This window comes from Aedes albopictus, chromosome 3 (assembly GCF_035046485.1).
Source record: "Aedes albopictus strain Foshan chromosome 3, AalbF5, whole genome shotgun sequence".
Classification (NCBI taxonomy): Eukaryota; Metazoa; Arthropoda; class Insecta; order Diptera; family Culicidae; genus Aedes; species Aedes albopictus.
Genome location: NC_085138.1, coordinates 446914104 through 447025374, shown reverse-complemented (window position 1 = coordinate 447025374; position 111271 = coordinate 446914104). Strand labels below are relative to the sequence as shown.

The window sequence follows — 111271 nt, the reverse complement described above, 5'->3', positions numbered from 1 at the left end:
AGGCATTCCTGTAAGAATACCTAAGGGAACGCCTAGAAAAAAATCTTAAGATATTTCTAAAAGAAAAGAAGCCTAGGGCTGAAAGCCTCGTAAATAAAGCTAATAATAATCTAAAAGAAATATTTCTGAAAGTTTAAAACTCCCTAAAAATTTTATGGAGAAATCTTTAGGGACAACACCGGAAGAATTTCTTGGGGAACACGTGGAAGAATGTCAGAAGAATATCCTGAAGCAATGTCTGGAGGAATTTCTGCACGAATCTTTGGAGGAAAGTCTTCAGGATCTTCTGGATGAATCCCTGCGAAAATTCCTGGACACATTTCTGCGGAAATTAACAACGCAATCTCTGCAGCAATTCCTGAACAAATTAAATTAATTCAATGTTCTGATGGACTTCTTGAAGGAATACCTGTATGAATTTCTGAAGGAATCTCTCGATGGTTTTTGCCTTTCTCGTACACTAAGTGTACTGGAAAGGCTATATGTTCACTCCAAAAATGACTTTTCGATAGAAGGCCCTGAGGGTCAAGTCACATATACCAATCAACTCAGCTCGACGAATTGAGGTGATGTCTGTGTGTATGTATGTGTGTGTGTATGTATGTGTGTGTGTATGTGTGTATGTGTGTGTACAAAAAAAACTCACATCACTTTTTGAAAGTAAACCTGAACCGATTTTAATGACCGACGGTTCATTCGACGGGGAATCTGGTCCCATTGTTTCCTATTGAAAATGGTTTGGATCGGTCCAGCCGTTCCGGAGTTATGGCCATTTAGGTGTTACGGATCGGTACCCCAGGAAAGGGCCAGATATGAAAACGCTACAAACCCATTAATGCGACACATCAAACTACGGCATTTTCGATAACTTGATGAACGGTAAACAGAAAAATGGTCTCAGACCATATCTGAACCGGTAGTGTCCCGGAACCGGTTCCGGGTGTCTCGCCGGAAGTGCCCAAAAAGTGCACTAAACCCATGCATGCGGCATATCAAACCGCAGCTTTTTCGATACCCTGATAAACAGTAGGAAGGAATACATTCTCAGACCATATTGGAAACGGTTCTGTTCCGGAACCAGTTCCAGATGTCCCGCTGGAGGTGGCCAAGTATAAAAATTAACCAAACCCATGCATGCGACATATCAAATAGTGGCTTTTTTGACATCCTGATGAAAGGTAAGCAGGAAAATATTCTCAGACCATATTTGAACCGGTTGTGTTCTGGAACCGGTTCCGGGTGTCCCGCCGGAAGTGGCCAAATATGAAATTGAACTAAAACCATGCATGCGACATATCAAACCACGGCTTTTTCGATAACCTGATGAACAGTATGCAGGAAAGCATTTTCAGAACATATCGGAACTAGTAGTGTTCCGGAACTGGTTCCAGATGTCCCGCCAGAGGTGGCCAAGTTTAAAAGTTAACCAAACCCATACATGCGACATATCAAATAGTGGCTTTTTTGATATCCTGATGACTGTTCAGGAAAATATTTTCAGACCATATGTATATGAACCGGTAGTGATCCGGAACCGGTTCCGGGTGTCCCGCCGGAAATGGCCAAACAAAAATGTGAACCAAACCCATGCGACAAATCAACTCGCGGATTTTAAGGTATCTTTGGCAAAACAAAAGTTTCCGGCCATATTTGGAACAACCGGTAGTATCCCAAGAAACACACTTGTCATATAAGAGTCACGGCGGCGCAGCATTTTGTTGCGTAAAAGTCACTGTGACTTACTTCCAACAAATAAATATTTACTTGCTGGAAGTAAGTCACAGTGACTTCTGCGCAACAAAAACCTGCGCCACCGTGACTTTTCTGTAGCAAGTGTGTTACTTGGGATTCCTCACCGATTAAGGGTGCCCCATCGGAAGTGATCAAATGTAAAGGTGAACCAACCCCATAAATAGCTGTTTTGGTGACCTGATGAACGGTTAACAAGAGAAACAATCATAGTCCACACTTTGGAAAACCAATACTGTGCCGAAACCGGTTCCAGGTGCTCCGCCGGAAGTGGTCAAATGTAAAACGCAACCAAACGCATGCACACCGCGCATTAAATATCGGCTTTTTCGATAACGCGCAGAACGGTCAGCAAGAAAAGTCTCAGGCCACTTTAAGACTACCGGTAGTGTACCGGAACCACTTTCGAGTGTCTCGCCGGAACTGGCGAAATGCGCAAATAAGTGTTTGACAGTACATTAAATAGCAGCTTTTTTGAATACACCATGATCGATTCGTAAGAACATAGCCTCAGACCATATTTTAGACAACCGGTAGTGTCCCGAAACCAGTTCTGGGTGTCCCACTGGAAGTGGTCAAATGTAAAAGTGATCTATACCCACCCATGCATGAGATAAATCAAATCGTGTTTTTTTGGGTTACCTAATGAACGTTTGCAATGAAATAGTCTCAGACTATATTTGCGAGACCCGGTGTGCTCCGGAACCTGTTCCGGTACCGCATCGAAAGTAACCAAATGTACCATGCAACATATTACATCACGGCTTTTTGAATAACACGAGGAACGGTTAACTAACGGCTCACACCACATTACAGACTACCGGTAGGGTTGCACAACCAGCGTTTGGTGCTTCGCCGGAACTACGAAAGTAAATAAAATCAATACAAGCGATAAATATGTGTAAGAGAACAAAATCTTACAAATTAAACCCACATACAAACAGACGTCGCACTATACTCACTACCTATCGCTCTTGTTTTCAACGGTCAATAAGATATAGCCCAAATGTTCAGAAAAAAAATTTGTGATCTGTGATTGTGTAAAGAGTTATAACTTAGCTTGTTACTATCGTCTTGATATTGATCAGCCTCCAGTGTTAGTGAAGGTGCTCAACAAAGTGCTCAAGCTGTCAACTGAGAAGTATGATATTTTTCAGCCCTGCTTATACGTTGAACATAACGTCGGACTATGTGCAATCAATAAGTTTTAAGTCAATTCAAAGATGTCTTTGATAAAATGCTTGCTTTTCTATAAAAATATTCGGATTCAGAAACACTTTGACTTACGTTGTCGGAAATATTGTGAGAACATGTTCGACGAGAAAGGCACTATCACCACTAGGTGGATTAATTTGGGTTTTTTTTTCAAAGAAACCACAGAAAAAAAATATAAAAGAATCTTTGAGAAGTTGGACAAATTTCCAAATGATTTTCTTGATTTATTTTATTATTTATTATCTTTATTTACGAAATTTTCAGCTCAGGGCTGGTTCATCTCGGAAAGATTTTCTTCATTAATCCCAAGAAGAATTTCTTAAGCACTATTTTGCAGAGTTTAAAAAGAAATCAACAATAAAATACTTGAAGAAAAATCTGTTAAAATTTTTAAGAAAATTTCTAAAGGAAGGCCTGGAGGAATTTCTTGAAGAAGGATTTCCGAAGAAACCATGGAAGAGTAAATGAAAGAAACCTTGGTAAATTTTAAGCCCAAATTCCTAGAAGATAATTTAAAAATCCTGGGACAAACTTATGGATGAATCTTCAGGGAAATTTCGAAACGAATCCAGGAAAGGAATTCAGAAAGAATTTCTGAAGGAATTCTAGAACTTTGATTTTCTGAAGTAATCGCTGAGAGCATTTCTGAAGAAATCTTGTAATTTGCTGGAATAATTCGGAATTTCTGAAACACTCTATGGAGAGCTTTTCTAGAGGAGGTTTGAAAAATTGGGTACCGTAAAATGGGGTATCTTTGATAATGCGGGTAACTTTGATAGTGCGACAGGCATGGTATAGATTATCTTATAACTATGATTCCTTTAACCAGTTAAGTAAAAGGCAAACGTAGATCAAGACTATACATGTGAAAGTCCATCTTAAACGAATTTTTATTAAAACCGAGTTTATATTTAACTTTTTGAGCTAAAAATAAAAAATGATGATATTTCTGTCATTTGTCAAACCCTTCAAACAATCTGTTGTACAGCTCTGTTTCAACTATTTTTTCAACGAATGGCCTCTTATTCTTGGTAGATCCATCATAGTAGATTCCAAATCTGGCCTTGAATCTCTTAACGAAGTGCGTTTTCACAAACTGGACTCAATTTTGTAAATTGAGACATAAATCTCCATACATCAATAAACGCCTAAAAGTATGCAATACCCATGTAATTTCATGTTGATAAATCTGTGTTATCCAAAATTTGTTAATAGAAAATTTAAAATATATCCAAAAAAAAGAAAACTCACCATGAATAGCATGCAATTATATGTTGATGTACCGTTAAACATATATTTGTACAAAGATAATGATTTTTGACAGCTAAATCCACTGTGTTTTTCACTCAGTACTCCACAAACAAATTTTTATATGTAAAATTTAGTAAAAAATCAATGTTTTGATATAAAAAATCTCTCTGATATTTTCCACAAGGCTTCTCTCATCAGGTTCATATTCCTAAGATTTCAATCTGCGATTATTTTTTAAGATTTGATGTGTTTTTCAGGCCACTATCAAAGTTACCCCAAAATGAAAATCTGATTTTCGCTCATATGGAAAACTCAAAGTCACCCAAAATATTTAAAATCATCAAATCTTTCAATTGCAATTGATAACTGATACCCCAGTACTTGTTTTAAAAATATAAAAGTAGGGAAAATACTGTTACATGGAAAAATATTAAGAAAATTCGCTGAAAAACTGTCAAAGTTACCCCATTTTACGGTATCTTTCTTTGAGAGATTTGCAGCTCCAGGCTGGTTTAATCCTTGCCACGTTCTTAAAAGAACTTTCAAAAATAATCTATAGAACACATTCTGAGAGGAGGATTTTCTAATGGAGTCTTTGGAAAAATTTCGTAAGAAATCCAAGGAAGGCTAAAGGAATTCCTAGAAGTTGCCTAGAAACTTCAGAGAAAAATTGAGTTTTGTAATGAAATTTCTGGAAGAATTCCCAAGAGGATCGCAGTGTGCCGCGCGCGAGGATGGAAGCAAAATTTTCATGTGTTGTGTTTTTCGTGCTGCTTGTCATCATCATGGATCAATTCGGCGGATAGTTTTTGCAGCTGACTTTTTTAATTACTTCCTATCGTGGTGCCCTTTAAGTGTTACCAGTGGGACGAAAAAAAAAATAATCCAAAGTCCAAAATCATCACCCGCGGGATTTTACATTCTACCGATAAGGTGGTGATGCGGCTGGTTGGGTGCCTTCAGATCGCACCGGGAAAGCTGTTTGATGAAGTGATTCGAATGGAATTCTGCCGGAAATGCTGTGAGAATATGGAAGTGGTCAGCAAGGGATGGCACGGGTTGTTGAAAAACGACTCATTGATGAAATGTTTTGCGGAGGATTCGGTCCATAGAATATGTTGATAAGAAGTGAACGAAGAGTGAAGTGGGAAGGGAATTTAAGAAGTGAAGTGCAAGGGGCTAGTCGCTTGGAACATTGTGCCAAGAGGTGCCAAGCACACCGTCTTATACGCTGTGTGGCACACCGAGGCACTCTGAGGCACAATTTTGACACTTGAGTTTGGGTGAAAAAACTAGGCAACCTTGTGCATTTTACCTGCAAAATAAAAACAAACAGTTGGTTGTCTTGGTAGTTGCCAAGCAAAATCTGAATCATCAAGCAGTGGCACTTCGGGGCACACTGAGGCACAATTCAATACCCGGTGGCACACTGAAAATAATTGGCGCAAATAAAGATGTGCTCAGTGACTCCCCCTTGGTGAAGTGGTTATTGTTGTAGAAGTTGTGATGTGCGTTTAGACGCGTTAAGTTGCATTTGCGTTGAAAACATACGAGTATCTGCGTCAATGTGTGGAAATGATTTGTATGAAAATGATTGTATGCTAGTTTAGTTAGAAAATTCAAGTGTTTATGCATGAAAAGTCTGAAGGGCAGTACAGAGGATCGCAATAGTCAGTAAATCCGATCCTGTAACTGATGAACGGCGCACTCTAATTGATAAATTTGGTGAGTTCGTTCTGATTTAAATCATGTTATTGTCCATACCATAATCACAATTATTAGATGCATTACCTTTGGGATATTTACTATACTACATACATATTTTATTATATGTACATGGGGAAGGGGTCACTCTGCTTTTTTCTCGTTTCAGAGAGCGAGCAATGGCGCTTAAGCCTAGGCTTTCGAGCCTGGACATGAGGCCCAAATTCCTATGTCCCATCCCCGGAGGAAGACCATCGATGGAGTGACATTAACTTTCTTAGCAAAGTCACTCCCAACGAAGTTACCTCACGTTTATACTATATACTACGCTGAGCGGTTGGTACGAGATGTCCCCGTTCTATAGCATTATCGTGGTCAATATCCACAGCAAAACGCTGCACAGTAGGCCTGGCCGCTTCAATTCTTGTATTACATCCCCGATGTGCTGCAAGCATTGATAATGACAAGAAAAATGATAGAAGTAGTCGATTCTATCATTTTCCAGGATTCTTTCAATGAATGGCTGTGTATGTGTAGACTAGACTAGACTAGAAATTTCTGGAAGAATTCCCAAAGAAATTCTCAGAGATATCTTCGTATACATTCCTGGCAGAATTTCTTAAAAAAATCCCTGGATTATTTTCTGAAGAATTCGCTGAGGGAATTCTGAAGTAATTCCACGAATTCCAGTGATTCTCGGAGGAATTTGTTCAGATATACCTGAATGGACTATTATACGAATATTTTGATAAATTTCAGGAGGAATGGCTCGAAGAATTTCTGAAAAATATCACTATGAGATATCTGATTTAGAATTTCCGAAGCAATCCATGCAAGATTTTCTAAAATATTTTTTGAGATATTTTGAAGAAAAGCTAGTGAAACATTTGAAATAATTACTTTAGGAAACTCCCAAGTAACAATGAGTGCTGAACAGTGAGAGAATTAGCTAAATAATGGCTGGTTAATGGTGGTAGTAACTGAATACAATGACAGCTGAATATTGGTCTGAAGTATTGCTTGTTCAACCGCTTTTATCAGCAATACCTAGCTGATTAAAGTTTACCTAGCTTCTTCAGCCTCCATACAGCTTTAGTTCAGCTTATGTTCTTGATTATTCAGATACAACAAGCATCGCTCTCGATTTCAATCAAGGATATGTATACATTTGTGTGTGGTTTATGTGATAAGGTGAGTGACTATAAATCAGCAGTTCCGAGTTCAATTCCAGATTAATTTATGCGTCCCGATGTATCTCTTCTGGAAATGAAAAGCGCAAATGGTAAAAATAACTTTAAACAATGTTTTTTTATTTTTAACTAAATTAAGTAAATTTAGTTTATCGCTGACTAAGCGCATATTAAGCCTTAAATCAGCCTTTCAATGAACCTCAAACCAGCTTTAGGTTGGATAAAATCACCAAAATAAGATGTTTAGGGGCTGAATAAAGGATTGTACATCTTGTGCTCAGCTTTAGTTCAAATGAAGGCTGCTTTAAAATGGTTGGTAAAACGATTATTCAGCTTCAAATTGTTACCTGGGTAATGAATTCCCTGGAGAAAGTTTCTGGATAAATTTAAGCGTTGAAAACATCAACAAATAGGTATTTTTTCATACGGTAAGCAAAAATGTATAAAAGTTGATGGAAGAGTAATTATTGTGTCCAAATCGGCTTTTTCTTATTTTGGGCTGGAAATGCAGTTGAATTTTCAGAAGAAACAAATTAAAAAATAAAAAATGCCGAAAATTAATGAAAATGGAATTGCAAAACCAATTTTGAAAGTTTTTTTTTTTATCGAAACTGTCACACGGTGTGTTGAAACAGGATTATTATCGCACTTTCATGAACCTAAAATATTTTTTCGTTATAAGTTAGCCTTAGCAGTATATATTAAGATTCTGGAGGTTAAAAAATCTTTCATCGGGGAAAATTAAAATAAATTCGATTTTAGTAGTTTACCACTTTTCTCATATAATATGGTATTACGCAAATCTGATGAACCTAAACTCCGCTAGAAAAAGTCCCCTTTCTAATAATAAATTCGAATCCATTTAGAGAGAAACGAATGCAAAAGTCTTTACAACGAGTTTAAATTTGTTTAGCGTTCGTTTCATGTGTCCAGCCCACCACAGTCTGCCGAAAATCATAAAACATTAAAGTCTACTTTCCTTCCATTTGTCTGGCACATAGATATTTATAATGGGGGTAAACAAATACTTCCCATTAGTGCGACTCATACATTTGAGGAAGCACCATACACCTGTGACTCATACAATTTGCAGCACATACCCTTTATGCGCTAATTTGCCTTAAATGGTGGGTATTAATTGCACATACTTTGCATCTCAAACCACATCCACATGGATATTTTCCAAAAAGTGAGTCGACTATACTGAGTGTGTGTGACTTATTTGCAAAAGTTCTGCCTTTGATCTGTTGAGGACTTTCGTCCATACAAAATCTTAAAATTTTCAAAGACTTATCTCCTTGTTACTTATAAATTGATACCTTTAGGGTTAAGTGGGCTGTTGAGTCTCAAATAACAAAAAGTTGGCACAAAAACACTAGATTGGCGTTGTCATATTTTGTTAATACCTTTAAAAATGATAATTCAACATTCGGTTTAAAATAAGGTACACAAGGGCAAGTTGAAACGGTCATGATAAGCAATTTCAATTTCATTACATTTTTTTAATCGAACAATCATTTGGTTAAGGATAATTATACAGATGGTTTTGAATTGTTTTTCAAAACATCACAACTTTTTATTAATAATTTACCTCACCGAATGAAACGCATGCTTGATATATGCCAATGTGAATGACATCTTATAGTATAAGCCTAAACTATATTGAAAACATATCGTGTAGTGTTTTTGCCTTTCTCGTACACCAAGGTGTACCGAAAGGCTATATGTTCACTCCAAAAACGAAAATTTGATAGAGCCCCCGGAAGGGTCAAGTGTTATATACCAATCGACTCAGCTCGACGAGTTGAGATGATGTCTGTGTGTATGTATGTGTGTGTGTATGTATGTGTGTGTATGTATGTGTGTGCGTGTGTATGTGTGTATGTGTACAAAAAAGTCACCTCATTTTTAGATAGTAAATATGAACCGATTTCAACGACCGATGGTTCATTCGACGGGGTACATTGTCCCATTGTTTCCTATTGAAAATGGTTCAGATCGGTCCAGCCGTTCCGGAGTTATGGCCATTTAGGTGTTCCGGACCGGTACCCCAGGAAGGGGCCAGATATGAAAATGCAACAAACCCATGCATGTGACCCATCAAACCACGGCATTTTCGATTATCTGATGAACGAGATGAAGGAAAATAGTCTCTGACTATATCTGAACCGGTAGTGTTCCGGAACCGGTGCCGGGTGTCCCGCCGGAAGTGGCCAAATAAGAAAGTGAACATAACCCATGCATGCGACACGTCAAATAGCGGATTTTTCGATAACCAGTTGAATGGTAAGCAGGAAAATAGTTTCAGACCATGTTTGAACCGGTAGTATTCCGGAACCGGTTCCGGATGTCCTGCCGGAATCGGGCAATTAAAAAGTGAACCAAACCCAGGCATGTGACACATCAAACAGCGGCTTTTTCGATAACCAAATGAACGGTAAGCAGGAAAATAGTTTCAGACCATGTTTGAACCGGTGGTATTCCGGAACCGGTTCCGGATGTCCTGCCGGAAGTGGCCAATTAAAAAAGTGATCCAAACCCAGGCATGCGACACATCAAAGAGCGGCTTTTTCGATAACCAGATGAACGGTAAGCAGAAACATAGTTTCAAACCTAGTTTGAACCGGTAGTGTTCTGGAACCGGTTCCGGATGTCCTGCCGGAATTGGCCAATTAAAAAAGTGAACCAAACTCAGGCATGCGACACATGGAAGAGCGGGGTTTTTCGATAACCAGATGAACGGTAAGCAAGAAAACAGCTTCATACCGTATATTGTGTTCCGGAACCGCTTCCAGGTGTCCCGTCGGAAGTGACCAATTAAAAAACAAAACCAAACCCATGCATGCGAAACATCAAATCATCAACAATGTTCGTTAACCAGTTACACGGGCAGCAAGAAAATAGTCTCTGACCACACTTAAGATTACCGGCAGTGTTGCAGAATCAGGGTTGGATCCATTGCTGAAATTACGCAGGTGAACAAAATCGATGCAAGCGATTAATATGTGTAAAAGAACAAAATCTTGATAAAAATTTAAGCGATCTTGTCAATTTACATCATTTTAGAATCCTGAGGCGTCATTTCACAGTAGGATGGATCAACGTTGTAGGGAAAAATTTAAATTTTATAGCACCAATCCCCTTCTGCGTCTAAAATTACTGCGAACAATTTTGATGCAACTGGTTGAGTCCTCGCGCTCTGTAACACGGTAGAAATTTGAATGGGCTTTAATACGGGAAATTGCTTGCACTTTTTTTTTCAAATTTTACATGAATCTTATAATTAATGGTAATAAAATATAGGCTAAAGTGCGCAGAAAAAAAAATGCCGAAATGTCTTGATAATGATCGGCATCCAGTGCTAGTGAAGGTGGTCAAGCATTCAACTGAGAGATTTGATATTTTTCAGCTCGGCCTATACGTTTAACATAGCGTCGGAATATGAGCCATCAATAAGTTTCCAAATTCAATTATTGCTTTGATAAAATTCTTGCTTTTCTGAATAAGACTGACACAAATTTTGATTTTCTCTTAAGTCCAGAGGGGTCCCCCCTTGGAAATTTTGGTCGGAATTCCACATCTTGAAGAAGTGCACAAAAAAATAAACCAATAGATTTATCAATTTTAAAGTGAAATTAGAGTCTTCCAGAAGTTTTTTTTTATCAAAACCGATGAGTTAAGGCGAAACTGGAAGCCTTTCCTCATTTTTTGGTTTTTGATGTACTATTAAATTACGAAGCAATATTTTGAAATCGGTTTTCGTGCACATGTAGAGTGTGGATCAGGGTATCTTCTGATTTTTTTACGCGGCATAAAATGTTTTTCGTTTTTGCAGAAACCATGTTTGAACAAATTTTCACAAAAATTGACATTTTATGCCGCGTAACCAAATCAGAATATACCCTGATCCATACTCAACATGTGCACGAAAACCGATTTTGAAAATATTGCTTCGTTATTTTATAAAAAATCAAAAACCAAAAAAAATAGGAAATGCTACCAGTTTCGCCTTAAGCGGTTTTGTTTAATTTTTTTAAGAATTTTTTCATCAAACACATTTATTGTTTATCAGCTCCACCCCTCATTGACGAGTCAACGAGCACTGTGACAAAAGAAGAAAATGAGATTTATTCCGTTCTAAAGTATTCTCGGGATTCAGGAACACTTCGGCTTATAGACGGAAAAAATGTTGAGTACATATTCGACGAGAAAGGCACTATCACCACTAGGTGGATTAACCTGGGTTTTTTTTTCTATGTTCGTAGTTTTGCTTTATAAGACACTTTGGTCTTGAGAAAAACTCCATGCATTATAATGGTTTCAATGTTGTGACTGCATAAAATAAAGTTTCTTTTTCCCAAGTAAAATTCCTTCATTTTTGCAAAGTGAGTTTGACAACAGATTTAGTATGGGGAGAAATGTCACTTGTCCTTGCAGAGCGTGACAAAAACGAAAAAAAAGGAATAGTGATTAAAACGAACAGTCGTAAAACTGAAAAACCACTACACTGTACTTATAAAGTGGAAACTATCCATTAGAATTGAAATGAAAAGTAACCCGTACACTCGATACCTTATATCATCTTCTATGTGTTATAACTATTTAGCAATCAAAATCTATCCAATGATTCCGAAATGAAGCATAAAATAGCTAATAAAAGTTCCTAAAAAGTTGTAATGAAACCTCAAATTGCGTCAATCATGCCTCACTTTGCATACCACTGTTTGTCGTTTTTTATATTTTATGACATTTCCAGAACATTGATGTCTCTTAATCTTGTTCTACATTTTCAATTTTTATTTTATCTGTAAACTTAGTTAAATTTGTTCTCAGCATAAACAACAATGAATATTTCAACATGAACATGAACATATCTAAAACTAAGTAAAAAGAGAGAGTTAAGGACTGTTCCTTTTAATTGCACTACGATTTTGCATTCTGTGACAGATACGTATTTTGACCTCAACTGTTAGGTCATCTTCAGTGTCTCGTACTTAATCCGATATTCTTTTTACGTACATGTATTCCGCTAGCATGCCCAGGTTCATCATCATCATATCTAAAACTGTTTCAATCAAATATTTATTGATTTCACAATAAAAAAAATTATTACAAATGCTTACCTTAAAGTACGTGTATCAAGGACGTGTGCCGAAAAAATAATTAAAAGCTATTCTCTAAGGGCTGATTTCTTAACCTCGGATTGACCGGTCAACCAGGTTTACCCATATAGTTAAACCTGGTTTAACGCTATAGTCAGGGTGAAGAAATCGGCCCTATGTGTCCAACATGCGAACAAAAGTATTTATAGGATAAATTTTCACTTTTTAGTAAAACATTGAGCCCTGCAAAATCAGAGCACAATATACATAAGAGTTCTAATTATATTCGAAGAGCTATCAGTATTTCTGCTAAACTAGCTTAAAACAACTAAATTTACAGTTAACAAGAATGTTAAAAAATATACGTGAGTAAGTCACCATATTTGTTTAATTATTCGCAATCGAATCATCTTTCGTGGCCGTCTGATCGTCGTTTAGGTGTATCGTTACATGGTTTGGCATGCAAAGTATGTGAAACTTATACCCGCCATTTCAGGAAAATTAGCACATAAAGAGTATGTGCAGCAAATGGCACGATTCACAGGTATATGGTGTTTCCTCAAATGTATGAGTCGCACTAATGAGAAGTATTTCTGGAGCAACATTTGAAAAGGGCTCAAGAGGTCTTGTGTCTTTTTTTCGAAAACGCTCTGTAGGGCCTAACAGCAGCCCGCCTACGCAAATAAACACCGTTATCCGAAAGATCGATGTTTGCTCTCTCTCTCTCTGATAATGGTCTTAGTTCTTGTGAATAAGCTAATGGGGGCTCAGGAACGACGTTGTTTACCAATGGTTGTATGCCATTTTCAAATGTTGCTCCAGATTTGTTTTCCTCCATTACAAATATCTATGTGCCAGACAAATGGAAGGAATGTAGACATTCATGATTTATGGCTTTCGGCAGACTGTAGTGGGCTGGACACATGAAACGAACGCTAAACAAAATTAAACTCGTTGTAAAGACTTTTGCATTCGTTTCTCTCTAAATGGATTCAAATTTATTATTAGAAAGGCAAGAGGAATGACATATCCTTTTCTAACCGGAAAATCCGTATTTATCCGTTTCTAACCATCGCTTATCGCTGCTAACTTGAGCAGCAGTTAGACGTGGTTAACGACGGTTAGCAACGGATAAATGCGGATTTTTCCGGTTAGCAAAGGAAGTGCCATTCCCCCTGTAGAAAGGGGACTTTTTCTAGCGGAGTTTAGGTTCATCAGATTTGCATAATACCATATTATATGAGAAAAGTGGTAAACTACTAAAATCGAATTTATTTTAATTTTCCCCGATGAAAGATTTTTTAACCTCCAGAATCTTAATATATACTGCTAAGGCTAACTTATAACGAATAGTTATTTATGTAACGAGTTGCAAAAAGTTGATTTTTTCCGCACGAGTCGTACATTTATCCAACGAGGCTTGCCGAGTTGGATAAATACGAAGAGTGCTGAAAAAATCGAGTTTTGCAACGAGTTCCATACAAAATTTTATGCAATGATTTTTTCATAATGCAACCCATTTGAGTTGCATAATGTTCATAATGCAACTCAAATGAGTTGCATTATGAACATTATACAACTATTTTTCATTATGCAACCCATTTCAGTTGCATAATGAACCAGTTCGGAAAAATTGGCCATTATAATACTAAAATGAGTTATATAAAATAGAAATTACGATACTGAATTGCATAAAAAATATTTTAGGTTCATGAAAGTGCGATAATAATCCTGTTTCAACACACCGTGTGTCACAGAAAACATCCAAAGAAATTTCCGAAAAAAATCCCAATGGAATTGGCAAGGGAGATTGTAATGGATTTGTCGAAGAAATTTAAATAGAAATTTTTGAAATAATTGATCAAGAAATTTCTGAAAGACCTCTCAAGGAAAATGATGAAGGAATTTCCCAAAAAATTCTATTGCTCCAACTGCTTGAGGAATTTGATTGTAATTTTCGAAAGGGGGTTTCATAGACAATAATGTCTGACGAATTGGCTTCTTTAACGGTGTTGAGATAATTTGATATTCTGAATCTGCGTGTCAAACTGAGCCGAAATCCAAATTTTCATGAATTTTAGAGCCCAGGAACATATTTAAAAATCAATTTGAAGTTTGTATGGGAGCGATTTGTCGAATCACCCCTCGTCGCAGTTTGTACTGGGCGGAGCTGTCAAACAGTTGCCCAGCTGTCAAAAGGTGATTTCAAAAAATCTCTTTGAAATTGATTTTAGGTACCAAAACAAAGTTCTAAAAATCTGAAAAAAAATCATAGTGACTCAGAAAAAAGTGCTCTTTCGTATAAAATCAAAAAATCAATGCATTTTTCAAAATTTAAAAACCCAATTGCTGAAGGAACTGCTCAAGGACTCCTCAAAGGAATGACCAAAAGCAGTGTAGAATTAGCAATAGTTAAAATACACAGTTTTATTAACCCGTAAAGTACCAGGACGAACCAAAAAATTTCAAACTGCTCGTTCTCAGCAGTGCATTGACCGATTTTCAAAAACTTGGACTATTATTGAAGGGGAATAGTTGTACTAACTTTTACTTTTGGTGCCACCCCGCGAAACCCCTCCCCCCTTTCGGGGGAGGCAAATATGTCTGTGTTTTTTTCCTATTCTTCTGCTACTTTGAGCAAATGCTTCAGGTTTTTCAGTAATTTTGATAACCAGCATCCAAAATACCACCGGAGAAGTATAATTTAGTTGCATGACAGTGTCCAACATTGTTGGGGACCATTTGGTTTCGATGTAAGAGTACCAGGCCCACCGGAACATCCGGAACATCCGTAAAAATGGCCATTTGATGAAAATTCCTCTAGAGCTATGCGCTTTTTTCCAATACAATTAAAATTCTCGGGCTAAGACCCTATCTACTAATTTGGTTCTCTTATGGACCACAGTGGCCACTTATTGCCCCACCGGAAAATCCGAAGTATCCGTAAAAGTGATCATTTGATGAAAATTCCTCTAGAGCTATGCGATTTTTTCCTATACAATTATAATTTTTATTCAGTGGCTACTTATTGGCCTACTGGAAGATCCGGAACATCCGTAAAATATGGCCATTTCATAAAAAAATAATCTGGAACTATGCGATTTTTCCAATACAACAAATATTCTTGGTCTAAAACTGTAGTCGATGATTTTCTGAAGGAATTCTCGAGGAAATTTTTCTAGAAAAATTCTTAGGGAATTCCCCAAGGAATTTTTGGAGGAGTTTCTGGAGAAATTTGAAAAAAAAATATCTGGAGGAACTCCTAAAGGAAGTTCTGGCGAAATTTGCAGAAGTTCTTATGGAGGAATTCATGGTGTAACTTCTGGAAGAATTTCTGAAGGAATTTCCGCAGAAAATTCTGGAGGAATCTTGGAAAAAATTTTGGAGGATTTCCCGGAGAATTTTTTGGAAGAATACCCGGAGGAGTTTCTGGTGGACCTTGTGGAAGTGTTTTTTGAAGATTTCCCGGAGGAATTTCTAGAGAAATTCCTGGAATATTTTTTGATGATTTTTTTAAGAAATTTCTGGATGAATTCCCAAATGAATTACTAGAATTTCCAGAGACAATTCTGGAGGTATTCCCGGAGGAATATCTAGAGATTTTTTTAAGAATTTTCAGAGGAATTTCTCGAAGAATGCCCTGAGGAATTTATAGAAAATTTCAAAGGAATTCCTGGGGAAATGTCCGGAGGAATTTCCGGAATAAATTTCTGGGGGAATTTACGATGGCATTTCTGGTGATATTTTTGAAGAAATTCCTGTAGGAATTCAATAATGTTTTTTTTATGGAGATATTGCCTGCGAAATTTCTGTATTCGTTCAATACATTGCCTTCATGCCTAATTTCACCTTCTACAAAAAATTTGACAATGGTTCACAACCTATCATATCACACTATCATATCTATCATTTCATTATGCACTTTGATCTCAACTCCCTTACATTCTGAGTAGAAAATGACCGATAAAGCCAAAGCAATTACTTGAAATTTAAATACGGTCGATAAATCAGCCAAATTTATGGAGAAATCCCTAGAGTAATTTCTTGGAAAATTTCTCGGAGTAATTTGTTGAGTAATTTCCAGAGGAATTTATTGAGGAATTCTTCAATCTATTTCTGGATGAATTTGCAGTGCAATTTCTCGACAAACTTCCAGAAGAACTTCTGGAAGAATTCCTGGATAATTTCTGGAAGGATAACCGGAGGAATGTCCGAGGAATTCTTGGAGAAACTGCTGAAAAATCCACAAAGGAATTTCTGACGAATTTTTCGAAAGAATTGTTGGAGAAATTCTTGAAGAAGTTCTGGAGGAATTCCCGAAGAAACGTCTGGAGGAATTCACGTAAGAATTTCAGGAGGAATATCCGAAAAAAAAATCTAAAGAAATTTCTGGAGGAATTCACAGAGATATTTCTGAAGAAATTTTCAGAGGAACTTCTGGAGAAATTCCCGAAGTAATTTCTGGAATTATTCCCACAGGAATTTCTTGAGTAACTCAATAAGAAATTCACGAGGGAATTTTTGGAGGAATATTCGGAGAAATTTCTGGAGGAGTTCCTAAAGAACTTTCTCGATTCCCTGAAGATTTTCTGGAAAAATTCTGAATTTATTGCAGGAATAATTTCAGGAAGAAGTCTTCATGAAATTTCTGGAAAAAATACCGGAGGAGTTCTGGAGTTTCTGGAGGAACTTCGGAGTTTCTGAAGGAGTTCCCAGAACAAATTCTGGTGGAATTCTCAGAGGATTTTTTTGGGGAAATTCCTAGAAGAATTCCCGGAGGCATTTCAGGATAATTTCCCGGAAGAGTTTATGGAGAATTTTTCTGGAAGAATCTCTGTACGAATTTCCGTCAGAATTAATAGACGAGTTTCCGGAAGAAATTTTGGATTAATTCCTCGAAGGATTTTTGGAGGTTTTTTTGCAGAATTCTTTTATGAACTTCAGGAGAAATTCGTGGATGAATTTCACGAGCATTTTCCGTAAGAATGCAGTAAAGATTTTCTGGAGGAATGTGTATGGAAATTTTGACCCACAGAATGAGTAAGCTTTCTCTAAGCTAACAGAAATTTCGATTTTTGGAGGCACTTCTCAAGGAATTTCACAAGAATAATTCACAATCCCTGGTGGAATAACGAGGAATATCGGAACGAATTTTATGTAGAGATTTCAGGCAGGAATATCTAGAAAACTTATACAAGCCCCCCGGAACATGATCTGCCGAAGCAATGAAAAATATCTGGGAAAGATTTTCTCGAGGAAATGTGTTGCGCACACGGCCAATGGATGAACTTACGCGGGTTCCTCTGCTCTTCCTGTTGGCAAAACACAAGCTGCACAGTGCATGCAATTTGGTTCATAACCATTGACTATGGTATTGCATCAAGAATTTTGATTGTATTGGAAAAAATCGCATAGCTCTAGAGACATTTTTATGAAATAAACATTTTACGGATGTTCCGGATCTTCCGGTGGGCCAATAAGTGGCCACTTCGGTCCACAATCCAATTATTGACTACGGTCTTAGTCCAAGAATTTTGATTGTGTTGAAAAAAAAATCGCATAGTTCTAGATGATTTTTCATAATAAGATTTTTTTTACGGATGTTCCGGATCTTCTGGTGGCCAATAAGTGACAACATTGATCAATATGAATATTCAATAATTGACTACGGTCTTAGACCAAAAATTTCGATTGTTTTGGAAAAAATCGCATAGCTCTAGAAAATATTTCATGAAATGACAATTTCTACGGATGTTTCGGATCTTTCAAAGGGTCAAAAAGTGGCCACTTTGGTCCATAAGAGTATCCAATCATCGACTATGGACTTAGACCAAGAATTTTGATTGTATTGGAAAAAAAATCGCAAATTTCTAGAGGAATTTTCATCAAATAACCATTTTTATGGATGTTTCGGATCTTCCGGTGGGACAATAAGTGGCCACTTTGGTCCATAAGAGGAACGAATCATTGACTATGGTCTTAGACCAAGAATTTTGATTGTATTGGAAAAAAATCGCATAGCTCTAGAGGAATTTTCATCAAATGACCATTTTTACGGATGTTCCGGATGTTCCGGTGGGCCAATAAGTGGCTACTGTGGTTCATAAGAGGACCAAATCAGTGACTATGGTCTTAGACCAAGAGTTTTTATTGTATTAGAAAAATCGCATAGCTCTAGAGGAATTTTCATCAAATGGCCATTTTTACGGATGTTCCGGATGTTCCGGTGGGCCAATAAGTGGCCATTGTGGTCCATAAGAGGAACGAATCATTGATTATGGTCTTAGACCAAGAATTTTGATTGTATTGGAAAAAATCGCATAGCTCTAGAGGAATTTTCATCAAATGGCCATTTTTACGGATGTTCCGGATCTTCCGGTGGGCCAATAAGTGGCCATTGTGGTCCATAAGAGGAACGAATCATTGATTATGGTCTTAGACCAAGAATTTTGATTGTATTGGAAAAAATCGCATAGCTCTAGAGGAATTTTCATCAACTGGCCATTTTTACGGACGTTCCGGATCTTCCGGTGGACCAATAAGTGGCGATTGTGGTCCATAAGAGGAACGAATCATTGACTATGGTCTTAGACCAAGAATTTTGATTGTATTGGAAAAAATCGCATAGCTCTAGAGGAATTTTCATCAAATGGCCATTTTTACGGATGTTCCGGATGTTCCGGTGGGCCTGGTACTCTTACATCGAAACCAAATGGTCCCCAACAATGTTGGACACTGTCATGCAACTAAATTATACTTCTCCGGTGGTATTTTGGATGCTGGTTATCAAAATTACTGAAAAACCTGAAGCATTTGCTCAAAGTAGCAGAAGAATAGGAAAAAAACACAGACATATTTGCCTCCCCCGAAAGGGGGGAGGGGTTTCGCGGGGTGGCACCAAAAGTAAAAGTTAGTACAACTATTCCCCTTCAATAAAAGTCCAAGTTTTTGAAAATCGGTCAATGCACTGCTGAGAACGAGCAGTTTGAAATTTTTTGGTTCGTCCTGGTACTTTACGGGTTACATAAAAAAAAAACAAAGGAATTAAAAAAAAGAAAAGGCGAACTAATTTCCAAAGAATTTTGAAAGAATAGCAGATAAAAAATTCAAAGAAGTTCCCGGAATGTTTTCCTTGGATATTTACAAAGAAACTGTCGGTGAAATTTCTAAAGAAAGTTTCGAAGCAAGTTCGAAAGGAATTGTCGAAGAAATTCTCAAAAAAATATCATTATTTTGCAACTTGCTTGAACTTCATAATTGACTGGAAATATCTAGTCTATATTTTTGCAGTATTCAATATAGTAATTAACATTAATTTTCCACAGGACCGGCTATACTTCGTCATGGAGTACGTCAACGGTGGTGATCTCATGTTCCAGATACAGCAGTGTGGCAAATTCAAAGAACCAGTAGCAGTGTAAGTACTCCCACATATCCGTGTCTAGTTCAAGTTACTCAAACTTCTGTCGTTTTGTTAACACAAATTAGTAGTCTAAACCGTGCTCCAACAAGCAAATGTATTCCGATGCCAGTAAGACACGTCAAGCTGAATAACATAATTTCCTCGAGCAACGTCGTCTTCCGTTGTTGTTCAATGGTTGTGGCTTATATACAACATACCTACACATAATTCCTTAGGTCCGAATTCCGGAGCCACCTTTCACCGTTATCGCGCACGCTCTCGGAAAGAAAGGAAAGGATAATTAGTTTTGCCCAAGTCGCCACCCTGCCACATCTATCCATTTTAACTTGGTTATTCACGTGGTGATGGAGCTGTTTGGTGGAATGTTGTTTCCCGGTTTACTACTACCATTCAGTCGGCGTTTCATTGAGTTCGTTGGATTGGTCGGACTGCCTACTACTACCACCTCTCTCTGCGACGACGTGCTGGACGCGGTGATTTTCGATCTTAATTATGCCGTTGTTCCGCATCCAAACAGGGTTAAACATGAGGGATAAGGCGTGATAGTTGATCGGTCACGCAATTTTCCGGACAACGACGACGATGACGATGACCGGCGGCGGTATGTTGCTGCCGGTTCAGTTTCGGCGGCTTTTCTACTTGAGCTATGGTAGGGTGGGTGTTTTTCCTAGTGGGTGTGATTGTGTGGTCCGATGCGTGATAATTACGGTACAATTATTTCGATGTCGTTGGCCATCGAGCACGGTTTCGGTGAAATGTTGATGACAATAGAATATATAGGCGTGTGTACAGGCTTATGAAGATTCACCCAGCGATGTCGTTGAACAACTTTTTTTTATCAATAATTTCTACTTATGTTAGAGGCCGTCCTTTAACATTTTATTACTTTTTAAATCAGTTCAATACAAACAGAACGCAATTATTTGAAATGGCTTCAATGCCTTTCCTATTTTGATACCTTGTTGGCTACAAAGTAACTTCACTCCAACGCCGAGTGTATAGTAGAGCACTATCTTCTTCGGTCTTGAGCGATGTTCCTGTTGTTTTCCCTAACGTGTAGGGATTGCAGATACCTTGTAGTACAGATCTAGGATTACTTAACATAGGCAACCGCCCATCCTTCATGGTATTATTTTTTCTTCTAATCTAAACCATAGGGGGAAAAATCTGCTCAACAGACACCCTAACAGGAAGGTTAGGGTAGTGTGGGGTTAAGGCCGTCTTCTACAACACTAGTAAAAGTCAGGATTACTCTCTCCTCGACCCACTAAAACACATTCCTATGGTCGTCAAGCCCTTTGTCTTTCCGGAACCACCAAGAAGGCATTGCAGAGAGGGGTTAATGTACATTATTGCACCCTCAAGGTTAGCAACGTAGCCTGCAGCAACGAACATCGATGACACGCTTTGGAAAGTCCATCACATTTGCATGCTGGCGCTTAGCCAGTTTCCCGAGTGGTCCTCACCACTCCCTTTGTCCTCGGAAGGCCGCCTAACTGCTTAGCAGACATCAAGAACTGCAACCACGTGCATCCCGAACTGACCTGCCAGCAAAGGAAGGGTATCCCTACCTTTCAGGCCCTATCAGATGCATCCGAATGTTGCAGACAGCAGGGTCTCACCTGCCCCTTTCCAACCGCGGGCTCAGATCCAACCCAGTAGACCGACGCCACGACAGCACCGCTACCGGGACTTCATCTCCGCGGCCACTTAATCGTTGTAAGGGTCGATGATCGCAGGGCACCGGTATGACCTTCAAAGCCCACTCCGAACCCTTGGACCACCTCTTGTACCTCTTGTACCTCTTGTTCACAGGATTCTGTTCAGATGATTTCTCCAGGTAGTAGTTTATGAATTTTTGTTTACAAATCTAATAGAAATTGTATAAGAAATGTAGCTGAGAGTTCCTTTAGAGGTCTCTCAAGAAGTTTTTCTAGGGTTTCCTTCAGAAATCCTCTAGGGATCCCTCAGAAATTTATTGAAGGATTTCTTTAAGAATTTCATCAGTGTGTACTTTTGTCTACAATTTCCGCAGACATTTTTTTAAAGAAATTCTTTAAGAAATTCCTCTATGGATTTAACCAGCCATTCTTCAAGAAGTTTATCGAGCATTTTAACTTTTAAATAACTTACAGAGTTCTTTCATAACCCTCTCATGTTTTTTTTTCCTGAGAATTATGGGGGTATCTTAATATGTTTCTTCAGGTTTTCTCCTAGATATTATCCTAGGCATTCATCAAACAATTTGTTAAGAGATAACTCCAGGAATTGCTTCGGCAATTTTTATCCAGAAATTCCTCACCAAAAAATTCTAAATTTGTTCCAGGAGAAATTTCTTGAGAAATTTCTCAGAAATGCCTTTAAGGATTCTTCAGCAATTGTTGGGCAATTTCTGGACGATCTTCGAAAAATCGCAGAATGAATATATTTACAAAATCTGCAGGGGTACCTTAAGACATCTCAGCAGATATTTCTGATAGAACCGCAAGAGCAGCTTAAAAAAAATCTTATAGAAATTTCTAAAGAAATCACGCCAAGTGTTGTTTGAGAAATCTTGGGCATAATTTTCGAAGCAATTTCGGATTCGAAAAGAATTTTTTAGAGGAATTGAAAACTCCATGGAAGAACTTTTGAGAAACTACTGGAGAAACCATTCTGGAATTTCTAAAAAAAAATGTTGAGGAGTTTTTGGGAAAGCTCCCGAAGAAGTTCTTTGAAAATAATCATGAAGGATTTTCTAAAAGTTAACCTGTGAACGATTTTCTAAAAAAATAATACCTAGAGAAACGCAAAGATGCCTAGAAAAACACTTGAGGTATTTCTAAAGGAATTTGCGTAGAAATTCCTAGGAGAAAAAATCTTCAGAGGAAACGCCGGCTAAATTTCTGGTGCAATCTTAAAGAAATCTCTGGTTGAACTCCTGCTGCAATCTCTGGGGGAATGATTGCCTGAAAAACTGAAAGTACACCGAGAAAAATGTCTACTCAATGACTGAGTTGGCCTTACTCAGAAATCGAGAAATCCTTTGTTTTCTTACTCAGTTTCGGCTAAAAGTGGGACAACCCATTGGCAATGGGTTGTCTCACTTTTAACGAAAACTGAGTAAGAAAACAAAGGATTTTTCGATTTCTGAGTAAGACCAACTCAGCCACTGAGTAGAAATTTTTCCCTGTGTAGTAATGGCGGAATTCCTGCAGCTGTCAAAGGATGCAAATTCTTAGTGGAATTCAAAGGAACCGTACTTAACGCGATTTTCTTTTTACTTAGAAATCGTGGAGAAATTTCTGAAGAAATCCATAGAAAATTTCCTTTTACTTGGACGCCTTGGAGAAATTTGTGGAGGGATCTCTAAAGGAATTTTTTAAGCAATCTTCAGGGAAATTTCTAGAAGAATCCTTGGAAGAATTTCCGATAGTAATAGTAAATTTCTGATGTGGAAGATTTTCTAAAGAAATCTTTGGCAATGTTTCTGGAGGAACTTTTGATCTTCTAGAATCACTGAAGGAATCCGTAGAAATTCTGAAATGCACCGTGGAAGATTTTTCAAAAAACTTTCTAAAAATTCGTGAAAGATTTTCCGATGGGAGTTCCTGAAAATGAAATGCAATGAAATCAGGAAGGTTTGACAAAAAAATCATTTCTGGGATAATCTCTAGAAAACTTTGGAGGAAATTCTCAAAAAAAAATAAACAAGCAAAAAAATTCTAAAGGGATACATAGATGGAATAGTTCCTAAAAGTGCCATAGTGATTCCCTATTTGGTCATGGTGGGAATTTAGAAAGTTTTTAAACTTTGGCTTATTATAAAAGTTTTAGTAGCAAGAATTTAAATGTATCTTGTCATTAAAACTCTTGAAATGATGCACAATTTTGAATTATTTCAAATAACCTCTATGACCAAATTAGGAACCACTATGGTGATAACTGGTACACTTAACCTAGGCATTTTCTGAAGGAATCGCTTGGAATACATTTCCAAAGATATGCATGGGAAATTAAAAAAAAAATCCCAATAGAAAATTTACGAATGAATTTTTGGTAAATTCCTTGAAGTTCCAATATCACAGAGGATTTTTTTTTTGCACGTATGAGGTTACAAAAAACTGTTGAACTCACAAAGCTAACTTAAATTTTCATTACGCATGGCGGCACATAATAATTAGGAAAATGATATATGTACCATCATATGAGATGTTAAGATCTCATGAGTTACTTATTCCAAATTTGTTTCAAGTGTATTTTGGAAATAGAAGAATAATATAAAGATTCTTACTAGTACAAATACGACTTTATTTGGATACGAGATATAAAATAACGGCATAGCCTTTTCTTATTTTTGCTACCATCATTTCATTTATTAAGTATTACATCAAATTCAAGATAAAACTGAATCAACAATATTTATCCATAATACAAGGGTCGTGGCATTCTCCATCCCCGATTCCCAATGCTCGCCAGGTCACGCTCCACCTGGTCCGCCCATCGTGCTCTCTGCGCTCCACACCTTTTTGTGCCAACCTGATCAGTTGTAAACACCAGCTTTGCAGGGTTGCTGTTCGGCATTCTTGCAAAATGCCCTGTCCACCGTATCCTTCCGACTTTGGCCACATTCTGGATGCTGGGTTCGCCGTAAAGTGCAGCGACCTCGTGATTTATCCTTCTCCGCCACACACCGCTCTCCTGCACGCCGCCGAAGATCGTCCTTAGCACGCGTCGCTCGGAAACTCCGAGTGCTTGCAGGTACTCTTCGAGCATGGTCCATGTCTCGTGCCCGTAGAAGACCACCGGTCTTATTAGCGTTTTGTACATAATGCATTTGGTGCGTGGGTGAATCTTTTTCGACCGCAGTTTCTTCTGGAGCCCGTAGTAGGCTCGACTTCCGCTGATGATGCACCTCCGAATTTCACGGCTCACGTTGTTGTCAGCCGTCAGTAAGGATCCGAGGTAGACGAATTCTTCTACCACCTCGAAGGTATCCCCGTCTATCGCAACATTACTACCCAGACGGATCCGGTCGTGTTCGGTTCCGCCTACCAGCATGTACTTTGTTTTTGATGCATTTACCACCAATCCGACCTTTGCTGCTTCGCGTTTCAGGCGGGTGTACACGTACAGCTCTGCCACCGTTCCAAATGTTCTGGCAATAATGTCTATGTAGTCCGTAAAGCACACAAATTGACCGGATTTTGTGAAAATCGTTCCCCTGAGCCTGGCTCGTCGCATCATACCTTTCAGAGCGATGTTGAAAAGTAGGCATGAGAGTCCTTCACCTTGTTGCAGTCCTCGGCCAGATTCAAATGAAGTGGATAGTTCACCCGAAACCCTTATGGAGTTTTGCACACCTTCCATCGTTGTTTTAATCAGTCAGCTTCCTAGGAAAGCCGATTCGTCCATGATTCTACATAGCTCTACGCGATCGATACTCTTGTATTCCGCTTTGAAGTCGTTGAACAGGTTATACGTTGGGACCTGGTATTCACGGCATTTCTGGAGGATTTGTCGTACGGTGAACATCTGGTCCGTTGTCGACCGGCAGTCGATGAAGCCGGTTTGATAACTCCTCACGATCTCATTCGTTTTAGATGACAGACGATGGCAGATGTTCTGGGATAGCTTTTTGTAAGCAGCATTCAATATAGTGATAGCTCTGAAGTTATCACATTCCAAATGGTCGCCTTTCTTGTGAATGGGGCAGATTACCCCTTCATCCACTCTTCCGGTAGCTGTTCGGTTTCCCAGATCCTGACTATCAGCCGATGCAGACAGGTGGCCAACTTTTCTGGGCCCATCTTGATGAGTTCAGCTGCGATACCACCTTTTCCAGCTTCTTTGTTGGTTTAAGGCTGGTGAATGGCGCCCTTAACATTCCTCAGTGTGGGAGTTGGCTCATTTCCGTCCTCTGCTAACGTTGTCGTTCTCTCCGTAGTCGTGGTCTCCCATGTCTACGATCTGCACGGAATTCAGGCGCTCATCGGAGAGCTGCTTCCACTTTCAGATCGTTCTTCTCCTGCAGAAACTTAATTGAGTATTCAACTTATCTTATGTAGGGTCTTGTACCATTTGGACAGGTGTACCTATTTTGGGCACTTGCCGGTATAACTAAGTCAATTTCAAACCGATTGATTTGAATTTTTGTACAGAGTTCTAACTATATACAAAATTTCAAATCAATCGGTTTAACGATTTAACGATCACTTCTGACTATACATGTCAATGGTTGCTCCTCTGTGATTGATCTGAACTGGTACCAATTGCACTGAGATCCAACTGAATAAGGGGCTGGGACATTCCACTTATTCTCAAAGTGCAATTTTAGCAGCTCATGCATATTTGATCAATAACGGCGTCGGCCAAGTCCTTATAGTCAGCTGGGAAGGGAAAGGAATGTTAGAGTGTACTGGTTGTTGCTACTAGAGACCGAGAGCACTCTGCGTCCCCACAACCCGCACGGACTGGGGTATTTGTTAGACGGAAAGGATGGCAGATCTAGGAGTCACCGTTGGGTCGGTGATGCGATCCATGGGGTTATTTATAGTGTTCGTAATAGATTGTATGGTGAATAAGGTGAATAAGGTCAAGCGGCACAGCACGCTTTGGTTGCATAACTTATAGGCGTTATATATACGCTGTGCTGTGAGTGGAAGTCGGAAGGGAGGGAAACGACTTTTTTCAATTCGTTTCTGGTTCTAGCGATGGCTTTGAACATATGAATATACATGTGTTGTATATGTAGAGAAGAGAGAGCGAGAGAAAGTGGATAGAAAGATACAAAGTAGGATGAAAAGGACGGGCCAGGGATTGAACCCATAACCTTCTGCATACGAATCAGAAGCGGTAGCCACTAGACCACCAAGCCCGTTCACTATACAAAATTTCAAATCAATCGGTTTAAAATTGACTAAGTTATAGAGGCAAGTGCCCAAAATAGGTACACCTGCCCAAATGATACAAGACCCTATAGCGAATGAAGATACTGTTACCTCTGTTTTGTCTCAAGATACAGATCTTTGGGATAGTTTGGATGACTTAGAACACCTCAATCGGCGAAACATTCGTAGATCTTCCAGTAGTAATTTAAACTTTTTACGCTTTTCATTTGCAGTTTTTACGCATCGGAAATCGCCATCGGGCTGTTCTACCTGCACACCCGGGGCATCGTGTACCGCGATCTGAAGCTGGATAACGTTCTGCTGGACCAGGATGGACATATCAAGATCGCCGACTTTGGGATGTGCAAGGAGGGCATCGCCGGCGACAAAACGACCAAAACGTTCTGCGGCACACCGGACTACATCGCTCCGGAGGTGAGTTCGTTCTCTTTATCTGAAGCGAGAAGTCAGCGTTGACGTTCCGTTCTGTTTCTGCAGATTATTTTGTATCAACCGTACGGGAAGTCGGTCGACTGGTGGGCCTACGGGGTGCTGCTGTACGAGATGTTGGTCGGTCAGCCACCGTTCGACGGAGAAGATGAGGAGGAACTGTTTGCGGCCATCACCGACCATAACGTGTCGTATCCGAAGAGTTTGAGCAAGGAAGCCAAGGATGTCTGCAAGGGGGTGAGTGAATTGGGAAAGAGGTTTACCGATGAAGAGGGAGCTCACAGATTTGTTTGATTTTTCGCAGCTGTTGACCAAAAATCCACAGAAGCGTTTAGGTTGTGGAGCTCGTGGCGAAGAAGACGTCCGAGCACATGCGTTCTTCCGCCGGATCGATTGGGAGAAGATCGAGAACCGCGAGGTGCAGCCGCCGTTCAAACCTAAGATTGTAAGTTATCTTGAGGCGATCAGAGTTGATGATCAGCATGACTCAATTTTGGTTCTTGTTTTAGAAACATCGCAAGGACGTTTCGAACTTCGACCGTCAGTTCACCTCGGAGAAGACTGATCTGACTCCGACGGACAAGCTCTTCATGATGAACCTGGATCAGACCGAGTTCAACGGGTTCTCCTATCTCAATCCGGAGTTTGTGCAACACATCTAAGGAATTGAGTCTCGATTTTGTGTAAGGCAACAGTCCGTTTAGCGTAGTTTCGAAAGGCGAAAATCCTGCTCAACAAGATCGACCAAAAAAAGTTTGATCCCGTAATAGCTAGAAGCCAGCAGGTGTGAATCCAAAGATGTGCGAGAAAAAAACCCCAATTAGATGTCGTAGGTGAATCGTATTAGGAATCTTCTCTCTAGCGTGATGTTACCCAAAATAATAAAAACCACTTTTGCTATGGCGCTTGAGCCAGTTTTCCAGCTAGTGTGTTTCAAAACAAGTCTATACATTTCGGTCTTCCTCTCGCTGAATAACTACTAAAAGATAATGTGAAACCATTCAAAACGAACAAATATCGACACCAAAATGCTCAGCATCACTGGCAACACTGGCAAAAGCTTTGCTTGTGCAATGGAAAACAAAAGATGTTCCGTACGATTTTCCATCTACTCGGAAGCTTGAACGCTAGCTAGTCCCCCCTCGGCAATATTGTTGTTGTGAGAGAAATGAGTACGGAAAGTAAGATAAATCCAGGCCAAATAATCTCGTAGTTCTGTTACTTCTACTATTTAACGTGGCACCTTGTTATTTACTATACACCACACACCCGTTTTATATTTAAAGAGTAAAATGTGGAAACTTTTTGAACTATTATTCCATATACAAAAACAAAAAGAGTAAAAGATTGAATCTATTTAATAGCGAAGAAAAAAAGAAAACAAAAAATCCATTGATGTTGAAGTACGATGATAAGCAAAACTACACACATACTCACCAAGACGACGCACGCGCGTAGCAGTGCGTGGATCTACACAGATTTGAATCATTATTCACCAACGTTGCATGTTTGGCACCACTTGCAAATAATGACAGTTCGATGTAGAAAACATGCGCGGTCGCGAAACAATCCCCCGTTCCTTCCCCGGTAGCTATTTTCTCGCGTCGTGTCGGTGTGTTCTTGCAAATCTTCTTCCTACGCGCCTTCGATGGCCAAACACGATTAGCAACTCGCTGTAATGATTTGACCTTTATTTCCACGCCACGTGGTTGCGTGGCAACGCATAGCCTACTACTGTCACTAGAGGCGTTGATTGGTTAAGGCTTGGATGCAGTGACGAGCGTTGCGGCATCCCTTGTCTACTTTGCGATAATCATGAATTAGGGCTGAAATCACAGTATCATAACTCGGAAATATTTGACCATTGCCAGAAGTTGACTTCTGACGAAATGTCATGGAGTAATGGAGATAATTTTAGCAAAATTCTAAGCTTAAGCCCTGATGAAGTTTGACTTCATTTATAAGAAAATTTACAATGAAATTTCTTGAAATCTTCGGCGAAAGTTTATTCTATTGTCTCCTGACAATATGTTTAAAACTATTTGAACTCTCTCAAGATTTACTGGGAGATTGATTGTTTGTTTCAACATTTTTTTCTGCAATTTATAAATGAAATTTGAAACCATAACATGTTTAAGGTTTTTGCTAGAGTTCTTCCAAATAATCCCAAGTAACAATTTTAAGTCAAATAGTCTAGAAGGGGTTCTTAAAACCATCATTAAATCAAAATAAAAGGTATTAGGTTTTATGACGGTTCAGAAAACCTTTACAAGACTAATTTGCAATTTACATGTTAAATGGGATGTTTCAAACGGTTCTGAGACTTGACATAACATTTTTTTTCCAAAATCCGTTACTAAATCCTGAAGTTTAGCTAAGAATTCCACCAATAGTTCTTGAAAATATCTTCGAAAATTTCCGGCAGAAACAAACAAGAATATTCCAAAACTATTATAAAACCATTTTAAAAATTTCTGGAGGATTACCTCAAAAGTTCAGGAAAATCTCTGGAAGGATCCCTGAAGAAATTCTTGACGTATTGCCCAAAGTTTGCCTGTAGAACTTTATGGAGAATTGCCTAAGTTAATTCTTGAAGAAATTTTGAGAGAATTTATTGAAGGATATTTTAGAAAAAAATCTTAACTCACTGGTCGATTGGCTGAATGTATTTTTACCGAAATCGCCTGAGAAAAATTACTCCTGAGAGAAATTATTAGGGGAATCCTGGGAAGAATTGAAAAAGGGTCTCCCTTAGTGAATTTACAAAACATTTCTAGAAAGATGTTTTAAGGATGCCTAGAGAAATCCTTGAAAAAAATATGATGGAATTTCTGATGGTTTAATCTAATGGTTTTCAAAACGAATATTATAAGTCATAAGAAATAAACACCCCCTGAAGATGACACAAGCCTAGGGTAGGATTAGGCGAACCAGCGACCAGGCTGAAAGCCTCTCAAATACAGACACAAAAAAAAAGCCTAGGGTCGGAACGTCGGGCAAACAGGAAAAATATCGTTTAATTAAATAAAAACTGCGTAACCGAAAATCATGAGATTTCTAGGAAATTTTTTTGAGAATCTTTAGAAAATTTCTCGGAGAACCCCTGGATGCATTGTGGAAGGAATCCCTGACAATCTGCCCAGGTGGAATTTCTGGAGGAATTCCAAATGGGATTTTCTAATATATCTCTGAAGGAATTCTCGAATTAATCCCTGAACGGATTTTCAAATGATATCCTGAAGCAATCCTCAGAGGTATTTTTGAGGAAATTCTAGGAGAAATTTCTAAAGGAATCGCCGGATAAATTCCTGAATAGCAGTTTCTGAGTTCCTGAAAGAATCATGCGAAAAAATCCTCAAGGAATCCTGAGATGAATTCCTGAAGGAAACTGAGAAGAAATTCCTGTAGAAATTTCAGAAGAAACACCTAAACGAATCCCGCGAGGAATTCCTGAAGGAATCTTGGGAGCAATTTTTGTAGGAATCCAGGAGGAATTCTCGAAATAGTTCTGGGAGAAATTTCAAAAGCGTCTTCTCCTAGTGAAGTTTTTAGAGATTTTCATAAAAAAATCTCAAGAATGCCTGAAGGAGCCCTTGTGGGAATTCTTAAAGAAATTCCCAGATAAATTCCTGGACATAACTCTTAAGAAATAGTTGGAGGAATTCCTGAAGAAATCCCTGGAAAATTTATGGAGAAATCCTTGCAGAAATTCTAAAAGAAATCAGTAAAAAATAATCTAGGAAGGAAATTCTGAATACATTTTGTATGGAATCCCAGAAGATATTCTTGAAGTAATAAATTAATTCCTCAAGAAATTCTCCAGGTGAGATTTCCAAAAATATCCTCAATGAAATTCCTGAAGCATTGAAGGAAGAAACCATGAAAGAAATTCATGAAATAATTCCTGAAGAAATCTTGGAAGGAAGTCTGGAAAAAATCGCGGAAATAATCCCAGGAGGAATCCAGAAACAATCCTTGGAGGAAATATAAGGTAATTCTAGGAGAAAATTCCTGAAAATATCCAGAAAGGAGTTCATGAAGGAATCCTGGGATGAATTCCTGATGGAATCTCGGGAGGATTTCCTGAACGAATCCCGCGAGGAGTTCCTGTAAAAATCTCCGAAAAAATTCTTGAACGAATTCCTGGAAAAAATTGTGAAGGAATCCCGGAAAAAAAATCTTGAAAAATCCCGGAAACAATTCCTGAAGCAATCCCGAGAAGAATTTTTGAAGGAATTCCAGGAGAAATTTCAGTAGGAATTCCCCAGGGAATCCTACGATAAAGTTCTGAAAGAATCTTTGGAGAAACTTCTGAAGAATTCCCGGAAGAAATTTCCTAAAAAATCCCGGGCATTCCAAAAAGAATTCCAGGGAAAATACCTGATGTAATTCCGGGAGCAATTTAAGAAAAAATGCCTCTGGAAATCCCAGGATAAATTTCTGAAAAAAATCCTGGAAGGAATTGCAGAAGGAATCCATCCAGGAATTCTCGGAGAAATCACCAATGAAAATCTTAACGGAATCTCGAGAGAAGTTCCTGATCGAATCTGGCGATGAATTCCTGATAGAATCCTGGTAGGATTTTTTTTAAATCTGGTAGAAATTCCTGAACGAATCCCGGCAGGAATTCCGAAAGATATCCCGGAAGTCCCCTGATTGAATCTCAGGAAAAATTTTGAAGAATTTGGAATTTCTGAAGGAGCCCCGAGAGAAATTACTGAATGATTCTTGGATGAAATTCCAGAACGAATTCCGGGAGAAATCCCTTAAGGAATTCTGGGAGGTATCATAGGCGAAATTTCAAAAATAATTTCAGGAGCTGTACTTCTCCTGAAGGATTTCCAAGAGAAATTTTCTTAGAGAGTCCAAGAATAAATTTCTGCAAACATTTTTGTAAGAAAAAAGCAATCCCGGGAGGAATTCCCGATTCAATTGCAGAACCCCTCTGAAGAGTTTTTTTTTGAAGAAATCTCGGAAGAAATGTCTAAAGAAATCCTGGAAAAGTTCCCTAATAAATTTCGAATAAAATTCCTGAAGGAATTCTGGAAGAAATTCCTATAGGAATCCTGGGGAAATCATAAACGAAATTCCTAAAAAAAAAATTCCAGGATAAATTCCGGAAGAATCTCAGAGAATTCCGGGAGCAAATTTCTGGAGGAATTCATCAGGAAATCCCAGGATAAATTTCTGAAAAAAAATCCTAGGGAAATTTCTGAAGGATTCCCGGGAGAAATTCCCAAAAAAATCTCGGAAGGAGTGCCTGGAGGAATCTTGGTATGTATCATAGGTGAAATTCCAATAAGAATTAAAGTAGAAATTTAAGAAGGAATCCCAGGAATTTCCTGAATGAATCTTAAGACGAATACCTGGTGGAATCTTTGGAGGAATTTCTGAAGGAATTTTGAGAGAAACTCCTGAATGAATTTTGGGAGGAGTTCCGCTGGTAATTCCTGAAGAAATCTCAGAAAAAATTCTAGAATAATTTCCAGGGCGGTATTCCTGAACGAATTCCGCGAGAAAATTCTGAAGAAATTTCAAGAGGCATTCCGAAAGAAACCATAGGCGAAATTCTGAAAAGGAATCTCAAGCAATTTCAGAAGAAATTTCTGAAAGAATTCCTAAATTTTCACTAACACAACTTTTGACTTAATCCCTGGCAAATACCAGGGAAACAAGGAAGCAATTTCTAATTGCATATCTGCAGATATTTCAGGGTGAATTACTGAAGGACCTGGACGAATTCCTAATACAATCTTCAGTAGAATTTCTGAAAGAAATTCCTTCAGAAATCTTTATTGGGGAAACTTGGTAGACGAATCTCTGTTGTGGTTATGAATAACTAGTGAAACGTCATGAAATATTCCCAAATTTATGAAGGGACCCCAGGATTTTTTTTTTTTTGAAAATACTCGAGGATTTCCTGAAGAAATCCTGGGAGAAATTCTTAAAAAAATCTCGGAAGGTATTGCTGAAGAAATTCCGGGAGGACGGTATTCTCAAAGAAGTTCCGCTAAGAATTCGTGAAGAAATCCCGGTGATAATTTCTGAAGGAATCCTTGGGGGGATTCTTCTCTCTCGTTTGTCGGGTGAAGATAACTGCGTCCAGATTTTAGAACTATTGTGATATACCTTTTTGCTGTGAGGTAAATGTAGAATTTCTAAAGCAATCCTTGGGGATAGTTCTTAAAAAAGCTTCTGAGAAAATATTGAATGAGTTCTATATTTCTGATTTCTAATGTATCTATGGATCATTTTCTAAAAAAAAATCCATGGAGTATTTTTGAGAAAGTTCATGGAAGGTTTTCTGAATCCAAAGAAATTTGTAGCTGAATTTCTGGAACAATTCATGCAAGAATTTTTGAAAGAAATTCTTGTGGCATTTTCTTAATGAATCCGTGCAACATTTTAGGAAGCTATACGCGTAAGACTTTCTTAAGGAGCTCTTGGCGAAATTTCTGGATAACATTGTAAAGTCTGTAAGAATCTCTATCAAGAAGATTTTTATTATTTTTTTTTAACTAAAACTACGACGAGTTTCCAAAGGAGTGCCTGAAAGAATTTCTTCAAGAATCCCTGGGAGATTTTTTCGGGAACTCGTGAAAGATTTTTAATATGAGTTCTAGGTTGGAACTCATAAAGTTACCATGGAAGAATTATCGAAAAATCTGTGGAAGTTTTTTCTGGAGATATTTCTGAAGAAATTATTTGTCGAATTTATTATAAAAGCCATGGAAGATTTTCTGAAAGAATCCCTCGAAAAATCTGCGAAGGAACCCCTAGGGCAGTTTCTGGAGGTATTTCTAAAGAAATCCCTGAAAGATGTTGTGACAGAAATTTTTAGACTTCTGGAGGAATTCCTAGTGGAATTTCTGGAGAAATTGGAAGTTGCTGTGGAATTTCTGGTGAAATCCCCAAAAAATCTCCAAAGTTACTCCAGTACAAATTTCTAAAGGTACTTTTGAAACATTTTCTGAAAAAAAAAACTCTGGAATAGTTTGTGAAGGCATCACTGAAAGTTTTATTAAAGGAATTTTTGATTTTTTTTTCTGGGGAAATTTCTGCTTAAATTCATGGATATTTTCTTGGAAATCAATGGAAGAATTTCAGAAGTAAATCATGCAAAAAGCTTTGAAAGAATTCTTTGTGGAATTTGTAGAACAGGAGTAACTTCTTAAAAATTCCTGAAGAAAATTTCCGAATGAAGATTTTTTGAAAGATTTTTTTTTATTTTTAGTCCTGGGCACCCACGGTGGTGCAGAGGGCCGAATTGAAAGATTTCCATCCTGGGCGATTGCCAGCCATCGCCTTGACCTGTGGTCAGGTCAAATTGAAAGAATCCGTGAGGAAATTTCTGGGCGAATACTCAAACAAATTTTGGAAAGATTTTTTTTTAATTTTTTAGAAGAATTTCTTTTAAAAAAAATTTGGTAGATTTTCGAAAGGAATCTCCTTTACATTCTGCAAACGAATGCCTAGTAAAATTACTGAAGTAATTCCTGGGCACAATAGAAAGGAAAATTTTTGAAGCAAGAAAGAAAAGAAGTTGAGAATTTCAATGGAATCCCAGAAGAATTTGCTGAAATTAGAGAGAATTTTCTGCGGGGGATCTAGACATGGAGCTTCCGAAGGAATCCTAGTTGGGAATTTCAGATGGGATTTTCAAATAAACCCCTGAAGAAATTTCCAAAGAAATCTCTGCAGAAATTCCATTACCAAAATCCTGGTAGAAATTCGAGAGGAAATTTTTGGAGGAATTTCTGAAGAAACCCCTTGAGGAATTCTTGAACAAATTGGACAATTTCTGAAGGAATTCTTGGGGAATCCCCGAAGAAATCCCAAAAAGAATTTCTGAGGGAATCCTTAAAGAAACTTTGAAGGATATGGAAAAATTTGAAAAAAATACATGGTGAAGGAGTTCTGGAAAAAAACCTCAAAGTAATCCTGGCAGAAATTTTTGAAGAAATCTCGTGAGGAATTCCAAAAGAAATCCCGGGAGAAGTACTTAAGAGAATCCTGGGAGAAATTCTGAAGAAATTCCTGGATGAAATCAAAGGGGCCATTTCAAAAAGTCCTTCTCATAGAATTCCAGACAAAACTTTTGGATAAATTTCTGAACCCATCTGTGAAGGAGCGACAGGAGGAAAATCATTGGGAAATTTTTGGGAGAGTTCTTGGAGAAATTTGAAAAGGTATCATTGAAAAAAATAATAATTCCAGGAGAAATCGTTGGAATACCAGAAGATATTCGTGAACTCATACAGAAATTTTCAAAGGAACTCCCCAGGTGGGATTTCCAAATAAATCTCTGAAGTAATTCTTGAATACACCCCTGAAGGAATTACTGAAGCAATCTTGCGAGGGATTCGGTAAGGATTCCAAAAAATCCCGGGAAAAAATCCTAATAAATTCCAAAAGGATTTCTGAAGGAATCCCGGGACGAATTATTGTAGAAATCTCGGAGATTTTCCTGAAAGACGCTTTCAAGGAGTATAGGGAGAAACTCTTGAGAGAATCTCGGAAGGAATTCCTGAACAAATTCCGCGAGGAACTCCTGAAAAAACTTGCGAGAAATTTCTGAAAAAATCCCGGGAGGAATTCTTGAAGGAATCTCAAAATATTTTTTGTAGGAATCCCTGGAGAAATTTTTGAAGAAATCCTGGGAGGAATGATACGCGAAATTCCAAAAAGAATTCATGGATAGATTTTTTAATAAATTTCTGAAAAAATCCCAGAAGAACTGCCTGAGGCAATCATGACATGAAATTCCAATATGGATTCCAGAAGAAATACAAGAAGGAATATCAGGAAGAATTCCTGGAGAGATTCCAGGGACAATTTCAGGGGAAATTTCCTAATATCTGGAAATCTTTTTGAATTAAAAAAAAACCCGGGAGGAGTTTCTGAAGGGTTCCCGGGAAAAAATGTGAAATAATCCTGGAAGAAATTCTTGAAGGAATCTCAGGAGAAACTCCTGAGGTAGTTTTGGATGGAATTCTTGAACGAATCCAGCGAGGATTTCCTAAAAAAAAATACCGAGAGGAATTCCTGAAGGAATCCCGGAAGAAAATCCTGAAGAAATCCATAAAGAAAATCTTCAAGGAATCGTGGGAGGTACTCCTGAGGGAATCCCGGGAGGAGTTTCCGAAGGAATCTTGGGAGAGATTTTCGAAGAAGTTCCGGGAGGAATTCATGAAAGAACCCTTGAAAAAATTCTTGAAGGAATCCAGTGACGCTTCATAGGCAAAATTCCAAAGGGAACTCAAGGAGAAATTCCGGAAGAAATCCCAGGATAAATTTCTGAAAAAATCTCGGAAGATGTGCCTGAAAGAATCCTGGTATGAATCATATCGTTAATTCAGAAAAAAAATCCAGGAAGGAATCCCAGGTATCTCGGAAGATTTTTTCGATTAATTTCAGGATGAATTTTCTCAGGAAATCCCAGTTTAAAATTCTGCAAAGAAAACGAAAAAAATCCCAAGTGGAGTTTCAGGAAAAATTTCCTTTCCCAAAGAATCTTGGGAAGAACTCCTGAGAATTCGAGAATTCCTGAAAGAACCTCGGAAGAAATTCCTAAAAGAATCTCGGAACAAATTTCGAGGTATCCCTGGAGAAATACTTGAAGGAATCCCAAGAGGAATTCGTGGCGGAATTCCAGGACAAATACCAGAAGTAATCCTTGGATAAATTCCTTAAGGATTCTCGTGAGCATTACTTGAAAGAATTTAAGGAGAAATTTCAGAAAGTATCCTAAAGGAATCCCGAGAGAAACTTCTGAGGAAATCACGGGAAGACTTTTCAGGATAATCCTGAACGAATCCTTAGAGGAATCCTCGGAAGAATTCCTGAAAGAACCCTGGGATAAATTTCTGAAGCAATTCTGGGAGAATTTCTTAAGGAATCCCAGGAATAGCTCCTGAGAGAATCTTGGGAGAAAATTCTGAACGAATCCCGGAAGAAATTCTTGAAAAAAAAAACCTGTGGGGAATTCCTTAAGGAACTCCTGGAGAACTTCTTGATGGAACCTCGGGAGAAATTTCCAAGGAATCCCAGGATAAACTCCTGAAGGAATCCCTTGAGAGATTCCTGTAGCAATCCTGAGAGGAACCATGGGCGATATTCCAAAAAGAGATCCAGGAGAAATTCCGGAAGGAATCCCGGGAAGAATTTTAGAAAGAATCCCGGGAGAAATTCCAGAAGGAATCCCGAGAGGAGTTCCTGAAAGAATCCCGGGAGAAATTCCTGAAGAAATCCTGGCAGAAGTTCCTGAAGGAATCTCAGGAGAAACTTCTAAAGTAATCCCAGGAAAAATATCTGAAAGAGTCCTGCGAGGCATTCCTAAAGGAATCCTGGAAGAAACTGCTGAGGGAATCTAGGAATTTGTGAACGAATCTCGTGAGGAAATTCTCGGGAGAAATTCTTAAAGGAATCTCGGAAAAAGCTTCTGAGGGAGTTTTGGGTGGAATTCCTTAACGAATCCCGCGAGGAATTTCTTAAGGAATCCCGGGAGGAATTCGTAAAGGAATCCCGGGAGAAATTCTTGTAGGAATCTTGAGAGAAATTCTTGAAGGAATCTCCGGAGAAACTGCTGAGTGAATCACGGGTGAATTTTCTGAAGGAATCTTACAAGGAATTCCTGAAAGAATCTTGCGAGGAATTCCTGAATTCATCCCAGAGGTGTTGATGAAGGGATTTCGGGAGAAATCTTAAACTAATTCCGGGAGGAGTCCCAGCATAAATTGCTGAGAGAATTCTGTAAGACAACTGATGGAAACCCTGGAAAGTTTTCAAAGGAATCCGGGGAGTGAGACCTTATTGCATGTATGCAGGAATTGCTGGACGAATAACTGATGAAGTCCAGACCTAAAATCCCTGCAGGAAATGTTGAAGGAAATCGTGTACAAATTCCTGATAAAATTATGTCTGGTAGAACATCAGAAGGAATTTCTGAATGAAATGCCTGCAGATATCAGATGAATTTATGGACGAATTTTAAGGAAAAAATCATGATGAAGTCCCTGAAGGACTAACTGAATAAATCTTTGGAGAAATTCCTTACGAAAAATCTGGAATTAAAAAAAAACACTGAGACAATTACTGGACAAATTCCTAGAGGAATAATTGTATGAAATTTTGAAGAAACTCCTACAGTACATTCTTGAAACATTTCTTTAAAAAACCTGAAACGATCACTATCGGAAACCTTAAAGCCATTCCTTGAGAAATTTCTGAAAAAAAAATCCTAAAATTTAAAAAGAAATCCCAGCTGGTTTAGTTCTTACCACGAAACGTTGAATTGAATTAATTAAATAATAATGAAAATTTATGAATTTTGAACTACCGTACGCTGAAGTTTTGGGTTTATTTTGACCTTTTCTCAATGCATTAGGTAAATTATTTTTTGGGATCTTTGAAATGTGTTTGCACTTTCGTATGTTCAGCAAACGCATAAACAATCGATCTACACAATTGCAACGCATTTTAAACAGTAAACCTTTTTGTACATATCATCTGAGATAATTTTCAGTACTCATGCGCAAATTGTCGCTAACGCGTCGCACCGCACCGCTCATCAATGCATCCGCGCCTTACAATACTCGATCGGTCTCGTTTTACGCGTTCTACCAACAAGTGCTTCTCATCCGCCTACTATGTATGGATTTTGTGTTGAATCTCGCGCAGTCCATTTGACAGGAGTGAACACACTGAACAAAAACAGTATCCAAGTAAACGTGTTTATCGGTTTATGAATAGAATTATAAACTTCCATTCTTTAGTAGCAATAATTAACAATATATTTATGCGATGTGTCATCTCGACTGTGCATGACATGTAGACCGGAAGACGATATATTAGAATACACAAAAAAAGAATATAATACATTCAAAAAATGAAACAACAAAATGGAGCTTTAATCTTGCACTTTATATTATATATGAATGAAGAGTAAAAAAAAAAACAAGAAAGTATATTATCCTTTTGACTTTAATCATACAATTAGAAACGTAAATTTAACATCTTAAATCATTATTGTGATAATAGTGAAATTCAATCATTTCAAACATCCGTGCATAATGACTTTTCTCTGTATTGAACAGAAATCGTGAAGTTTAATAGCTAGTAATGAGTATCTACCGGCGCGGTTAGCCCACACTCGGAAGTTACCAAACTACACATACACATGCAAGGAGAATAGAGGGTTAAATCTCTCACCAACACTAACACAGACACCTTTAGGGCGAAGTCATTGGAATATTTGGATAAGAAGAGCACACACACACATACATTCACCCTCTACCATATATACGAGGTTAATGATTGAAATAACTAATTCACACTTCTCCAAACATTAACCGAAAGTGATGACAACAAAGAGTAAATTGTAATCTAGCAACTCTATATATCGAAGCAAAAAGCTGACAGAAACATTTGTGTCACATCAAACAGAGCAGTGAAGCAAAAATTACCCAAGAGAAGGAAAAGTATTTAGAAAACCTCTCTTAGAATAATGTATATCGTAAACAAAACACGACGACATCAACGCGAAAACAAGCGGAAAAAGTCACACTAGTGAACAAAACAAAACAAAGAACAAAACTGAATGAGGATAACATGGAAAAATCTTACTATAATTTTGACAATCTAAATGTAGTTAATCTATATAAATGAAAAAAAAACAAGAAACACATACATAAGAAAGTAAACCAGAATAGCATAGAACCGAATACACTGAATAAGGGTAGCATATGAGAGATGAAGAAATTTTACTGCAGAATGACATTCCATAGTCCCCGCCAAATGAGACGGTGTAGTAGAAACGATACGGAGAATATCGTAGCAGAACTCTAACTTTCTACAATCTCCAGTGCAGCGCAGCGGTGGACACGTGTGCGCACATGTGCTGCGAGAAATACTGAATTTACCTTTTAGATATTTATTAATCATACAGTTAAATGAAAAAACAGAGGAAAAAATCGTATTATCATAGTCGAATGAGATTATATACTCTAATTTTCCAACTGTTAGTAGTCGGATTAAGTTGATTCGGATTGCAAAGCAAGTTAGATTGACGATTAAAAGAAAAGTAATAGTCACTATGTTTAAATTGTATCTGTTCGACTAGTTTTGTAAATGTTGTTGTTGAATTTGAAACATGTTTTATCTTATATTTCTGCAACGTTCTTGCCACTATTGGAATAAACTTTAAGTACGTATTAAAGAAAAAGTATTAAACGAACGAATACTAAAAGTAAAACACAGCTAAAGCAAAGAGTACCAAACAATCCCCGTCATGGAAGGCGAGGAACGCCCGAAATTGACAAACCGGTCCGTTGCCTTGGCACCCGGGTTTTACAATAAACTGACATAACCTGTACGCCATCAACGAAGCTCCACCTCTGTGCAAATTTAGATGTGAAATAAGTTCTACCATCCTTAGCAGAAGCCGAGATTCTTTTCGTTTCCTATCGCAGTAGGCAGAGACCGACGAGCTACGAGCTTAAAACCCGCTACTAATAGACATAAACAAACTGCCGGTTGCCAGGCAACGGACCGCGGTTTGCTCGCGACGGCCACCAGTGGACGATAATAACGAGCGGTCCTTAATCCGAAGAATCCGAACGGTAAACAAATAATTGAACCTGATAAAAGTGAGACATAAAATAAAACGTTTACAAAACAAATACTTATAAAGCAAGTATAACAAAAATGAGTAACGAGATGTGTAAGGAAATTTCTATTTCACCACTGCCTTAATTTTTAAATCTGTAAAAATTTGTGAGAATCACGAGTTCACACTCAAACACACACATTCACACTAGTAGGCTGCATTATAATACCAGAAAATGACATTTACAATGCGAAACTACATGGATGATTGAACGTAACCATTGAAAACCTATTGCTTAATTGGATGTCAGCAGATTCAGGCAAAGGTACATTTTTAGCTAACTCTTTTTACATTCTCTCTTTCAATTTGATTGAATGAAGTATATCACGAACACTCACACATGAATACGCAAATGAAATTTATATGAAAAGACACTCGAAAACTCAAGCGTTTTACATTTCAGTGTTTCCTTTTTTCACACACCTCTAATTGTTATCAGATTTAATCGATATTGATTGAATTTAAGAAAGAAAAAAAGTAAACAAAGCATTATATTGATCAAGAAACCAAAAAAAAAAGAAAGGAAATACATACATAACAGCATACTCATGACTAATATTAGATGAAAACGAAACAAAAGAAAACAAATCTCACTTGGTATGAAATTGAACAAAATGGCAACAGTCGTTTTAAATGTAGCAGAAGTAAAAAAGAGTTTCCCCCTAACAGAACAAACAACAAATAACTCCCTCACAAGCTTCCCGTGATTTGCAGCAAGCAGTTGCAATTTTAACAGCTCTTTCGTTCATTCTACCACACAGACACACACATACATCAATTTAACACCATCAATATTACCTAGTTGAAAACGAAACAAGCAATCAATGAACGCGAAGTAAATTCCGTATCAATAGGAAACAACAACCCACAGATATTCAAAGGAATGCAAGATATTGAAAACTAATACAAACACACACACACACTTTTCACACCAACATACACAGTACTCACTCACACAAAAACACGCTCGTTTGATTCTATACTATGGAGACGACAATGATCACCCGATGATGATTATTATACATAGAGAAAGTGATCTAGTGAAAAACCGAAAAACAACTCTTAATCTAACCAACAGTCGATGATAATTGTGAGACCGGAAGATACACAAAACAAAACAGAGGGAAAATGAGTGAACAAAAACAGGATTAAAACGTGGCTAGGTCGGAATACAGCAAACAAAACAAGTACTGTTCTTTTATCTGTAGTAAAAAAAATGCATTTCTTATTTATGCCGAAATTTTATAGTCTTCTATCTTTTCTCTTCGATTCTACATTGTTTATTTTCTACCTTCTATATTTAATATTGTATCTATCTGACTCTATCTGTTTTATTTACTTTCCTTTTTAAAGTATTTAAACTTCAATCTTCAATCACAGACAAACAGACGTATCACTTGGAACACAGTGCGATACAAATCATCGTCACAAAAGCATAATCGCCCAATGCTAATTACGCTGTGTTTCGCAAACCCACTGAATAGATGGCAGTACCTAGTGAGTAAACGTCAAACAGGAGCAAAAACGATGCGAGCGCCATGAGCGAGAGATTTGCGAACTACAGAATATTTGAATAGTCCGTTAAAAAATGAAACGATGGGAAGTGAATAGAGTGAGACGTGTGTTTGTCTATGCTTCAATGTTCCTACCTTGCAATTTCAACCTTCAATCACCTATCTGCTCTCTTGTAGAATTGATATCTTTTTATATTAATATCACTCGATTGAACTTTTCAGTAGGTAATACTAATATTCAAGAATCATGGTATAAAATTCAGCTGGCATTCCCGAAAAGCCCACTATAGGGGGGCCTCGGTCAGCACTCACCTGAACTTAGGGTGACTTAGGAGGACATTTGTAAAAAAAGGAGGACACTTATTGAAGCAGCAGTAAATACACATTTTCCACTAAAGAGTCACTTTTTGTATGTGACTTAACTCTGCATTTTTTTTTCAAATGTATCCAGATTATTCAATTCGCTGAATCGGTCGGGTCAGAAAATTAATTGAAAAGAAAACCTTCTGCAACTATTTTTGAAATGCATTTAAATTCTTATGTCCTTCGAATGTCATTCTATTCTATTGAGTGATGATAAATCAATGAAAATTAAAACTGCGTATGTATTTATTTGATAAGCAAAACAAAAATATAGGAGCGCAATAAAATTGTGTTATTCTCATAAAAATAATCTTCGAATTAGGGAAATAGGGAAAATAGCTTTATTTCAATCGTTCAACTACACAAATATTTGTTTTTCGCTGTATAACAGTCGAATTGAAGCAGCAAACGTTTAATAACAAGTAAGCAATCTAGAACAAATCATTAACAAATTCACAGCTGCTATAAAACCATCTTATAGTCTAATTGTCTTATAGTCCTGGAATGAAGAATTTCTCACTTGGGGTACTTTTACGCTTTTACTGCACTCTATTCCAACTTCTGGAGATTTGCCAGATAATTGATTACTATAATTTTATTAAATGTTAAAAAGGAGGACATTTCCGAGGGAAAGGAGGACATTTGATTTTTGATCAAAAAGGAGGACATGTCCTCCTTTAGGATACCATATGGTCACCCTACCTGAACTGCTCAGAAAGTAGTAAAATTACCAATTAGAATACCTTTTCTATAATAATTTCTAATATTACTTTATTTAGCTAACTGTTTAACACTACAATTTAATTTTACAATAAGCAATTAGATGAAAAGCACGCGTCCGAATCGTTTGAAAATTTTCTTCGATTTGAATTTTTGCTCGCATGCTTTGATCGCGAGTCGTACCGCACGTTGGCATAGTAACCATGAGCGACGTCACCGCGCCAAGATACCCGAACAAAACATCTTGTTAGAGCTACTGTTGGTAACACCTGGGTACAAATAAAATGTAGCCTACTACATGACATCAAATATTCGTACGACTCGTATTGTTTTTTCTTGGTGTTAAACGAACAGACGCAATGTGTGGAATATAGTAACCTTATCTTTCAAATTTGCTCATCGTACGCACTACAACTCATAAAGTAGTCTAGGCAGTGCTCAATTATTTATCGTTTTAAACTCTAGTAGAAAAAAAATGCACACTATCGATCGATTTGTTCAAGTGCTTCTTTCCCCCATAGGAATGCATATTGCACTAAGCTAAACTCTTAGTCATACGGCTAGCCCTGCAGCGCTGGCCAACTGGCGCTTGGCTCAGCTCAGCTCAGCAATCTAAATAAATTTTCCAACAGACGAAACACTATCAACCCAGTCTATATGACCGTCAATGGAGATGCATTAGGTGCATTTGCAAACTGGATCAGAGGCACGTTGCGTTCCCTCATCGGTGCTTCGCACTTTGAGTAAACACGTTCTGCTTTACTTCCACTATCCGGGAGCTCCCCATTTGTCATCTCAGCTGTTGAAGTATTCTACTCTAAGCAAAACCGTCCTATGTTGATGTATAACTGACCCACTTTCTGATGAAAACGTTGTACTCTTACGCCAAAAAGTAATACACTGAGTCTCTGGCTCAGGTGCTTATGCATTTATGCACCTGAGCCAGAGACTCAGTGTAATTAAGGTAAGGTGCGAATTTAAAAGTTCATAAAAAGAGGATACGAACTTCCCTATTTTTTGCCCTTTTAGATTAAGTCAGAACTTTGATAAGTAAACTTAGTTTGCGAGAGCAGGTCTTGGCAATTAGAGATAGAGCCAAAGGGATTTCCGGGTATGTTTTCGATCTGTTCAGTAGTTATGATTTTTCAAAGTGTAAAAAAGCCTGAAATTACCAAATCAACTTGAACCACATCTAAATCTCTTTTAATCAAGCTGAAAACTTGACCAGAAGTTCATTTTAGCATGAGAATTATAATACTTACTTGACCGGTGGGATCCGATACATTTTCTAAACATTTTGAACATGTCTACTATGTATGCATTGCTCCTGTATGGAGTGAGTATCGTAACATAATCGATCGCGTTCGTCATTGTTCTCTCGCGGCAATGAAAACAATAGATGCGTGTGTGTTTAGTGTTTAGTATTGTGTTGTTTCTTGTTGGGAATGTATCGCGAATATCGCGCAGGAATACTCGTATATGTGCGCTGGATTATTTGAATATTAAGCGACCACCTGACGTGGGTGGTCGATTGTTTGCTTTCCACGTAAAGCGAACAATAGCACGACGGTTATAGCATTAAAATCAAAAGGTCATATCACTTATTAAAATGAATCCCGACCCAACGATACCTTTCCTACTAAAAACAACTCTTCTTTTAGCCTTTGGCGGAGATGCGCAGTAAACGCCAACTTTCACATAACAAAGGTTGGTACTAATATTCCTTCCCTCTCCCAACCTGACTGCAAGGACGTGGCCGGCGTCGTTATTGTATCGTTAAAGAGAGCCTCTGCCCGAGCAGAAGGGAATAACAGCAGCTTAAGGAGTTGTATTATTTAGGCAAAATAACTGAATAATATAATGGATTATTTTTAAGTTATTAACATATCATATTATGTGATAAACTTGTCTGACATAAGTGATAAAATATCAAATATCAAAATAAAAAAATGTTCCTGGAATATCATTTTAATAACTTGTTTTGTTAGTTTCAATAACAACTAAATAACAGTGAAATCTGAAATTATTTCAATTACAAATTTTGATATTTATATGTTATTGATAATAATCGGAGAGCAAAATGTGTTATGATATTAAACTCGTAACACGGAGCAGATGTGTATCTTCGAACAAATTTGAAGTTTCGAGGTGGATGTCGTGAAATTGTCACTTGGAGAACTAGATTGGAATGAATTTCCATGGTAATCACGGAGTAGCAACCACCGATATGTGCAGTCAGACTAAGCTAAGCTAAGCTAAGCTAATCCAAATTTCTTCTAGGATTTCTGCGGAAATGACCCTGAGATTCCTAGGGATATTTCTTCAGGGAAGAATATCTTTAGAGATTTCTTCAGAAACCAGACAGAAGATTTGTTCTAAATTTCCTACAAGGATTCTTTCACAAGCTGCAGCACGGATTCTTTTTGAAACTTCTTCGGGAATTCCTCCACAAATATTTTCAGAGACTTCTTCAGTACTATAAGGACTTTTCAATGAATGTCAGCAAGGGATTTTCACAGAACTTCATCTAGACTCAGGAGCTTTTTCTAAAAATTCTTCAGCGATTCTTTTGGAAATTCTTCCAAGGGCTTCTCCAGGAACGCCCTAGGAAATTTTGTCGGGAGTTCCTGAAGAAATTTCCTGAAGCTTTTCATTTGGTGTGATTCCTGCGGTTCCTTGAGAAATATCTCAAGGGTTTCCTTCAGAGATTCCTTCAGGAATTCTTTCAAATACGTTTTCACAGATTTTTCTTCATGAAAATACACAATTTATGAGGAAAATTTTCAAAGATGTCCTGAAGAATTTTCTAAAGGAATTTTAGGAGACTCCTCTGGAAGCTCAAAGATATTTTTTGAATCTTTTCTAAGGAGATTCCTGGTCAAAATTAAAATGCCCCCTCTTTTATTTTTCTCTTTCTCGTGTTTATTTACGAGGATGAGCGAGAAAAAATAAAAAGCTGCGCACGCTAGATACCTCATTCGACTCATCTCACCTTACACGTCGCGCAGAATAAACCCTGTACGTTTTGTATCGGGGAACAAAGTCCAAAATGCCAAGATGAGTTAAGGACAAGGTATTTGGAGTACATAGCTCAAAATTTCTAGAGCACCGTTTTTTAGAATCGTTGAACGGATTTGGATAAGAATGCATCACGCTAATTGTTCAGTGGTTGTCAATAGCGTGATGCATTTTAATCCAAATCCGTTCAACGGTTCTAAAAAACGGTGCTCTAGAAATTTTGAGCTATGTACTCCAAATACCTTGTCCTTAAAATGGCCCAACTGATAAAATCATTCCTGAACGTGGTTTGATCATTACCAGTGAAGAGAATTGTCAAACGAAAGAGGCACAAAACAAACAATAGAGAAGGTGCTACGATTACTCTTTATCCCAACTGGTAACAGATAATGACATGATCTCGAAAATTGTTGTTTGCTTTCCACGTAAAGCGAACAATAGCACGACGGTTATAGCATTAAAATCAAAAGGTCATATCACTTATTAAAATGAATCCCGACCCAACGATACCTTTCCTACTAAAAACAACTCTTCTTTTAGCCTTTGGCGGAGATGCGCAGTAAACGCCAACTTTCACATAACAAAGGTTGGTACTAATATTCCTTCCCTCTCCCAACCTGACTGCAAGGACGTGGCCGGCGTCGTTATTGTATCGTTAAAGAGAGCCTCTGCCCGAGCAGAAGGGAATTACAGCAGCTTAAGGAGTTGTATTATTTAGGCAAAATAACTGAATAATATAATGGATTATTTTTAAGTTATTAACATATCATATTATGTGATAAACTTGTCTGACATAAGTGATAAAATATCAAATATCAAAATAAAAAAATGTTCCTGGAATATCATTTTAATAACTTGTTTATTAAATAACTGCAGACAAAACGGAAGCTTAATTTGTTGCGTACTTTTCAACTAGTGAATATTCAATTATTACAAACCCAATATCGAAACTATTTGATGATAGATCTTCAGCAGCGTTGCAGTGTTTACCGACTCGAAGTTTCCGCTCGAAAATCGCAATGTAAGGCTTAAAAATCTTCAAACTCGTGGTGCACGATCGTTCGATTATCCTACTCTGTTCAAGTTGGGACAATCTTATGTCGCATTGGGTGGATTGTCGCAACAAATGCAGATTGCGACATTGTCATTATTGTTGCGCGATGGATGAATTTTGGTTCACTGATCTGTTACAACTTGACTCGGTATCATATCTTGACACCATTCACCTATAGTAATGAATCATTACGGAACCTCATAAATGCACTTTTTTGTTTTCGTATCGGACTCCGCGTTTAGACACTTAGAGCATTGCCACGGGCGTCCCTATCGCTATTTCCGGGCCCTGAATAGGGACCCACGTTCGCACCGGTGATATCTAAACGGGAAAGAAAAATAAGGACGTGATATGGGATTAGCGATGGGTTTTCACATTTGAGGACCCACTCAAATCATGCACTGAGTTGCTATTCCGATGGTTTGTGTGACGTCACTTTCTTTATTTACATTTTGCGGTGAAGTGAGCTGAGCAGTGATGTGGAAAATGAACAGAAGCGGATCAATAAAGCAAGAGGTGAATATTGATGCACTTTGTCTTACGTGACTAGATGTTTTCCAGAACTCCATCACAAACAAACAGACGAAACACTTATAATTCCCATGTACACCGATTCGATGGTTTATTTAAAAAAAATAATAGTAGTCCATCTGTGTCAAGTGTTACATTCGCTCACTATTGTCACCTACACTGAAATAAATTTTGTTGTAGAAACTACCGATTTCATAGTAAAATTACTAACCGTACCTATGATTCTCAACCGACAGCTATTTCCTGTTAATTCCACTCAAGCACTGTCAATTTAACTAGCAGTGCTGTTAACATTACCAAAAATAATCTAAATTTAACAGCTGGGCATTGTATTTTTAACCATACCGTGTTGTAAGATGCGTGTCCAGGAAAAATTGACAATGTTTTGTTGTTGAGGCGACTACGCTTTTGGTCAAATTTACTGCAATGTATTGTTACTTCAATCATATTTCAGTGAACTTTACAGATTTTGTTGTCGGTTGAGAATCATAGGTACGGTTAGTAATTTTACTATGGAATCGGTAATTTCCACAACAAAATTTATTTCAGGGTAGTTTATCATTGGCCACTCTATTGGCCAAATTCAGTCCTTTTAGATTGGGTGAATATGTTTCCGCGATTATGATTTTGAATAGCAAACGTATCACTTGTAAGAAATTGCTATTAAAATCGTCGTCATGTAAACATAATCCCCAATGTCAAACACGCTATTTCCTAAAACGCTCAGTAGGTGCCGGTAGTGAGTGAACGTCAAACAGGAGCAAAAATTATGTGTGCGCCGTCTGCGAACAATTTGCAAACTACAGAATATTTGGTTTAAATATTCTTTAAAACATAAAATGATAAGAGGTGACTAGAGCGAGATCAGAGACGTGTGACCCTATGCCAAAATGTTAGAAGTGTGACGTGTAGTTGTCTGTGACCCTTTATGCCTGTGTGATTTTATGCAGGATTCATCTAAAGTTTTGACATATTTTATTCGTTTCGGTTTGTACTACGGCCGATAAAAAGTGAGGACCACTTTTTGCAACGCACGGTGGAAAATCAATATGTTTTTGAAGTCCCTTAACCCAAAATAGAAACCAGTGGTGTGAAGGTGGGGTGCTATCCTAAAATAGTTCCCGAAAAGGAGTGGTGTAATAGGGATAGCGATGAGGACTCCCGTGGCTATGCTCTTAGTTACGAAAACTAAAATGGAACATTACAAGGGCATATAACACAAACATACAACACATAACATAAATTTTGCCCAGTTATCTAAATAGATAACGAAGTCCAATCCCAGGATGACAAGGTTTCATTGTTCCAGTCGAGTCAATCATGTAATCGTATTTGTTCTGGAGGAATGCCTTTTTGTTAGCAGTGTTGTTTTCTTACATAGCTTGAGTTTAAGGATGCAAATTATTTTTAGTGGAATTAAATGGAATATGTAGTACTTATCCCGATATTCCTTTTTACTAACAGGTATTCTAACACTATCACACCCAGGTTGATCATCAAGATATGTTTGCATAAAACATCCTTCTAGAAGCCAGGCAAGCAAGCCCACGGAAAATCTTTTGATTTCCCAATAAAAATTGGCAACTTCCGGTTTTTCTTGCTTGCCATTAAGGTTGTCTACCATAAGCCAAGTGTTTCTTTATTTCTTTATTTCTTTCAAATATTTTTTTTCATCTCGCGAATCAAGCTTTACTTTCCTTCTTCCAAAGGAAGAACTCACATTTGTGTGAGCTTTTCGGGAGTGGGATTGGATCCCAGGTCCTCGGCGTGATAGTCACGTGCTTTAACCATCACACCAGATCCGTTCCACGTCATTCAAATATAACGACCATCGTTTAAGGGGAAAGGGGTCTGACACTCCATGTACTGAGTATACGAAAAAGCAGGATAGGGGTGGAAGGGTCTGAAATGCTCGGAAAATTATGGACGTAATTTATGATTGTTTTATCAAGTGGCATCTTACCCCATGGCAGATGGCCATTTTTCACCACTTCCGAAAATGCATTAGTTTCGTGAATGTTTCTGCTGGAGTATCAAGCAAATCTTGCTTAGTTCTTGTTACCACTTTGAAAACGATGAAAGTTTCAAAAATGACATCTTACCCCACTTTCCCCTACTGTTCAATTTGTCCTACAGGGGGTAGACAAAATGATCGGGAGAAGCAACATTTTCACTTTTCAAAAAAAATGGTGAATTAGCTGTCATTTTTCGAAAAGTCCTCTAAAAGTTCTAATTTACATAAATAAATAGTTAATTTTAACTGTACCTTGGTCAACTAGTTTTCTAACAATGATCCAAATTTGGGAAAGATCGGGCCATTCTACATGAAGTTAGAAATATTCTAGAAAAAGGCATAATTATTCGATAGCCAGTAGTAGTCAGTGCACGCGGACGGTAGTTCAAATTTTTCTAGTCATTGTTTTTTTTGCGTTCTCGTGAAATATTCATTTGTTCAGCAAAATCTCATTCCACTTGGAAATCGTCTTTCACTGTCACTTTTTGCTCGATGATGCGTGGTGTTCCGTTCGGCCGATAGATTTGCAAAACGGCTGGTAGTGATCTGCCCGCGGATTTTTTTGTCAAGATTTCTGATAGTTTCCGCGAGCATTGCTTCGGTTCCGATCAGTTCCCCGATTAGTGTTGCTGCAAAGAAAGTGTTGGAATTCCTCTCATGCGATTTATAGGGCCTCCACATGCTAATCGATTCGGCAGGCGAAAGAGTACACATGCTGCTGTGAATATATTTTTTTAATTGATGATTTTAGAAGAATGAGTTTTTGCTGCAATTGTTATTCTGCTAGTGATACAAATGTTTGTTTTTCAACAATCGAGCGGCGTTCAAAGTTGAAAACAGTATCGCGGAATCAGGTCGTTCTTTCTTATGGAGTGCGTGTGATTAGAACTGGACGGAAAAAGGAAGAAAACAGAGGTGACACACGCTATGTCCAAAGGGAAGTATTATGAAAAGTGAATGTACCTCAAAGGTTATTCGCTAGAATCGTACCTCTAGATTCAGAATATGTGCGATTTAAAATAATCCATCTTGGGTTTTTTTCACATACATTTTTATATGGGATGAAATTAACCTTAAAATGACTATTTTCACCATTTGTATGGAAAAATAGGGAAAAAATCAAACAAATCGAAAAAAATCGAAAAACCCAAGATGAAATATTTTAAACCACACAGATTCTGAAACTAGAGGTCCAAACCTACGATCCTGTGGAATAACATTTGAGGTACATTCAATTTTCATAATACTTCCCTTTGGACATAGCGTGTGACAATACCTGTGGCCTTCGTCGTTGATTAAAACCTGATACATCGTTCCCTCATGTTTCTGGTCAGAGATGGTTCTTATCACAGTGGTATTAGAATCCTAAATAACGAAATCCTGGTGAGAATGTTCCTATTTCTTTTTGCATATATTTATTTCATAATACCTATTTAGCTTGTATGCGTTAAGGGATGGGATCAGAACTTCTTCTCGTTTCAGAGAGCGAGTAATAGCGCTTAAGCCTAAGCTTTCGAGCTAGGGCATGTGGAATAAATGCCGATGTCCCATCCCAAGAGAAACAGCTTCAACGGAGTGACATTAACCTTCTTAGCAAAGTCACTCCCAACGTTTATGCATCACTTTTATACCCCATACTATACAGAACTATACCCCCAGAATCAAAGGGGTGTAAGTGACCATTTTGTCGATTTTGAGCTGAACATATCATAAAAATCTTCAGACTTCAAGCTTTCAGGAACTTTTTTTAGATTGTTTCTACGATGAATGGAAAAAATATAATAAATCAGAAAAAAATGGGTTGATTTTGAAACTCGTATGGGATGAAAAATTGGTCAAAAAGTTTAAACCTCATTTACTTGAAAGTGGATTTTTGTCACTTACACCCCTTTGCTTCTAACCCCCTCAATTGTATTCAATGACGCTGCACAGTAGGCCTGGCCGCTTCAATACCTACTTGTAATGCATTTATGATGCGTTGCAAGTATTGATGATGACAACAAAAATGATAGAAGTAGTTGATTTTATCATTTTCCAGGATTCTTTCAATGAATGGCTGTGTATGTGCAGACTAGACTAGACTAGACTTATTATTCGAAAGCCAACTTTGGACTGTTATATCTTTGAATTCAATGAACCGAAAGTAATGATACTTTGAACGTTTATGACTTATATAATGAACTTTCAGAATGGCACATGGAATTTATGCACAAAACTAATGATAAAATAAAAACAGTGACAAGCAGGGCGCGGAGGCTGAAACTTGCCGCATTTCGTCGTTCCCGCGTTTTCGTATTTTTCTTTGTGTTTTTTGTTCGCACTTTGTGTAAACGATCGACGATGGCTCGGTGGCAAGAAACCACATTGCCCGCATCGTGGTGCTCGTGTTCGTCGTTATTCCGAGTTCGGAAATGCTAGTATCCAAGAGATTGTTTTTCAGTGCGTCGGGTATTCTCGCTTATGTATTTTTTTTTGGATTCTTCGATGGACGATCGGAGAATCAACGAGCGGTGTGAACGAGTGCACATTTAATATGGTTGGACCGTTTGCATGCTGAGACCAAAGCCAAACATAGAAAACCAGCTGGTCAGGATTACCCGGTGAGTTCGTTCCTTATTACTTTTTATATTTGAACATGACATATATGGGGATTTCGGAGGGGTAGCCTAAGGAAGTTAAATGAACTGGTTTCCGGGCAAATGTTCGTGGGGTGGCCAGACTTTGTCACGAGATAACAATTATCATGTTGTTTTCCGAAGGTCTCCAGTGAATTTAGCTTACCCTGCTACAACAAACCATCAGGTAGATCATTCCGTTCCGGTATGACTCTGCAGCCATAGGTAATCCTTGCGCTGATGGTGGGTACACAATCATCATCATCATCATCATCAAAACTAATGATAAAATAAATAAATTGAACAGTCCTTAAATTATCACAAATTACATTTACCTAAGATACCTGCAATGTTTATGCGTCTTACATGCTAAGCTTGGTCCATGTCTGATATTTCCTACCTCGTTTTTTTTTTCTTTCTTTGTGGGTCTTATTCGAGGTACTTGTTATTATTTCATGACTGCGTAGAGAGGCGTATTCTTCCTTCGGTGGATGTTTTTTACTGGGTAGTTTTCCTATTCACAAAGAGTTGTTCATATAATATGTCTTTTGGTATGTTGCATTTTTGGTTTCAAACTTTTGGTTTTGCATATACCTAAGCTGTCATACTCGGTTTGATATTACTGCTATGTATGTAACAGTCACCAGACAAAACTGTCGTCGTTTATAATAATTTTAAACGATTTTCAAGAGTATTTATATGATGTACATTTTGTATTGAGAATTTATAACGGAATACCAGAATTGAACAATTTATAATGATTATAACATATCTTAAGCTTGTTAAACCTTGTTTTTCATGTTCATTTTATCACCCACGCCCCTATAATCAATCTATGGGACAGTTTTGCGTAGATTAGCGGAACAACACGTCTGGCTCTGAGGAAGCTCCTGAGAAAATGATAAACTTGGCTTAAAAACAGAGCCCCAAAGTCAACAACAGATTGTTTGCACATTTGGATAAAACATAATACCTATACGAGGTATACATTCGTCAACGGCGGTGGTGCGGTGGGATGCCATCGCTTGCTCGCTGTAGGTACCCGTCCAGCCACTACAGTTATTATGACATTGAAATCCATATAGTTTGCTGACGAAAGCAGAGCAATAGCACGCTTGTTCGAAGGGAGACACAACAGTTTCGCAGTCGTCGTCGTCGTCGTCGTCGTCGTTGGTGTTATCTTGAGTGACGACTAGGTATGACAGCGGCCCTACACGATAACGTCCACCGTATTCGACAGCCTGTCCAATTGAACTGTCGACGAGCTTGTTTAGCATTTCAGTTTCTCGCGGGCGGCACGACAGTGAAGAGTGTGTGAATCATGATTATACGGGTAATTAATAGCTGTTCTTGCGGGGAAGGTGTCAGGAATATAGATTAATCTGTGTCTTTGTGGATCTGCATCTAGGCGTACAGCAAGAAATGGCTGCTTGGCGCACTTTTCTCGGTCGTGGGTGTGCTTGGTCTGTTCACGCTGTTCGGATCTAGTTGGGAGATATCTTCGTTTCAGAACTCGGTTCGGCAACGGTTCATCGCTCCGAATGTCGTGTACATTACAGAGCCATCACCAGTGGGGGATAGTGAAGTCATCACAAAGCCGTCGACAAAGTTCGAGTATGTGTCGCAGACGTTGGACCCGAGATTTCCGACGCCTCCGGGAGATATGGGAGCCGCCGTTTCGCTCGGAGTTACAGACGCTGCAGTGGCAGATCTGGTGAAGCAAGGCTACAATATGCAAGGGCTGAATCAGTACTTCTCGGATCTGATGTCTGTTCAGCGACGGCTCCCAGATGTTCGGGACGATTGGTGCAAGAAGCCGGGTCGATTCCTGGATAATCTGCCCGAAACTTCGATAGTGATAGTGTTCTACAATGAAGCCTGGTCGGTGCTAGTGCGAACCGTTCATTCCATCCTGAACCGATCACCCCCAAATCTAGTCAAGGAAATTGTGCTCGTCGACGACTGCTCTTATCTGCGTAAGTTGTAAATCAAGAATTAATTACGAACAAGTGGTGTGTGATGATAAAACCAGCATGTTTGTTTCTCCCTCTTACGCAGCACACACAAAAACCCAGCTAGATGAGTACTTCCGAACGATTTCGAAGGTGCGGGTCCTGCGAGCTCCCGAGCGGCAAGGGCTGATTCGGGCTCGTTTGCTCGGGGCCAAGAACACCACGGCGCAGATCATCACGTTCCTGGATGCCCACGTTGAGTGCACAGTTGGTATAACCTTATTACTCTCTGATAACGGGGGATTTGGGGTGCGGTTTAATGCTAATTTAACAGAGCTATCTTCTCCTTCATTTGGACAGATTAGATTTGGATTTGGGTAATGTTTTTAAGTGTTTTAAGTGGAACCACTTTTAGCAAGCTCGTCTGCCATTTCATTTCCTTCAATGCCACAGTGACCTGGAACCCAGTATAAGTTTACTGAATTCCCTTGGCACAGCCTGCGCAGTGAAAGAATGCATTCCCAGACAAGCTTTGAAGTACATTTGTAAGCGCACAATGCTTTTAGTGCAGCTTGACTATCTGAGAAAATACAAATATTTGCGTATCTGTATTTTCTCTCAAGGCAGATATTTGCGCATTTCAAAATAGCAAGAATCTCTGCTTGAAACACCGTAGGATAGTGTCCCATCGCCACTGAAATTTGTATTCCAGGGCCGTAGATTCCCGCTCCCGTTTTTATTCCAACTTTTGAGCCATCTGTGAAGAATTTGATTGACCCTTGACGAACAGTGGGACCTCCGACTTCCCAATCTGCACGAGTTGTTTCGTGCAACTTGTAAGGAACATCATGGTGCTCCACAGGTTTCATCCAGTCTTTAATCATTTTCATTACTGGCCTATTTTGGAAGTATTGTGAAATGCTCAGGTGACCTACAAGATCACCTGGCATAAACATTTCAACTCGTTCAAGTCTCAGCAATTCCTTTTCTGCTTCTAATTGCACGTACTCGTGCAAAGGTAGCAGATTGAGAATCGCATCTAAAGCTTTTGATGGAGTGCTTCGCATCGCTCCTGTAACAGCAATGGACGCAAGACGTTGAATTTTGGCAAGCTTTGTTTGTGTGGTAGCCTCTTTCGTTTTTGGCCACCAGACAAACGAAGCATACGTCACTTTTGGGCGGATTATGGCAGTATAAATCCACATTATCATTTTTGGTTTCAAGCCCCACTTCCTGCCAATAGTTTTGGAGCATAACCAGAACGTACTTGTTGCCTTACCGATCACGGACTCAATTTGAGCATTCCAGTTCAGTTTAGCATCCAGTATCAAACCTAAGTATTTGACTCGATCACTAGGATGAATTTGTATCCCTCCAAGCCGAAAAGCTTTTAGGCTGATCTTCCTTCTCCTAGTGAAAGGGACAATTACGACTTTTGACGGGTTGATGCTAAGGCCCTCCTTAATACACCATGAATGTGTATAGTTTAGAGCCCTTTGCATTCTCTCCGAAACAGTTTCGTCATACTTTCCTCTCACTATTATGACTATATCGTCTGCAAAGCCCACAACTTCGAAACCTTTTTCCTTCAAGCTTCTTAGAAGATCGTCTACAACCAAGGACCACATTAGTGGTGAGAGGACTCCTCCTTGAGGGCAACCTTTCGTTGCCCTTACTGTTATAGAAGAACTTCCCAGCTCAGAGGTGATTTCTCTTTTTGCAAGCACAGTATAAATCCAATGTATGATACATTGGTCGAAGTTTTTGTTCTCCATGGCACGCTTCATAGATGAATAGGAGGCATTATCAAATGCTCCTTCTATGTCTAAAAAGGCGCATAGAGCTATTTCTTTTGCTGAAAACGTTTTTTCCACTTTTGTTACTAGCGAATGAAGTGCTGTAACCGTTGACTTACCAGATTGATAAGCAAACTGGAAGTCAGATAGGGGATGGTCTTTTATGTAAGAAGAATTGATAAAATCCTTCAAAACCTTTTCCATAGTCTTCAACAAAACTGAAGAAAGACTAATTGGCCTGTATGCTTTGGGATGCGTCTTGTCTCGCTTCCCCTTTTTTGGTATAAAGATAACTTTCACAAGTTTCCATTTTGATGGAACGTAATTCAATCTTAAACTAGCCTTGAACATCTCAATTAGTGATGGTACCAACACCGCTTCTCCATTTTGAATCAGTGCTGGAAATATTCCATCAACTCCTGCAGATTTAAAAGGCTGAAAAGATCTAATTGCATTTTCCACTCTGGCCTTCGTGAAGATTTCATCAGCTAAATCTGAGGTGGTGTTTATTGTCCTAGTTGACTCCGAAGAGTTTATACTAGGACATCCTTTACCTTCCAGAGATATAGTATCATTGGAATCCACACTTAGAACCGAACCCGGAAAATGGGTTTCCATCATTAAATCCAAAGTTTCACGAGGAGTTTTGGTAAAAGCTCCATCGTCGCGCTTCAGGTTTCCCAATTCATTTGAATGATCTTTTGCGAGCGTTTTCTGTAGTCTTGCAACTACAGGAGTGCTGTTTATGTTTTCACATGTCAGCATCCAAGACTTTCTTTTAGATTTTCGTATTTCGTTGTTGTACTCAGTCAGGGCTTTCCTGTACTGAGTCCAATCTCCCGTTTGTTTCGCTCTATTGAACATTTTACGAGAAAATTTTCTAAGGCGATCCAGTTTAAAGTTCCACCATGGCACGTCTCTAGTAGAAGACGATTGTATGGTGGGACAACTTCCGTTAAAGGAATTGATGATACTTTCATTTACCCTTTGAGAAAATGATTCCAACTTTTGGGTTGAATCAATAGTTTCTCCCATTGTAAATGAATGCGTATTCAACAATTCTACATATTGATCCCAGTTTGTCCTCCTGGGATTTCTAAATGCGGTTCTAGAGTAATCTCCACCACTCCAATTGAAGATTATGTGTTTATGATCAGATAGAGAAATCTCATCTGACACGTGCCAGTTTGTGATCTTGTCAAAGATTGCAGCATTGCACAGTGTTAGATCCAAGACCTCTTGTCTGATTACATTTGAGAAAGTAGGTTTATCACCATTATTGCAAATGTCTATATTGTTGGAAGACAGATACTCTAATAGTGACTCACCTCGACTGTTAATATCCGTACTACCCCAAACCGTGTGATGCGCATTGGCGTCACAGCCAATGATAAACGATTTGTTGTTTTCTTTACAGAATTGAACAAATGATGCGATCTCAGGAGGAGGTACCTCAGGAACATCACCAGGAAAGTAAGCTGAAGCCACAGCGATCTCAGTTTTACCTCTAGTGGTTGGTACCTCTACCATGACCGCAACAATGTCCTTTCTGATAAACTCTGTAATAGGATAGCATTTTAACGTTTTGCGTACTAAGACAGCGGTTCTGGGAGAATCTTGTTGCTCATCATAAAATAGTTTACTATTTTGTGTCAGAACACCAAGAATCTTTCGTTTGTTGGACCACGGCTCTTGAATAAGCGCCACTTCCAGTCCTTCTTTTTTAAACCTTCGACTCAACATAGCAGAAGCACCTTTTGCGTGATGAAGGTTTACCTGTACGAACTTAATTCCTGCCATAAAAAAAAATCATTTACCCACTTTTATTAAGCCTCGGAATTGAGACGTAAGAAAAGTGGCCGATTATCACGGAGACAAATAAGGTCCACTGCGTCATTGCTCCGTTTAACACAGTAAGGGCAACATACTGTGGAGGGTGCCCTGGTACTCCACAGGCTCCGTTCACGGTTAAGTTTTTATTGGACCCCCCTAACCATTCATTCCTAGGCACGGTACGCTTAACATCATGAATTAGGGGTCGCTTGTTTGGTGGACTTCTACCACCGGATTAGGCAATCCGTAGTGATATTCTTAGCCAGTTGAGGTAACTGCTACCGCCACTACACGGCTATCTAGGCTGATCGGGAATAGAAATTAATATTGATGATCAACTTCTTTAGAGCCCGAACAGCCGGCATATCAAACTGTACAATTAAAATGGACCTGAAACGCTGGGCTGAGCAGAGGGTGATATCCAATTGGATGGACGTCAAAAATTGCAATCAGTCAAAACGATTTATAACACCAAATGCTTATAAAACCAAAAAGCTCTTAGAGCTCAACAAGAGAGCTCTATGTACATAAACTGGCCTAGTAACTGGACACTGCCCGAGCAGGTATCACTTGAAAAATATTGGCCATATTCAGAGTGATATCTGTCGTTTCTGTAATACGGAACGTGAAACCTCGGAACATCTGCTTTGCAGTTGTGGTGCTTTATACACGCGCAGGCAAAGATTTCTAAATAGTGGTTGCTTGCAACCCAGTGAGATCTGGTCTGCAAAACCTGGGAAGGTCTTGGAGTTTATTAATTCCATTGCACCTGACTGGGAGACGACGCGTCGTGGCAGTAGCTGATTACTTGACACATGGTAATTAGCTGGCTAGATGCGAATATCAAAACGGGACATGCCACAAAAGTTCAGCCTATTGGACGCAGTGGCTTAATTTCCCCAACAGGGGAGGAAAAAAAAAAAAAAAAAGTGTTCAAATCCGGGTTCTGTTTATATGTGAGGCCTCTTGTTCCTTGTTTGAATGAGTAATCAAACTGGGAAGAAATGACAAGCAAATCATTGTTCTGATTGGGGATGTGAGACATTTTTTAATTAGTGATTCCTTTAAAAGCAGTTTCAACTTGACATATGTAACTGGTAATGATAATAGTGATATGGACTATGGATATGATGGACTATGATACTATCAACAAAGTGAGATTGAGAATCAATCAAACAAGAGTGATAGTACTCTGCCCATATTCGCATAGTCGATGTAAGCGCCACTGTACTTTTTAACATACTTTTGGAATTTTAACAATGAATAAATATAAAGTTCAAGATTTTTTCCGCGTTGGCATCTAGCTAAGGGTTAGATCTTGTGATCTTTTTAATAAAACTGGCCACAAATATGTACACGCGTTAGATATTAGATTTTGTACGGTGGTATTGCCACTGGTGGTTACATCGACTATGCCAATATGGGCAATAACTATGCCAGTAGATATCAGCAGGGATGCCACATATACAGATTTTTCTGTAATCATACAGATTTTTTCGTTGATTTTTATGCAGAATTCTGTATACCAATATTACAGATTTTTAAAAAGGATACAGATTATACAGATTTTCCCAAAAACTTACAGAATTTCATACAGATTTTCAGAAAAAAATGCTGATACAGATGGAAAAGATTTTTGAAAGGCAAAATACAGATTTAAATGTGGCAACCCTGGATATCAGTAACAGTGATTATTAAAAAAAAAATGGAAAGTTATTTTTGGTATCAAGTGGTAATTTGTTCTACTGGTCCTATTTTCAGCATGATCCTTCCCTACTGAAAAGAAAAAAAAAACAGAAGGGAACAAGCACTTTTTGTTTTGATTTTTATTTTAGAAATTAAATTAATCAATACTATATCGCCTGTTTTCGGGTGTGCTAATTATGGAATTTACTACGCTGACTCTACCAGTATTGTACCAGTGATAAAATGTCTAACAACTGTTGTTTCTATAATAACCCATAATTATCCTTTCGCAATACAATGCTTTATCATGTATTATAATGACTTTAAATGGAACACCATTTATCCACATAGTCCATAAGTGCCTAGTTATGAAAATGTGGGTTCTTCAACTTCCATTAATTGACGTTTTTGTGCATCTACATTAGGGTGGGGCTTATTAAAAAAATCAAATCGGTGATTCTAGAATCCTAATCGGTGAAATTTGATCTCGAAATGTCGATATCTTTTCTGGTTTCTGTGATATTAACCTTCTTCGTGCATTAGCCGACGCTCATCGTGCTGACGTAGTGCACGCTCAATATGCCTGTCTGGGTCATAACGATCCCAATGCGCAGCTAGGGTTAAGAAAAATGTCTAATTTGTGCACGATCATTTCGTTTTTTTTATTTCGCCCTTTAGGGTTCTGGAATCACCGATTTTGTGTAGAACAACTATCGGGGTTTTGAAATTTGGCACTTTGCATAATAGGCCGTTCTTTTTTTTTTTTTGCAAAAGTTGGAAATATTAAAAGTTCTACGTTGGAAAATGGTCATTCTAGCTAAAAAACGATCGTTTTAATTTTTGTGCAAGTCCGTGGAGAATTGTCAGACAAAAAAAGAATACGACAAGTAACAAAGAAGGCGTGACGATTACTTTATATCCCAACTGGTAACAGATAATGGTAATTGGCATGATCTCAATTTGTTTGTTGGTGACAAAACAGAAGCTGAAATTGTTGCGTACTTTTCAACTCGTGCATAAACGATTAGTACTGACCCATCCAATATCGAAAGTGTTCGATGATAAACCTTTAACAGCGTTGCAGTGTTTGATAACACGAAGTTACCCCTCAAAAATCGAAATGCAAGGCTTAAGATCCTCAACATACCTGATGAGCGATTTTTATCCTATTCTGCTCAAGTTGAGTCAAACCTATGTCGCATTGGATGGATTATCGCAACAAAGGTATCAGGTTGCTACATTGTCATTATTGTTACGCGATGGTTGAAATTTGATTCAGTGACATACCCATTGCACTATGGGACGAATGGCCCAAAACGTGAACTTTTTTCAGCAGCATCTTTAAACGTGATTTTATCGGTTTGGTGTCTTCGGATGAACATTTTCTAAAAATAGGGCGCGTCCGATGACGTTTGGCTTTAGTTCGCAACTTTGCCACAGGCGGCACTGCAAAATCCAACTTTTTTATTTGACGTTTTTTCAATATGGTGTCTTCGACAAAGTTGTATATATGTTCAATACAAATATCTTTGCCCTATCCATTGTTTCAAGTTATAGACGTATTTTATGAATGGACCTCCAAAAATCGTTTTATTAATATATTTTGAAAACGCGTAGTTTTAGAAAGTTGCAATGTTCTACAAAGTTATGCAGAATGTCAAAATAGACAACTTTGTAGGAATGAAAAGGGTTCTTAAATGCCAATAGGGTTAGTTATGGCTATTTTTGAATAACAAATAGCCGTTTTTCAAGGCTCAATAAGGCTGATACAAATTTTATTTTGACTTTTTGTCTCCCCCCCCTCCTTCAAACATTTTTGGCTGGATTTTGCATTTTGAGGGGGCACATAAAAAATATTTATGAAAATTTCGGGTTTTACTCAAAATTCTTTAACAAATCCGATGAGTTTTCAATATTTTTCAAATTAAATGCTTTATTATTTTTATCCCAACCCCCTCGACCAGTCAAAGAGTGATGGGACAGAAATGGAAATAAATATTTGTAACGGCCAAACTATCTTGAATGCAAATGGATGCAAATCAAACCCCACTAGGTTCAATATGTATTACTATTAGTTTAATATCCTTATGTTTTCGGCTGTATCCTCGAGTATCCTTAGCAGGGGTTCTTAATCTTATTAGAGCCTGTTTTTGACGCAAAAACAATCATATCAGTATTTGAATACCCCATTATCTTCTGCAAAGTGATAAATACTAACTATTCGCATAATTGTATGCATTATTACGTCTACCAAAACCAATTATTATAGAGTTATTATCATTCCATTTTAAGAACACATGCATCCATTTGCATTCAAGATAGTTATTGAGTAGGGTGTCCCAAAATAGAAAAAGTGTCAAAAAGTTAACTTGCTCACCCTTAGAATGATAGATTACGGTGCTAGCAACAATAGTTCCATACATGAAAACTCAATCAAAAAATATTTAGAGGTTGCACGCATCGGTTTTATGAAAAATGGGTGATTTTTGGTATTTTTACCAAAAAAATGCTAATATGAGTTGAAAAATAAAAGGAATAAAAGTCATTAATCAAAGTAAATCATAGTTCTGGGTCCCGCAAACAAAGTTTGGACGGAGTATAGGTCGACAAAGCTGTTTTTATATATTTGGCAAAGGTTAAAATATCAAGAAATCGCGATTTTTTTCACCAAATTTTTCAAAAATGCTCAATTTATAAGGATTTTGAAAATTTTTCTGTGATTCGCAATTCCCTTATTTTATAGCAAATTTTGTGTAGATTATTTCAGCTGAAGACAGTTTTGAGCTATCTCCTTCATGAGTTGAGATATCGGCATAATAATGATAACACAATCAATGAAAAAAATCGGATTTTCTTATGTTATTTGTTTTTGTTCATTAGTTTCTATGGCTACCATGCAAAAAAAGCAAATAACAAGTGTTTGACATGTTATGTTATGCAAGTACACATTTTTGAAGATTTTCAGAAAAAAATAGGTTACTTTGATAATTTTACATTGATTGTGCTTACTGATTCAATGAATGGCTCAAAAAGTGACTCGTTGCGAAATTTTAATAATATAAGTGATCGCATGTTAGACAATCAAATTCCATATGTGAAGTTCTATGATATATTTTGAGTGATGTGTAGATCGCTTAACAATGTTTATCTTTTTAAATAGGTGTTGGTACTCTTGTTAAGCTAACATATAGGTTCTTTCTAGTTATACCAGAACTACTGCTCTAACATTGAAAACAACTAAAATGAAAATAAAATAGCTAATAAAAACTGTAAGAAAGAAAAATATAGTTTTATAGTTTCAGCCAATCGACATAAACATTTAAATATGTGCATGATAATGCAGGAATTTTTACGAATATTAGGAATTTTTTTCTTTTTATTCACGAATTTTAACTAAAGCAGATTCTTTACATAATATTGAGATCTATTATATAATTTGATTTTAAAAACAAACCATTTGCGCACATATTTGCAGCTAGGGTTGGATTTTAGAAAGAATCAGGATGTTTAGATTCCACTATTATTTAAAAAAATAAATATAACTTAGTGGCATTAGACCAGCCACAAGAGTTGTTGTTACAGTTGTTACAAGAGGTGTTAACCTAAGAAATGTCAATGCTAAAATCTTTCTGCTGCGCAGCTTACTTGTTAAAACATAATTTGCAATCAAAATTACAAGTTTTGAATCGGTGGCTTGCTACTGTTATCTGATCAACAGATGAAATCTAAGAAAAAAAAATTCTTCTCGTATTCACAAAGCGGGTGTGAAAAGTTATGTTCAGCAAAACCTTCACATATTGTTCTGTCATGTAGTATGAATCAGTAATGATCAAAGCAACCCAATAATTCCTGACATTCTTCAAAAATGTACACATGCACGTACTATTTTGTCAAACATTTGTCGTGTGTTGTTTTAATTGCATGGTAGCCATGGAAACTGGTGAACAAAATCGATTAACGTAAGAAAACACGATTTTTTCATTGATTGTGTTATCATTATCATACCGATATCTCAGCTCATGAAAGCGATAGCTCAAAACTGTCTTCAGCCGAAATAATCTACACAAAATTTGCTATAAAATAAGGGAATTGCGAATCACAGGAAAAATCTCCAAATCCTTATAAATAGAGCATTTTTGAAAAATTTGGTGAAAAAAATCGCGATTTCTTGATATTTTAACCTTTGCCAAGTATATAAAATCAGCTTTGTCGACCTAAACTTCCTCCCAACTTTATTTACGGGACCCAGAACTATGATTTACTTTGATTGATGACTTTTATTTCTTTTATTTTTCAACTCATATTAGCATTTTTTTGGTAAAAATACCAAAAATCGTCCATTTTCCATAAAATTGATGCGTGCAACCTCTAAATATTTTTTGATTGAGTTTTCATGTATGGAACTATTGTTTCTAAGACCCTTATCTATCATTCTAAGGGTGAGCAAATTAACTTTTTGACACTTTTTCTATTTTGGGACACCCTATTATTGAGCCTTGAAAACGGCTATTTTTTATTTAAAAATAGCCATAACTAACCCTATTGATATTTTAGAACCCTTTTCACTTCTACAAAGCTGTCTATTTTGACATTTTGCATAACTTTGTAGAACATTGCAACTTTCTAAAACTACGCGTTTTCGAAATATATTAATAAAACGATTTCTGGGGGCCCATTCATAAAATACGTCTGTATCTTGAAACAATGGATAGATAGAGGGTTGGTGCCTTCGGCAAAGATATTTTTATTGAGCATATCTACAACTTTGCCAAAGACGCCATATTGAAAAAAAAAAGTCTAATAAAAAAGTTGGATTTTGCAGTACCGCCTGTGGCAAAGTTGCGAACTAAAGCCAAACGTCATCGGACGCGCCCTATTTTTAGAAAATGTTCATCCGAAGACACCAAGCCAATAAAATCACGTAAAGATGCTACTGAAAAAAAAATCATGTTTTTGGCCGTTCGTCCCACCGTGCATTGTTTGAGTAAATTGGGATTACCTGGTTCCGGCTCCAGATGTTCTCGGTCACTTTCAGTGGTGAGCAGTTAACGGCTAACGCATTTCAGACAAACATTAGCTTATTTTTCCACAAAGGTTACATAAAAGTTCACTACCAATCCTCTCCAATTTGCAAGTGAAGTGTACCTTTCTATTGAGGTATAAACAGTTCAATTTGAACTTTTGGTTTTCGAGTTACTGAATGGCGAACGTAATTCAACGGTTAACAGATAGTAACTATCCGTTAACCGTTGAATTGTGTTCGCTATTGAGTTACTCTTTGTATGGGAAAACTTGGTCTTAAGTTTTCGATTTTTGCCGTTAGATGGCGTTCAATTAATAAAACCTTTGGTATTCTTGTAGGCATGAAACTATATCACAAACAACTTTGTCGAAGACCGCAAGGTGATCCGACGCCTGTTAACCCTAGATAAAGTGAAGTGAAACATTATTGTCGTTTTTCCACGACATGTAAATGAATAATATCAATACAGTCTGGATTCGCAGGTTGGGTCACGACTACTACCCACTCTCACACGCTCTTTTCAAATGTTAGTCCAGATAAATGCTAGATTATACAAAGTTACTTCTTAAACAAATTTTCAAACATTCATAAACTTCCATTGGTTGATGAGAGGCTACTGAGCCTATATATGGCCATGTTGGCACGAAACACGATGAAAAATATTCACTCAATGTAGACATGAAACAAGTTTTTGATAGAAAAGCTTTCTTCCTTAAATATGTCACAGCAACATTTTTTGGAGAAAAAGTAGGTTATTGGAATACCTTTTTTCAAAAAAAAAAATCATAGATTTTTTTGTAATACATATCGATTTAATTTTTAAAACCTTCATTATTCACTGTAGGAAATAATTTTATATTTTTTCGATTTTTTTTTTTGTAAAAAAACTCCATGAAATTTCACGATAGTCCGCCATACATTACTTTTCTGTAGGACTTGTCATTTTTGAGCTACATCGATTTAAAAAAAATCTATGAAAAAAATTAGGCCCTCTTCAAATGTTACTCTTGACAAATTTCCAAAAACAAAATATGCAAAGTTGCTTATAGGGCACTGCATGAAATTCTCTCCTTCTCTTCCATTCTTACAGAAATGGTGTAAACAACAAGGCCAAGTAACGTCAAAATCCCATACTAAATCAAAACAATGCAGTGCCCTATAAAGACCTATTGTTTCTGCTCGCCAAGTTTCGTTCGATTCGTCAAATGTTTGTTAGAAATGCGTTAACGGTTAACGGCAACCGTGCCCACCACTGGTCCCGTTCTAGAAATAGGATTGTTATGGTTCATTCTTCGTGATCTTGCAAATCCACAAGTATGATTAAGGTATATACAGAGGTGTTAGGATGTTCTTGGAACCTGGAGATACCCAGGGAAGTGACCAGTTCCCGAACAATTATAAAACCTAGCATGCAGGAGGAAATTCTGACCTTTTTCAAGGGAAAATTCTCGGAACATTTTAGAGGTGGCCTATTCGCTTATCAATTTCTAAATTGTGTGCAATTGTGTCAGAATTTTTTCGGGTTATGCCCAATTTAGGAGTGCTAAATGATGCACGTCTTCTTGCTTCGGTGGTAAGATAGAAGTGACAGGATAACTCTCTATTATCCTTAGTCTACTTCGATATCAGCATGTCATTTGTAGCCTACTACATCTCTCCTATGTTTTATTTAAATGGAATTAAAGCGTTATTAATGTTTGGAATAAAATTGGAATCAACTTGATAACTTGAATAAATAACTTGGTTTAGTTCCAGTGACAAGTCTTCTTTGATTCTAAATAATTCAATTCTAACATTATTCTTTATGATCATCTCTTCTGGAAAGAACTGCTGTTTTCACCTGTTTTTACTAAGACTGAAGTTTAAAACTCTAATATTATATTACATCATTGTCTTTATCTATTGATGAACATTTCTCTTTTTCGACTGTGATTCCTATAATCTTGCCCTTCTTCTTTTTTTTTTTCATCCAAATCTGGTTCTGGAAATGTAGCCATAGCAAGAACGCATTTTTTTTCAGCATAATTTGCCAAAATATTTTATAGAACCTTATAATACAAATTTCACAATTTTCCAAGAAATTATTAATTGTCAAATAAATGAAATAATCGAAAACTCTCCAAAAATATCCCGATTTTAACATTTTCCGGATCTCTGACCCAACAGAATAAATTTGAATGTTATACTTAAATATGTGAGTGACTGTTTTCTCAAAACGAGTTATTTGTCTATTAAATCGATTAATTAGATACAACACCACATTTTAGGCTTGCAAGTTATAACTTCAATAAGCCGACATTCAGTTATCGCAGAACCTTGCCTTGTATTTGGACTGGTGTGGATTTAATTGTCAGAGTCCAGCAAGGAGTCCAGTCACATTATTGACCCAATTAAAAATAAAAAAAAAATATATGTTTGGTATCCTCAGAAACTCGAGAACTCTAATTTTTTCAGCCTACTAAGTCTAGAGTCTATGCATCACACAGTAGCGAATATTTTCTCTTGCGAATCACACAAAACGTAATGGATTCAAAATCTGATTAACCTGTGTTTCAGTATATTTCTATTCACTCCATCCAATACTGTTTGATTTTTGCATATTTCAATCTACGCTGTTTTCATTTGCGTCGGTAGCAATTGTTTGGCTTTCATCAAGTCAGTAGTGGATTTTTTTTCTCAGTTCCTTTTAGTCTTGAACTCATTTCAACTGTCTCTTGGTCTCCATGTATTGTAACCATAGTACCATGGTAACCAATGAAAATTTTCAAACAATGTATCTGCACTTGCCATGCAAAATGAAATACAGAATACATTTGGTCTTACAGCTGTTCTTTCTATGCGGACTAGAATTCAACATTCTCTTCGCTAGTGTACCAGGTATACGGACTGGAATTTTCCCTGCGTTATCCTGGGTTTTATATGCGGACTGGAATTCTACATTCCCTTCGCCGGATTACCAGGTATACGGACTGGAATTCGTCATTCCCTACGCTAGAGTATCAGGTGTACGGGCTGGAATTCTTGGTTCCCTTCGTTATCCTGGTTTTTTTTTTCAGGTTCACGGGCTAGAATCAACTTCTGCCCGTCTTCCTGGATGTCTTTAGCTAAAACACTCGTTTGGCCATTTTCATTATGAAACTTCATTAAGCAATTTCAAAACACTAGAAATAATAGTTACCGTAGTATTTTTCCGTTATATATCTTGTTAATGTCTTGAAATATTTGTCTTCAGTTAGTAGCTTCCAGGTTTCAAACAATTCACAGTCGTTTTCTCCTCGACAAAATCCAGAAATTCTCCTCGTCTGCCAATGTAGGAGTGATGCACGTCTTCTTGCTTCGGTGGTAAGATAGAAGTGACAGGATAACTCTCTATTATCCTTAGTCTACTTCGATATCAGCATGTCATTTGTAGCCTACTATACCCAATTTCCCAATTACCTAGAAACATCTGCATTATCCTCCAACATGTCAAAATGTCCAAAAGCCTCTAAATATGCTTCCAACGTACTTGATTCGCTGAATCATAAAGAAGGTGCAATAAGATTTTTTTTTTAGAATTAACCGTTATGAGGCCGGCAAACTTTTTGCTTTTTTCTACACCGTGTATTTTAAATGGGTGCTGGGTACCCGGGTACCCTGCCGGCCACATAAGGGTTAAGCGCGAAAAAATGTCAGGGGTCAGGAACGTCAGAGAAGCACCCCAAAAGTGATCCGTAGCGAGAAACAGGTAATTTCAATTTACTCAAACAATGCTAATAGTTGAACGAACATACAGGGGGTGGCCAAAATGTTTGGGATAGGCACCTTTTTTTCTTTCACAAAAATGTTCAACAAGCTGTAACTTTTCATAGAGTGAATCAAAAATTCTCAAATTTTGACTGTTTGTCAACCTATTATATGTGCATCATTGGTACAAATTTGAGCTCGATTGATTAATCTATCGCGAAACTAGAACCGTTCTCGTAAAACACTAATTTTAAGAGAACTTATTTTTGAACTGTCTTATCTCGGAAACCAGTGATACGAATTGAATGAAATTTTGAACGATTATCAACAATATAGGTTGAATAGGCTTTAAAACATAAGTACTTTTTAAACGTCGAAAAAAGTTGTGATGGATTGACACTTTTTGGGTCTTTCTCGAAAAATCGTAAATTTTTTACATCAATGTGATTAATTTTCAGTTTCGATATCCAAAGATTTTCTACTTCTGTTATCAAGATATCTAAAATAAGATATATTGGAGCCTATTTGGATTAGAGGAAGAACACATTTAGTAATTCTTGTGTGGTATTGTAAATTTGACTTATTTTTCTCTATATGGGTGTAAATGTCAAACCACTATAACTTTATTCGCCGTGAGTCAATTTTAAATTTTATAACATCGTAATAAGTATTAATATATTGTTGATAAACGTTCAAAATTTTGTTCAATTCGGTTCACTGCTTTTCGAGATATGATACCGTGGATACACAGTTATGGATCACACACGGTTACGGATCAATTCGATGTTTACGATCGTATGTTGCAGCTTAGCATGGCATGGAGTGGCATAGTATAGTGTTTATGCTGTGGAGATTATGCTATGGTATGTCATGTTGTGAAGTGAGGCGACATTTTACCGTATGTTTACGTCGAATTGGTCCGTAACCGTGTGTGATCCATAACTGTGTACTCACGGTAGTTCAATAATTGGTTGTCTAAAAAATAGTGTTTTACGAGAACGATGCTAACTTCGCGAAAGATACACCAATCGAGCCAAAATTTTTACCAATGATGCACATATAATGGGTTGACAAGCAGTCAAAATTTAAGAAATTTTGATGCACTTTATGAAAAGTTACAGCATGTTGATCTTTTTTGTGAGAGAAAAAAAGTTTGCTATCCCAAACATTTTAGCCACCCCCTGTATTTGCAATCATATTGCATGTGTGTCTTTCAAGCAGACAGTGATTTAAAATATTTTTCCTTATAACTAGAGATGTAGCGCGATCTCCGTTCCAAATTTAAGTCGATTGCTTGTCACGGTGCATTTAACTTCCCGAAGTCATTTGCGCCAATCCCAAGATATGGCAAAATGACCTAAGAATTGTCACTTTGAGGTTAGGTTTTATGGTGTGATGAAGAATTATTTATAAGCTGGCAACACTATCAAATTTTATTAATCAGTTTTCTATTAACCTTGATCCATTTCGCTCCTAGTAAAAAGTATTATTTAAGGACAGACTTGTTAGAATCCCAATATGGCCGCCACAATGGCCGACTTTGGCACCTACTCACGATTTTGAGGGCACAAATCTCTTCGTAAACAAAAGCAGCGCACCTAAGCTTATTACAAGTGAGCAAGAACAGAATAATAAAATACGTTGTTGTGTGAAGCTTGCTTCTTGAGATTTGTGCGTCTGAAGTTTTGATGCATTGTAGAACCGGGATTTTAAGACGTTTGTCCTTAAGATTTTTCGATTTGAAAACGACTGATATGTACGAGAAATCAATAACGTATTTTTAAAATCAAGTTATACGTATTTGGTAAATATTTGAAGAAAAACCCGATTTAATCCACCTATGGTGAACAGAACCCTTCTTACACTTATTAAAAATATTGTTGTATTATTCGTATTTAACAAATTTATTTTGATTGATTGACCAAAAGTTCTAGAAAATATTGTGGATTTGGCATCTAGTGGTTTGGTTTCCAAAATAGCATCAGACCATGGACTTAACTACCAGAAATGCCAGACACCTCCTAGAATCTTGTATGGAATGTTTAAAAATAATAGCTTCCATATTCAACAAATGGATAAGAAAATCAGCGAGATACACTTTGTCTAATATCTCTTAATCAGTCGAATAAATTAGCTCCGAAGCACTTGGTATTCATAGTTATGGTGCAAAAAGGACAAAAATTATATATCTACTATGTAAATCAGTTTTGGCATTAGCTAGTTAATTTGGCTGTCCGGTTCTTGCACTTACCCAAAGTATATAAATTCAAAGCTTTCATTTAACATATTGTTAGTTTTCAAAGAATTCCTGTTTATTTGTAATTTCTTATTTATAATTTTATTGAAAATAATAACCTGCTAGTATACACTTTATATTATTATTATTATTTATTTATTTATTAAAGAGGTTTCAACAAAAAGTCATTCGCCTCCGATACACTTTATATGAGATCAGCATTATTTATTGAAAAATAATTTACCTTAGACTGGTCAAAATCTAATGCAAGATAACAAGCGAATATAATAATAAAACCCGATTTAATCCACCTATGGTGAACAGAACCCTTCTTACACTTATTAAAAATATTGTTGTATTATGCGTATTAAGCAAATTTATTTTGTGTGATTGACCAAAAGTTCTAGAAAATATTGTGGATTTGACATCTAGTGAATTGGTTCCCAAAATAGCATCAGACCATGGACTTACCAGAAATGCCAGAAACCTCCTAGAATCTTATATGGAATGTTAAAAAAATAGCTTTCATATTCTGGAATATTGTATCTTTTGTTAACTGCCAAATAATCTTGAATCGATTAACAAATGGATAAGAAAATCAGCGAGATGCACTTTGTCTAATATCTCTTAATCAGTCGAATAAATTAGCTCAGAAGTACTTGGTATTCATGGTTATGGTGTAAAAAGGACAAAAATAATATATCTACTAGGTTAATCAGTTTTGGCATTAACTAGTTATTTTGGCTGTCCGGTTCTTGCATTTTTCCCACAATATATAAATTAAAAGCTTTCATTTAACATATTGTTAGTTTTCATAAAATTTCTGTGTATTTGCAATTTGTTACTTATAATTTTGCTGAAAACAATAACCTGCTAGAATACACTTTGTATGAGATCAGCATAATTTATTGAAAAATAATTTCCCATAGACTGGTGAAAAACTAATGCAAGATAACAAGTGAATATAATAATAAAAAAGAATTTATTGAAATATTCTTCGTAAGATATCTCAGTAATCAAATGTCGAATCGAAATAAAATTTCAGGGCCTTATACAAGGATATTGTAGCTTTCATTTGGTGATTAGAGAACCCAAATCGGTTGACAGATGGCTGAGATATTTATTATGGTACCCTTGGTCCAAAATCTCTCAAAAAGTTAACCTGTATTACTCCCAAGTACTCTTTGAAAGATATCTCGGTAATCAAATGTCCAATCCTAATGAAATTGTATAGGGTTCTACTAGAATGGTGTAGCTTTCATTTGGTGCCAGGATAACCAAAATCGGTTGACAGATGGCTAAGATATTTATTATTATACAATTGGTCAAAAATCTCAAAAAGTTTAGTTGTATAAATCCTAAGTACTCTTCGAAAGATATCTCTGTAACCAAATGTCCAATCGAAATAAAATTTTTGGGTGATCTACTAGGATGCTGTAGCTTTCATTTGGTGCCAAGAGAACCTAAATCGATTGACAAACAGCCGAAATATTTATTATGATGCACTTGGTCAAAAATCTTAAAAAGTTTAGAAGTATGACTCATCAGCACTCTTCGAGAGATATCTCGGTAACCAAACGTCCAATCGAAAAAAAATTCAATAGCGTTCTACTAGGATGTAGTAGCTTTCATTTGCTTCCAAGAGAACTCAAATCGGTTGACAGACGGCTGAGAAACGTGCGTGACTTTTTTTTGTAACGCACATACACACACACACACATACACACATACACACATACACACACACACACACATACAGACATTTGCTCAGTTCGTCGAGCTGAGTTCATTGGTATATGAGACTCGGCCCTCCGGGCCTCGGATCGAAAGTCGGTTTTTCGAGCGATATTTATACCCTTCTTATGGGTGTAAGAAGGGTAAAAAGGAATTTATTGAAATACTCTTCGAAATATATCTCAGTAACCAAATGTCCAATCGAAATAAAATTTCAGAACCTTTTACAAGGATATTGTAGCTTTCATTTGGTGCTTAGAGAACCCAAATAGGTTGACAGATGGCTGAGATATTTATTATGATACACTTTCTCAAAAATCTCTCAAAAAGTTAACCTGTATTACTCTCAAGTACTTTTTGAAAGATATTTCAGTAACCAAATGTCCAATCCTAATAGAATTGTATAGGGTTCTACTAGGATATTGTAGCTTTCATATGGTGCTAGGAGAACCGAAATCGGTTGACAGACGGCTGAGATATTTATTATGATGCACTTGGCAAAAATCTCAAAAAGTTTAGTTGTATAAATCCTAAGTACTCTTTAAAGGTATCTCGATAACCAAATGTCCAATCGAAATAAAATTTCTGGGCAATCTACTAGGATGTTGTGGCTTTCATTTGGTGCCAAGAGAACCCAAATCGGTTGACAGACGGCTGAGATGTTTAATATGATGCATTTTGTTAAAAATCTAGAAAAGTTTAATTGTATAACTCCTAAGTACTCTTCGAAAGATATCTCTGTAACCAAATGTCCAACCGAAATAAAATTTCTGGGCGATCTACTAGGATGTTGTAGCTTTCATTTGGTGCTAAGAGAACCCAAATCGACTGACAAACGGCCGAAATATTTATTATGATACACTTGGTCAAAAATCTCAAAAAGTTTAGATGTATGACTCATAAGTACTCTTCGAGAGATATCTCGGTAACCAAACGTCCAATTGAAAAAAAATTCAATAGCGTTCTACTAGGATGTAGTAGCTTTCATTTGCTTCCAAGAGAACTCAAATCGGTTGACAGACGGCTGAGAAACGTGCGTGACTTTTTTTTGTAACGCACATACACACACACACACATACACACATACACACATACACACACACACACATACAGACATTTGCTCAGTTCGTCGAGCTGAGTTCATTGGTATATGAGACTCGGCCCTCCGGGCCTCGGATCGAAAGTCGGTTTTCCAAGCGGTATTTATACCCTTCTTATGGGTGTAAGAAGGGTAAAAAGCGGTTTTATGTTTTAAATTTACTATACTATATTTGGCTGCAAAAACAGATATTTTTCTGGATTCCTTAAATGATTTTCTTCAAAAGAACATTTTCTTTTTTTTTTCAGTCCTAGATAAATTTCTTTTGGAATATCTTTTGCGGTTCCTTCAGGATCGTTCTTGTGATTTTTTCGAGGATTTCTACATTAATTTCTCCAGGGTTTCCCAAATGAATTGCACCAGAGATCTTTTTGGGATTTCTCCATCCATATATTCCATCAAGAATTTTGCTAGAGATTGCTCCAATAGTTCTGTTACGGGAACAAGCAGCTCTGTTCATATTTTCTGAGCAGTTCGCAAACTCAATTTTGTGGTGCGAGAAAGCTATAAACTGTAATTTATTATTGTTTAGATTTAGGTTTACATATGATTGAATTCACTTACAATTTTCGGTGTTATTCGGTGTTGTGTTCGTTTTTGCTCCTGTGATAATAATTTAGGTTAGAACTAAGAATATCGATAATAATTAATTACTCACGATCTGTGATAAAAATCTGTGGTAATAGTTATGTTTAGATTAAGCTAGTTTAAGTTCAAACATCCTTTAAGCCATAGGTTCCCAAACTTTCAGGTCGCGCGACCCCCTTTTGCCAGCAGACGCAGTTTTCGCGACCCCCCATAGAAGTTCCCTCGTATGTTGTCTGTTACAGTAAAATATTTTACTGTCCCTCGCGACCCCCTGGATGAAGGCCGGCGACCCCCCTGGGGGGTCGCGACCCACAGTTTGGGAAACCATGCTTTAAGCTTTAAGTTTAACTGTTAAATATCAATTATTTCGATTCTATTACATTCTTGAACTAGGAAAAACTACATGTAATGTCACTCATGGATAACTGTGATGATTTTTTCTTCGTATCATCTTTCTCTTCTCCCTTAACATTACTCTTTATCGCATTTGACGATACCTCTCAACTGAAGTGTCAAAATCGGTCGGTTAAGTGGCAGTGCTGGCAGCAACAAGTTCCATCTGGAATCATTCTAAGTGTTTCTGCAGGAATTTGTTCTAGGAGTTTCTTCACAAATTCCTCCAGGTATTTCTCCGAGAATTCCTCCAGGAACTTTTCTTGGGATTGTTTCATAATTTCCAAGAGAGGCACTTCGTCATTATTTTATAATATTTTTCTCCAGTAATATGTACTTGATTTGTAAGATAAGTGTCGATTTCTTAGAAATTTCTTTGGGAGTGCATCCAGGGGTTCATCCTGGAATTCCCCCAGCAATTTCCATAGAGACACCTCTATGAATTCCTATAGAGATTGCTCCACGAACTCCTCAAGGCATTCCTCAAGGTATTCTCACGGTGTGCCAAAAACCGTTATTAACAAATAAAAATGTCCACCAATTTGGCACCCGTCATTCGAAAGATATACTATCCTAGTATCTACTCTGAAAATTTGAAAATCTTTCATCGAGGGAAATTGGAGTTTTTGTCATTTGAGCATATTGCGTTATTTCTATAGGATTTTCTTATATGAGTAAATATGCACATATCGTAGTTCTATGGCCATTTATTATTTTAACCCAAATAAACATTAGTTTTTCAAATACTATCCAACGTGTATGATATTTAGGCAAAGTTTTTGCAAATTGGACAACATTTTGTTAAATTAATTCCTTTGAGATTGCTCTCAAGTTACAGTTGTTTGAATAATTTACTCTATTTCCCTAAATTTTACTTATAATCGCTATAATCCAATTATTTCCATGCGACTATCAAACCCGTATATGTCATCAGAGCAAAAATGTTATCCTTTTCAGAAATTAGTATTTAATATGCGGGATTTTTGATCCAATTTGCGATAAGTTGCAACCATTCTATTGATGGGTTTGATAATCACAATGGTATGGGAGCTTACAACGTTTGTAAAATAAATTTAAAAAGTGTATCTTTCGAGTATCTTCTTACGAGCTGGATCTGAGCTATGCAACGACTGAAATTTCATCAATGATAAGAAATCCTTGCGTACGTTTATATACGTACGATTTTATGTATAAAAAAGTGATTTTTTATAAAGTCTAAGGGGCTGTCCATTAATTACGTAAGGGAATTATTACGATTTTCCGACACCCTCTCCCCCCCTTGTAAGATTTTTTGTATGAGAACCCAAAAATTTTTGTATGGCGCGTAAGATTTCTCAAACCCCCCCTCCCCCCATAAACCCTTACGTAATTAATGGACGGCCCCTAATAGATTTATTATGTGTTATTATTGTGATTTATTATGTGTTATCAAATTGTACTTGAAATGCTATGTCAATGCACAGTTTCTAATGATCGGAAGTTTAAAAGAAGTATTATATTCCGTTTACTGAACAAAAAGATAACTTTGAATTAGATACGACAAGAAGCACAATAGCTAATCATTTTGAAGTATAGGAAAATTAATATAAACTGTTTATGCAATTTTCAGCCTGAATGTCAAACACAGGATTTTATGTATTGTTCCACATGTATTAGTCTGGGACACGGTTATATGGGAAAAAATGGTAAAACTCTCGTTCCTGCATACTTTTTTAATTGCCATTTTGCCCTCATATCAACTGTGCAAAATTTCAGCTCAATCAAAGAAACTATATTTTAGCGCTCGTCTTTTTTAAATGTTCATACTATTTAGTATGAGAAGAATTTACTTCTTCAAAGAAAATCACCCCTTGATCCCTAAAAATGAATGATGTGATCTCTGAAGAAAACTTCACAAGATTTCAGACCTTCGAAAACCGCAAAGCGATGTAATTTTCGTTAAAAAAAACATAAAGCCTTACCCGATCAATAAAATGACGATATATTATTATTTATTGTTAATCCGTACATGTTAAACGGCGTTGCCATGCTATTCGGTCTTCAGTCAATATCTTTTTCCACATGCCTTAGATCGATTTGCGGTGTTCAAAGGGATGATTCCTCGTCAAATTTCCTACAGAAATCATTCATCAAACTAATTTTTACCTTAATCCCTAATCCCCACCTGAGGCGGTTTTTCTTTGAAAAGGTGATTTTTCCCACAGTAAATTGCATGAAAACTTATAACGGCTTGCGCTAAAATATAATTTCTCCGATCGTGCTGAAATTTTGCACAGTTTATATGGGGCCAAAATGAAATTCAAAAAGTGTGCAGGAGTGAAATGTCTATTTCTACCCATGCTAATATATATTGTTGTTGTTACAATTTCAAACACCTCATGGCAGTTGTTTAAGGGTGTCAATATGATAATCTCATAATCTCACTTAATTTTTGATAAATTGGAGTTGATACCCAATACCATAAGCTAAAACTCCAATTATCTGATGGATTTTTTTTTTAAAGATCGGTTATCCATGTTAAAGAAACATTTTTACTCTTTTATAATAGACTAGAAAATATTTTAAACATGTGGTAGATTTTCTTCCTAACACTTTTTCAAATTATTTTATAAATGTATTAAACTCTTAAGCCAGCATGACTATCAAACCCAGCAATATAATGGTTTAAACTTTATCGCATATATGTCCAACAATCACGCATATTCAATACAAATTGCTAAAAAAAATGTTTTGATGACGTATACGGATTTGAAACTTATAAGTAACTGAATTATAGGTAACATATTAGGGAAATATGTTGGGATATCAGAGTAAACTATTCAAATTACTGTAACTTGTGATTCCTCTAACAAAATGTTGTCAAATTTGCAGAAACTATGCTTGGATATCATACATGTTGATAAGTATTTGAAAAACCAATCTACATATATTTGTTGAAATCATAAATAGCCGTAAAACAACGATATGTGCATATTTACTCATATATGAGAATTCTATAGAAATAACGCAATATGCTCAAATGGCAAAAACTTCAATTTCCCTCGATGAAAGATTTTCAAATTTTCAGAGTAGATACTAGGATAGTATATCTTTCGAATGACGGGTGCCAAATTGGTGGACATTTTTATTTGATAATAACGGTTTTTGGCACACCGTGATTCTGCCAGCAATTTATCGAGGATTCCTCCAGGATTCTAGGATCCAGGATCTCTGGAAATTGCTCCAGAGATTTCTCCAGGGATTTCTCTAGATACTGCTCCAGGGATTCCTCCAAAAGTTTCTGCTGGAATTGCTCCAGGATTTTCCCCAGGAAATTCCTCCAGACATTCCTCCAGAAATTCCTTCAGGGATTGATCCGGGAGTTCCTCCAGAGATTGCTCCAAAAATTTATTTAGGAGTCTCTTCAGATATTTCAGAAATTCTTTCATTCTTCTTCTTCTTATTTATGTCTCTACGTCCCCAATGGGACAATAGCCTGCCTCGATTCAACTTAGTGTTCTTTGAGCATTTCCATAGCTATTAATTGAATGGCTTTCTTTGCCTGCCATTGCATGAATTTGTATATTGTGAGGCAAGCACAATGTTACACTATGACCAGGAAGTCGAGAAAATTTTCCCGGAACGGGAATCGAACCCACCGTTTCCGGATTGGCGATCCATAGCCTTAACCACTAGGCTAACTGGTGACCTTTCTTTCATTACTTCAAGGATTTCTAATGAAATTTCTCTAGTGGATCATATTGAAATTCGTTCTGAAAATTTTGTAGGAATGCATACAAGAGTAAGTAAATTCTCCAAGAAGTGATCCACGAATTATTTCACAATTTTCTTTGAGAATCTTTCAAGGAATTCATATCGTTATAACATAAAAAATATCGTTTAACTGGATTTAAGTCCGCCATATTGGAAAATCTGGTCACTTGCATTTTGAGCCGCCATCTTGAATATTAGGCTGCCATCTTGAACTTTGGGCCAACATCGTGAAATTTCTGGTCTCCAGTGTTGATTTCCACAGACGTGGTTCAGTTTTATATACTGTAAGTTCTACCGGTGCTGTTCTGGAACACTGAAATGGCAATAACTCTGGAACGCCTTTATAGATCCGGACAATTTTTAATAGCAAACAATGCGGTAAAATTTCGGTTCGATTCGTGCTAAAACCCGAAAAATCGACCAATGGGAAATGCCTTGAAAGAGAGTGAACTTTTTTTGTGCACAGACATACATACATACACACATACAGATATCATCTCAATTCGTCGAACTGAGCTGATTAGTACTTGGTATATGACCCTCCGAGCCTTTTATCGCAAATACGTTTTTTGAGTGAGCATACAGCCTTTCAGTACACTTTGAAAAAAAAATCTCCATTATCATTAATTTTATAAAAACCTAGCTTTTCCCCTAAAGTTTCCTTATCGTCGCTTTCTGTACCTTCACGTTCGATTTGAGGGCTAAAATCTTCCCTAATAAGAATTCTACTCCTAATATGATCTTTTTCAGTCAATGTACCCACATCTGTTGAAAAATTGTATACTGTTTTGTTAGGTCCATATACATTCACTAAAATAAATTTCCATATTTTGTCAATCATGATTTCCACTGACATGATTGACGGACTCTTCATTCTTATCTTCCCTACCGATGTTCCCGAGTTCTTCTTAATCATTAGATGGTTTTAGTTCTTGATTTATTTGGTCTATTCAATGACGGCGTTCATTTGTAGTTTTTAGTTTCGATCAACTCTCCTAAGACATTGACTTCTTGTAACGCTGCTAGCTCTATATTTTACACATCATTATCTCATTTCTGTTTTCTTCTCTGATAGCTATCTCGATGATCCGTTGTTTTTTTCCTTGGTTTGTATTGCTTTCTATCTGAACGCTTATCATTAAAGATCCTAGATTGCTAATATACATTCCCTGACTCTGTTGATTTTGTTGCTATTCTCTGGTATGATTCTATTGTACATTTTTCGTAAAGAGTATGTTCTACAATGTATCTTTTCTGCTTTGTACGACTAGAGTTTTAAAGAGTGTGATGATTCTTCATTTCATATGTCCAAATTTCGCCCTACCTGTTGACGGCAGTAGCTCCTCCTCTCTGGAGCCACCATATGTTGACGTCAGCACTTACACTTTGTAGTGTTCCTCTCAGCTGCCGCGACAATCAATCGATGACGATGATGATGATGACCATAATTGCACAGTACCGTAACGAAAGGAGACGGTATTCAATTCTGCGTCTGCTGATCAACAGGCAAGAGAAACGCACTGAAAGAATTGTCGATGACCGAAACTACTTACTGATACTCGGAGGATTGAGTAGTAGCTAACCGATTGGTCCAAAATCAAATGATGGGAGCGATCATCTGGTCTTCCTAGATCCGGAATTCTTTCGCATTCGAAGACGTTTATTATTAGAGGAATATACACTCCCGTTCAAAAGTTTGGGGTCACCCCCTCAAAAACATGTAATTTTTTTAGGCCCATATCTCCGCCAATTTGCGTCCGATTTTAAAAACCCTAGGTTTCATTCAAAAGATAATAAGTCAAGGAAACTTTGAACATGATTTAAAAGAAACTTTTTCAAAAAATTTTGTATGTAAACTTAACCCAAAGTTGCCAAATTTTCTAAAAAAATAATATGAACTTACGGCAATGTCGCTGGAAGTTGAGTCAGTCAACCAAATTTTAAGATGAGAGCGGTAATATGACCCATTTTCTATTAGCTTTCAACTGCTTTTTACAGAACTTAGCTAAAAAATCTAGAAAAAAAGTTATTAAGTAAATTAATCCTTGATGTCATCGACCAAAAGTTTGGGGTCACCCCTCAATATGATGTATCGGCCAAAAGTTTGGGGTCACTTTCGTAAAACATGGAAAAGTGATTTGGTGATATCTTCGTCATCTATAGTTCTATTTTAATTATTTTTGGCTCATTTCAAAGATAATTAACTAAATTTACGTTTGATGTCTTCAACTTAACATATTTAACGATTTTTGTATATAAAAATGTTATGTAAAGTTAGCACATTTTACCACGCTTAAAAAAATGAGGCAACTTTACGTTAAGTTTTAGTATGTAAATTTCAACAAATATGTGTGGTTCAATGTCTATTCAGTAAGTATCATTCATTTTGTTTCAAATAGGCCAAGAAGAATTAAAATTGAATAAAAGATGACAAAGATATCAACAAATTACTTTTCCATGTTTTACGATAGTGACCCCAAACTTTTGGCCGCTACAGCATTTTGAGTTGTGACCCCAAACTTTTGGTCGATGACATCAATGATTAATTTACTTAATAACTTTTTTTCTAGATTTGTTAGCTAAGTTCTGTAAAAAGCAGTTGAAAGCTAATAGAAAATGGGTCATATTACCGCTCTCATCTTAAAATTTGGTCGACCCAACTTCCAGCGACACTGCCGTAAGTTTATATTAATTTTTTAGAAAATTTGGCAACTTTGGGTTAAGTTTTCATACAACATTTTTTGAAAAAATTCTTTTAAATCATGTTCAAAGTTTCTTTGACTTATTATCTTTTGAATGAAACCTAAAAAAATTACATGTTTTTGAGGGGGTGACCCCAAACTTTTGAACGGGAGTGTAGATCCAAGATCCTAGATTGTTAACTTACATCTCCCGACTCTGGTGATTTTGTTGTTTTCGTCTGTTGTGATTCCATTGTTCATTTTTCTTACAGGGTATGTTCTACAATGTATCTTTTCCGCTTTATACGACTAGAGTTTTAAAGAGTGATGATTATTCATTTCTAGTGTCCAAATTACGCCCTACCGGAACTAGTTGTAAGACATCCGGATTAAATGTCGCATTGAATGGATTGTCGCAATAAATGAAGTTTGCTTATATGGAACAAACACTAAACTAGTTTATATTGGGTCGGGACCCACGGATTTCCGAAGGCAATATAAATACGAATACGGAATCACAAAATTTGCAACTTCACACAATATGTATTTCCAATTTCTCATTCAATAACATTCCAACAACCGTCGGTGTGATTCATTTCATAATGTGAAAAAAATAACACTAACACTTGGCATTGTTGTACATAGGTTGAGAATATTATTTAAGTGGCTTCAAAAACATTCATAAACTATTCCACAGGATGGCTCGAGGCGCTCCTAGACCCGGTGGCACGGAATTCCACAACCATTGCCATCCCTACGATCGACTGGATCGACGAACACGATATGCACTTACGAACGGAAAACGCTCCGACCTACTACGGCGCGTACGATTGGGACCTCAACTTCGGCTGGTGGGGACGATGGAGTCGAATCTACCAACCGACCAACAAGATGGAACCATTCGAAACCCCGGCGATGGCCGGTGGCCTGTTCTCCATCAGTCGATCGTTTTTCGAACGGTTGGGGTGGTACGACGAGGGTTTCGACATCTACGGGATCGAGAACATCGAACTGTCGATGAAGAGTTGGATCTGCGGGGGTAAAATGGTAACGGTTCCATGCTCGCGGGTGGCACACATCCAGAAAACCGGACATCCCTATCTGATCCAAACGAAGAAGGACGTGGTACGGGCGAATTCGCTACGTCTGGCGGAAGTATGGATGGACGAGTACAAGCAGATCATTTTCGACATCTACGGACTTCCGAAGTATCCGATCGAGGAGGTCGGAGATGTGTCGCACAGGAAGGAGGTCAGAGAAAGGGCCAAGTGCAAGAGCTTCAAGTACTACGTGCAGACGGCTTTCCCTGAGATGAACAACCCTATGGTGGAAGGTGCATTCCACGGTGAGGTGAGTTAACAATAACCCAACATAGAAGTTAGGTAGTTCCTCATCAGTACCATATCTTTTGCAGGTGAAAAACAAGGCGTTAGGAAATGACACCTGTTTGGAGTATCGACCGGAAACCAACACGATCGGAATGGCAACGTGCGATCATCAACAAACGGGTCAGTTCTGGGCGCATAACTACTACCAGGAGCTGAACAGCTACAAACACTGCCTGGACTACACGGGCGATTCACTCGGAGTCTACGGCTGTCACAGATCCAGAGGGAATCAAGCGTGGCATTACGCCACGAAGACAAGCCAGATCAAAAGTGTCAAGCACGGGAAGTGTCTGGGGTTGGATCTGAAAACCATGAAGACGCTGCTGGTGGAAGAGTGCGACGAGAAGAAAGAGTCTCAAAAGTGGCTGGTGTCGTTCGTGGATATAGATGCGTCCATCTTCAAGAAGTCAGCTTTCTAGATTTACATTGAAAGGTCATTTTCAAGTCAAGTTAGGTTAAGTAGGATTGTTTTACTTGAGGAACAACATATTGTTATTGATTTACGAAAGTTAGAGAAAGCCAAAAAACGCATAAACGACCTTGATTGTTATGATCTCTATTTATTTGAAATATCAAGCAAAGGATTTACTACGTAAAATAAATCTTTTCTCTTAAAACTGTAGTCATTTTGGAATTCGTGGTCAAGATCAACATGGAATGCGAATTCCATTAACTGCAGACACTTCGTACTTCCTTCCAATTGCTTATCAATGCAGAATTGCACATGTGTATCACTAATTGACAAACGCCTCAACTTGTAGCACGCATCCGGTCCGATGTCAAACCGTCGATACCGATGTCGATCTCTATCATATCGTCTGAATGGGGGAAATTAAATCAACATGAAGATACAATTCGCATCGTGGGGCGTCTGCTCTGTTGTAAAAATAGAGAAAGCATTAGAAAAACAAAACCGACTCAAGCAATGATTCATTCGTTTTGCTTTTAGTGAATATTTTTGAATATTTTCAGATTGGATTACTTGTTCATAATCAGATAATCGAATGAAAAATCGAGGGTTTTTGCTATTATAGTTTCGGTTATTTTTTTAGGAAGAGGGTTTGGAGAATTCTGCCGTAAATTTGTTAATCAGAAGCAGCTTTCGAGGATCTGCCAGATACCTTGCATTTTTTGCCTTTCTCGTACTGTGTACTGGAAAGGCTATATGTTCACTCCAAAATCGACTTTTTGATAGAAGGCTCGGAGGGTCAAGTCACATATACCAATCAACTCAGCTCGACGAATTGAGGTGATGTCTGTGTGTGTGTGTGTGTGTGTGTGTGTGTGTGTGTGTGTGTGTGTGTACAAATAAACTCACATCACTTTTTGGCAGTAAACCTCAACCGATTTTAATGACCGACGGTTCATTCGACGCGGAATCTGGTCCCATTGTTTCCTATTGAAAATGGTTCGGATCGGTCCAGCCGTTCCGGAGTTATGGCCATTTACATGTTCCGGACCAGTACCCTTGGAAGGGGCCATACATAAAAATGTAACAAACACATACATGCGACACATCAAACTGCGGCATTTTGGATAACCTGATGAACAGTCAGCAAGAGAACACTCTCAGACCATATCTGAACCGGTAGTGTTCCGGATCCGGTTCCGGGAGTCCCGCCGGAAGTGGCCAAATATAAAAGTGAACCAAATCCATGCATGCGACACATCAAACTGCGGCATTTTGGATAACCTGATGAACAGTCAGCAAGAAAACAGTCTCAGACCATATGGTCGGCGTTAAGTCAGAGTGGACTTCGCGATTCTTTGAGCAGGTAAAGGTAAGCGAAGGAATTCGATACCTCTGAACTTTTCGATGTTTCTTTGGTGCAGATGGGTAAATACATAAAAGGACTACAGTTTTTCAGAAAATAATGCGCTTGATTTGATATTCCAAGTGCTTGCAAGACATTTTCCCAAAGTCATTGAAAAACAGATGGTCCGGTCTGACTGAACGCCGACCATATAAGAACCGGTAGTATTCCGGAACCGGTTCCGGGAGTCCCGCCGGAAGTGGTCAAATATAGAAGTGAACCAAATCCATGCATGCGATATATCAAAGCGCGACTTTTTTGATAACTCAATGAAAGGTTGGCATAAAAAAAGACTCAAACCATATCTGAACCGGCAGTGTATCGGAACCGGCTCCGGATGTCCCGCTTTAAGTTCATATATAAAAGTGATCCAAACCCATGCATGCGGCACATCAAACTACGGCATTTTGGATAACCTGATGAGCAGTTAGCAAGAAAACAGTCTCAGACCTGATATGAACCGGTAGTGCTTCAGAATCGGTTCCGGGTGTTCCGCCGGAAGTGGCCGTATATAAAAGTTGACAAAACTCTTGCATGCGGCAAATCAGATCACGGCTTTTTCGACAACTTGATGACCGATTATTGAGGAAGTAGGCACATTATGAACTGTCAGTAGTGCCGAAACTAGTTCCCTCCGAAAGCGGCTAAATATAAAATTGAACCAAACCCATGGCTTTTTTGATAACCTAATTAACTTTAGCAAGCAAATAGGCTCAGACTATTTAAGAGACTATCGGTAGTGTTTCGCAACCGGTTCCGAGCCGGAAATGACACCAAACCTATGCATGCGGTACCTCAAATCACGCCTTTTTAGGTAACATGATGAACAGTTGCAAGAAAATAGACGCAAGCCCTATCAGTGTGTTACGGAACTGATTACGGGTGTCCCGCCAGAAATGATCAAATGTAAAAGAGAACCAATACATGCGACATATCGATGACTTATTCAGTAACAAGATAAACGGTTAACCAACAAATAATCTCAGACCATATTTGGGAGAACCGGTAGTGTTCCAGAACTGGTGACAAGACGAGTAACGCGTCGGAAGTGGTAAAATATTGAAAGGAACTAAACCATTGCGGCATTTTTGATAATCTGATGAACAGTCAACAAGAAAATAGTCGCAGGCCACAGTAGTTCGGAATCGGTTGCGGGTGTGATTTGATAGAAGTGAAACAAAACCATGCATGCGATACATAAAATCGCGGCATTTTCAAAAATTTGCCGAACGGTTAGCAAGAAAATAGCCTCAAATCACATCAATTTCCGGCTTTTCAGGTCACGTGATGAACAGTTGACAAAAACATAGTCTGAGACCATATTTGAGACAACCGGAATCAGTTCCAGGTGTCCCGCCGGAAGTAGTCAAACGTAAAATTTAACCAAACCCATGCAAGCTGCACATCAAATAGCGGAATTATAAAGGTTAACAAAATAAATGTCAATGCGATAAATCAAATTGTGGCTTTTTTGATAGCATGTAAACGTTGGGTAAGATTATAAATGAAGAAATGATCAAAGTCTTCATATATGCGAGAGAACGAAATCGTGACCAAAGCGATCTCTTCAAATCACACCATTTCAGATTCCTGCGGTGTAAATGTATAGTAGGATGGATCAACGTTTTATATAAAAATATAATTTAATCGCATCAACCTTATACAGTTTTTCAATCTGCAATCTCCTTATGCTTCTAAAATTACTGCTCACAATTTGGGTGCGGCTGGTTGAGCCCTCACTCTTCTCATTGCGATTGAAATTTGAATGGAAAATTTACATTTCCTGCATTTTCCTCGTAGGAAGGCCAAATTTTACATGAATCGTGTTACCAATGATAATAAAATATAGCCTAAAGTGTGCTGAAATAAACATTGGCGAAGATCACAAAGTAATCTATGATTGTGAATAAAGTTAACCTTCTTCAAGCATTAGCTGACGCTCACCCCGCTGCCGTAGTGGATGGAATGGGGTCACAATGACCCCAATACACGACTAGGGTTAAGGTGGTCAAGCAGTCAACTGAGAGGTCTGATCTTTTTCTGCTCTGTTTTGTTGTTGAACATAACATCGGAATATGTATCATCAATAAGTTCCGAAAATCGATGATGGCTTTGTTAAAATTGTTGCTAGTGTGAAGTGTTTTCAGAATTCAGGAACATTTTGGCTAACGTCGAAGAAAAGTTTATGAGTACATATTCGACGAGAAGGCACTATCACCACTAGGTGGATTAATCTGGTTTTTTTTCTTGCGTTAAAACAGTATAATAATATATGGGTTGAACATACATTTAGTACAATAAAAATTCAATGATGATAGTTTGTATTATGAAAGTAATTATTGTCCAATAACCACTAGTGGACAAGTCTGGACCTTTCTTCGACCCCACCCCCTCCTGTTCACGTGGACTTCAGAAAAATGATTTTTTTTTTTTGTCTATTTTTAGTAAATGGAAAATAGTGACTTTGAAAAGCTTATTTAGAGAATTATTTATTCGTTGCCAGAATTGTGTTAAAAATAACTGAACTTCAAATTTTCTGTAGCTTTCATTAAACAAGTTTTCAACACGACTTTTGTTGTAGAACGGATATGTTGCACACGTATGTTGCAAACGTTGTAGCAGTAGATGTCCGGCCATTTGGCCGAACGCCATTTGGCCGAAAGGGTCAGTCGGCCGAATGCCGTTTGATCGAATTATGATCAAATGAAATCAGAGGTGAGGACAAACTCCGGGTAATATTCTAGCTGCCAATGATATCATCAGAAATATATCCTTCTTTTAATCAGATGCTATTCTTGCTAGTTTTACCATAAAGAAATCAGTTGGCGTTGAAATTGTGATTTTTTTTGTCAGTGATTTCTCCTTCTTTGAATCATACACTATGTATTATAACTATTTTTGGAAACTCAGATATGTGGAAAGAAGTAGAATCATATTGATCTCTTAGTCAAGTACAAGACACTGAAGACGACCTTACAGTTGAGGTCGAAATACGTATCTGTCAAAGGATGCAAATTCTTAGTGGAATTCAAAGGAACCGTACTTAACCCGATTTTCTTTTATTTACAGATATTCCCCTAACAAGCCCAGGTTAATCATCATTATTTAATTTATTATTTAGAGTAGACATGAGAAAAATAATAATTCGATATTACATACACACATTACATTTATTTGTTCAACATCATTAAGACAAGACATAATCAACAATAGTACGCCACAATACACTAAGGTCTTTTTTTACACGGTTTTTTTTTACACGGTTTTTTTTACACGGATTCGCGAATTAACACGGTTTTTTCAACTTTCTCGCGCTAAGTGTCTAGAAGGGAACTTTTACTATAAGGAAGAAATGGGATTTATGGGAAAGGGTTGCAAGGGAGTTGAAAAGTGGTCTGAGGTGAAGGCGGATGATGATGTAAGAGGTCTGCAGGAAAGGGATGTGTGGGGGGTCTGTTTCTTGAAGGAGGGGGGGGGGGTTCATATATGGGGGGCTAGGAGGGGTTAAATGGGGGGTTTCCTAAAAATGATTTTTGGAGTATGGTTCAGCGTCCTACAGGTCCATGGAGCATAGTTCTGAAGAGAAGTAATTTTATTCAAGGATATTCTAGGGCATCCAAGAACTTCCGCGAATAAAGGCCTTAAGATCTATAAGCGTAATGGATGGGTTGTAGTCACATTACTGATACGGTGCAACATCCTACAGGTCCTCAGAGCAAAGTTCTGTAGAGACGTAGTTTTCAAAGATATTCTAGGTCCTCCTAGAACTTCCGAGAGTTCAGGCCTGAAAATCTACGAGCGTTATCAATTAATTGTTTCTATATTATTGATGTGGTGTAACACCCTACAGGTCCATACAGCATAGTTCTGAAGAGATGTTGTTTTCAAGGATATTCTAGGGCATCCAAGAACTTCCGCGAATAAAGACCTTAAGATCTACAAGCGTAATCGATGGATTGTAGTCACATTACTGATACGGTGCAACATCCTACATGTCCATGGAGCATAGTTCTGAAGAGATATTGTTTTCAAGGATATTCTAGGGCATCCAAGAACTTCCGCGAATAAAGGCCTTCAGATCTACAAGCGTAATTAGTTACATTACTGATCCGGTGCAACATCATACAGGTCTTTAGAGTCTAGTTCTGTAGAGACGTAGTTTTTAAAGATATTCTAGGACCTCCAAGAACTTCCGAGAGTTCAGGCCTGAAAATCTACGAGCGTTATCAATTAATTTTTGCTATATTATTGATGGGGTGTAACATCCTACAGATCCATGGAGCATAGTTCTGAAGAGAAGTTATTTCCAAGGATATCTTAGGGCATCTAAGAACTTCCGCGAGTAGTGGCCTTAAGATCTATAAGCGTAATCGATGGATTGTAGTTACATTACTGATACGGTGTAACATCCTACATGTCCATGCAGCATAGTTCTGAAGAGATGTTGTTTTCAAGGATATTCTAGGGCATCCAAGAACTTCCACGAATAAATACCTTAAGATCTACAAGCGTAATCGTTGGACTGTAGTCACATTACTAATACGGTGCAACATCTCACAGGTCCTTAGAGCATAGTTCTGTAGAGACGTAGTTTTCAAAGATATTCTAAGACCTCCAAGAACTTCCGAAAGTTCAGGCCTGAAAATCTACGACCGTAATCAATTATTTTTGCTATATTATTGATGCGGTATAATATCCTACAGATTTATGGAGCATAGTTCTGTGGAAAAGGAACTTCCCAAATATGCTCTAGGTTATCCAAGAATTTCCACGAATAAAGAATTCAAGATCTACAACCGCAAAAAAATGGGTTTTTGTTAAATTACTGATACGGTGTAACATCCTACAGGTCCATGGAGTATAGTTCTGAAGAGAAGTTATTTTCAAGGATATCTTAGGGCATCCAAGAACTTCCGCGAGTAGTGGCCTTAAGATCTACAGGCGTAATCTATGGCTTGCAGTTACATTACTGATACGGTATAACATCCTACATGTCTATGCAGCACAGTTCTGAAGAGATGTTGTTTTCAAGGATATTCTTGGGCATCCAAGAACTTCCGCGAATAAAGACCTTAAGATCTACAAGCGTAATCGTTGAACTGTAGTCACATTACTAATACGGTGCAACATCTTACAGGTCCTTAGAGCATAGTTCTATAGAGACGTAGTTTTCAAAGATATTCTAGGACCTCCAAGAACTTCCGAAAGTTCAGGCCTGAAAATCTACGAGCGTAATCAATTATTTTTGCTATATTATTGATGCGGTGTAATATCCTACTGATCCATGGAGCATAGTTCTGTGGAAAAGAAACTTCCCAAATATGCTCTAGGTCATCCAAGAATTTCCACGAATAAAGAATTTAAGATCTACAACCGTAATGAATGGATTTTTGTTAAATTACTGATACGGTGTAACATCCTACAGGTCCATGGAGCATAGTTCTGAAGAGAAGTTATTTCCAAGGATATCTTAGGGCATCTAAGAACTTCCGCAAGTAGTGGCCTTAAGATCTACAAGCGTAATCTATGGATTTTTGTTAAATTACTGATACGGTGTAACATCCTACATGTCTATGCAGCATAGTTCTGAAGAGATGTTGTTTTCAAGGATATTCTAGGGCATCCAAGAACTTCCGCGAATAAAGACCTTAAGATCTACAAGCGTAATCGATGGATTGTAGTCATATTACTAATACGGTGCAACATTCTACAGGTCCTTAGAGTATAGTTCTGTAGAGACGTAGTTTTCAAAGATATTCTAGGACCTCCAAGAACTTCCGAAAGTTCAGGCCTGAAAATCTACGAGCGTAATCAATTATTTTTGCTATATTATTGATGCGGTGTTTTATCCTACAGATCCATGGAGCATAATTCTGTAGAAAAAAAAATCCCCAAATATGATCTAGGTCATCCAAGCAATTTCCGCGAATAAAGAATTCAAGATCTACAACCGTAATAAATGGATTTTTGTAAAATAACTGATACGGTGTAACATCCTACAGGTCCATGGAGCATAGTTCTGAAGAGAAGTTATTTTCAAGGATATTCTAGGTAAACCAAGAACTTTCGCGAGTAGTGGCCTTAAGATCTACAAGCGTAATCGATGAATTGTAGTTACATTACTGATGCGTTGTAACATCCTACAGGTCCATGGAACATAGTTCTGAAGATAAGTAATTTTCAAGGATATCTTAGGGCATCCAAGAATTTCCGCGAGTAGTGGCCTTTACAAGCGTAATCGATGGATTGTAGTTACATTACTGATACGGTGCAACATCCTACAGGTCTTTAGAGCATAGTACTGTAGAGACGTACTTTTCCAAGATATTCTAGGACCTCCAAGAACTTCCGCGAGTATAGGCCTGAAGATCTACTAGCGTATTCAATCAATTGTTGTTACATTTTCTAGCGTATTCAATCAATTGTTGTTACATAGGCAATTTCTTTGGAAATTTCCTTTACTGTTAAAGTTTTTCTTCAGACAGTCTTTTAGGAATCCCTTTAAAAATATGTTCATGAACTCCTCCTGGAATTCTTTCAGAACATCTTCCATGAATTTTGGTAAGACATTTCTCTTGGAATGTTTCTAAATATTTTTTAATAAATCCTTGTAGGAGTTCAATCATGGGTTTCCGAGGGAGAGTTTTCAGCATTTTCTTTAGCAACTCTTTCTAGAACCATTTCAGAAAAATCCCTAAGATAGTTTCACATAATCTTGAAGGGCTTCGTTCAAGAATATTTTCTGGGATTTCTTCAAGAATTGGAAAGACAATTTATTCAGAAATTCCTCCAAGGGTTTTTCAGAAATTCTTCCATGAACTCCATTTGAATCTTACTACGGAATTCCTTTTGAAATATTACTTGAGACTCCTTCAGTAGTTTAAGCGTTTCTGAAAGAACCCTTGAAAAAAATCTTCAGAAATCCATAAAGAAATTACAGACAAAAATACTAGAAGAATTCTTAAATAAATCTCCTAATGCTTTTTTGAAGGGTGATTTGGAACAAACCCTGAAAGAACTCATGGACATACTTCTAAATAGAGGAGCTTGTGAAGTATTCGTAAGGGAATCACCAAAGAATTTTCTAAAATTGTTATTTTTTTTTTCAAGGAGTCTCTGAAATTTGGAGAATGCTGTGCAATAATTCCGAAAAGAATTTCTGAAGATATTCTTGGAAAAACGTTAAGAAATAAATCCTGAAGTGAATTCTAAAGAATCCCTGAAGAAAGGTTTCTAAAAATCTTTAGAGAAATTTACGATCCCACTTGTGGAGGAATATCTAAGGATCTTCTAGGAAGCCCCTTAGAGGAACCCTATTCAGATTTTTTTGGAGAAACTCCTGATAGAATCCTTGGAGTAATTCCTGAAAAGCACCCTAACAGAACACCTACAAACATTTCGAATTTTACCATGACTATACTGGTCTGAAATGAGTTTTATTAAAGAATATCCTTAGACGAGACGTGCGACGTTGTGAATTTCTATCTAGAGGAATCCTTTATAAATTTCCTGGTAAACGTCCTCAAGGGTACTCTCTGAAATTTATAGCATAGTTCTTATGAGGATAGTTTTTATTGAAACCTCTGATTGACATACGTTTAAACCGTTTACAAGAAATAGATGAAAATTGTAATTTAGATACAAGAAAGAAATTGTTCTGTATTGACGTTTTTTTAATGACTAAAATTTGCTCTTCACTAAAAAAAATAATTTAAAATTTTGGTCACGCCGATTACGCCGCCACCGCCGCCGCCGTATAGGACGAACGGCGTGCGCCGCCGCTGCCTCGAATTACTATACACGCCGCCGCCGATGAAAATTGCTTCGGCGCACACGTCTACTACAGGTCCTTGGCGCAAGATTCCGTTAACGTGTTCTAGGTCATCCAGAACTTCCGCAAGTAAAGGCCTGAATCTACTAGCGTAATTAATCAATTGCTTTTACATTACTTATATGATGTTATACAGATTTATGGATCACGGTTCTATAGAGAAGTTATTTTCAAAGATTTTCTAGTTAATCCAAGATCTTTCGCGAGTTAAGGCCTTAAGACCAATAAGCATTATCAATGGACTTCTGTTGCATTACTCATGCGGTGCAACATCCTACAGGTCCATGGAAGACAGTTCTGTAGAGTCTTGATTTCCAAGAATGCTTTATGTCTTCCAAGTACTCTTGCGGCTCATGGAAGTTCTTGGAGTACCTAGAAGATGTTTGACAATTATTTCTCAACAGAACTATGCTCCCTGGTCCTTTAGGACGCTATACTGTATCAGTAATGTGACAACAAACCATTGATAACGCTTGTAGATCTTCAGGTCTAAACTCGCGGAAGTTCTTGGGAACTTGTATTGATTGCGCTTATAAATCTTAGGTCTTTACTCATGGAAGTTCTTGGAGGACCTAGAACATCTGTGGAAATTATTTCTATACAGAAAAATGGTTCATGGACCTGTAGCATGTTACAACGTATAAGAAATGTAACAACAATCCATTGATTACGCTTGTAGATCTTAAGGCCTTTACTCGTGGAAGTTCTTGGAGCTTCTAGATTATCTTTGGAATTTATTTCTCTACAGAACTATGCTCCTTGGACCTGTAGGACGCTACACTGTAACAGTAATGTGGCAACACACCATTGATAACGTTTGTAGATCTTAAGGCCTTTACTCGCGGAAGTTCTTGGAGGTCCTAGATTATCATTGGAAATTATTTCTCTACAGAACTAGGCTCCCTGGACCTGTAGGACACTACAATGTATTAGTATTGTGACAACAAAAAATTAATAACGCTCGTAGATATTCAGGTCTTTACTCATGGAAGTTCTTGGAGGACCTAGAACATCTGTGGAAATTATTTCTATACAGAAAAATGGTTCATGGACTTGTAGCATGTTACAACGTATTAGAAATGTAACAACAATCCATTGATTACGCTTGTAGATCTTAAGGCCTTCACTCGCGGAAGTTCTTGGAGGTCCTAGATCATCTGTGGAAATTATTTCTCTACACAACTATGCTCCCTGGACCTGTAGGACGCTACACTGTATCAGTAATGTGACAACAAACCATTGACAACGCTTGTAGATCTTCAGGACTTTACTCGTGGAAGTTCTTGGAGGACCTAGAACATCTATGACAATTAGTTCCTTACAGAAAAATTGTTCTTGGACTTGTAGCATGTAACAACGTATTAGAAATGTAACAACAATTCATTGAGTACGCTTGTAGATCTTAAGGCCTTAACTCGCGGAAGTTCAAGGAAGACCTAGTATGTCTTTAGAAATGAATACTCTTCAGTACAACGCTCAATGGACCTTTGCGATGTTACAACGCATGTAGCAAGAAATTATTGGCTATGTTTGTGGATCTTCTGGCCTTTACTCGCGGAAGTTCTTAGAGATCAAAATTGGAGGTCATGTTTGAAAATGATTTATTTACAGAACAATGCTCCGTATACCTGTAGGATGTAGAACAGTATCAGCGATGTAACAACAATCAATCGATTACGCTCGTAGATATCAAAGCCTTTACTCGCGAAAGTTCCTGAGTGTCCTGGAACATCTTTCTCTACACCACCTAGCTCCGTGGACCTGTAGAGTGTTGACAGTCTCCTTGATCCTTCGTTTCGTCCGTCTAGACAGTCCTTATCACCCCAAAATATCCTCTACGATCTTTCTTGGAAACAGTATGCACTCTGCTCCCCATAGCCCATCCCTTGTCCCCTTCCCCACTAACCCCTAGATTCAACCCTTACTACTACCCCCCCCCCCTTTCTTATTACTCTCTAAAACAAACCTCGGATATCTGAAGGTGAGGACATATCAAATAGATTCCCTCAGTTTTTTTTACACGGATTCCCGAATTAGCACGGTATTTTTTTACACGGTTTCGCGAATTAACACGGTTTTTTTTACACGGATTCGCGAATTAACACGGTTTGTTTTACACGGATTCGCGAATTAACACGGTTTTTTTTTACACGGTTTTTTTTTACACGGGACGTATCCCCCGTGTAAAAAAGACCTTAGTGTACTCATTTTGTGGCTTCCGCTCTCCATCCTCGGTCGCGCCCAATGCTCGCCAAGTCACGCTCCACCTGGTCCGCCCATCGTGCTCTCTGCGCTCCACGCCTTCTTGTGCCAACCGGATCCGTTGCAAACACCAGCTTTGCAGGGTTGTTGTCCGGCATTCTTGCAGCATGCCCTGCCCACCGTATCCTTCCGGCTTTGGCCACCTTCTGGATGCTGGGTTCGCCGTGAAGTGCAGCGAGCTCGTGGTACATTCTTCTCCGCCACACACCGTTCTCCTGCACACCGCCGAAGATTGTCCTTAGCACGCGTCGCTCGAAAACTCCGAGTGCTTGCAGGTCCTCCTCGAGCATGGTCCATGTCTCGTGCCCGTAGAAGATCACCGGTCTTATCAGCGTTTTGTACATGGTGCATTTGGTGCGTGGGTGAATCTTTTTCGACCGTAGTTTCTTCTGGAGCCCGTAGTAGGCCCGACTTCCGCTGATGATGCGCCTCCGAATTTCACGGCTCACGTTGTTGTCAGCCGTCAGTAAGGATCCGAGGTAGACGAATTCCTCCACCACCTTGAAAGTATCCCCGTCTATCGAAACATTACTACCCAGACGGATCCGGTCGTGTTCGGTTCCGCCTACCAGCATGTACTTTGTTTTTGATGCATTTACCACCAGTCCGACCTTTGCTGCTTCGCGTTTCAGGCGGGTGTACAGTTCTGCCACCGTTCCAAATGTTCTAGCGATAATGTCCATGTCGTCCGCATGACCGGATTTTGTGAAAATCGTTCCCCGGCTGTTGAGCCCGGCTCGTCGCATCACACCTTCCAGCGCGATGTTGAAGAGTAGACATGAGAGTCCGTCACCTTGTCGCAGTCCCCGGCGAGATACGAATGAACTGGATAGTTCACCCGAAACCCTTACGCAGTTTTGCACACCGTCCATCGTTGCTTTAATCAGTCTAGTCAGCTTCCCAGGAAAGCCGTTTTCGTCCATGATTCTCCATAGCTCTGCGCGGTCGATACTATCGTATGCCGCTTTGAAGTCGATGAACAGGTGGTGCGTTGGGACCTGGTATTCACGGCATTTCTGGAGGATTTGCCGTACGGTAAAGATCTGGTCCGTTGTCGACCGGCCGTCGATGAAGCCGGCTTGATAACTTCCCACGAACTCATTTGTTTTAGGTGACAGACGACGGAAGATGATCTGGGATAGCACTTTGTAGGCAGCATTCAAAATAGTGATCGCCCTGAAGTTCTCACATTCCAAATGGTCGCCTTTCTTGTGAATGGGGCAGATTACCCCTTCCTTCCACTCCTCCGGTAGCTGTTCGGTTTCCCAGATCCTGACTATCAGCCGATGCAGACAGGTGGCCAACTTTTCTGGGCCCATCTTGATGAGTTCAGCTGCGATACCATCCTTACCAGCTGCTTTGTTGGTTTTGAGCTGGTGAATGGCATCCTTAACTTCCCTCAGCGTGGGAGTTGGTTCATTTCCGTCCTCCGCTGCACTGGCGTCGTCGTTCCTTCCGTTGCCGTGGGCTCCCGTGCCTATGTTCTCCACGCCGTTCAGGTGCTGATCGAAGTGCTGCTTCCACCTTTCGATCACCTCACGTCCGTCCGTCAAGAGGCCTCCGTCTTTATCCCTGCATATTTCGGCTCGCGGCACGAAGCCGTTGCGGGATGCGTTGAGCTTCTGATAGAACTTCCGTGTTTCTTGGGAACGGCACAGCAGTTCCATTTCTTCACACTCCGCTTCTTCCAGGCGGCGCTTTTTCTCCCGAAACAGGCGGGTCTGCTGTTTCCGCTTCTGTTTGTAACGTTCCACGTTCTGTCGAGTCCCTTGCTGCAGCATTACCGCCCTCGCTGCGTTCTTCTCCTCCAGAACCGTTCTGCACTCTTCGTCGAACCATTCGTTCCGTCGATTCCGTTCCACGTACCCGATGGTACTCTCGGCTGCGTCGTTGATGGCTGCTTTCACTGTACTCCAGCAGTCCTCTGCTCCCAATGAAGTTGAGAGATCGGCAGTTCCACGTACCGAGTTTCCAATCGCAAGTGCTTTTTGTTCGCTGGGGTCGTTGCCGTTGGTCTCGGTTCGTATTATTCTGTTGCTGATTTTCCGTTACAATGGTTTTTTACGGCTGGCTCGTAGGGCCTGACACCAACCATCTACTTTCCGGAGGACCATAGTGCACAGTAGAGCTTAGATTGCTTCCCTGGCACTCGGACGTAGATCAGCCGCCCCTAACATGGGGATCAGACGCTGTTGAGAGCCGCTCTTCCTGGAGAACAGACGCTCAAGTTTGCCGAAGCAAACGTCACACCCACCCCCCCCCCCCATTCCCTGTCAGCCTATGACCAAAGTTCCCCAAGGGATTGGTTACCCGATCTTCCCTAAGGTTGTGCTCATAGTTTCCGACCGGTACCACGAGGAGGTATGGATAGGAGTTGTTGAGCAGAGGCTAGTGGATCACAATGTGATCTGAATTGTGCAGCATACCCAGCCTTTACCGTGCCCTCAGACCCCCTTCTCCAATTCAATGAATCACTTTCTATCGTAATTCGCACGGAATAAATACTCTTTCACACGTGGAAGAACGATCCGGAGGGCGTAGCACTAGCCAAACCGTCAACAGAAAAGAAGCAGCAACGCCTACTGCGCTTGCTCCTCTGTTCTGCGTTGGCCCCATATTGTGTAGTGCTACGGCGATAGTCTCCCAGTAGGTGCTGTAAACGTATTTTGTTTGGCGACTATCGTTACTACGGCGTAAAATCGACCACCTCTCCGCTTTGTCTTGGACGCCTTCTCAATGACTGCCCGGATTGCATCCACTATCGGTTTTGCCTTGTGAAATCCAAACAACATTGCTGAGCTTGGGAAGTAGTAGGGTCTTGTACCGTTTGGGCAGGTGTTCCAATTTTGGGAACTTGCCGCTATAACTAAGCCATCTTTATATAACTATTTTACTCGGGGAGGATTTTTTGACATTCTTCAACAAATAAAATTAAGGCGTATTGTTATACATTTTGATTTATAACCTTTGAATTGTTTAAAACCTCTAATACCACTGTGATTTACTACCTAGTCCAATTTCAGGAATGGATACTCCCACTTTTGAGATTCTTTCTCCGCATCGCACGTCTCCGCAATCAGATTCAACTCCGGAGTGGGTCCAACCGACAAACATTTGTTATGTTTCACACTTTTGAACTGCTTGGTCGCCTTTGAATACCGCCACTCTTGGTTGCCTTGTCCTTTGTGGCACTCGAACATCAGCAGCACGTTTCCATCGTAATCCAGACAGATGTTCTGGGTGCTTATCTCGCCCAACATATTGTGAACCCAGTGTTGATAGTCCTCGTCCGTACACGGTTCCATTCTGAACGTGTACCCTGCTTTCCGATATCGTATGCAATAAGCTTTGCCGACTCCGACGTTGGTAAACTGAAAATTTGTGGGGTTTTAGTTTTTCTATAAGCTTGGACCTTAAAATATACTGACCTTTCCATGTCCCACTCCAAATCCAATGGGGTCTTCCAGCTCAGGAAAAGCATTTTCCAAGTACCACTTGAATGGCTTGCAGTTGAGACTTTCTCGGAACTTCTTTCTTTCGGAAACGTCTCCAAAGTCTCCTCGAAACTCCGGACCTCCAAACATGTCGTGCACCACCTGGGCATATTGATCCAGCCACACTTCCGCTACTCGCACCGATCCAACTCTTACCCAGTCGGTCTTCACCCCATTCAAGTACGGATGACCGGCCTTCTGAATGTGACCTACCCTTGAGCAAGGCACCGTTTCCAATCGACCGCCACACATCCATGCCTTCACCGACAGCTCGACGTTCTCGCCGCCGTAAAGTCCCAACCCTTCATCGTACCACCCCAGATGGGCGAAGAAGCTCGTACTGATGGAAAACAGACCTCCGGCCATGATGGGAACGGGGAACGGTTCGAGCTTGTTCTTCGGTTGAACTTTCCGGTCCCATCGTCCACGCCAGCCGAACTGCAGCGCCCAATCGCAGGCACCGTAGAAGGTTTGCGACTTGTTCGCTATGAACGCCAGGTTGTGCTCATCGACCCAGTCGATCGTTGGTATGGCAACGGTGGTAGGATTCCGGGCTACTCGATCAAGTTGAGGTTCGAGCCACCCGGTTGTGCATTCGCAGTGAGCGTCCAGGAAAGTCAGCACTTCTGTGGTGGCGTTGCGCGCTCCGAGTAGGCGTGCTTTGACCAATCCCAAGCGCTTGGCGGATCGCAGTATACGAACTTTCTGCTCTTTGGCAAAGTATTCCTCCAGTTGGGTTTTCGTGTGGGCTGCAGTTGGGAAATCATAATAAAGTAAAATAGCAATATATATAAAATTCAGCAAAATTTGCTGATTCGTTCGGTAAACTCTGATGATCACCATCGACGCTTTGCAGAAATTTAGAAAAAAAATTGCCGAAAGCACTTGGTATGACTGCTCTGTGGTATTTTCCCCTAACAGTTCCAAAGTCTTTTACTTACGCATAAAGGAGCAATCATCCACCAGTATTACTTCCTTGATCAGTTCCGGAGGCGAACGGTCCAACACCGAATATACCGTCCTCACCAACACCGACCACGGCTCGTTGAAGAACACAATGACCACCGTAGTGGTCGGCAGCTGCTCCAACAGTCGACCCTTTTCCTTGCACCAGGGATCTCTGTAATCGGGCAGCCGTCGATGGACGGATATCAACGAACTGGCGTACTCGTTCAGCGCAAACGTCTTGAATTGCCGCTCCATAACCTCGCGAACTCCCATTGGAGCATCGGACGGAATGTAAACTGGAGCGCCCATGTCTCCCGGAGGCGGAGGTCCCTCATTGGGTGGCGGGTAGTCCGTGGTGTTCACGTGTGTAGAAGCAGCCACGGCTATACGGGGTTTGTCGGTTGAAATTTGTTGCACAAGTTCCACGCGTATTCCTTCTCTCTCTAACAATTGCAACTGTAGATACTCGATTCGGGCATTCATCGCCCGATGGTAAGATGTAAGCACAATTATTGCACAGAATATGACAATGCATATCAAAATTGATTGTGGCTTTATTGAACGAAAAGACACCTGTAATGCAAACATTAATGAAGACATCAGTTTTTCTTGTGACCCAGATATGCACCAAAACTTACCATTGTAACATGCGAAGCCCACTTGTAACTGTGGATTACCCGGGAGTATTAAATACCGCGATTTTATCACTTTTACGATCGAATTACGAATAGCACGCCGAAAGAAACAGACACCAAAAACAGACCTGCACTGAGCTATCTTCACGAAGTCCCCTTATCTTTGAACAACGATGATAAAGGTTGTTGAAAGCACGGTGTACGGTTTCATTGATAAAACCGTAGCGCAATTGGCCAATACTTGTGGATTTGAGTGAAAACAGTAACAGTCCGATTTTGCAGAACAGAACTAGTGATGTCGCTTCAACCAATTAAACGTCTCCACTGAGTGCTGGTTAGTGACCTTACTTACACTGGGTTGGTTCTAAGTGATCACAAGACATAACATGTTGTGGTACACTAGTCAAACTGTAAACTTTACGACCAAACAATGCAGAAGAAAACACAAGGCGAATCTATCGCACTTTTTGCCCCACTACAAGTTCAAGGGCATTGTTCGCAAGGTAGGTAACAACACTTTTGCACCTGTTTATACTCGATCGGTTAGAATCAGACTATGCGTTTATGTGAGCTCAGAAGTCCATCGTTTGAATTCGATAGGTATTATCGTTGTTTTTAGGTAAACAAATGGTTTCATTTTTTACCTCACATCTTTATCAATGAAACCACATCATGGAAGCCTTTCTGTCGTCACACCATTCTTTCACGCGGGGAGAGTCATTGTACATGGCAGAATTAGGTAGCATAAAGTTAGTTATTTTACGCGTCTGAACACTTTTCGTGATCAAAAGTATGTCATCTGTGCTCCAGTAAAAAGCATAAAAAATATATACTGATACTACTTACTCTTCGTTATTAATTTAAAGAAGCTATTTAACCAAACACCATTTGTGAACAGAAATTGATTCAGAGTTTCATTAGAAGGTACTTCCGAAAAAAAGCCTCTTACCAGACAGCAGCAGACTGTTCGTGTTACCGCGTGGCTGGATCGGAATAGACCGACAAAATCGCTCACCTGCGGCAGATTGTGTGTTGGGGGCACTAGTTTTGGCTTCTCTCAGGTTCCTAACCGCTTGGCACGACAGCACAGACAACTTGCAGACAACCCACCATTTTTAAGCCACACTGAGCTCAGTTCTTGTCAGCAAGCCCCATTGGCGTAGCTAGAACAAATTTGGCACCCCTTAGAATTTTTCCTTGATAGTCACCTAAAATTTAAAATTTCACAACAATAAATTTCAATATTTATTATAGGCATATTTGAATAAAACTTAAACACACCCGGAAATACTTATACACCTGTTGCACGTTTTGGCGTTTTGGATATTGGTCAGAACAATCAACAGACTTCTCTATGGATTCCTCCAGTAATACCTTTATCTATTCAAACAGTGATTTTTCAAGGCTTCCTTTATGGATTCCTCCCGATATTTCTTTAATAAACTTTTCTCAGGATTCTCCAGACAGTTCAGATGGGGTCGTACATACTAGAAGTTTCAGCGAGATTGATCCAGTAATTTCTCGTAGTATTTCTTTCGAAATTCTCCCTATGGTACTTCTTGGAATTCTTCTAGGGATTCTTCTAAAAATTTATCTTGGGATTTCTTCAGGAATTCTTGGTGGGGTTATTCAGGACAACCTTCCTGGGATTCTTCCAGAAGTTTCTTCCGTTGATTCTTCCAGGAATTCCTTCAGAGATTTTATTCAGAGATTCTTCCAGAAATTTCTCATGAAATTCCTCCAGGAGCTTATATTGGCCATCCTCCGGGAACTGTGGCTAGGATTCCAGCAAGGTCTCTTAGAACTCCTCCAATAATTCTCACTGTGATACCTTCAGGAATTCTACTAGGGAAGTTCTTTCGGAAATTCTTTTGTAACGTTCCGTCCCGTTACGCTAAGCAAACGGCTTAAGCGCCACCTTCCAAGTAGAAGGACTGTTCACTCTTCTCAATTACCCGGCAATGAAACCTCCCTCTCAGGGCAGGTCAACCTAGTTCTTAAGAAACGAAGCCGCACTCAACAACCCAAACGTCAGACAACTAATCAGAACCAACTCAAATTCTCAAAAAAAAAAAAAACTTACCGAAACCGAATCAAATATTCCTAAATTAGCCAATGGGGGAAATGCTTATCACTAAAAGAACCCAACACCAACCTTAAATCTAGAAATTCAACAAATTTGTGACGTATTAAAAAAAATGGAGTACCCTAACTAATCTAGAAGTAAGTTTTATTCAGATTCAATTTAAGCGAAGTTAATTTAAAAAATATATATATATTCAAATTCATCGAGTTCAAATCGATTGCCTTTAATTAAACTATTTAATTCAACTGCAAATTAAGGCAAACGTAACTCCTAACTGTGACGTCACGTTTCCGAAAAAAACTTCAAGAGCAAATTTTCGTTTCGTTTTGTCAGATCTGACCTTTTTACGCGACGATCCCTCGGCGGTCGTCCCACGTGGTCTTACGATTGGTTGTTGCGCACTTCAGTACTCACCGACTGGTCCAAACTTACACCAACGGCCGGTTCCACCATACGACTCGCGCGTCGGCGTCGGTTCCGGGGTATAGGCGTCCCCTTGCAGTGGAGTGTTGAGCTCCCAATTGGGATGTCAGCTCACGCCGCACGTCTTATTGGCGGACGAGTCGTCGTCACACGAAAAATGCTACCGTGGTAGCCAATGTTGCACAGCAGTGGCGGTGACGGTTTGGTGGGTCAAAACTCACAGCCTATCGGTGATGGTCGGTGGTAGTCCTCGCTGGATCTGAGGGATGATGGTCCACCCCAGACTAGCCGCCCACGTTGGGCAAGGAGGGCCTGTTCAACGTGGATCTTCACTAAATTTGATCACTTTTCCTATTAATTAGGCTTACCTGAATTTAGAATTAGCCGAAACACTCTACAAATCAGGCACAGTCTCAACAAGACTTTGTCTCACTCGACAAATTCAAATAATCTGCACAAAGACACAAATTTCACATTAAGTTTCATTAAAAAGACTATAAACTCCCGAAACTTACTTCGAGTTTAGTTCAAATTAGCTCAGCAAAACCAAAAATTTGTTTAAAAATCTCAAACTGATCTTTTTAATCACTCCGACAACTTGCGATGTTAACTGTTCGAAGCACTCCACTATTCTGAACGAACAATCGCGAGCTAGATTTAAACTTGGTTGCGCTAGTTAAATGATTACAATTCCCACCTATTGTTCCTTTTGTTTTAGTTGGCTGATTTAGGATTTTTCTTATGCAACTACGGCGCATTTAGTTGGAGTATCGAGAGCAGTTCTGGTTAATTCTCTACGACGCAATAGATTTGAAATGTGGCAATTAACGTGATTCTTAACTTAAGTTATAGATGGCGTATCGCCGGGTTTGCGTCCTTGCTAAGCTTAATAATGCTGTCAGTTTAGTTAAATTCATAACGAACACTAGTATAACATATACATGAAACGTATCAATGGAACGAAAAACACGAATAGGGTTCTAAATGACGTTACACTTTCAGAAAATCATCCTAGGATTTTTCTAAAAATCCCTTCGATGATTCTTCCAGAGATTTCTCCAAGGATTTAACCAGGACTTTTTCCAGAGGCAATTTCTTTTTCAGTTATTTTGCGGATTTATTAGACAATTTTATTGTGAAAAATTCTTTATGGTTTAACTGTATTTATATTCTTTGCTTCCGGAAGGTCCCTAATTAGAAAATCTAAATTCTCAACTGGTCTTGGTCAAAGAAAATCCCATGAAATTCACGAAAAACTTACTGAAAAAAATCCCAAAGAAATTGTCGGAAAAAAAATCCATCAAAATTACATTAGAGCTTTCAAAGTAGTTGCCAAAAGAATTCATATAAGAATTACCAGAGGAATCCCAGAATAAGAAATATTAAAACTTTTCAAGGAAATTGGACAAATCCAATATCAAAATAAATTGCCGAAATATTCTATATATTCTATAAAAAAAACAAAGAAATGAAATCGAAGAAATTCTCAAAGAATGTTCCGAAAGCATTAAAGAAATTTCTGAAGAAAATTTAAAAAGAACCCCAAAAGTAATCACCGTGACAGAATTTTGAAAGAACCGCCAAAATTTTTTTTTTCAAATAAATTCCCGAAGGAAATCACTAAGAAATTTGCCGAATCAAATTCCAAAGGAATTATTAAAGAAATTCCAAAAAGTAATAATCGAAGTTGCCAATATTTTCGAATGAATTGCTGATGAAACTCCCGAACAAATGTTCAATGTAAGTAACATCGGAACTGCCGAAGGTATTCCGGAATCATCTACTGCAGGAATTCCTTACATAAAAACTGAAGAAATCTAGAAGAAAGTGTCTGAAGATTTTTCAATAAAATTATAGAAGCGATTTATGAAAGACTTTCCGAAGGAATTGGCGATGGAATACCGAATAGCATAAATTATAAAAGTTCAAAAAATGGACGAAAATCCAAAAAAAAGCAGAATGACTTGCCGAAGATATTAAAAACAAATGTGTGGAAGTTCCCAGAGTCATTGTCGAATGGCTTCACTAAAAGAATTTCCTAGGGAACTGCCTGAAGAATAATTAGAGAATTTTTAAAAGCAAATATCAATAGAATTGCTGACATTTACAAAACAATGCTTGAAATACTATTTAAAAAATCAGCTTTATACAGCATTCCATTCACCAGATATATTAATACACTCTGTTCCATAACTATAGATCCATCAAATATTTATTTACTATTTATTCAAAGTGCAACTGATTATTTCATGCACTACGCCATTATGATTACCCATGTGCCTTACACATACTACCATGCAATTTTATTCAGGACCATGTGTGAATACAGATAAATTAAAAAAAAACTGAAATCCCTTTGTTTCATGATCATAGATCCAATACATGTAAGTCATTCGTTGTGCCCAATCAACGCGTTGTTTTAGGTTCTGTGCTCAGGTTTATTTCAGCGTTTGACGTTTCGTTACGTGTAAACTTCAATTTATAATTTGCCGTGTGCAAAATATATATCTGAAGTTGGAATAAGAAAGATTTCGACACATCAAGACAGGTGTTCAATCGTTTGTGAAATTTCTCGTCGTGTAAGCAAATTTCATCGTGCTGTTGTAATTTTTTTAAAGATTGAATTCAATACAGCAGAAAGAAAACTCGAGGAAGCTGTCTAATCGCATAAACGGAATAAGGATCGTGTAGAGTTCGGAACAGTATTAAATACCAAAAATAATCGTCTTTTACCACAGGTTTTTATTCTCCGTTTTTGGACGCCACTCCCGGCGCACACGCCAGCCACTCGCCTTCTACCTTCTCTCTCCTTACAGTGTCAGATTGCATTGTTACATATCAAGTTAAGTTTGCATTACACTTGTGATCTTCAGCTATGTGTCCTATCCTACAGATCGCAATCAACTCACTAAAAAGTTTGAACCAGTTAAAGAAAGAACTAGGTAGCAGTAGACGTCTCGCGTTTGGCAATTTATAGAGTCCTGAAAGAATGTCCACACGATCAACGTGAAAAAATGGAATGAGCTCCTCAACTTTTGAGCCATCATAAGGATTCGTGCTCAAAATTTGATTGCGATAACATGTGTTGAGATTGGAGTAAAGCACTACAGTTGACTCCACATTTTGATGTTCTACAGGTAAATGTCATCTTGTACCGACTTTTCGAACCCTCTATGCAGAATACCCTCTTCGAATGAGTGTATTCAGTTTTATACCTTTTAATTCTACCCTCTAAGGGCGGCAGGCGGCATATAGGGCTGAATTAACTCCTAAACTACCAAGGGTCCAAAAAAAGTCGGAAGTCCAACTTTGACAAGGGATTTCTCGGCCGTTTTTCAACCGATTTCAAAACTTTTTTTTGCGATGGAACCGGACAGGTTTCAAGATCATTGTCCATTTAAAAAAATATGAAATAGATGCATCTACCCAAAGTTATTAAGCAAAAGGCACTTCCTAGTTTTTTTTGAGAGCGCATTTTTTGCGCACATTGATCAATAAAACAAAATTTAAAGCGATGACATATGGTTTTCTCGACTCTTAATCATGCGTACAGCTGGAGTGAACATGTTTATACAAAATTAGTGATTTTTCAGTACACTGATATTTTACCTTACTCAAAAAACTGCTAAAATACCCCATTTTTCACATAAAATAAGCAATGAATCAAAATTCAAAGCGATGACATATAGCTTTTTTGGTCTTAAATTGTTCGTAGAATTGTACTCGACATTTTTGATGAACAATGAAAATGTGCTAATAACACTCTTATTTTGTTTTACCAGGAAAACTACGAAAATTCCATACTTTTTACACAAAGTAGTCAACAAAACTGAATTTCAAACGAAAACCTCTAGTTTTTTAGCCTTGAAATGTTCGTAGCAGTTTGGGGGACATACTTGAAGGATAAATGTGATGTTTTCATTACACTCAAATTTTGATTTACTCAAAAATCAACGAAAGTACCACATTTTTCACGCAAAGTGGGTAACAAAAATAATGGCTTACAATGCAAAGTAGTTTATTACCTTTAAATTATTCGTGAAAGCGTACTGGACTCATCAAGAACGAGTAATAGTGATGTTTTCATGACACACTTAATTTACTTTACTCGAAAAGCTACAAAAATATCATAATTTTCATACAAAACTGTCAATAAAACAAAATTTAAAGCCATAATATGTAGTTGTATGGCCTTAAATTTTCCGTTACAATGTATTGGACCTGTTTTTGGTAAAATGTTGATGTTTACGTTACACTTATATTTTGTTTTATAAAAAAATGTACGAAAATACCACAAAAAAGCGAATAAGCCAAAATTTAAGGTAATGTTATGTAGTTATTCAACTTTGAATTTATCGTAGTAGTTTAGTGGATTTATTTGAACAACTCTAGTGAACTTTTTATTACACTCATATTTTATTTCACTCAGAATACTAGGAAAATACCATATTTTTCACACAAAGTAGTCAACAAATAAAAATATAAGGCAATGCATTCTGGTTTTGGAACTGGGAAACCTCGGAAAAAAGCTAAGGTAGGAAATATTTAGAAAATTCATGAAAGAACTCTACAAATCTCTTAGAGAAATCCCGGGAGAAACTCCGGATAAAAACCAGCAAAGAAATTCAGGAGAAATATCGGAAAACTCTTTTGCAGAAATTCCAGAAGTAATTATCTTAAATCTCTAAAAAATATCGAAAAAAAACACGGAAGGTACTATTAATGGGAGCAAATAAAAGAAAAACACTTTGCATGGGAACTAGGATGGATACTTGAGAGAACTGGAGAAATCCAAAAAAAAACTTCGAAAATGCTCCAGGACAAAATATAAGAGATTCGTGAAAAAAAATATGATAATATTCTAAATGATTTTTCGATGGATTCACTGAGAAAATCTGTGGAAGGTTTACTGAATGAATCCTTGGAAAAATTTATCAAGCAATCGCTAGAGGAGTTTCTGATGAAAACCCAAAGAAATAATTCACGGAAACATTTCAAAAGTTTTCTAAAAGAATTCCTCGAGGAAAAGAACCCCTAAATAAATTCCGCATGCATCCTTGATGTTTTTGAAAATATCCCTGAAGGAATCTCTGGAATATTTTTGAAAGATTTTTGAAAAAAAACTCACGACAAAATATTTTGAAAGAATCTTTGAAAGATATCCTATTATATGAATGCACCTTTGGGAAATTTCTGAAAAACAAATGTATATAGTAGAGTTTCTGAAGCAATATCGTAAAACGGGGTAGCTTTGATAGTTTTTCAGCAAATTTCCCTAATATTATTCCATGTATTTTTCCTGATTTAATAATTTTAAAACAAATACAGGCGTCTCAGTTATAATTGCAATGCAAGGATTGGACAGTTTTAATTGTATTGGGTGATCACTATTTTTTTTCATATGAGCGAAAATCACATTTTTATTTTGGAGAAACTTTGATAGTGCTCTGAAAAACATATTAAATCCCAAAAAATATTACAGATTGCAACGCAAAGAGTATCAGTATGATGGGAAAAGCCGTATGAAACATGTTAGGTTAATTTATTGTATCAAAACATGAATAATTTTATAAAATTATAAATAACAAAGTGAGTCAGTACTCCACTTGAGTGAAAATCTCAGTGCTTTTAGCTATCAAAAAAAATATCTGTGTAAAAATATATTTTTCAAGGTACATCAACATGTGACTATATGCTGCGCATAGTAAGTTCTCTTCATTTGAGTTGTTTTTGATTTTTTATGAACAAATTTAGAAAACAACGAGTGTAATTGAAAGATCACTATTGTTTATCAAACAAGTATAGTACTTTTTACAATTAATTTCATGGCAAAAAAAGCTATAATGCATTGCCTTATATTTTTATTTGTTAACTACTTTGTGTGAAAATGTGGTAGTTTCCTAGTATTCCAAGTGAAATAAAATATGAGTGTAATAAAAAATTCACTAGGGTTGTTCACATAAATCCACTTAACTACTACGATAAATTCAAAGTTGAATAACAACATATCATTACCTTAAATTTTGGCTTATTCGCTTTTTTGTGGTATTTTCGTACATTTTTTTATAAACAAAATATAAGTGTAACGTAAACATCAACATTTTATCAAAAACAGGTCCAATACATTGTAACGGAAAATTTAAGGCCATACAACTACATATTATGGCTTTAAATTTTGTTTTATTGACAGTTTTATATGAAAATTATGATATTTTTGTAACTTTTCGAGTAAAATAAATTAAGTGTGTCATGAAAACATCACTATTACTCATCAAGAACGTCCAATACGCTTTCACGAATAATTTAAAGGTAAAAAACTACTTTGCATTGTAAGCCATTATTTTTGTTAACCACTTTGCGTGAAAAATGTGGTACTTTCGTTGATTTTTGAGTGAACCAAAATTTGAGTGTAATGAAAACATCACTATTATTCTTCAAGTATGTCCCCCAAACAACTACGAACATTTCAAGGCTAAAAACTTGATGTTCTCGTTTGAAATTTAGTTTTGTCGACTACTTTGTGTAAAAAGTATGGAATTTTCGTAGTTTTCCTGGTAAAACAAAATAAGAGTGTTATTAGCACATTTTCATTGTTCATCAAAAATGTTGAGTACAATTCTACGAACAATTTAAGACCAAAAAAGCTATTTGTCATCGCTTTGAATTTTGATTTATTGCTTATTTTATGTGAAAAATAGGGTATTTTAGCAGTTTTTTGAGTAAGGTAAAATATCAGTGTACTGAAAAATCACTAATTTTGCATAAACATGTTCACTCCAGCTGTACGCATGATTTAGAGTCGAAAAAACCATATGTCATCGCTTTAAATTTTGTTTTATTGATCAATGTGCGCAAAAAACGCGCTCTCAAAAAAACTAGGAAGTGCCTTTTGCCTAATAACTTTGGGTAGACGCATCTATTTTATATTTTTTTAAATGGACGATGATCTTGAAACCTGTCCGGTTCCATCGCAAAAAAAAGTTTTAAAATCGGTTGAAAAACGGCCGAGAAATGCCTTGTCAAAGTTGGACTTCCGACTTTTTTTGGACCCTTGGTAGTTCGCGGGAGTTTTTACCCCCTCAGTAGTTTAAGTGTTAAAAGCTAAAAACTGATTACAGTTCTTCGAAGGTAAATATCACTTTATCTCCCTGTCTTTATTCGATCCCGATGATTTTTATTCTAGATTTTATCTCGATTTATCAATAGATTATTTTACAGGGTACTGTACCTGGTTTTCAAGGTGCAAATTATTCTAAGAAGGTGAAATTATATCTGTTTGATGAAGGTTTTTCTTAGTTGCGAAAGTTTGAAAATTGGTTCTTTATTCTGATCTCTAAATTCTTCAACAAATTACATCATGCTCATCTCGAAAGATAGGATGGTCCTTCAATATGCGGCGAATCAACTGTTATTTGTTTAAATATTTATTTAATTGGCTTCTCAAGACATATTTGACACTTTGGGAGACCTTTTAGGTCGAAAAGAAGTTCAGCTTGTATCGACCGAATGGCTTTTTTTCGTACTGGAGAGATTCACGAAAATAACCACGTTACTTTTCAAGGAACCTCTCGGGGGGTGGGGGCATGATAGTATGGAGAGGGTTCTGTCGACTCGAATGGACGGGAACTCAGGGATGTGCCGAGCTTCTGAACCTGAAAAATATTGCGCATTTAGTTCACCACTGGACTGCACATTCTGTCTTAATAAGTGCGAAAACGTTAATAAAAGTGCGCGATAGCATCAAATCCAGTTGATGTCTTCGGCGCACTATTTCTTTGATTTATGCTAAATAAGTGCTCTGAACACATCGAGTTTATTTGCTGCAGTCGCGCACTTTTATTTAAGTTTTCGCACTCTTGAAAACTCGTGCGGTAGTCCAGTGGTGAACTAAATGCGCTATATATTCTATCGTTTTTAGCGTAACAATGCCGTGTTAACAAATTATACAACGTTTTATCAAGATCATGAATACACTTGTTCACATGGTTCAAGCAACTATGGCTTAGTTTCGTGTAAAGCTTATTCAGATTAAAGAATGGTCAGCTTATTACCCTGACCAGAACCCAATTGAGAATTTGTGGGGTTGATTATAAAATCAGTGTGTAAATAAAATAAGCCGTACGGATGTTTTCCAAATCTAAGCCGTATAGTTGTTTGAACGTAGAATAAAATCCATTAAAAGTTAATTAAATGTATCCTGGATAGGCTGTTTGAGCTTATTAAGAACAAACGCGAGACTACTCATTATTGATATGTTGAATGTTTTGTGTAGCTTAAATTAACTAGCATGAATTCTCGCTTGGATCTATTGTTAAGAAACAAGGGAATTTATATAAGTTTATTTATCAGATTCAGAGAAAACATCTTCTTCTTCTTCTTCTTCTTTATGGCTCTACGTCCCCACTGGGACTTGGCCTGCCTCGCTTCAACTTAGTGTTCTTTGAGCACTTCCACAGTTATTAATTGAAGGGCTTTCTTTGCCTGCCATTGCATGAATTTGTATATTGTGAGGCAAGTACAATGATACAATATGCCCAGGGAGTCGAGAAAATTCTCCCGACTGGAACGGGAATCGAACCCGCCGTCTCCGGATTGGCAATCCATAGCCTTAACCACTAGGCTAACTGGAGACCAATGTAATATCCAATTATTATTTTTCTCATGTCTACTCTTAATAATGAATTAAACAGGAGAACAATATGATTCGAATTCATTCTACATATCCGAGTATCCAAAAATATTGTTTGGATCTATAGTTAGGAAACATAGTGTATATGGTAATTAAATACCAATCCAGTCGAAATCGGAATTTGGTGCGAACATCAGGATCCCGATGAGAAAAATCGAAGTACGCTCGCACAAAATTCCGGGTTTCAACTGGATTGATAATATGTTAGTGAAGCTGCAGAACGGAACTCAGGATAATCGAGTGGGAATTTTGTAGTTTTGAGAATCATACTTAAATACAATTTTTCTGTGAAAATATGTTCGTGTCGACGTGGTAATATTCAACTCATTAAAAAAAAACGCTTTTTAGCCATTAATTTTGTGGCCAAACCAAAAATGCAAATATGTATTCTGATTTTAACATTTTAAGTATTTATATTTCTAAAAATTGTTCTTGAAAGCTATTTTTATAAGGGTTGTTATCATGCAATAAAACAAAAGGGATGTCACGAGGAATACGAGTTACACGCAAATTTGTGGATAGTTTTTGGACCTAATGGACCTGATTGTTTTCAATCCACAAAACAGGGGTTGTCGCGATGATTGCTAAGTACTTAAGTTCAAACTGAAAATACAAATTATATTTTCCCGCGACGCAGTATATCATTATACTAAGAAATTGAGGTCGGATCGGTATTTTCTTAAAAAAAAAATCAACCTGTGAACCACTGAAACTGGCACCCCCTACCCAAGTAACACACTTGTCACAGAAGAG

General features: G+C 37.9%; 3 protein-coding genes across 12 annotated transcripts in view; 2 read left to right on the top strand and 1 right to left on the bottom strand.

Annotated features, from left to right (window-relative positions):
* Nucleotides 1-39366, top strand: part of LOC115260955 (protein kinase C, brain isozyme-like) — a 285232-nt gene extending 245866 nt beyond the window's left edge. For all 10 annotated transcript variants that reach the window (XM_062856747.1, XM_062856739.1, XM_062856742.1 and 7 more), the window contains 5 exons: nt 19537-19628; nt 26737-26938; nt 27002-27190; nt 27258-27398; nt 27463-39366. In XM_062856747.1, coding sequence (XP_062712731.1) covers nt 19537-19628; nt 26737-26938; nt 27002-27190; nt 27258-27398; nt 27463-27615 — 777 coding nt within the window. In that variant the 3' untranslated portion in view covers nt 27616-39366. The remainder of the gene's footprint in view (nt 1-19536; nt 19629-26736; nt 26939-27001; nt 27191-27257; nt 27399-27462) is intronic.
* Nucleotides 39367-53524: 14158 nt separating this feature from the next.
* On the top strand, nt 53525-83190 carry LOC134289926 (putative polypeptide N-acetylgalactosaminyltransferase 9). The gene is made up of 5 exons (XM_062856737.1): nt 53525-53781; nt 53857-54424; nt 54507-54671; nt 81646-82298; nt 82363-83190. Exons 1-5 carry the CDS (start codon nt 53770-53772, stop codon nt 82753-82755), a joined length of 1791 nt encoding a protein of 596 aa, XP_062712721.1. The 5' UTR covers nt 53525-53769; the 3' UTR covers nt 82756-83190.
* Nucleotides 83191-97182: 13992 nt separating this feature from the next.
* On the bottom strand, nt 97183-99877 carry LOC134292138 (putative polypeptide N-acetylgalactosaminyltransferase 9). Its single transcript, XM_062860907.1, has 4 exons — nt 99324-99877; nt 98679-99258; nt 97672-98486; nt 97183-97614 (listed from the first exon to the last, which is right to left on the bottom strand). Exons 1-4 carry the CDS (start codon nt 99324-99326, stop codon nt 97252-97254), a joined length of 1761 nt encoding a protein of 586 aa, XP_062716891.1. The 5' UTR covers nt 99327-99877; the 3' UTR covers nt 97183-97251.
* Nucleotides 99878-111271: the final 11394 nt, after the last annotated feature.

Excerpts from the sequence above, each read along its gene's own strand:
- LOC134289926 (XM_062856737.1), top strand. Across the intron at positions 54,425-54,506 it reads CGACGACTGCTCTTATCTGC|CACACACAAAAACCCAGCTA; the intron begins GTAAGTTGTAAA and ends CCTCTTACGCAG. Across the intron at positions 82,299-82,362 it reads AAGGTGCATTCCACGGTGAG|GTGAAAAACAAGGCGTTAGG; the intron begins GTGAGTTAACAA and ends TATCTTTTGCAG.
- LOC134292138 (XM_062860907.1), bottom strand. Across the intron at positions 98,487-98,678 it reads GGATGATTGCTCCTTTATGC|CCCACACGAAAACCCAACTG; the intron begins GTAAGTAAAAGA and ends TCCCAACTGCAG. Across the intron at positions 97,615-97,671 it reads TTGGAGTGGGACATGGAAAG|TTTACCAACGTCGGAGTCGG; the intron begins GTCAGTATATTT and ends ACAAATTTTCAG.